This window comes from Bos grunniens, chromosome 3 (assembly GCF_055505025.1).
Source record: "Bos grunniens cultivar Pamir isolate PY7600 chromosome 3, Bosgru_T2T1.0, whole genome shotgun sequence".
In the NCBI taxonomy this organism is placed as follows: Eukaryota; Metazoa; Chordata; class Mammalia; order Artiodactyla; family Bovidae; genus Bos; species Bos grunniens.
Window position 1 is genome coordinate 61,861,377 of NC_141167.1, and position 144,179 is coordinate 62,005,555.

Consider the following 144,179-nt stretch of genomic DNA (forward strand, 5'->3'; position numbering starts at 1 on the left):
CAGGTCAGGTCAGTCGCTCAGTCGTGTCCGACTCTTTGCGACCCCATGAACTGCAACACGGCAGGCCTCCCTGTCCATCACCAACTCCCGGAGTTGGTAGCTAAAGGTAAAGCATATCATTCCCACAGGTGATGTATAAATTAAGGTTTTTAGCTTGGCAGCATATTGTACCTGGTTTGAGCAAGAAAAGAATGTATTACCTTAAAAGTGGAATTTATTGGAAGGTTATAGGGAAGTTCAGGCTTTCCAGATGGTGCTAGTGGTAAAGAACCTGCCTGCCAATGCAGGAGAATGAGAGATGTGGCTTCAATTCCTGGGTTGGGAAGATCTGGAGGAGGGCATGGCAACCCACTCCGGTATTCTTGCCTGGAGAATCCCACGGACACAGGAGTCTGGCAGGCCACAGTCCATAGGGTCACAAACAGTCCGACATGACTGAACCGACTTAGCATGTATGCATGCACAGAGGGAAGTTCAAGGAACCAAAAGCAATTTGGGAAGATCTAGCTTCAGAAGGGGAAGACTGAAGTAATTTTGATGACCTGAGTAACAGGAAGTACGGGCTTCCTTCAGGGTGCTGACACCAAGTTCATCAGCTACAATTTTTTCCCATCCTGAGTCACTCCTCACAAAATTTAAATTCCAGGAAAAGCTGGATGAAACTTCCTTAGATCCCTTTTCAGCTAAAGAGGGTAGAATAACTTGTCTGATACTTGCAGGAGATGGTAGGTATTGGAAGGGTTAATTCCTGAAAGGAAAATTTAACTGCTATTACAAAACATGACAGAAAGAATGGATGCTGGACAGGCATAAATAATACATGCCAACTATAGGTGCCAACTTTATATATACATAAATCTCATATGGTTGATCACTTTTTTAAAAAAGTATTTATTTATTTGATTGTACTTGGTCTTAGCCAGGGCATGAAGGATCTAATTCCCTGACCAGGGATGGAAACTGGGCCCCCTGTGCTGGGAGTGTGGAGTCTCAGACACTGGACCACCAGCAAAGTCCCCTGGTTGATTACTTTTTGATACACTGTTCATGTGTAATAATCAACTGGAAGAAGTTGAGGTTCAATTTTTTTGAGTATTCATCATGTCACTCTCCTGTTTACAACTATTCACTGATCCTTCATTCTTTCCAATTCCTTTATATTCTTCCAGTCCTTGCCTATCCCTCCAGCTTCGTCCTCAGGCCCCTTCCTTCAGCACTGTACATTCCCATAATACTAAGGGACATGCAGTTCCTTGAATACATTATCTTAATATTCACAAGTTTTTACACATGCTACTCCCATTGCTTGGAATGACCATCCCTATTCCTTGTCTGCCTGCAGAATCCTCTCACCCAAATCAAACACTTCCTCTTTAGGATATCTTTTTCTCCCTAATATCCTTTCCCCATCACTTCTCTTCATCATGGTTCAGTTCAGTTCAGTTGCTTAGTCATGTCCGACTCTTTACGACCCCATGAATTGCAGCACGCCAGGCCTCCCTGTCCATCACCAACTCCCGGAGTTCACTCAGACTCACGTCCATCGAGTCAGTGATGCCATCCAGCCATCTCATCCTTTGTCGTCCCCTTCTCCTCCTGCCTCCAATCCCTCCCAGCATCAGAGTCTTTTCCAGTGAGTCAACTCTTCGCATGAGGTGGCCAAACATCATCATGGTATCCCCAAATAAATTCATTTTTCTATTACAATTATTTGTTCATATATTTGCCTCACCTATAGATACATGAGCTTTTAGGAGTAGTTTCTGAATATATAGTTGTTGAATTGGGACTTCCTTGGTGGTCCAGTGGTTAAGACTTCGCCTTCCAATGCAGGGGACTTGGGTTCAATACCTGGCTGGGGAGCTAAGATCCCACATGCTTCAGGGTCAAAAAACCAAAACACAAAACAGAAGCAATATTGTAACAAATTCAACAAAGCCTTTAAAAAAAATGATCCACACACCAAAAAAATCTTTAAAAAAAACTTGTTGAATATATTAGTGAAATTTTCCAATTATATACCACTATTCACCCAGGGCTCACTCTGCTTGGAGTTATATACAGGAGATACAGTAAGGATTCATACAGAACATTTACTACCACATTAATTCCCTGTTAGGGGTATGCAGTGGGGAAGGAAAAGTGTTCTAGGAAAGACATAGGTTTTCATTAGAATCTCTTAATATTCACTATTCCTTAATTCCCATGTCTACTTGCAAGCACAATGCACCATTTCCTGCCTATTTTATTTGCTGATATTACTTTTGCAAATTTTATTTGTCATTTCATTTCTGAAATGGTAAAGTTCATACTTCAAATTATTTATAAATTACTAATGAAATACTGGTTTTACATTCCACTGTACAGCACTGTCCCCTAAGAGCATGCATGCAGGAGCCACATGGCCTGGGTGTGCATCCTGGCACTGGTCAGGTGACTCTGGGCCAGAATATTCGAACTCTGTGCCTCAGGCACCTAATTGATAAAAGTAAGGTCCGTAATAGCACCCAAAGCATTGAATCATTGAGAGGGTTAAATGGGTCACAGATGTAAAGCACTTAGAACACTGGTTGGCAGGTAAAAAGTGCTAAATAAATGTTAGCCACCATTCTTATTGAAATAAAATGTATACCCTACCACAGTATCACAATTTTTTGTCATGAAAATAATACAGTACATGAGAAGTATAATTACAGAAAGCATTCAGAAAACATGAATTTGTTTCTATCACAGTAGGATTCAGGTTCTTTGGTGTAATAATCAGGACACAAGAAACAGTTCAAAACCACTGTAATTTAAAACCACCCTTAGGAGCTAATGAATGAATGGGGGAAATAGGATAATATGCGGACGTGCTAATTCACCTCAGCCGTGTCTGACTCTTTGTGATCCCATGGGTTGTAGCCTGCCAGGCTCCTCTGTCCATGGGATTCTCCAGACAAGAATACTGCAGTGAGTTACCATGCCCGCCTTCAGGGGATCTTCCCGACCCAGGAATCGAACCCGTGTCTCCCGCGGCTCCTGCATTGGCAGGCAGGTTCTTTACCACTAGCGCCATCTGGGAAGCCCAAAATAGGGTAAACAGAAATCCAAACCCACTCAGGGATGCTTTCTCACACAAGAGCTTAGTAACTGGGAAATACCCAAATAAGAGCCCAATGAGATTATTTAATCTGAAGTGGCTAAGAGAGGAAGGGGATTGCCTCTAGTTGGGAGAATTTACTATGAAACTGACCTTTGATAAAGGAAATTTAAATAACTTATCTACTCACTGTAAGTCCAGTTGAAATGAAGTTGGTACCATATAAAACTGGCTTTCCTAGTTTTCTAAACATGCTGGTCACTCAGTAAGATTTATGTAATAAAATATGTTTTAATCTTGTTCAGGAGTTTCCAAATTGTCACACTATTTATATGACAAGATGCTTGGAAAGACAAACATTTCTGTAGTTTGTGCTTACTACAAATTGATTAAGGACACTGCATGTTTTTATAGTCATGAAAATAAGCATTGGCCCTAATGTCCAGGATTAAAGCCAATTGATCTTAAGGACAGTCAAGCTTTAAGACAACTTAAATCACTAAAATACCTTCCCTCCTCCCTAATCTCTCAGAGTTTATCTTTTGATGGGATGTGTATTAATGAGTCAAATCAGATTACTGGCTAGGGAAAAATAACTGTGCTATTTTGGCATGTTTGGAATAACATGAGGATGACTTACTCGGTGAGTAAGATACCTTACTCTGTAAATTATAGTATAGAATGAATAGTATTCTATAGTATATCTATAGTATTCTATATTATTTATGGAATGAATGAATGAATGAGTACTAGAACAATCTTAATAAGATTGTTAATAAGTAATAATCTTAATTAATCTTACTTAATAGTTTATATGGACTGAATGTACTATATTCATTAAACACATTTCTAAGTTTAGGAAGACTTCCATTTTTAATAAAGATGCCTAAGAATCAATGCCATGACTCCTATTTAAGTGTTTGATATGACAATACAATCATCCTCTGGAAAAGACAACACACTGTATTTTCTCATCTAGAACATCACACCTGAGCAATCTATGTTAGATGTTAGTTTCAAAACAATTGTAGCAACGTTTCTGTTAATTTGAAAGTGTAAGTGTGAAAGCGTTATTTGATCAGTCATGTCCAACTCTTTGTGATCCTGTGGATTGTAGCCTGCCAGGCTCCTCTGTCCATAGAATTCTCCAGGCAAGAATACTGGAGTGGGTTGCCATTTTCTCCTCCAGGGGATCTTCCTGACCCAGGGATGGAACCTGCATCTCCTGCACTGGCAGACAGATTCTTTACCACCAGGAAAGCCATGTTAATTTGAAATAAAATATTAAATAGATGATAACTTTTATTAGCTATGTACAGTACATTAGGTGCATCTTCATCTTGTACAATGCAAGAAGGCACTAAATCTCCCCATGAATGGTGTGAAAGTAAAATCTTATTCAGGCATTTAAAAAAATAATTTTATTTATTTATTTTTGGCTACGCTGGGTCTTCGGTGCTGCACGGACTTTTTTCTAGTTGCGAAGTGTGGGAGCTCCTGTCTAGTTGTGGTGCTCCACAGGCTTCTCTTTGCAGTGGCTTCTCTTGTTGTGCAGCATGGGCTCCAGGGCACTCCAGTTTCAGCAGGTGCCGCACATTAACTCAGTCGTCGTGGCTCCCGGCTTCCATAGCTGTGGTGCATGGGCTTCTTAGTTGCTTTACTGCCATGTGGGATCTTCCCAGACCAGAAATCGAACCTGTGTCTCCTTCACTGGCAGGCAGATTCTTTACCACTGAGTCACCAGAGAAACCCCTTATTCAGGTATTTGAAAACTATTTTGTTCCTGAGAAAGAAATCTGGAAGAGAATTTTTCCTGGCTTCTGACCAACAATTTTGTTATTGTGTCAACCAAATAATTTTCAATTTATTATGTCAGGAAATCATAAAGATAATTCTTTCCCACTTTTTACAACTGGGAACCCCTGAGGTTAAATCTTTTTAGTTATAGATATGGGAAAGTGAAAGTGAAATCACTCAGTCGTGTCCGACTCTTTGCGACCCCATGGACTGTAGCCTACAAGTCTCCTCAGTCTATGGAATTTTCCAGGTAAAATACTGGAGTGGGTTACCATTTCCTTCTCCAGGGGATCTTCCTGACCCAGGGATCAAACCGGGTCTCCCGCATTGCAGGCAGACGCTTTACCATCTGAGCCACCAGGGAAGATATGGCAAACAAATACATCAAATATAAATATAAATATAAATATATATATATATATATATCTCACCTCCACAAGACAAAACATGGTTTGAAATAATTAAATGAAAAACAAATATTGTTTCAAACTTCATGCATCTGCCTCTATTACAGGATCCACATTTGACTTCATCAAGGGCTTTGTTCCTGAGAATTCACTGCAGTCAAGAAAAGAAAATGAGTTATATGCAGCTGTATGGGGTTGTGTTCAGTTAATCATTTACTCTAAGTCGTATGGACCGAAAGGCATGACCCATGGTAAATTAAAAGAGCAATGGACTAATAATTCATAGCTTAATCTGAATGCTGTTTTAAATCTCTTTGAATTTCCATTTTCCCACTGGAAAAATGGTGAAAATGCCTGCCTTGCAGGAATTTTAGGAAGACTGAGATGCTATATCAGAAATACTTTGAGAATATCTAAGGTTAGTTGTATCATGCTGCTGGTATGTCGCTTTAGTCGTGTCTGACTCTGTGTGACCCCATAGATGGCAGCCCACCAGGCTCCGCCGTCCCTGTGATTCTCCAGGCAAGGATACTGGAGTGGGTTGCCATTTCCTTCTCCAATGTATGGAAGGTGTATCATAATTCCAAGTATTTTTAAACAGCTTTGGTTTTTTATTTTACATAGATACTAGTAAGGAAGACTGGGGAGATGATGAATGGTTCCTTCTATTGCAAGCCTTTTTTAGAATTTCTTAACACATATCAGCAACCAGAACAAGATAATATTTGTGATCCTTGATTACTTTAAAAAACAAAACACAATTTTAAAAAAGCACAAAGTTAAGACTGGTAACTTTCCGTTCAGCTCAGAATTTATTTTAGAAATGATACCTTCACAACGAACTATTCACCTTCAATCTTAAGCGTATTTCATGGGGATGATTTAAATTTCTGATATTCTGGTTCCCACTGATGAATTCTCCATTTTCACAAGTTTTGATGAAGTCTATTCACTCTAGACAATTTATGCAAACCTAACTTGAATAGCTGATTTTTACTTTATCCCCTTGAGTTCCTAGAACTGCCCTGATTAAATTTTAAAATATAATTACAGGTAGCACATTGAGTCAGTCAGTTAGTCAGAGAAATCTGAGCTCTGAAAGCCTACTTCCTGCACCACACTGCATTAAGTGCTCTGGAGGAGGGCGGGGGTGGATGGGAACAGTCATCATGAAATGATTTAAGGATTATTATTAACACAACAGATCACCAAGCACAAAGTACTCAAGTGGAAACTCTATACACAAAAGTTCAAGAAATGGAGGATAAAAGAAGCACCTTTCCAGCTTTAACTGCCTGTCTTATATATTTAGTAAATGTGTTTTATGACTGCTAGTACTTTGCTGGCATCCCAACAAAATAAATTAAACAACATTGGTCTACTTAACAAATGGGCAGTCTGGGTTGGTGGAGAGCAGTTCTTTAATTTATTTTACTTGGTAATACTGCTACTGCTTTACTAAGTGAAGGGTCAGGGAGACATTTTTTTAAAAATACAAAACTTTTTATTCTGGAATAATGTTCAGTCAGTTCAGTTCAGTCGCTGTCGTGTCCGACTCTTTGCAACCCCATAAATCGCAACACGCCAGGCCTCCCTGTCCATCACCAACTCCCGGAGTTCACCTAGATTCACGTCCATCGAGTCAGTGATGCCATCCAGCCATCTCATCTTTGTCATCACCTTCTCCTCCTGCCCCCAGCATCAGAGTCTTTTCCAATGAGTCAAGTCTTTGCATGAGGTGGCCAAAGTACTGGAGTTTCAGCTTTAGCATCATTCCTTCCAAAGAACACCTAGGGCTGATTTCCTTTAGAATGGACTGGTTGGATCTCCTTGCAGTCCAAGGGACTCTCAGAAATGTTGCAAAAATAATACAGAGTGTTCCAATATACCATTACCCAGTTTCCCTTAATGTTAATATTCTACATTGCCATAGGACGTTTTTCAAAACTAAGAATCAACATTGGAAGATTACTATTGACTAAACTCTGGAATTTATTCTAATTTCATTTATTTACACTAATACCTTTTTCTATTTCAGGATTCAGTTCTTACACCCTACATTGCATTTCATAGGAGTGTCTAATGTCTTACTGAGATTTAAAAAATCAACTGTTTCTGGGCAATGAGGCTAATCAGTCAAAATATTAATGTGGAACAGTAATAAAAATAAATTGAGTGTTCAAGAGCCACCTGGGCACACCATAGTGTCAGATTCTTAACCTTAGCAAAAAGTATGTATGATTTTGTAGGTAGTCATTAACCTCTTTTATTTACCTAAAGATGACTGTATCAAGACAAGTTCTACCATCATTTCTAGAGGGCTCTTGGTCATTGTTGTTTGGTTTTTGTTTTGGGTTTTTTTTTTTTTTTTTTTGTATATCCATGAGAATGTTTTGATAAGATTACTCTTTTGCTATCACCTAGTGTAGACACCAAGATTTTCCAAACAAAGACATGAGAAGAGGCTCACTTGGGTCCCAGTTAAGGAAACTTACCTTAGATACTAGAGAAACAAAACCTTAAGTAGTCTGCTAAACATGTATCAGGGGGCTTCCCTGATGGCTCAGTGGTAAAGAATCCTCTTGCCAATGCAAGAGACATGGGTTTAATCCCTAGGTAGGGAAGATCCCCTGGAGGAGGATCCCCTGGAGGTGGTTGCCACCCACTCCAGTATTCTTGCCTGGGAGAATCCCATAGACAGAGAAGCCTAGCAGGCTACAGTCCAGGAAGCCTCAAAGAGTTGTACACAACTTAGCAACCGAACAAAAACAGAACGTGTATTAGAAGATAATTATGAGTCATGACCAATGGGTTTCCAACTTGGGCATGCACAAGGATTATCAGAGGGCTTGTTAAAATACAGATTTCTGAGTTCCATCCCCAGAGCATCCAACTTAGAGGGTCTGGGCTAGCCCAGGTATTTGCATACTAACAAGTTCACAGGTGATGTGGATGCTGCTGGTCCTGGTACTACACTTTGGGAATTACTTTTGTTGACCATGAAAGAAAAATAAAGCCATTTTGTTCTGATGAGGTTAAGTATAATCACAGGTCTCTGGATTTATCTGTTGCCTACCAGTTCGATAAGGGATCTGTTAAATCTCATTTCATGTCTGTTCAAGGACTAAGTTAGAAAAATAAAACAAAGATATGAGCTTTCCACAACAGTTCTCACAAGTCTATCTTCCCTTCAATCAATTCAATCATTTTTAAAATATTTGTTGACAATAAATTATTATAAACCAATCATAAATTTTTGGCCTGAAACAAGGCCTCTGATCAATGAAACTTAATAGGGTTGGGGGATTAAACACACATCTTCAGCAGTGTTTCTGAAACTTTGCTGTGTTTATGATCACCTAAGGATCTTTCAGGTGGTGTAGGTGTGGACCCTGAGATTCTGCATTTCTATCAAGCTTCCAGATGATGCATTGCTGCTGGGTCATGGATCATACTTCAGGTTAGGTATATGCCTTTTGATGATTTTATCAAATACAAGATGTTCTAGCATCTAGTACTGTCTGGAGAATCTTGGAACTTGCTAGTAATGCTCTGTCATAGAAATAGTTGTTTGGGTGCCTGATTCACTTTGCTGTACAGCAGAAAGTAACACAACAATGAAAAGCGCCTACGCTGCTGCTGCTGCTGCTAAGTCGCTTCAGTCATGTCCGACTCTGGGTGACCCCATAGACGGCAGCCTACCAGGCTCCTCCACCCATGGGATTTTCCAGGCAAGAATACTGGAGTGGGTTGCCATTTCCTTCTCCAATGCATGGAAGTGAAAAGTGAAAGTCAAGTCGTTCAGTCGTGTCTGACTCTTCGCGACCCCATGGACTGCAGCCTACCAGGCTCCTCCATCCATGGGATTTTCCAGGCAAGAGTACTGGAGTGGGGTGCCACTGCCTTTTCCACCTATACTCTAATTTAAAAAGAAAGAGAGAAAAAAACAACAAACAAAAAAAGAAATAATGCCTTTGACTAAGGCAAGTTTCAGAATATACAAATCTGCATCCTGAACCCAAGTCTTTAGAATAAAAGGATAATTGTAGGGAAACTAAGTCAACAAAATCTCCCTAGAGTGCACTGGTACACGGTGGAAACTTCTTGAATCTGGTCACTTACTGAGGGGTCTTTTATCTTTAATCTCTACTTTTTTACCCTAGTTAATCTACTAAGTAGGAGTGACCTAGGGAAAAAATACACAAGAGTATAATCCAGTTCTGCAGTTTCTGCCCAGGTCACTGCCATGAATGCTCATCTCATGAACATGTCTTCAGTTCCTGAGACTGTTCTTCCATCTCCTTAACTGTCTCTGTCTCAGAGATCCTCCTGGCTCTTATGATGGAATTTCCAGGAAAGCTACTGACTTTTGTTATTCCCCCTAAATGAAGTTTTAGCCAATGACCAACAATATATAAGAACTTATCAGACCTTATCATCCCTGTTAGAATGTAAAGGGATAAAGGATAAGGAGTCTTTTATATCTATTTCATCTGGTTGCTACAGAGAAAAAAAAAGGAAGCTTCAGAAAAATTGAAAAGGTTTGCTGATTGCCTCAAGAAGAGGAGGACTGGCTATGAAAATGCATTCTTTTCCATAGTGGGTTGGAAGAGAAACCTTACTCAGAATCAACTAATAGTATAAACTGTGGGTCTCCCAAGATGCTTCCTGAGGATCCATCACAGCTGGGATGGTAGCATGCATCCTGAATAGGGTAGAAGGACCCCCACAAAGCCCCCCTCAGACTGCCTCTATAACTAGACTCCCAGAATATATTCAGGTGAATGAAAAGGTGTCTCTAGCTAACTAATGGTGGCAATGGAAAAGTCAGGCCACCTTCAGGGGTCCACAGATGAAAAAAGGTAACAGTGAGATGGCCTAGCCCTGGGTGGTATACATCAACAAAAGGCCCTCACTACTCACAAGTCTAATTCCCTGATTCTAACCCTGCATTGCATTATGGGCACTACCATCAGTAACCTGGAGCCAAAAGAAACCCCTATTCAAAAAAAGCAGAACTTCAGAAAACTATTCACTACTGTAAGCTTGACAACTTACTAGTACCAGAGGACTTCTCTGATGAAACTAGTAGTGATTTCAACATTGTGATTTTTTTTGATACTGTATAAAGAGTGTGTCAACGTATAGAAGAAATGCATAACTCAGTGAACCAATATTTTTCAGATGACCAATGAATGCATGATGTTACAAAATCATGCATCAGTAAAAGATCCATTCAAAATGCAAAAGAGACCAATGGATTTTAAGGTAACAGAACATAAAGAGCTTGTTGATATGATTTTAGATTATACGGTGCAATTAATCTTTAAAATTCAGGGTTTTCTTGATAGCTCAGTGGGTAAAGAATCCTCCTGCAATGCAGGAGACCCTGGTTCCATTCCTGGGTTGGGAAGATCGCTGGAGTAGGGATAGGCTATCCACACTGGTATTCTTGGGCTTCCCTTGTGGCTCAGCTGGTACAGAATCTACCTGCAATGTGGGAGACCTGGGTTTGATCCTTGGGCTGGGAAGATCCCCTGGAGATGGGAAAGGCTACCCACTCCAGTACTCTTGCCTAGAAAATTCCATGGACTACACAGTCCATGGGGTCACAAAGAGTTGGACACCACTGAGGGACTTTCATTCACTTTCAATCTTTAAAAAACTTACTAGTCAAATATTAATGTAATATCAAAAAGAACATCTTTGGCTATCTGCTAAAGTTCTTAAACACTCCTCCCTTTTCCAATCAAAGACCTGTTGGAGGCCAGATTTTTCATTATATTCTTTAACCAAAATGGTATGCCACAATATGTTAAACACAGACATTAGATACAAATGCAGTATCTCCCATTAAGTCAGACATAAAAGAGATTTGCAGAGCATGTAAAATGTCACTTCTCACTGGCCTGTTTGGAAAAATATATGTATTTTCATAAAGTGTGTATATCACACATAATTGGTTTATTATCATTTTTAAATAAATTTTTTCTAAGAAAATTGAAGAAATTAAAATTTTCTACATGGTAAATATTGATAGATATAAAGCATATAAACAAATGTTCTTTGGAGTCCCCAGTAATTCTTTTAAGCTTTTTATTTAAAAAATTTTTTTCCAATAATTTTCAAGGATAAAAATTTAAAAACTGCTAGCCTAAGCTATGGGTTTCCCTTGTGGCTCAGCTGGTAAAGAATCCGCCTACAATCCGGGAGACCTGGGTTTGATTCCTGGGTTGGGAAGATCCCCTGGAGAAGGGAAAGACTAACCACTTCAGTATTCCGGCCTGAAGAATTCCATGGACTGTATAGTCCACGGGGTAGCAAGGAGTCAGACACGACTGTGACTTTCACTCCACTTCACTTCAGCCTAAGCTGAGGACTACGCTTCTATCAGCTTTCATTTTTGTGTCTGATAATTATACAGAATGCTTGCTATATTTTGTGAAATGGTAACAGTAGAATATATTTTACATCACATTGTAATGCTATGATAATGGAAAATTAGAACATAAACGTGGCGGAAAATAAACAGTATTGGTTGTAAACAACTGATATTTGTATCTCTGCTTTGGGTGATCTAATCACAACACATGGGTTAACAGATATGGAAAATATATTCTGAGCTACCACAAGTAAGTGAAGTAATGAAGCGAAGTCGCTCAGTTGTGTCCGATTCTTTGCGACCCCAGGGACTGTAGCCTAACAGGCTCCTCCATTCATGGGATTTTCCAGGCAAGAATACTGGAGTGGGTTGCCATTTCCTTCTCCAGGAGATCTTCCCAACCCAGGAATTGAACCCAGGTCTCCCGCGTTGTAGACAGATGCTTTACCATCTGAGCCACAAGTGACTTACAAATACACCTAATCTGGTTCTTTGAAGAAGATGTGAGAAGAAATTTGGTCTTGATTATAAAACATGGTAATGGTCATAGAACCTCTCATACTCTGGGGATTTGATTCTGTACTTGGGCTCTCCCCATTGGAATTCTTTGAGAACAGGGAGTTGCTTTTTGTTTTTTAATTCTATGAATACATATATTAAAAAAGCCAGAGGATCTGGCATTAAGTATGACTTAATAAATATTTGTTGAACGAATCAATCAACAGAATACTAAATACTCAGATATACAAAAGTCATGCCAGGCTGATTTCTAAATTATATTTATGCTTGTTCCATAGTCAGAAATATCATCCAGAAGCACTGAATACCTTACAAAAATATAAATAAAAGCTTTTGTGATGAACTCAAAAAACAAGAAATCACTTTGCTGCTAAGTCACTTCAGACGTGTCCGACTCTGTGTGACCCCACAGATGGCAGCCCACCAGGCTCCCCCGTCCCTGGGACTCTCCAGGCAAGAACACTGGAGTGGGTTGCCATTTCCTTCTCCATACTAGTGTGTGAGATGAGTGCAACTGTGCGGTAGAAATCACTTTAAGAGATGATATTTTAGTGAAACTGGATTTTTATTGTGGTGTTACTTTTCTTGTTAAGGATCAGAAATGTGTATCAACATTTCTGATATGGTGGAACTATATGCACTCTGCAAATATTAGCAGGCAGAAAAAAGAAAAAAAAAAAAAACCCTGTTTATGCAAACAGCCCACCTTGAAAGTGAAAGTGAAGTCGCTCAGTCATGTCCGATTCTTTGCGACCCCATGGACTGCAGCCTGCCAGGCTCCCCTGTCCATGGGATTTTCCAGGCAACAATACTGGAGTGGGCTGCCATTTCCTTCTCCAGGGGATCTTCCCAACCCAGGGATCAAACCCAGGTCTCCCGCATTGTAGGCAGATGCTTTTACCATCTGAGTCACCAAGGAATGCTAAGGATAAGACTACTCAGAACATAAAGTGAGGACTGTCCTTCCATCCAACACCATCATGGCCAAGTTTAGTGTCTACTGAAAAAACGTTAAAAGTCTCAAGGAAATTATTACAATCTATAAAGACTTCTGGAAGAAAACTGTTGGTTTCCTAATATATTTCTGGTTTCTGGAAAGGCCAGGATATGCATTATGTCTATTTCATAGTGTGCAGTACATAGAGATGACAGTATTAACCAAACAGTTAATCTGCAGGTTTTCAGTATTTGAGAAGTCATCGTATTTGAGTCATTCTAATTCAGTTTTGGGTAGGAGTGTGTGTGGCTCTAATATCGCCTCACAAAACTGTATTCATTCTACTCATTGACTTTTTTAACTTCTTTCAAAGGAGAGCTGACATCCTGAGAATTGTACTGACACTGTGAATTCTTGTAATAACTTCTCTACCATCTTCATTAGTCACTAAGACAATTTAAGGTATACAATAAACAAAAAAGAGGCTTCTCAAACTTCTATGAGATAAGTAATTTAATTGCCAAAAACAGGTCTTGGATACCAGGGAAATATTCACAAATGAGAAACTAGCTCTGTAATAGTTCTATTGTCCTGTCAAAAGAAAATTTGGAGAGCTTTACTTGATATAAGCATTTTATTGAGCAAGAAACACTGCTCAAAACAGGGCAATTTTGAGCTGAAATGTGGTTAGAAGCTCAGCATGCAGCAGTGACAGCTGAGTTTAAAAAGCATGAATGAGGGAGCACATTTGTATGTGTGTGTTGTGTGTGTGACTGGTTACTAGAAACTTACAGTCTTTATATGGTAGCAGCACTGTGTAAGCTTAACTGTCTATAGCAATTCGCTGGGAAGCTATAAGGTCATATTGACCTGAAAAAAGCTGTTTTAGTTTTAGAGCAGAGTCAGACTTTAGGCAAATCTGGACCGTTTAAAAGTTTTAGTTATATGAGTGTTTGGTCTAAAAGTATATTCAAAATGAGGTCTCTATTTTGGTTTTTCTTTAACCATTAACCAACTGAATGACATAATTCAAGCTCAGAGAGCATTAATTTATTACTTTGTGTTTCTTAAATAGTTATAGCACATTGTAAACAAAAAAATTTTTATCCCTAAACCTTGTATTTCTTTTTCCTCATTCAATAGACTAATATTTTGTACTTTTGGAATGGTTTCTGTTATGTAAAGAGCTTAAGTCATACTGTAAACACAGATCAAATTTTCTCAGCAGAATCTTAGGTTATATTTGTTTGGATCACTGAACTCATCTGGTGTCCATGTGTTGTATTCCAGGGTATTCTGGAATATCATGTATATTTGTATTCTCACATATCAAGTAAAAAAAGTTATTAACTATCAAAATTAAGTGTGTTATTTTAAAATAATGTATACTCTATTAGGAGTAGGCCCTGCAAATAATAAACAATAAGGCAGTTACTGAAAAGAAGTGCATGGAAGAAATGGACCTCAAACTAAGGAGCACTCAACATCGAACACTACTGAATACTTACACTAGAATTCTGTTTTATCTTCTTCCAAACTGTAAGCTACTTGAGGGCAAGCATGATGTCTTTTTTCCTCAACAATGTTTGGTTTAGCCTCTAGATCTAGAAGTAATAAAAATAATTAGTTAGCATTTATTGCATGTGTATGTTTCTTTAATGTACGTTATCCAAAGAAACTATGTGGTAATATTAGCCCAGTTAACAGATGAAGAAAATGAGGCTCAGAGAGATTACTGATTTAACTGAGATTTTACAGCATCTACGTGACTGAATCAAAATCTAAACACAGATCTGAACGCAGAGCCCACTGTTTCCATCACACTTGCTCTCCCTATTCATTTGAGTAGTATTAAACACACTTTTGCTGAATTGGTCAACTCTTTTGTGATTTCTTCCAGATAAGAATTCTATTCTGATCATAGAAATCATTTTATTCAACTCATACAACCATCATTATCAACAAGTAAGGAAGGCAATAAGCAATGAAGGCAGCCTCTATAAACAGCTCATGTATGGCACCTCTAAATAAATAAAGACAGTTATCCACTTCAGGATTATTTTATTTTTACAAGGAAAGAATGTACTATATGTAGAGAGACAGAAAATATTAAGACTAGAAGAGACTTCCAAAATATTTCAGTCTGTTTTTTAGATAAAGGTTGGTCTGTCTCCTCCTGCTGCCCCACCCCCACCTCAATTACAATCTGATTATTCCTTTTTAAATAAGTCAAGTAATATTTTCATGACTACTTGAAGCTAAACCTGTAGGCTAGTGACTTTTTAGCTCCACACTACTTTTTCCTTTTTATTGTACTGTATAATTCAAATCCAGTTTTGGATCTAAACAGACAGGTTTTGTTTTCTAATCACAATTCTAGACTTGTAGCTTGGTAGAAGGTTTTGGTGGGGCTTGTATTCTAAAATACAGTTTTGGTATCTTTAATATCCTGTTTGAAAGAACTTGAAAAGGTGAAAATGAAGGATGGAAACCAAAATATTAGACTATCAAAACACCCAATGTCAATATTGAAACATACAACTTGAAATTATGGTAATTTCTTGAAAATCAACTGCTGACAGTAAACCAAAAAGATTGTTTGGAGGTCATTTTCCTAAAATTAGAATGAGGAATATAGCAAAATTTAATCACTGGGAAAACACGTTTGCTTTCATGACACGCTACTCTCTTGATTTTTCCTTCTCATTCTCCTTTACTAGGTCCTCCTTTTCTTTCTAGCTCTTCATGTGAGACTGCTTCAGGGTACAGTCCATCATTCTCTTCTCTATTTCAGTGCTTTATCTACACTCACTATAACAGTTTGAATTACTATCCATTAGCTGATGACTCCCCAGTTCTGATCTCCAGCCCATACCTCTCTCTCCAACCTTCCAGTCATTCAGTCAAAAATCTGGGAGTCATCTGTGACTCTTCTCTTTCGCCTTTCATTCAATTGTCAGGAATTCTACCTCCTAAAACAATCTGTTCACCTCTTACCACCAATATTAGAACCACCGGTTCAAGACATTCATTTCTCCCCTCCTGTCACTTTCCCTCCCCTACAGTCTACTCTCAGAAGAGTCTGAGTGATGCTTTTAAAATATGTCATCACACCATTCCTTTATTCAAAATCTTCCAAGAAATCTGCATCTCACATAAACGCCAAAGTCCTTACAAAATCTTACACAATCTGTCACCCTAACCTCCCACGCCCACTCCTGCCCACCTTTACTCTCCTCTCTCATTGACCTCTGGCTTCAATGTTTTCTGAACAAGCCAGGCTCGCTACTGACTGAAGCCTTGGAGCTGAACGTTTCCTTGGCCTGGACAGCTTTTCTCCTAGATAAAAAGCTTTGCTTTTCTCATATTAACAGCTCTTCCCCCAGATAACTGCACTGTATACTCCATTTGTTGTTACTGTTCAGTCACTAAGTGGTGTTCCACTCTTTTCCGATTGCATGGACTGTAACGCACCAGGCTCTTCTGTCCATTTGAATTCTGGGGCAAGACTACTGGAGTGGGTTGCCATTTCCTTTTCCAGCGTATCTTCCGGACTCAGGGATGGAACCTGGGTCTCCTGCATTGCAGCCAGGTTCGTTACCCCTAAACCACCAGGGAAACCCATATGCCCTTCAAATCTCTGCTCAATAATTAAGACCACTCTCAGAATCCTATTTAAGAGCTGTAACCCATCCCTTTATCCCCTCAACACTATGCATATTTAATAGCTTACAACAGTAATTATTTGGGAGATCATTTTAGTTTCTAGTAGAATGTAAATTCTGTATTGTTTTGTACTTAGGCCATAGTGGCTCAGTGGTAAAGAATCCGCCTGCAATGCAGGAGACCCAGGTTCTATCCCTGGGTGGGTAAGATCCTCTGGAGAAGGAAATAGCAATCCACTCCGGTATTCTCGCCTGTAGAATTCCATGGATAGGGGAGCTTGGCAGGCTACATACAGTCCATGAGGTCGCAAAGAGTCCGACAGGACTGAGCAACTAACACTTAGGTTTGAAGGGCTCTCACATTGATAACAGTCAATAATGGATTTCAGCAATTCATTTCACAGTTCACACGCCTGGGCAAGCTCCGTATACTCTCCTCAAGCCTAAATTTCAGCACCTCCTTAAACTGATAAAACTCAGCAAACATACACTTTCCTTTAAGAACTTCCCGACCCCGGAAATACTAGCTTAAGGACGGGGGTGGGAAGAGGAAGCTACTTCCGTTTCCGTACAGACCACAAGGAGCAAAAATACCATGGCGAAAGCCGGAGATAAGAGCGGCGGCAGCGGAAAGAAAGGCCTGAAACGCAAAGCCGCTACTGAAGAATCTCAGGAGGCTGCAGTCGGTGAGGATGGGACGACGGAAAGCGGGGTCCAACCCCCAAAGACGGCTGCCTTTCCTCCAGGATTTAGCATTTCGGAAATTAAGAACAAACAGCGGCGACACTTAATGTTCACGCGGTGGAAACAGCAACAGCGGAAGGTATGAGGCGGCGTAGTCGCCAGGGCGCGTGCGCCGTGTCGCTCTGGAGCCAGTGGGGTTGGGCGGACTGGATGATGCACATGCGTGGTCACCCCTGCCCGGGTCGCAGGCGGCGCTTATTAATCCGGAAGGGGTAGGGGCCAAGCAACCTTGCCCTGGTTCCTGCACCCTCATTTTTACCACACTCTCGGCTCAGCTTTCCGTCTGAGCAGCAAGGATTGCTTTCCTTGTCAGCTCTGTTGTCCTCGGTTGCGAAAGAAAGCAAGAAGTCTTGCTCTCCTAGTATTAAAAATTACTTTCCTGCCTGGCTTCTCTGCCCCCCGCCCCCACCCGCCAGAGTTAAAAGGCAAAAATCATGGTCTCCGATTTACCTCGTCAACCTAACGTTGGTTAATGCCTAAAATCTGCAATACAGGCAGTACAAACATCCAAAATGATCCTTCTCTGATTGCTGTAGCCGCTCTTACCGAAGTTAGACTGTAAAGTTTATAGAAATTGGATTTACTCTTTCCCGCATTGTCCTACAAATCTAGGAGGTAAACATATAGAGATAAAGCCCAAAGTCACGGTGCTTACTTGTGGTTAAATTACGCTTTGAAGCAAGTTGCTTATTGCATATCGCGGAAATTCATACACAATATTCTTTTTACTTGCCTGCTGCCTCTTGCTAGACTTGTTAAGGCCCTGCATAGTGTCTTATTTGTCGTAGGTGACAAAGTGCTATTGGAGTACCTGGAAGGGACAAAAAATCCATTTTGGTGCGCACGTATGGGGCAAGGGTGTCTTAGATTTCTTGGGTCTGTAATTTCTAATCGGAGACCTGGTGGATTGAGGATCAACAGGCGCTAGGGAAAAGAAATTTTTTATATTGTGTGTCAAGCATCCTGTTCAGAGGTCCCCAGAAGTTACAGATTTACAGTACATCCTGCAGATTCTGAATAATAAAATAATGTTTTGATTATAAAATGTTTGAATAGCTAATAATGGATTTATTGTAAACAGTGTGAAAATTCTCATTATCATTATTTTTAGCTCTTTTCAAGAGAAGCCACCAGATTAGCCGGAAGTTTCTTTAGGTTGCAACTTGTTAGGAATGCAAAATAACAAAAGCTTGTTAACTTGTTTAGTATACATTTTGCACTTTCACTTTATTTGAGGCTTTAGAGTAAAAGATAAAGCTAATGAAATTTTAAATATTCAAATTTGTCAATTTAGATTATTTTGAGGGAGCAAGATTATCTGGTTTACAATAACTTGGGTGTGAAAATCTAAATCTGGATGTTTATTTTAATACAGTTCTAAGACTGGTCAGTTTAAATATTCATAGCATTAGTAATTTCATTATGTGTTTGCTATGTAAATAGTAGTTTCTCAATATTGTTCTTTTTTTTTAAAATCCTTTAGGAGAAATTGGCAGCTAAGAAAAAACTTAAAAAAGAGAGAGAGGCTCTTGGTGATAAGGTAAATAAAATTTTTAGTCCTCTGCTTTATATCTTGTATTAAGGAATGTTCCCTGATATTTACATTGAATCACTTTATTTTAAAATTTATTATGAAATATTTTGAATGTTTAAAATGATGTAAAAACAATACAGCACACCCCTTTCTATCCTTTACTCAAGAAATTATGCATTAATAAATAGTGTTCAAGTGTCTAATGTGGTATTTTCTGATTGCTTTCCCCTCCAGAGACAACCACTCATTGGGACTTCCCTGGCAGTCCAGTGGTTAAGATTCCACACTTCCCCTGCAGGAGGCAAGGGTTTGATCCTCGATTGATTGGGGAACTAAAATCCCTTTGTCCCGAAGCAGGGTCAAAAAAAAGAACAATAAATCATGAAATTGCTTTTTATTATTCCCATGCACTTTCTTTGTTTCCTTTATTATGTTTGTGTGCATAAACAGTAAATACAGTAGTAGTGGTATTTTGCATGTTTTCAAAATTTCAAAATGGTGTATATACTTCCAGCTTGCTTGTTTTACTTTATGTGTTTGAGAGGCAGAGACACATTATCCCTGACTGGGAATGGAGAAGATCCCCACCATAGGCCTGTAACTGGGGTTCTTCAGACTTGAAGCAAAGGCATTTTATTATGCTAGGCTGAAGAAAGGCATGGTAGGGCCTCTTCTGTTGTAGGGTTGGGATGTGTGAGAATGAGAGCTGACACAGAGGGTATAAACCTGTGAAGAGTGAGAATGGGGAGTAGGAGGAAGGTGAGACACCTGAGTGGATTGTGGCAAAGAAGAGAGCATCAAGAAAGGATTTAGCTATTTTTGTGATACTGACAAAAAATGAAATCTTTCTATTGAAAAATTTAAAAAGAACTATTGAATGCTTCTGCATTACTGCACAGCTAAGTTATTTTCATTTTATTTACAGTTCTAGGTTGCATTTTATACTTGAAAAATTTTTTAAATGTTCAATTCCCCCCTTCCTCCCATCTCTTAACTTAAGATGGAGTACCAAGTAATAATAAGCATTTGTGAGGAACGGAAAAATACAGACTATATACATATACTGTATACAAACTAAATACTACTTTTTCGTGAATTCTCTTGAATGGTATTAGATTAAATCACAAGAAATTCCAATATTAAGACTGTTTTCACCTGCAAAATCCTATCAAGCAGTGTTAGTCTCTTTTTAATTCAGTAATCAGTTAGTTACAGCAAATTAATATGCTGATCACCATTTGAAAATATCACCATTCTTGTTTTTGGATTGATAGATGATCTAGAACTGCCTCTTTTTAAAAAATTACTTAAAACTTAATATTTATTTATTAAAATAATAAAGAATTCCTAAATAGTTTGTCAGGTCATATTCATCTCTGTTAGTGTACATGTATTTTAGATTAGTTTTAATCATGTATGGTTATGGTTTTGTGTTCTTGCTCCTTAGAATTTCATTTACACAATTTCTTGATCTAAGCGGAGTGTGTGTGATTGCTGATGCTAACGGTATTCCATTCAGTTGGCGATGCTGTAGTCATCATCTTGTTGTTGGACATTTGCCCTATTTACTGTTCATTTCCTCTAACCATAGTGATTATACATATTTCTTTGTATAAATTGCTCCCCTTTTCTGTCCTTACCAGAAATTCTCTAAACTAGAATTACTAGTTCAGCAGAAAGATACAGATTTGTAGCCTTTGTTAGATATTTCTGAATAGCTTTCTGAAAGTATTCGAACAAAGCTACCTAAATATGTACCTTTGTAATTTTTCTGTTATGTTTGATATTTTTCATCTTTGTGAATAATATTACATCTTGAATTCGGTTTTCTCTTTCTGCCACTTTTGCCTGGTTTTAAGCCATTTTATCCTGGCAGCAGTTCTTCCAGTAAGTGCATGTGTGTGCTCAGAGAGTTAAAAAGCCTCTTACTCAGTATTGTTACTAGGACTGATGTAGCAGTGGGCTGAATGAGAAACAGGTTGACTTTTTGCATTATTTGCAGATTTTTATTCTTCCCCAAGCATAATGCAAAATTATTAATGTGAAATGCTTCCCACACTTAACATTTTTTTCTTTTATTTAGGCTCCACCAAAGCCTGTACCCAAGACTATTGACAACCAGCGAGTGTATGATGAAACCATAGTAGATCCTAATGATGAAGAGGTAAATGTTAGAAGTCTTAAATAAATTTGGGTAATCACATTTGATAAATTATCTGTTCTTATGCCAGTGTTTAAAGTACTAGCTGGTGAAGTTGTATTAATGGATTGATTTAGCTATAATGCTGGCATGTTATCTTATTATTTGTTGAAGATCATTTCATAATTGGGTTTTCCAACAATGCTATAGAAAAAGTCAATTATTTATTTTCTCAAAAGGTATTTTATGCTTAGATAAACTTGTCATTTAATCAATAACATTTCCAGTGTTTTTTAATGTCATTTGAAAAGCAGTCCTTGTTTTATAAATTTTTACTATAGATATGTGTAGTATTTGTTAGACATTTTGACAGCTAAGGTAATCTGATGCTATTTTTATGTGTGTCCATATAAAACTCCTGGTTTCAAGATAATTTTTCACTTTTCCCTTTAGTTTGCAACAGTACAGTGAAAGAGTCAAGGTTTTACAACACATTCATGTACTTAATTATCAGAAACGGATTTCTCCTATTAGAGTGAGAAAGGAAATCAGTTTCTTTCTTCCACTCTTCCTTCTTTATCCCTCTTACGTAACCAGTTTCCCAGCACCATTTTTGAAGTAGTACAGCCTTTCTCATAGTAAATTTTAGTGCTGTGTGATATATTAGTTGTCCGTGTGTGCTGAGTGTTTTTTTTTGGTAGCTTGTCACTGGATTGGTTCTTTAGTTTCTTAATTATTTAGCTTCATGGTAAGTTTTGATAGCTGTGAGGGAAAGATGCCCCTTGCCATTCCCGTTCTCAAATCCCTCTCTTCAAGAGTGTTCTCTTCCTGGATCTTTCATCTTCCATATAAAAGTATGAATCATACAAAATCAGATCAGTGTCAGAATCTAGGTAGTATTGGGTTGGCCAAAAAGTTCATGCGGGGTTTTCTGTGTCATCTTAACGGAATGTTTTACAGAACAAACTTCTTGTCCAACCCTATATGTGTGTGTGTATATATATCCACTATATATATATATATATATATATATAGTATATATGCACGTAGGTAGGTAGTGAAGTGGCTCAATTGTGTCCAACTCTTTGAGACCCCATTGACTCTAGACTACCAGGCTCCTCCATCCATGGGATTTTCCTGGCACGAGTCACTGGAGAGGGTTGCCATTTCCTTCTCCAGGAGATTTTCCCCAACCCAGGGATTGAACCCGCGTCTCCCACGTTGTAGGCAGATGCTCTACCGTCTGAACCACCAGGGAAGTCTTAGTATATATGTATGTATGTATGTATATATATCTTATTTCAGTTCAGTTCATTCAGTCGTGTCTGACTCTTTGCGACCCCATGGACCGCAGCATGCCAGGCCTCTCTGTCCATCACTAACTTCCAGAGTTTACTCAACTCATGTCCATTAAGTCTGTGATGCCATCCAACCATCTCATCCTCTCTTGTCCCATTCTTCTCCCTCCTTTAGTCTTTCCCAGCATCAGGGTCTTTTCAGATGAGTCAGTTCTTCACATAAGGTGACCAAAGTATTGGAGTTTTAGCTTCAGCATCAGTCCTTCCAGTGAATATTCAGGACTTTTTTCCTTTGGATGGACTGGTTGAATCTCCTTTCTGTCCAAGGGACTCTCAAGAATCTTCTCCAACACCACAGTTAAAAAGCATCAATTCTTCAGTGTTCAGCTTTCTTTATAGTCCAACTCTCAGATCCATACATGACTATTAGAAAAACCATAGCTTTGACTAGATAGACCTTTGTTGGCAGTACTATAATGTGTCTGCTTTTTAATAGGCTATCTAGGATGGTCATAGCTTTTCTTCCAGGGAGCAAGCATCTTTTAATTTCATTGCTGCCATCAGCATCTGCAGTGATTTTGGAGCCTCCCAAAATAGAGTCTGCCACTGTTTCCATTGTTTGCCCATCTATTTGCCATGAAGTGATGGGACCAGATGCCATGGTCTTAATTTTCTGAATGCTGAGTTTTAAGCCAGCTTTTTCACTCTCCTCTCTCACTTTCATCAAGAAGCTCTTTAGTTCTCCTTCACTTTCTCCCATAAGGGTGGTGTCATCTGCATATCTGAAGTTATTGATATTTCTCCTGGCAGTCTTGATTCCAGCTTATGCTTCATCCACCCCAGTGTTTCTCATGATGTATTCTGCATATAAGTTAAATAAGTTGGGTGACATTATACAGCCTTGACGTACTCCTTTTCCTATTTGGAACCAGTCTGTTGTTCCATGTCCAGTTCTAACTGTTGCTTCTTAACCTGCATACAGATTTCTGAAGAGGCAGGTCATGTGGTCTGGTATTCCAATCTCTTTCAGAATTTTCCACATTTTGTCATGATCCACACAGTCAAAGGTTTTGGTGTAGTCAATAAAGCAAAAGTAGATGTTTTTCTGGAACTCTCTTACTTTTTCGATGATCCAGTGGATGTTGGCAGTTTGATCTCTGGTTCCTCTGCCTTTTCTAAATCCAGCTTGAACATCTGGAAGTTCGTGGTCCATGGACTATTAAAGCCTGGCTTGGAGAATTTTGAGCATCACTTTGCTAGTGTATGAGATGAGTGCGATTGTGAGGTAGTTTGAGCATTCTTTGGCATTGCCTTTCTTTGGGATTAGAATGAAAACTGACCTTTTACAGTCCTGTGGCCAATGCTGAGTTTTTCAGATTTGCTGACATATTGAGTGCAGCACTTTCACAGCATCATCTTTTAGGATTTGAAATAGCTCAACTGGAATTCCATCACCTCCAGTAGTTTTGTTCTTAGTGATGCTTCCTAACGCCCGCTTGACTATGCATTCCAGAATGTCTGGCTCTAGGTGAGTGACCACACCATTGTGATTATCTGGGTTGTGAAAATCTTTTTTGTATAGATCTTGTGTGTATTCTTGCCACCTCTTCTTAATATCTTCTGCATCTGTTAGGTCCATACCATTTCTGTTTTTTATTGTGCCCATCTTAGCATGAAATGTTTGCTTGGTACCTCTAATTTTGCTTCACGGGGCCTTTAAATACTGAAAATGTATTTCAGTGAATATCATTGTTTTCTTCATACAAGTTATACACATAAATCTTGTTAGAACTATTCCTGGGTATCATATTTTTTTCTTATTAGTATAAATCACATCTCTCTGAAAACTATTTGATTTGCTGATTTACAAAAATGAGATTGATTTTTGAATCATGATCTTTTAATCAGAATTCGCTAATAATTTTTCTGAATGGTTTCATTTGATGTTTAGGTAATCATTTCTGCAAATATGTTTTTGTTTCTTTCAAACCATTAACAATTTCTTTTGTGCTTGCTAGAACTGCACCATAATGTCAAATAAATTTTAAAAAGTAGTATTATCCTCTCTGCCGTGTTAGTAATTTTAAAGAATACTTCCAGTGTATCATCATTAATGCATGTGTCATTAGTGGTAGATTTTCCTTATGAGTTATGGAAATTCCATTCTTTTTTTTTGCTGCTTTGTTTGTTTAATGAATGAATTAGAAAGTTAGATGTCTTTCCTGCAAATATTAAGATAATTTATGCACTTTTCTGCAAAAATATTGAGATGAATATCCAGTTTTCTCCTTTATTCAGTAATTTAATAAATGAAATGGACTTTCTAGTGTTAAACCTGTTCTATTCATGGGGTAAATCCAATTTAGTTAAGGTGTTTTATCTTCTTAAAATTTTGTTTTGGTTTGTTAAATGCATTGTTTAGAATATGCTCATGAGTGAGACTGAAGTAATACCATTTTCATTCCTAAACTTGTTTATTTGAGCTTTCACCAGAGACATACCTGTTTTGTTATTCTTTTCAAGTTACTATTTTATTTCTCTATTAAATGTTTTCTAATTCACTTATATCTCCTCTTACCTTTATTATTTCTTCTATACTCTGAGTTTATTCTATTTTTGTTTATTTGATTAACTCCATTTTCATCTTTTTATGATGAGCAGTTATGGTCATAAAATTCACATTTGCTATAGCCCACAAGTTTTAAGATGCATTTCTTTCATCATCTATATCTGAGTACCTCTTCTAATGAAAGATGATTTCTTCTTGCTTGCTGTATTTTTTTAGTTCATTGCCCCCCTCCCCCCAATCCTTATTTTTTCTTTCTTTCTACTCACTTGGGGTTTTAGTTGCTCTAGCTTCCTAAGATGGAAGCTTAAATTATTGATTTTATTTTTTCTTTCTAATATAAGCATATAAAACTCTGGTGTTCGCCCAAGCACTGCTTTAACCACCTTCCATACATTTTGGTGTGTTTGTGGTGTTTTCATTTTCATTCTGTAGAAGATATTTTCTGTTTTCTCTGGTGATTTCTTCTTTGGCTTACAATTTTCAAGAAGTATATTGTTTAATTTCCAAATATTTGAGGATTTCCCCAATTTCTGCTGCTGATTTCTAATTCAATTTTATCGTGGTCTGGGACATATTTTGTTTCATTTCAGTCCTTTTCAATTGAATAAATGTCCTAGCATAAGGTCTATTCTGGAGAATGATTTATCACAATCTAAAGAGTTTACACACAAAACACGCCTGCAAAGTCTCATGTTTACCTTCAGCATTACCTGTTTACAGTCCTCTTCTTTCCTGCCTCTGGGTCATCCAGTATTGTTCTCTTTCACCTTGCAGGATTTTCTTAAGCCTTTGTTTTTATAGCAGGTCTGAGATCTAATTATCTCAGTTTTTGTCTTTTTAAAAGCGTTTATTTTGCCTTTTTTTTTTTTTTTTAATTTTGTGGGACATAGAATCCTTGGTTGACCTGTTTTTTTCTTTGAACTTGTTCCATTGAATTTTGACCTTCACTATTTCTTGTCATTACATTTTTCCCCTGCACATGATTTATTAAAATTTTCTGGGTTTTTTTGGCTTTTACCGTCTGACACTGGTGTGTTTAGGTATTGTTCTTTTTTTTAATTCTACTTAATGTTTGTTGAGTTTGGACCTGTCAGTTAAGTTTTTAATCCATTATTTCTTGAAATTTTTTTTTTCTGCCATCTTCTGTCCCTGAGGGATTTCCTTTTAACACACTGTTGAAATGGTTAACATTATCCTAAAAATTTCTGCAGCTTTGCTCTTTTTGCTATGATTGTGTTCTCCATCCTTCAGATTGGATCGTTAGTAATCTGTTTTCAAGATTATTGATTTTTCTGCATCTTAGATCTATTTTACAATATTTTTACAGGCTAAAAAAGCCTGTATTTTTCCTTAATTCCTTGGATATATTTGTTATGACGGCTTTGAAATTGTCACTAAATTCACCATCTGGACCCATTCGGTCAGTTTTTATTGACTTCTCTTCCTAATTATACATCATACTTTTCTGTTTCTTTGTATATCTAATATCTTGGTTGAAAATTGGACACTTTTGGAAAACATTGCAGTAACTCTGGATTATTTTTATTTTCTTTTACAGGTTATTGATTTTTTTGTTGTTGTTTTAGTAACTTGTCTGGACTTAAACTGGAATCTCTCTGACAGTAGCATTACACTACTGCTTAATTTGTGTTATTTTTAACCTTCTTTCCTAGAGATTTTTCCCTGTGTTTGTGTGACTCAATGGTCAGCCACTGATTTGGGTAGAGGTTGCATTGTGAAACCTTGGGCGCCCAAGACATACATACCCTCTGCCAACTGCGGTGCGTGTGGATTGAGGAATGCATTCAAAGTTGCAGCCTTTCTCACGTTTCCCTTGTCTTTCATGTGCACTGGATTCTCAGGTCTCTCTTATGTGTAGCTTAGTTGTCAGTCAAGGATTTGGGGAGAGATTATGTCAATTTGTCTACGATTTTTTCACTTCCAGAGCGCTCATTTAAATTTCTGGCAGAATTACACCTACCCTGAACTAGGCCTGTAACCTTGGACTGGCGAAGCCAAGTTCACCTGCCCATCCTCGATTCTGGTCTACCACCTCTGGATCCAGGATTGCTGGTTCTCGCTTACTATTAGTCCTGAAGTTGATAAAGTTACTGTTTTCACCACCCAGGTTGATACGGGAAATGGAATAGCTCTAGGCAAGATTCTTGATGTTACTTGCCCACAAATGGATCCATTTTTCTAGAATGAATGCATCTCAGTTTCTTGAAATTATTTTTGACAGTTTTTTTTTTTCCAGTTTTATATTAGTATTCTTCATCTAGAAAATTATCCAACCTCTTCATGTTGCCATTAACCTGACCTTCCTGGGCCCTCTTTAAATCACGAGTCAGCTAGATACCCAGTGTTATAGAATCCTACTAGAATTGCTTGTAAAATGCTGGCCCAGTAGTGTTTGATGTAAAGTTATCTCTCTTTCTGTTTTCAGGTTGCTTATGATGAAGCTACAGATGAATTTGCTTCTTACTTCAACAGACAGACTTCTCCCAAGATTCTCATCACTACATCAGATAGACCTCATGGGGTAAACATATCAATTACTATAGTTCTTGAATTCTTAATTTTCTTACATAGGTTATTTAAAATAACTTCGTTCAGAAGAGTTAAATTTTTAGTAATTGCCTTAGGTAATGTCTGTAAATAAGCTAAATATATCGGTGATGTGATGTAGGTTCACCAAGTGTGATTCTTCATGATAGGCTTTCTCAGCCTCAGCACTGTGTAAACATTTTGGGCTGGATTTTTTTATTGTTCAGATTGTCCTGTTCATTATAGGATGTTCAGCAGCATTTCTGGCCTCTATCCACTAGATACCCATAGCAGCCAACTTCTACCACTACCATCAGTCATGACCACCAAAAATGTTTCCAGATATTTCCAAACATCCCTTGATGACAAAATTGTCCTTAGTGGAGAATGACTGCTTTAGGTAGATCAGCCTTTGATGGAGGATGAAACTGGATTTCATTCTTCCCTAGCCTTGCTCTCTATTAATAACACTATAATGATTACTTCTTTCCTTATAAATATATGCCACTTAGATTTTTATTCTTTTTCATTTTTGAGGATTTTGTTATTTTGTTTTATAGAGAACAGTACGACTCTGTGAACAGCTCTCTACAGTTATTCCAAATTCGCATGTTTATTACAGAAGAGGACTGGCTCTGAAAAAAATTATTCCACAGTGCATCTCAAGAGATTTCACAGACCTGATTGTTATTAATGAAGATCGTAAAATACCAAGTATCCTTTGTTCTTTTTAAGGCGTTTTCTTGTCTCCCCTTCACCCCCTTTTAAGATATATTTAAAAGAATAAGAAAAACTTTTAGAACATAATTTTTTCAACCAGAGAATTATAGATCTCTATTCCAGACTCTGAACTGATTTTTCCTTTTCACTCTGCAAGCATTTGTTAAGGACATGCTATAAGCAAGACATTATTTGTTAGTAAAAGATAAACAAGAGAAAGTCAGCTTCAGGGAATTGATAATCTAGTAGGATAAAATAGATATGTAAACAAACAAAAATATTGTGTAGATAGTACAATTACAGAGGGAAATAGAGTATACAGTACAAACTTTGGTAAAAATCTGCCCTGGGGACATTAGGGAAGAAGTACTTGACAGAAAAAGACGCCTAAACCCTGTCTAGGTGGATATGGGTGAATGAGGTAAGGCAGAGGAAGAATACCTATTGCAAAAATATAACTGAAAAGATAGAGGCATGAAGGTGCTCTCCCAGTTGGGGATCTGCAACTATTTTGATATGGCTAGATTTTGTGTTGCCAGAAGTGGTGTCACAATATTGCATTTTTGAAGTAGGTATTTGGGCCCATATTATGTATTTCAGATACCAAGAATAATCTGTCCTTTTACTATGATTCTCAGATCCAAGGTGAATGTATTACCTCAACCCTAGGTATTTCTTCCTATTTTGAGATAAGAGATCATACAAAGGATGCCTAGATTTGTTTTTGTCATTGATGTTGTTTTACTTACTCATTGCCTGTGAACTCAGTAACTTTAAAGATGGCCAACTGAATGTCAAAATTATTAAAATTACTAAGGATTTATAAACAATGGGGATAGTACTTCCATGCTGCCAGGATAACATTTTAAAAAAATCAACAAATACTGCTTTTTAAAAAATAATGGTCCACAATCTATTTTTTTCCATCTAAATAACTTTTATGGTGTTTATTGTTTTCAGTATAAGTTAATTAAAGACATCCACTTGATCAGTCGTGTCCGACTCTTTGCGACCCCATGGACTGTAGCCCATCAGGCTTCTATGTCCATGGGACTTTTCAGGCAAGAATACTGGAGTGGGTAGCCATTTCCTTCTCTAAGTATCCCCTTGTACCAGTTGCCTTTCAGAGACTTTTAAGACTGAACTAGCTTTGTATTGTCAGTCATTTTATAATTTGGCTGGATTGTGAGTTTAGAAAAAAAGTCTCTTGAATACTTAATCTATTCCAGAAGAGATCTGCTTTGAAGATAGTAATCCCTGCCCTTTTAAAACATGTTGTCCCCACCTCCACCCCGCAATGAGGTTTCAAGACCTTTGTTCCTCTGTTTGGGGCAGTACTTCCTCACTTTCACTTTTTTCCTCTTCCTTATTTCTAAATGGAAGTTTGACGTAGAGAGCAGCTTATATAGGGTGTTTTACATTCCTGGCCTTTGAGTCGGTCATAACAAAGTAACTTTCACATCAGTGGTGACAAAATGCCTCTATGTATTTCTGACTGCAAATTACCAGCTAAGGTCTAGGACTCAGGTATAATCCCACCCCAGTTTAGATACGCCGTGTAGCACTTGAATGAATCTTCCTGACCCTTCTCAAACTCTTCATTGCTAAAATCATGACTGAAAATCGGGATGAGTCCTGTGTGGCATGGTTTGTGTTAGAGATTAGGAATAACATAAGTAACGCCTTTTGTACAGTGCAGGTACTTAGGAATTGATACATTTGGATTTTGTACTTTCTTTTGACACAAACCACAACTTAGTGGAAATTTCTAGAAAAGATTCAAGCCTTGATTTAGGTTAAATGACTTCTACTTCTCTTAATCCCCTTAAGATTTTATGATTTTTTTTTTGTAGTACAAATGATATAGAAATACTTTTGGCTGTACCTCATGAGTATAGCCAAACCTTGAAGCGAAGGGAAGTATTCAAATATTTACTAATAATCTGCTGTGTAGTAGGCATAGTATCTGTCAGAAGTAGATCTTAGAGTTAATGGATTCATTGGGAAGAAAGGCATTTGCGTAATTGTAACTCAAATGACAAGTGCTATAGTAACAGAGCTGAGAATATTTACAGCTTAATTTTGACTGTAAAAAGAGATGGCATTTGAAGCAGGCCTTAATTGATGAGTAAAATATTGTAGATACTTGAAATAGCATAAGCAAAAAGCACACGATAGGATTAATGTTTATGGTGTATTAGAGAGACTGTCGGTGTCTACCAGTTATGAAACGATGTAGAGATAGGTTATTAATAAAAGGGTAGTGCAGAGCCGCAGTTTGAGTGCTATGCTGATGTTTTTATAGATGAGTCTGTTGAGAGTAGTTTCAAACTACCTATAGCTGGCAAAACTATCAAGGCATCTAGTTTTTCACTTAGCACATAAGAAGCTATGAGAAACCACAAATACAATGGCACAGCCGAGTCCCATAGCTTATTACTTACAGAACCAAGGCCTAAATCCAACTTGATTAGCCTATATTAGGAGACAGATGTTCTTGAAGTGGTGAAAGAAGTCAGACCAAGCAGGATAGTGTTTTCCTAAGCTGGGTGGAAAAATCTCAAGGACCTCAAATAAGACAGTAACACCTGGGGTAAAAGAGGCAGCTATAGAAGTGAGGAATTTATGAAGGTAAAAGCAATAAATGGGATCTGGTGGTGGGAGAGGAAGAAGTTGAAGATGATAACCACCATAGTTTCTAATTTAATAAATGAATGGGAGAATGTTGATGTCTTTTAAAGATGGCAACATCTGTTTTATAAAACTTATATTGTGTGCAGATACTTGTAAGTCTAGTTCTGACCTCCTTTTAAGGTTAAGTATTTGAAAGAATCAAGTTGTGCTACAAAGGCTTGAGCTGCATTCCAAACTTTTAAAGCCCTTGGGCAGCTAGCCTTGATTGTAGGTAGTTATTTTATATTTCATTTGTAATTTACAGTTTATAGCCTAATTCTGTTTGTGGTAGGGTAAGTGGTTAATTAATTGGTTGATTTTAAACTGTAGTACAGTAGTCCCAAGAATTAAGACCTTGTCTCTTGAGAACACTAATAACCTTGATTTCCAGAAGATGTATCTGGACTTAGGGGATATTCAAAACTGCATATCCTGGCCTTACAAATGTATGAAAGGTATATACAGACTATATTCCATTTGTGGTGCTACAGTTATGCTAGAATCTTATCCTTATTCCTGTATTATAGTAGTGGATTTTAGCTCTTTTCGTTTACTTCAGTGCTTAACATAATCTGTCTTTCTGAAAGATTCGGGTTGATTTATGTCTTTTGAGTTTTGGGTATGGTGTGAAAATCAAGTCAAAGGAATACATGCACCCACTTATTCACCTGATAGGTGAATTACCTACAGATTTTAGGAGCCTTCGGGCATACAAAGGACTATTTAAACAGCTTAAAGTTTAGATTACAGAGTTCAGTGTGTCCTTAGCTTTTTGAACAGATGGATTAATTCTGAGTCACCTGCCCAATGGCCCAACTGCTCACTTTAAAATGAGCAGTGTTCGTTTGCGTAAAGAAATTAAGGTGAGTTTTATGCATTCCTTGACTGGCACCGGTCTCCTCACAGTATGATTAGTATATGCTGTAATCTGTAGATTAATTGATTTAATTTGGGGGTGGGGCTGCTTGGTTTTGTAATGCTGTGTGGTGAGTGGGAGCTTCTCTGGTTGTGGTGCACTGGCTTCTTGCAGTGGCTTCTCTCCTTGTGCAGCATGGGCTCTAGGCACGCAGGCTTAAGTAGTTGTGACTCAAGGGCTCTAGAGCACAGGCTCTGTAATTGCGCATGGGCTTAGCCACTCCACGGCATGTGGGATCTTCCCAGATCAGAGAGGCTATCTATGTAATTTGTCACTAAGATAACTAAAATGTTTCAATGTCATGTAAATTCTAAAACTTCAAACTGCAATGAGATGTATTTTTGCTACTTTCTTGTGACTTTTCATCATTTTTCTAGAGAAGAGGCAAAGACCCAACAGAACACATACCAGAAATAATTTTGAACAATTTTACAACACGACTGGGTCATTCTATTGGACGTATGTTTGCATCTCTCTTTCCCCATAATCCTCAGTTTATTGGAAGGCAGGTTGCCACATTCCACAATCAACGGGATTATATCTTCTTCAGATTTCACAGGTGAGTAAAGTGCTTTAACTCCTTGGACTTTGACTTCAATTATGAAACACGTTTGCTATATAAACCTGTTTCCCAATGTATTCTGACAAGTACTGTAGATGAGAAATTAAAACTGACATATTAAAGAAGAATAGTTGGGTTCATTCAGACTGACTTCCTTAACTCTTTTTCTTTAAGATACATATTCAAGAGCGAAAAGAAAGTGGGAATTCAGGAACTTGGACCACGTTTTACCTTAAAATTAAGATCTCTTCAGAAAGGAACCTTTGATTCTAAATATGGAGAATATGAATGGGTCCATAAGGTATGTGCTTACTCTATGAAAAGCCATTTAGGCAATTTTAAAAAGGATGGAATGAGAATAAAACCATGCACTTTAAGTTTTGAGTATTTATACCTTAAATTATGCTTGTGCATTTATTCCCATGAGTTAAAACTAATCTCTGATATAGCATTCTGGTCTAGAGATTAATCTTTGTTCACCTAAAACATCCCTAAAGATCAGTGGTTTGAAAGGTGGACCAGTACCATCACCTAAGAACTTGTTACAAAGGCAAACTGTTGGGCCATAGACCTGCTCAATCACTAGCTTGGGGAGTGGGCCAGCAGTCTGTTTATAAACCTGTTATAATGATTCTGCTGCATGCTTGAGAATTATTGCTACAGAGAAGTTTGGAGATCATTTTAAATCATAAATGAAAATGGTACTTTAAAAATACATAGGCCTGACTTTAAAATTATATATATATGCACACACAGACCTGAAGATTTAAATTCAGTCTCAGAGACAAACCAAGAATGTTTTGCACTATTACCTATGAATGTTAACTTTTTTTTTCCCCCTCCCCAGCCCCGGGAAATGGATACAAGTAGAAGAAAATTCCATTTATAAAGGACTGAGAGGATGGTATTAAACTGTGCTGAACAGGCCTGGAGTTTATGAAACAAGACTTCTCAAAATGGCAGTTACTGATTTTATAAACGGTCTTTCATATCTGAACAAAGTATCAAGTGCCATGAATTACCACTATTTATGTAGCAAATAAAAAGGTCATTTTGTTAAGAGTTTGTAAGTTTCCTAAAATCTAATTCTCTTATTTTTAGGTAACTGTGAATAAACTGGAATCAAGATTCAAACTAACATTCCCATTTGTACTTTCATGGAACATGTGGGCTGCTGAGAAATACAGTGCTTTGGTAGATACTGTGTAACCTAACCTACTGGTTTTCTATCAGACTAGTATTCATAGTTTCAATTCTGTTTCCTGAAAACACATATTTTGGGCCAGGTGTCTAAGATGTTTTAATTTCTTTAAGCCTTTCAAGAAGGATAAAAAGTTTTAAAGCAAGATGGCTTCCTAAGGACTTAAGAACAAAAGTTACAAATTACTGATGCTTACTTTTTTGGTTCCTTTTTTCCTTAGTACTTCTTTACCTCATTACATTGTACTCTAGGGCTCCATTCAGGAATTAACTCAGGCTCTGAAATTTTTCTCACATCTTAAAATGGAATTATGTCTAGTCTTTACTATCCTTATTAGGAGAGCCACCTAATATGAAGTAACACCCAACAAAGGAGTTTATTAAAAAGTTAACCATGTAAATAACTCATGAACAGAAACTAGTATTATTAGCAGCCTTCTCCTGACCTTAAAAAAATAACTTTGCAGTCTTTAATTCTCTAGTAATCTTGTAAATACATGGCATAAAGTTATGAGATGAATGGTTAGAACACTAAAAATTTAACCACTTAAAAGTATGATGGGGAAATTTTCATTTTTTAAGTGTTCAAAACAAATTAATACATAAAACTTTTATACTAAGTATTTTATTGCATGTTGCCATCAGTGTATATAAAATAATTACCCTTGTGAAACAGAAAATTATGAATATTCAGAGAGGTAGACATTAAGGACTGACAAAAGTAGAAGTTTGTATAGTATGGCACGTTACAGAGAGGCTTTTGTACAGGCTTCAAATTTAGCTTTCCTTTGAATATTCACTGGTTTATGAAATGTGGTTTGGAAAACCTGAAAAGGAAAAAGGGAAAAAGGGAATTAGGGTAAAGTATCATAAGAACAATAGCTTTTTTTTTATGAGTACCAGTACATCTTACAGTACATCACTTTTAGGGTATTTATTTGAATGTCAACTTATAAAGTGCTTTCAATTAAACTGAGCCTGTTTTTTTTTTTTTCCTTAAAAAAAAAAAAAAAGACATCCCAGTTGGGTTTTTTTGGTGGGGTAGGGGGGAGCAGTGGATAGGAAATGAGAAACCGGATAGAACATGCCTGAATGAAAGGACCTAAAGAGTAACTTACCAATACATGAAAAAAAAAAAACACTCTGGGGATTCTAATTTTTAAAAAGGTTAATATAAAAATCTCTTACGATGGGAGGTATCTGAATACCTCTAGAAAATGAGCAACAACTGAAAACAGCAAGATGCAGTCACTTCTATATACCCACATAAATCTATACACAAAAATATACACACACATATTGACTATAGCAGGAGAAGGAAGTGGCAACCTACTCCAGTATTTTGCCTGGAGAATCCCAGGGACAGGAACCTGGTGGGCTGCCGTCTATGGGGTCACACAGAGTTGGACATGATTGAAGCGACGCAGCAGCAGCAGCAGTGTTTTAATAGCAAAGAACTGCAAATAGCCTAAATGCAACTCAATAGGACAATGAATAAATAAACTAAGGTTTATAAACATGATGGAATACAACAATTAAAATGACTAAACAATCTGTGGATTAACACAAATCTCAAAAATAATGCACTAATAATTATTCCTTAAAAAATAACAGCTGGGTTTTAGAACTATAAAACAATAAATACACAGGCATAACAATGCCAGAGTAGGTTATTTATATGGAAAGGTAGAAAAAGTATCTTTTACTTCTTTATAAACATTAAAGGTTGGGAATTCCCTTGTGGTCCAATAGTTAGGACTCTGGTCTTTCACTACCAAGGGACCAGGTTCACTCCCTGGCTGAGGAACTAAGATCCCATAAGCTGCACAGCTTAGAACTAACAAGGTAAACCATTTAGTTCAGACAGTAGATAATTGGTTTTTTATACTGATTTAAAATTTTCTGTTACTTCATTACAAAAAGTTTTATAAGAAGCATAAACAGAATCAGTGGTGAAAATGTTTAACCTCAAGTTTTGCAAATTACAAAACCGAGATAGGCAGGAAATAGTAGCAAACAATCTGAGATCTGTTTGGCAGGGGCCCAGCCAGAAGTACTCTTAAGCTCCAGGTGGAAGAGCAAAGTTTAATTTGGCAATATTTTCAAGGTTATTAAATTTTAAATGTCATTTCTTACTGAATAACTTTACTTCCAGAAGTTTATTTTAAAGAAATGGGTAGAGTATACTTATAGGTACCAAGATGTTCACCTCAGTGTAGCCTCAAATTTGGAAACCTCAATATTTGATGAAGTATAATTTAAGTTATGGTACAACCACAGAAAAATCTCATTTACAAAAACTATTAAATGAGAGCACCAAAGCCTAAGCACCAGACCACCAGGGAATTTACAGACTATTAAATGAAACAAAATTCAACTTCAAAAAAAACAAAACTACATACTATAATCACTTTTCAATGATTTTTATTTTTTTTGTCTTTAAAGGAAACATCTGTTAACAGTGGTTATTTCTAGGTGTGCAAATCATGGTAACTTCTATTTTAATACTTTGGACTATTTGTTGCTAAAATATCTATGCTTTAAATTACACATGTATTTTTAAAAGTTATCAGTGTGAAGACTTAAATACAGATTTAAATATAGATGTTTTGCATCCATGCCACTCAGTGTGCCAAGGACCACCAACATCAGTATAATATCCCAGACCTATTGTTTTAGAATCTGTTTTAACACAGTGATTTGTAGCTACATTCAAGTTTGAGAAGGAATGCTTTTACATCCAAATACTTTTCCTAGCCAAAAGTGCTTCAAATCATAATATTCATAAACCTGTGGGTTTTATTATACTGCCAGGATTAATAGCCATTATTTTACTTTGAAATCAGGATTCTTATCCCAACCAGAGTCAAGTTAATTAGGCACTGATCTGTATTCTATGAAATGAAACTGAACAGCCAGTTAAGAAGCCACACTTACCAGTATTTTAAATTAAAATAAACTTATGAAGAAAATACAAGAGGAACCATAACAATATTGGAATTTCTCAAAATTGCCAGAAGCAAAAAAACTTTTTAACTATTAAATATGAAGGTGCTTGAATGTTGAATTACTTCTTTAAACTCAAAGGTGTTTTTTTTTCCCTCTGTGTTTGGAACCTTAACCAATTCAACCAATCTACTAGAGACATGTTTTTACTTATACAGACTTCCTGGACACTCCCAAGTCTGCTGCTGCTGCTGCTAAGTCGCTTCAGTCGTGTCCGACTTTGTGCGACCCCATAGACAGCAGCCCACCAGGCTCCCCCATCCCTGGGATTCTCCAGGCAAGAACACTGGAGTGGGTTGCCATTTCCTTCTCCAGTGCATCAAAGTGAAAAGTGAAAGTGAAGTCGCTCAGTCGTGTCCGACTCTTTGTGACCCCATGGACTGCAGCCTACTAAGCTCCTCCGTCCATGGGATTCTCCAGGCAAGAGTACTGGAGTGGGGTGCCATTGCCTTCTCCGACTCCCAAGTCTACTAAATTTAATTAGGGAGGGCACAACTATGCAACATGGTATTTTAGGAACCAGCTTCTGCACTGTGAGGAGTCAGAATATTTGCAGAGGGTGTGCAACATATACAGAGTTGTCTTTATAACAAGTAAATGCTCTGACTAAAGTCCTATGACTTCATGAAGGCAGTACCGTTAGATTCCATTTTCAATTAACCACACACCATGTTGTCTGGCCACCTCTCTTGTGGATTAACATTATACATTTTTGGACACATTGGCATCTGTTCTGCAAGGTACAGGTTAACATATAGAAGTATGCTTTAAACCCACCCTAATTTTATTTTCTTAATCCTCTGAAAACCAACCCACTGTCTCCCACCATAAACTTATATACTTCATTTCCCTCTCATGTAATCTTTACCTAAAAAGAATAAAGTTAAAACCTTTTGTCTCCCAACTCCAAATGCTTACACTATGTCAGCTTATGCAGCTATCTCCTCTGTTGGCACTCACTACTTCAATTCTTTTCTATGCTATTCTAGTAGATCATAATTAATCCAAATCCAATGACAATATTTTAAAAGTCACCACCATGAACACAGTAGATTTCTTTAAATGTCTTAATATTTTCTAGGTACAAAAAAATTAGTATTTGGGAATACCAAAGTACACCATTAGGCAATACTATAAAGGGTAACATGGCTTATCACAATAGTGAAATTTTCTAGGAACCCCTATATCCTCTTATGGTTATTAAATTCTCTACTTAACCCTCTGATAAAATAGAAACAACTAGTCTTCATGACTACTAAATCAGCGAATTTCATCTATCTTCACAAAACAAAAAAGACTGGAAAATCCAAGTGCAAAACAAAAGTATGCTAAGACCCTGCTCAACTTATAAAGTGCTACAAAGAAAGAAACCTGACTAGTTATCCCTACTAATTTTGTTGTTTTAATTTAAGGAAACTTACCTTGTCAAGATTCGTCTTACTACAAAAAGGAACAGACTTTCTGGGGCCTGAAGGGATTTGTACTTGAAGATACTCCAGTCAGCAGAGGGTCATGTTGAGCATTCTGCAGACAGAACTGTTTCAAATCTGCAGCTGCCTGGGAAACCTGTATATAACAAGCAGTGGGGGAAAAGGGTAGGAGGTGATGACAATGTTTTAATTTAAGTTTCTCAAATCTTTAATAAAAATATCTTCCAATAAACACTTAAAAAATATATACACTAATTGAAGATCAACAGTCGTACTGTTGTTTGGTGGCTAAATTGTGTCTGACTAAATCATGTCTGACTTTTGCGACCCCATCAACTGTAGCCCACCAGGCTCCTCTGTCCATGTCCAGGCAAGAATATTGGACTGGGTTGCCATTTCCTTCTCCAAGGGATCTTCCCGACCCAGGGATCAAACCTGCATCTCCTGCTTGGCAAGTGGATTCTCTGCCACTGAGCCACCAGGAAGCTCATCAACAGTCATATACTGTCAACATACACATATGTTTGATATACAGTCATATACAGTCAAAACACTCCATGTAAATAAAACAAGCACAAACAGTACAACTCCGTTTTATCTGCAAAGCATAGCACATCTTGCTAGTTTACTAATAAACAGGATGTTCTAGTGTAACCATGAAGGTACTCAAAATTTTTTTTATTAAAAGCAGTACACAGGATATTATAGGATAAAGATAAATTAAAATGCTAGTAAACTATCACTCTATCTTGAAAGCAGTATACTGAGAAAATGCTGTAAGTGTCTTGGTATTGCATACCATCAGCTGTTCTATGTTATAAAATTGGACAATGACAGTTTCTGCTCAGTGACATGTGACTCAAAGGCTGATTATTAGCAAACTTCAGTTTAAGAACTTTATTGAGCAGCCTGCCTTTAAGAAACTGTTTGCCTTAAATGTGACTTAATAAATTCATATATATACAAAACCATTCAAACATGACTTACAGAACTTCTGTGGTTTCACAGTTAAAACAACTTTATACCAACTTCAACATCTACTATTTGTATATATTCTGTTAAGGAGTGGTGCAGGACACCAAAACAATAAACTGAATAGTTCAGATATATAACATGAATGACTAAAGGATGCCTCATTTATAGTATCCTAACTCTTGAATTGTGGTTTAGGAAGATGGGGAAGGCAATCCTTTATTGTATTCTGTTTTAACTATCCACAAGAAGGATAAGAACAGGTGTCCAATCTGGCTGGGTAATATTTAGCCTCTGAAAGGGAGCTAAGGGCATCACAAGTGCTCTCTATACAAACAATTTCTGCAGATGACAGCTTCTGGTAAACAGATCCATCACCATGAGATGAATCTAAACTCTTCTTGGAATCTACTTATATGTTTGGTTTCTACACCAGCCCAGGATAAAGAGTTTGATGAATTTATTTAGCAACTGTGTAAGTAGTTTAGGGTTCCAAGTACTACAAGAAATGGGCACCCTGCTCCCCCTCAAGGGTGTAGCTCCAGTGGGGGAAGGGTGGTATCATTTTTCACTATCTTAAAACATGGTTTCATTCATTCACATTAACCAGCAGTGAAGAATCTACTGCGCTTCCCCTGTGGCTCAGCGGTAAAGAACCCGCATGTCAATGCAGGAGATATATAAGAGATGTGGGTTTGATCCCTGAGTCTGGAAAGATTCCCTGGAGAAGGGCATGGCAACCCACTCAGTATTCTTGCTGGGAAAATCCCATGGACAGAGGAGTCTTGTGGGCTGTAGCCCATAGGGTCACAAAGGGTTGTGAGTTTACGCTAAGGACGTGACTGAGCATAAACATGATAAAGAATCTGTTAATTTTCTGCCAAAAATGTAGGCAGACTCCAACTTAAAAACTTCTCGTCACTTCTATGTGCCAAATATAATTCTAGGCCCTGAGAATATGTAAGAATAACCAGGTCCCTGTTACAGAGCTAACAGTTCAGATGAAGAGAGACAAGATGATCTGCAGAAAAAAAAAATAGTTTGTTAGATCAGGACCTGTGGCAAAGTGTTTTCAAGGAGGTGACATTTAAATTGAGATCTCAGTGAAAAGAGATCCAGCCAAGGAACCAGCAGTGAGAAAATAACCAGCGAGAATTCCAATCAATGGGAAGAGTGGAGACGAAGGCTTAAAACTCAAACAAACTGCTAGGTCCTAAGGCACTCTAATAATAACCATCAGAGAGGCTGAAACCCTATAATCCTGGCATAATTATCAGTGCCCTCTTTCACTCTAAAAACTGCCCTGGGTTGGGAACAAAGTGTATGGTCACCAACCTGGGGAAGTTTGTCAAGCATTTGTCATAATTTCTATCAACTACTCAAACAAAGGCTTTTTAAAAATAAACTCGTGCTAATTCAAAAGTAAAATGTCACTACAAAAGCATCTATAAAAGTCATGGGTAAAACAGAAGCACAAAATGAAATCTAACTCACCACATTTTGCAACATGTCCAAAAAAAAGTTCATTTAAATTCCTCCAAGGTGAGGTGCTTTCCTCCTTGCTACACACAGCCCTGGCATTTAGACTTGAGATTTCTATAACCAAACCCTGGTGATGGCTTTAATGATTCCAACCAAAACCTTTCGTACTGGAGGAAGGCACCTCGCTGGAGAGTTATTCCAGGGGCTAGGGTTTTTAAGGTAAAGCCCTCAGAGTACACTCATTTTCTTTGGAGACTGGAACTAAATACCCCTACTTAACACTTCTGCTTTCAATAAGCCTTTTTTTTGTGGCCCTTCCCATTTTTTTCCTTTCTTGGGCCACTCCAACCTAAGATGAAGGCACACCTGAATAATAACAATGATTTCAGAGTTAAATCCAGGCAAGGCTCACCATTAATCACTGGGATGAGGTAAGAATCTGGAAATTAGAGAAATGGATTCAACACAGCAATGGAGTTTATAGCACTTTAAGGACAGGAAGGGAGGGGAATCCCATCCCAAGACTGATGGGAATTTCCCTTCCCTCCAGCGATGACCACAACTGGGTAAACTAGGTTCCTGGCATTTCTACATAAGGAAATAGGTAAAGGGAGAGCGTCTTACAACACAAAACACTTCAGGGGGAAGTAAAAACTAGTGTGATGAGTAAAGAATCAAATCATCTTGGAAACTGGCTGTTTCTTTCAACAGAGTGCATGGTTTATATTCTTCCCTGTTTCTTTTCTAATTACAGTGTTTCACATGTAAACTGAGTGCACCAGAAAGAAGCCAATCCACGCAGGATTTAAAAAATCAAGAAACTTGAATAGCACTTAACGTCAGCTTGTCATATCAACACACACACACACGACTTTTTCCCCAAAGTAAAAACCCCAGGACAAGGTCAATGCTACTAACCAGACGCCAAAATAAATAACACTGGTCCACCCTAATTACTTTTTCGAGTATGCAGACCAGGAGATATGCCCAAGGTCAGATCACAGCAAAGTGCAAAACAGATATGAAATGCACGCTTTGTCCGAGGTTGCGCAGGGCACCAGTGGTAATCTTAGACACTGTAAACGTTTCCAAAACAGGCTTCTTTAACCTACAATTAAAGTTATGCAAGAATTCGTTTTCAAGTGTGTGTTCGGTGAATAAGTGGAGCTGGAAGTAAAACTCGACTACTAAAGGGAGTGGATTGGGGAAAATTCTGACATGAAAAAATACTTCTGTTCTGAATCAAAAGGCGGATAAAACTCCGTCCGGTGACCAAGAAACGGGGGAAACGGTCGCAAGGGCCGGGAAGGGCGCTGGCGGAGGCGCAGCTCTTGGGGAGCCCTGCCGCGGAGTCACTGCCGAGGGAGGGAGAGAGACAGGGACGAGGGCCGGAATGAGGAAAGCGGCCGCTCAACCCAGGGCCAGCCCTCCTTAAACCGTCTTGGGGCGTAAGGGTGCATTAACCGGCCCCCCAAACCACAGCGCCGACCCGTGCCGCTACTGCTCTAAAGCTGGCCGAGATCGCGGCCGCGGAGCCGGCGTCCTTCCCAGGGGCGAGTCGCGGCCGCCGCGTCAGCTCGCCTGCAGTATCCCACCCGCCACCTCCCCGCCACCTCCCCGCCTTCCCCTCCCCCTCGGCCACCCGCCCCCGCTCACCTTCACCCGATTGAGCCCGGCCTCCAGCCGGAGCTGTTGAACCACTTTTTTCATAGCCGCGACGCTGGATGAACCAGACATGGCGCACTCGAAAGGATGGCAGATCCGCGGGCCGTCGGCAGGTCTGCGGTGGGTCCGCTGGGCCAGTCGGCGGGGCTGGGGGTGACGCTCGGAACTTTGTCTCTTAAGTTTCCGGTCCTTTACCCAGCGGCTCCACCCTCAACGCGCATGCGCGCTCTCCTTCGCCCGCCGTTTTGGCTCCACACCCGAAAGGGAGCGCGAGCCTCCGAGGGTGAGGGGAGAGTTGGGAGCTAGAAGGGGCGGAGCGGACGGTGGGCGCGGCAGCTACGGGACGCCGACTGGAACGGACGCCCTCCTCTCCGTCCTCCCTCTCCCGAGAGCAGAGTTGGGAGAGGTAAGGAAAGAGATCGTAGTTATCCTGCGAGACCCGAAAGGGACTCCGAAGAGGATCGGTGAGGGAAGTCAGTTGTTGAGAGACTTTGTAACAGTCATGGTGGCGGGCCATCGAGGCGGTTCCAGTGTCCCTGGCGGAGTTGGCGGCAGAGATGGAGGAAAGGGAAGGGAGAGCCTCACTGAGGCGTAGGAGCTAGAAGTATGGGCTTGAGTCGCTGCCACCTTGTCCCCTTAGGGACGCGTCCCTAAATGACCCGTTTTTGTCCAACGGGCGGCCCTTCCGCAGATGGCTTCCCACCGACAGACCCCCGAGGCAGAAGGAGGGCGCGAGGTCTCTGTAATCGACCGAGAGGAGCCGGGCGGCGGGCAGCGAGGGCGCTGGTTCGCCAGAGAAAAGGGGATCTTCACAGGTTTGGCTTCTGGCGCCTCTTACCTCTCATTTTTCTAGAAACGATTGTGAAGAAGCCAAGGTGCTGACCAGAAATTATATTTATCTCTTCTTGTCCATTTCATTTGGTGGATAAACGTTTATTTTACTTTAAGAAATAAAAACTTTCTGTTGTGAGAAAGTTTGCTCTTTTATGTTTCAGTTGTAGCTTATTACCTGATGCTTGAAATTGACCTTCAGAGGAGCTTTCAGGAGAAATAGTAGGGTGGAACTAAGCAAAGGAGGCTCAGCCACTGCATGTTTCACCCATGGAAACGTATGCCACGCACTTAGGGCAGATGTTTCTTGTTCTGCTGGTATAGTCCGTCTATGAATACACTAATATTTTCTAAACTCATAAGAACCATGAAATGTCAGTGCCAGAAGGGATTTCAGGGAGTATGTCGTCCAATCCTTTCTTCTTAGTTTTTATCTAGTGTCTGTCTAATAAAGAACTTAATTCAGTATAGGAGAGAAGAAAAAAAAAGTTCATTTTAAGTTCATTACCATCTGAAGTGATTACCCATAAATGCAGCTTGTGAGTCACCAATCTCTCCTGAGCCAGCCATGTTCTTTGAATTTCCACAACAATTTAAAGTAGTTCAAACACCTTATCAACCTTACAGACATAAAAGTTTATTTTTCAGATAGTTAAAGACAGGCTTGTTGTAAAAACAGTTTGATAAACCAAGAGAATCCTTATAATTGTGATAAGAAAGCACAACCAAGAAATCTGTCAAACCCACAGTTCACTAGGTACTCTTTCCTACTGAGGCCCATTGTGACCTTTGGATCCTTTTTCAGTAATTCACTGTTGTGTACCCAAAACCTGTTGATGGGATTTAATATGTAAGATAAAGCAAATTTTCCATTCCTGGCGGGGGTGGCGAGGGATCATAAAGCAAAAGGATGCAATAAATGAAAGATTAGTGTTCTATTATCATTTGGTTATCCACTGTCTTTTTTTTAGTTGGATTGACATTATTTTGTTCATTAGCTAATTAATAATAGGTAAATAATTTGAAAACCCCAGAGACTATGTTAGGAGTTAACTATGTGAAATGTGATTTGGTTAAGATCAACTGCGAATTCTAAGCATACCTAAAGAAGCTAATGAAGCCTTTGATAGAAAACATTTACTCAAGTTACCTCAAGCAATGAAGAGATAATTGTAAAGATCAACATAGAGTAGTGGAGACAGTTATCCCATAGAAATTAAAAAAAAAAAAACAAAAAACAAAAAACACGAACTGTTGCATTGATAGGCCAAACTGGGAGCAGATACAAGTTAGGGACCTCAAAGGCAAAAAAAATTTTTACTCTTCTCTAGAGCTTAGCTATAAACATGAATCACCTATGTATCTCTTCGTTGGCATCTCACTACCAGTTCAATTAGTCATTGTCTCTAGACTTGATCTCTTTTCCTATTGTGCTTTACAAATAATTACAGCTTTCTCATAACATAGGCTTGCCTCATGAATATGATACTACTTCAGGACTTCCCTTTCTACATTCTTTTTGCTTCAGTATCTACTAACTATATACTTGAATCTTGAGCACTTCTCCCAGTTCTAATTCCTAAAGGGTTCATCATTTCATATCAGGTCACTTTGTCTCTGGCAGCCAAGATTTGTCTTTAGTGTTGATCCAGTCAGAAATGACAGAGGAAATTGTAGCTCAACACATGACTTGTTTGCTGTTCCTTTAGAAGGGATATTACAGTAGGGCAGTTTACCTTAGGATAATATTAATAGTAAAGCAGGTCTTGATTGCTCTGTCTTGAGTTCAATTAATCAAAAATTAGTTCTGAATTAAAATATCAAAATTTTAATGCATCCACTAAAAATGAAAGTTTTAGTCTCCCAATTGGCATACTAGTTAATGAATACCCATGTGCTGTATTTATTATAAATTATTACCATTAATTCTTAACTGATAAATTTCCACATGTGTGTGTGTGTATGTGTGTGTGTGTGTATGTGTGTATAGTTTAGTCACTAAGTTGTGTCCCACTCTTTTGCAAGCCTATAGACTGTAACCCACCAGGCTCCTCTGTCCATGCGATTTCCCAGGCAAGAATACTGGAGTACTGGGTTTCCATTTCCTTCTTTAGGGGATCTTCCCAACCCAGAAATTGAACCTGTGTCTCCTGCATTGCAGGTGGATTCTTTATTGCTGAGCCACAGGGAAAGCCTCATACACCTATAAACTGTATGGACCTAACAGAAGCAGAAGGTACTAAGAAAAGGTGGCAACAATACAGAGAAGGACCATACAAAAAAGATCTTAATGACCCAGATAACCATGGTGGTGTGATCACTCACCGAGAGCCAGACATCCTAGAATGTGACGTTAAGTGGACTTTAGGAGGCATCACTACAAACAAAGTTAGTGCAGGTGATGGAATTCCAGCTGAGTTATTTTAAATCCTAAAAGATGATACTGTGAAACTGCTGCCTCAATATGCCAGCAAATTTGGAAAATTCAGCCATGGCCACAGAACTGGAAATGGTCAGTTTTCATTCCAATTCCAAAGAAAGGCAATGCCAAAGAATGTTCAAACTACCACACAGTTGCACTCATCTCACACACTAGCAAAGTAATGCTCAAAATGCTAAATGCTCCAAGCTAAGCTTCAACAGTACGTGAACTGTGAAATTCCAGATGTTCAAGCTGGTTTTAGAAAAGGCAGAGGAACCAGAGATCAAATTGCCAACATCCGTTGGATCATTGAAAAAGCAAGAGAGTTCCAGAAAAACATCTACTTATGCTTTATTGACTACACCAAAGCCTTTGACTGTGTGGATCACAACAAAGTGTGGAAAATTCTTAAAGAGATGACAATACCAGACCACCTTACCTGCCTCCTGAGAAATCTGTATGCAGGTCAAGAAGCAACAGTTAGAACCATATATGGAACAACAGACTGGTTCCAAATTGGGAAAGGAATATGTCAAGGCTGTATATTGCTACTCTGTTTATTTAACTTATATGCAGAGTGAAAGTGAAAGTTGCTCAGTTGTGTCTGACTCTTTGTGACCCCAAAGACTTTGCAGTTCATGGAATTCTCTAGGCCAGAGTACTGGAATGGGTAGCCTTTTCATTCTCCAGGGGATCTTCCCAACCCAGGGATCACACCTAGGTCTCCCGCACTGCAGGCGGATTCTTTACTAGCTGAGCCACGAGGGAAGCCCCTATATGCAGAGTACATCATTCGAAATGCTGGGCTTGATGAAGCAAAAGCTGGAATCAAGATTGCCCGGAGAAATATTAATAACCTCAGATATGCAACTTTCACCACCCTTATGGCAGAAAGTGAAGAGGAACTAAATAGCCTATTGATGAAAGTGAAAGAGGAGGGTGAAAAAATCTGGCTTTAAAAAAAAAAAACTGAGATCCTGGCATCCACTCCCATCACTTCATGGCAAATAGATGGGGAAATAATGGAAATAGTGACAGACTTTATTTTGGAGGACTCCAAAATCATTGCAGATAGTGACTGCAGCTATGATATTAAAAGACACTTGCTCCTTGGAAGAAAAGCTATGACAAATCTAGACAGCATATTAAAAAGCAGAGACATTACTTTGCCAGCAAAGGTCCATATAGTCAAAGCTTTGGTTTTTCCAGTAGTCATGTATGGATGTGAGAGTTGGACCATGAAGAAAGCTGAGGACCAAAGAATTGATGCTTTTAAACTGTGGTATTAGAGAAGACTCTTGAGATTCCCTTGGACTGAAAGGAGATCAAACCAGTCAATCCTCAAGGAAATCAGTCCTAACATTCATTGGAAGGACAGATGCTGAAGCTGAAGCTCCAGTACTTTGGCCACCTGATGCAAAGAACTGACTCATTAGAAAAGACCCTGACACTGGGAAAGATTGAAGGCAGGAGGAGAAGGGGATGACAGAGGACGAGATGGTTAGATGTCATCACCGACTCGATGGACATGAGTTTGAGAAAGCTCTGGGAGTTGGTGTTAGACATGGAAGCATACTGTGCTGCAGTCCATGGGGTTGCAAAGAGTCAGACACGACTGAGCGACTGAACAGCTGCTGCTACTGCTGCTAACTCACGTCGGTCGTGTCTGACTCTGTGCGACCCCATAGACGGCAGCCCACCAGGCTCCCCCATCCCTGGGATTCTCCAGGCAAGAATACTGGAGTGGGTTTCCATTTCCTTCTCCAATGCATGAAAGTGAAAAGTGAAAGTGAAGTCTCTCAGTTGTGTCTGACTCTTTGTGGCAGCCATTTTTATAGTTTTAGTCCTTCTACTTTCAAAAGTGTATTTCTACTTTATGTAAAAAGCTATATATATTTAACCTTAATTTTTGACCGAGAGAAATGAATTATTTAGTAAAAAGAGTTCTAGTCACAAGTCTACTGTATTAATAATTTACCACTTAGTTGTATGGGATATATGATTTTCTTTGCATTTACCAGCCCTACTTATCAGTAGTATATCGTTTTAAATTATTATTATAAGATTGCATACTTATCTAAGTTTTCATTTTGACTCTATTCAAAGTTTTCATTTTGACTCTATTCAAATTTAAAGCCTTTTTGTTTTTCTGTTTACTTTTTGAACGAATCAAAGACCAGAAATGAGTGGAATGCTATAACTTAAGCAAGCCAAACCAAAAATCTGTTATAACCTTTATTAAATACTAAATGAAGAAAAAATTTTAAAAAACCCTACAAAATTCCAACTGATAATTACCCTATTCAGACATTGGTGAATATGTCCCTGAATCCAAGTCGACCTTCTTCATCAGAGGTAAGAGAATCTTTTTGTACTAAAATATAAGAAACACTTACCTACCATTGGTTTTTAAAAGTTTTGATAAAGCAAAAATATGGATTATATAAAGTATTAGATACTAACTCCACTGTGAACCCAATTTTCTGTATCCCATTATTTGATTACAGATCTTGTATCTCTAAGGACCCCAATTATACTGGTACCTCCAGTGCATTGACCCTATAATCTTTTTTTGTTTCTTTGTTTCTCTTCTCAGGATACCCTCTCTGGCTGTCTTAAATATCATGGAGCATTCTTGATCATTCTTGCACATAATTTTGACTCATTACCCCCTCTCATTTCAATGTACTCCTTGATAAAACAAAAACCCTGGTTAATCTTCTTCTGTTCCTCATGTATACCTACACTGGCACATGGCTGGAGAAAAATATACCAGCATAAGGACTATTCTCACTTTAATGAGCATGAATCTCAAGTGGAACTTTTTGCTAGGAGGCAACAAGACTACCTCCCACTTATTCTCTGTTCCACTATTTTAGACAACTATTTAATACCTCCTCAAACCCCAATACCTTCTTCCCATTTTTTTCTTTAAATTAACTCCAAACAAGTTTTCACTCCTCTACTCCACCAAAACCGACTGCCCTGTTCGCCTTTACATTGCTAAAGCTATTGTTTAATTCTTATCTCACATACACTTGATCTGTATGTGCACAATAATTGACACCATTGATCACACTCTTCTTTGACATAATTCCTTGTTATTCATTCTCAGTTCAGTTCAGTCGCTCAGTCATGTCCGACTCTTTGCGACCCCATGAATCGCAGCATGCCAGGCCTCCCTTTCCATCATCAACTCTCGGAGTTCACTCAGACTCACGTCCATCGAGTCAGTGATGCCATCCAGCCATCTCATCCTCTGTCGTCCCCTTTTCCTCCTGCCCCCAATCCCTCCCAGCATCAGAGTCTTTTCCAATGAGTCAACTCTTCGCATGAGTTGGCCAAATTACTGGAGTTTCAGCTTTAGCATCATTCCTTCCAAAGAAATCCCAGGGCTGATCTCTTTCAGAATGGACTGGTTGGATCTCCTTGCAGTCCAAGGGACTCTCAAGAGTCTTCTCCAATACCACAGTTCAAAAGCATCAATTCTTCGGCACTCAGCCTTCTTCACAGTCCAACTCTCACATCCATACATGACCACAGGAAAAACCATAGCCTTGACTAGACGGACCTTTGTTGGCAAAGTAATATCTCTGCTTTTGAATATGCTATCTAGGTTGGTCATAACTTTCCTTCCAAGGAGTAAGCGTCTTTTAATTTCATGGCTGCAATCACCATCTGCAGTGATTTTGGAGCCCAGAAAAATAAAGTCTGACACTGTTTCCACTGTTTCCCCATCTATTTCCCATGAAGTGATGGGACCAGATGCCATGATCTTCGTTTTCTCAACGTTGAGCTTTAAGCCAACTTTTTCACTCTCCACTTTCACTTTCATCAAGAGGCTTTTTAGTTCCTCTTCATTTTCTGCCATAAGGGTGGTGTCATCTGCATATCTGAGGTTATTGATATTTCTCCTGGCAATCTTGATTCCAGCTTGTGTTTCTTCCAGTCCAGCATTTCTCATTATGTACTCTGCATGTAAGTTAAATAAGCAGAGTGACAATATACAGCCTTGATGTACTCCTTTTCCTATTTGGAACCAGTCTGTTGTTCCATGTCCAGTTCTAACTGTTGCTTCCTGACCTGCATACATATTTCTCAAGAGGCAGGTCAGGTGGTCTGGTATTCCCATCTCTTTCAGAATTGTCCACAGTTTATTGTGATCCACACAGTCAAAGGCTTTGGCATAGTCAATAAAGCAGAAATAGATGTTTTTCTGGAACTCTCTTGCTTTTTCCATGATCCAGCAGGTGTTGGCAATTTGATCTCTATTCCTCTGCCTTTTCTAAAACCAGCTTGAACATCAGGAATTTCACGGTTCATGTATTGCTGAAGCCTGGCTTGGAGAATTTTGAGCATTACTTTACTAGCATGTGAGATGGGTGCAATTGTGCGGTAGCTTGAGCATTCTTTGGCATTTCCTTTCTTTGGGATTGGAATGAAAACTGACCTTTTCCAGTCCTGTGGCCACTGCTGAGTTTTCCAAATTTGCTGGCATATTGAGTGCAGCACTTTCACAGCATCATCTTTCAGGATTTGGAATAGCTCAACTGGAATTCCATCACCTCCACTAGCTTTGTTCCTTTGTTCCTTTGTTCCTTTGTTAGTGATACTTTCTAAGGCCCACTTGACTTCACATTCCAGGATGTCTGGCTCTAGGTGAGTGATCACACCATCGTGATTATCTGGGTCGTGAAGATCTTTTTTGTACAGGTCTTCTGTGTATTCTTGCCACCTCTTCTTAATATCTTCTGCTTCTGTTAGGTCCATACCATTTCTGTCCTTTATCGAGCCCATCTTTGCATAAAATGTTCCCTGGTATTTCTAATTTTCTTGAAGAGATCTCTAGTCTTTCCCATTCTGTTATTTTCCTCTATTTCTTTGCATTGATCGCTGAAGAAGGCTTTCTTATCTCTTCTTGCTATTCTTTGGAACTCTACATTCAGATGCTTATATCTTTCCTTTTCTCCTTTGCTTTTTGCTTCTCTTCTTTTCACAGCTATTTGTAAGGCCTCCCCAGACAGCCATTTTGGTTTTTTGCATTTCTTTTCCACAGGGATTCTCTTGATCCCTGTCTCCTGTACAATGTCACGAACCTCAGTCCATAGTTCATCAGGCACTCTATCAGATCTAGGCCCTTAAATCTATTTCTCACTTCTGCTGTATAATCATAAGGGATTTGATTTAGGTCATACCTGAATGGTCTAGTGGTTTTCCCTACTTTTTTCAATTTAAGTCTAAATTTGGCAATAAGGAGTTCATGATCTGAGCCACAGTCAGCTCTTGGTCTTGTTTTTGTTGACTGTATAGAGCTTCTCCATCTTTGGCTGCAAAGAATATAATAAATCTGATTTCAGTATTGACCATCTGGTGATGTCCATGTGTAGAGTCTTGTGTTGTTGGAAGAGGTTATTTGCTATGACCAGTGCATTTTCTTGGCAAAACTCTATTAGCCTTTGCCCTACTTCATTCTGTATTCCAAGGCCAAATTTGCCTGTTATTCCAGGTGTTTCTTGACTTCCTACTTTTGCATTCCAGTCCCCTATAATGAAAAGGACATCTTTTTTGGGTGTTAGTTCTAAAAGGTCTTGCAGGTCTTCGTAGAACCGTTCAACTTCAGCTTCTTCAGCGTTACTGGTTGAGGCATAGACTTGAATTACTGTGATATTGAATGGTTTGCCTTGGAAACCATCAGAGATCATTCTGTCGTTTTTGAGATTGCATCCAAGTACTGCATTTCGGACTCTTTTGTTGACCATGATGGCTACTCCATTTCTTCTGAGGGATTCCTGCCTGCAGTAGCAGATATAATGGTCATCTGAGTTAAATTCACCCATTCCAGTCCATTTGAGTTCACTGTTTCCTAGAATGTCGACATTCACTCTTGCCATCTCTTGTTTGACCACTTCCAATTTGCCTTGATTCGTGGACCTGACATTCCAGGTTCCTATGCAATATTGCTCTTTACAGCAATATTTAATCTCAGTCTTCTTTTAAAAAATATTTATATGTTTGGCTGCATCGAGTCTTAGTTGCAGCACATGGGATCTGTACTTGAGGCATGCAGGATCTTCAGTTGCAGCATATGGGATCTATTTCCCTGACTAGAGATCGAACCCGGGCCCCCTGCATTGGTAGAACAGAGTCTTAGTACTAGACTACCAAGGAAGTCCCTGTTCTGTCTTCTCTTTTAGGTGTTTTTGTTCTTCCTGATCTCTTGATACTGGAGAATTTCAGGAGTGAGCTTTTTGTTCTCTTCTCTGTTTACACTCATTGTGATCTTTATCCAATCTAGTAGTTTTAAATACCAACATTATGCTACGTATTCACAAATTTATATCCCCATCCCAACCCTCTTTCCCGAACTCCAGACTGATGTTGTCAACTGCCTACTTGAAATCTCCACTTGGATGACCAATAGACAACAGAAACTCAACATGTTTGAAACAACTATACTTCTCCCTGCAACCCAAACCTGTACTAACCATGACCTTACTCGTTTCAGTTTATGGCAAATCCATCTTTCTAATATCTGAGGCCAAACACCTTGGAGTCGTACTTAATGCCTTACCAAACTTCACTTCTTGGATGCTCAGTTCAGTTCAGTCACTCAGTCGTGTCTAACTCTTTGCGACCCCATGGACTGCAGCATACCAGGCCTCCCTGTCTATCACCAGCTCCTGGAGTTCACTCAGACTCACATCCATCAAGTCAGTGATGCCATCCAGCCATCTCATCCTCTGTCATCCCCTTCTCCTCCTGCCTTCAATCTTTCCCAGCATCAGGATCTTTTTAAATGAGTCAGCTCTTCACATCAGGTGGCCAAAATATTGGAGTTTCATCTTCAACATCAGTCCTTCCAATGAATATTCAGGACTGATTTCCTTAGGATGGACTGGTTGGATCTCCTTGCAGTCCAAGGGACTCTCAAGAGTCTTCTCCAACACTGCAGTTCAGCTTTGATTAGACAGACCCTTGTTGGTAAAGTAATGTCCCTGCTTTTTTATATGCTGTCTAGTTTGGTTATAGCTTTTCTTCCAAGGAGCAAGTGTCTTTTTATTTCATGGCTGCCGTCACCATCTGCAGAGATTTTGGAGCCCCTAAAAATAAAGTCTGCCACTGCTTCCATTGTTTTCCCATCTATTTGCCATGAAGTGACGGGACCAGATGCCATGATCTTTGTTTTCTGAATGTTGAGTTTTAAGCCAACTTTTTCACTTTCCTCTTTCACTTTCATCAAGAGGCTCTTTAGTTCTTCTTTGCTTTCTGCCATAGAGTGGCAGAGTGGTGTTATCTGTATATCTGAAGTTATTGATATTTCTCCCAGCTTGTGATTTCAGCTTGTGCTTCATCCAGCCCTGCATTTCTCATGATGTACTCTGCATATAAGTTAAATAAGCAGGGTGACAATATATAGCCTTGACCGTACACCTTTCTTGATTTGGAGCCAGTCTGTTCCATGTTCAGTTCTAACTGTTGCTTCTTGACCTGTGTACAGATTTCTCAAGAGGCAGGTCAGGTGGTCTGGTATTCCAGTCTCTTTCAGAATTGTCCACACTTTGTTGTGATCCACACAGTCAAAGGCTTTGGTGTAGTCAATAAAGCAGAAGTAGATGTTTTTCTGGAATTCTCTTACTTTTTCAGTGATCCAGCGGATGTTGGCAATTTGATCTCTGGTTCCTCTGCCTTTTCTAAATCCAGCTTGAACATCTGGAAGTTCACGATTCACGTACTGTTGAAGCCTGGCTTGGAGAACTTTGAGCATTACTTTGCTAGCATGTGAGATGAATTTAATCTGAAAGAAAATAGCTGAATCACTTTGCTGTATACCTGAAACTAACACAAAATTATTTCAATTAAAATAAAAAAGATATGACAATCAAATGCATATGTTATCCTTGATTGGATTCTAGATTGGAAGACCATTCTAAGGACAGTTGGACAATAGGGGAAATTTGAATATGGACTAGATATCAGTTGACATTAAGGAACTGTTAGTTTTCTTAGATGTGTATTTGGATTATTCCATTTAAAACTGAAAATTACTCCCTCTTTTATATTCCCTTTATTTTTTTTTTGCCCCGCTCTACTTATTCTTTTTGACCAGGGATGTTCACTTTCTAATTTTCTATATCACTTACCAGTGTTTTATACTTAATGTTTATTGTCTGTGTCCCTCACAAGGCTGAGACTAGTCTGAGGCAAAGGAGTCAGTTGTCTTTGGTGCAAAACTTAAAGAGGCACCCCCAAAATTAAGTAATTAAAATAAATAATAAAAGATTTCTAAAATGAAAAGTTAATGGAAAAACCATTGATGAACAAGATATCAACATTTTAAATAGAAACAGGATCCAATAATTCTATGCCTAGCCATTTTGGAGCCAGAGGCAAAAGGCAAAATATATATCCCTCTGTATATCTTTTAATGTATTTTTACTTTACATATTTATTTATTGTAGAATAGTTATTTTTATTTTCACTTATTTAAAAAAATTTTTAATCATAGTGATATGCAATATAGTATATGTTTAAGATGGGCTTCCCAGGTGGCTCAGTGTTAAAGGGTCTGCCTGCCAGTGCGAGAGATGCAGGTTTGATCCCTGGGTCAGGAAGAAACCCTGGAATAGGAGATGGCAAATCACTCCAGTATTCTTGCCTGAGAAATTTTGTGGACAGAGAACCCTGACAGGCCACACAGTCCATGGGGTCCCAAAGAGTTGGACACGACTCAGCAACTGAGCACTCCACAGGTAAGTTTTAGGTATGAAAGTGAAAGTCACTCAGCCGTGTCCAGCTCTTTTCAACCCCATGTACTATACAGTCCATGGAATTCTCCAGACCAGAATACTGGAGTGGTTAGCTGTTCCTTTCTCCAGGGGATCTTCTGAACCCAGGGATGGAACCTAGGTCTCCTGCATTGCAGGCAGATTCATTACCCTCTGAGTCATCAGGGAAGCCACAGCACAGCAATTCAGTTATACATGTGTGTATATATATATTCTTTTTCAGATTCTTTTCCCTTATAAGTTATTACATATTCAGTATAGTTTCCTGTGCTATAATGTATTTTTAAATAGTTAATAGTTTTAATGAGAATATTATTGATAAGTTTACTTCCATTAAAGCCAGGAAAGTAAAATTACAATAAAGTTGAGTTTTTATATAAATAGAATGTTTAACCTTAAAGTAATGTCCTGAGTTTTAATACAGGCTTGCAGAATTTTCAATATTTTTTCAAATATGTTCTGGAAAAAGTTAGCCATTAAGAAATGTATTTTTTTAAAAGCCTGTATATAGCAGTTCGCTTTGTTTTTTTCTACTCAGGCTATAATAGTACCATTCTATCTTTAAATTTATAATATTTTGTTCATCATGAATTGTTTGCATTGAATAGATCTTTAAATATTATTTACCTTGATGATTGAGGCTTTGGTGCCACTTTAAATTTTGTACCTGAGGTGAGTGCTTCACTTGCCTCACCCTTCTTGTCCTGATACCTCATTAAAATATCAGCTGCATGCAGGCATGGATCTTTGTTTTACTCACTACATACTCAGTGCCTAGAACAGTACTTCCACATAGTAGGTATGTTTGTTGAATGAATGAATAAATTAAAATTCTCCATAAATTAATTTACTTCACAAAATGTTTCAAAGGCCAGGAAATGTTTTATTATTATAATTACTTTTTCTTTATGTTGCCTCCTCATTCAATTATGGAATGAAAGTATATACAAACACTTTGAATTATAATTCATGAATTGTTATAAAAATATTGAAGTAATCACTTGGTTTATGAAAGTGGAATAAAATGTTTAGTTCAAGAAATATTTTTCTCCTATAAAATATTGATATATTCATATAAATGATAAGGCCATATTTACTTTAGATTTCTGAAAGTTTTATAAATATTTATTAGTATAGCTTTAATATTTACTATTGTAGTATTAGTACATAGTATAGCTTTTAGCTGTTAATAGGATGGTATAACCAGAGAGTAATCTTTTATTTATTTATTTTTAAATTAATTTATTTATTTTACTTTACAATATTGTATTGGTTTTGCCATACATTGACTTGAATCCGCCATGAGTATACATGTGTTCCCCATCCTGAATCCCCCTCCTGCCTCCCTCCGCATCCCATCCCTTTGGGTCATCCCAGTGCACCAGCCCCAAGCACCCTGTATCATGCATCAAACCTGGACTGGCGATTCGTTTCACATATGATATTTTACATGTTTCAGTGCCATTCTCCCATATCATCTTGCCCTCGCCCTCTCCCACAGAGTCCAAAAGACTGTTCAATACATCTGTGTCTCTTCTACTGTCTCGCATGCAGGGTTATTGTTACCTTCTTTCTAAATTCCATATGTATGCGTTAGTGTACTGTATTGGTGTTTTTCTTTCTGGCTTACTTCTCTCTCTATAATAGGCTCCAGTTTCATCTACCTCATTAGAACTGATTCAAATGTATTCTTTTTAACAGCTGAGTAATATTCCATTGTGTATATGTACCACAGCTTTCTTATCCATTCATCTGATGATGGACATCTAGGTTGCTTCCATGTCCTGGCTATTAAAAACAGTGCTGCGATGAACACTGGGGTATATGTGTCTCATTCCGTTCTGGTTTCCTCAGTGCGTATGCTCAGCAGTGGGATTGCTGGGCCGTATGGCAGTTCTATTTCCAGTTTTTTAAGGAATCTCCACACTGTTCTCCATAGTGGCTGTACTAGTTTGCATTCCCACCAACAGTGTAAGAGGGTTCCCTTTTCTCCACACCCTCTCCAGCATTTATTGCTTGTAGACTTTTGGATAGCAGCCATTCTGACTGGCGTGAAATGATACCTCATTGTGGTTTTGATTTGCATTTCTCTGATAATGAGTGATGTTGAGCATCTTTTCATGTGTTTGTTAGCCATCTGTATGTCATCTTTGGAGAAATGTCTGTTTAGTTCTTTGGCCCACTTTTTGATTGGGTCTTTTATTTTTCTGGAATTGAGCTGCAGTAGTTGCTTGTATATTTTTGAGATTAATTCTTTGTCTGTTGCTTCGTTTGCTGAGAGTAATCTTTTAAATGCCCTGAAATTCAAAATACAGCATATAGGAAACTTCACTATTCAATCTATGCAGACATCTTAAACTGTCAATTAATATTCTGACATCAGAATATGCAGATAATATGCTTGGTCTATAAAAACAACTTGGGCAAATTACTCATTCAAGAGCCATTTTCATTTCCTATAAGAATCACTAATATTAATGTGAGGTCATATTTAGTTCAAATTTAAAAAAACATTTTTTCAGATACATTATACTGTAGTATATAATCATTTAAATGCTTTGACTTTTAATATGGATGAGTAGCAAACTTTCATTGAAGTAAAAGTCTTTATTTGCTATAACTGTTTTGTGGAAATCTAAATATTCTTCTCAGTGGATGAATTCTAATTGAGGTCGTAAAACAATAGAAAAGATGATAATACATATAAGCACAGACAACATATAAACACAATCTAAGCTTACAGACCTGCCCTATGTGGAAACAACCATTCCTTTTCCATCACTGGTCAGGAATAGGTTCTTCCTCAAATTCTGGTAAACAAAAATATTGCCCAAACCCCTGTATTCACACTTCAGCAGGTTAGAACTAGCAATCATTACAGCTGTGTTAGGGAGACTATACACACACACACACACACACACACACACATATATATATAAAATAAGGATTCTATATATATATAGAATAAGGACTATATATATATATATATATATAGAATAAGAATTCCACAAAATCACACAAATTAAACTATATAGGTAGAGGTCAGGGAAAGGGGCATTGGTTGGTAATAGGAAATCTGATCTTGGCAATCTAGTGTCCTTACTGCAAGCCACAAATGTTTTGTGTGTCATATATATGTTAAGGAAATCTAGCACCACATCTAGGACATTGTTTCCAAGGGAAAATGTGCTCCAGTGCCTAGTAGCCAACTTAGCGTATTTCAGGCTCTTCGTTTTATTTTTTGGTATGTGTTTGTTCAGAAGGATACATATATATCTTGTTTATTTCAATGATGTTTATTAAACTCAAATTCTATAGGACATTAATTGATTTTTCTCACTTTAAAATGATTTTAACTGACTTTATTCTCAATTTATTCAGTTGGTGGAACTTCATGTTTTTTATGTCCCTGAAGGATCATGGAATTATAAATTAAATACCATTTCAATAGAAGTTGTTAACAAATTCATTTCAGCTGGCTTTATAAGGCAAGTATTTTGTAGTCACATTACAATGTGTCTGAAAAAGAGATCTTTTTTTTTCTGCAGAGAAAAATGCTTTGTGGAAATTCAAAAATTGTAAGTGAAAAATATCTTGTTCGTGTGATGGATCCAGTCCCTGCCTTAATGAATACTATCAATAAATAGCACTATGTAACTGTTAAAAAGTGCCATAGGAACAGATGTCACTTAGCCATAGCACTGCCACCTAGAAAACAGAGTATAACTAATCTGTGTAGTAACCAGGCTATACACAAAGAGAATTAAGACCGTATTTACCTGAAATTAGAAACCTACTGAAGAGCTGTGAATAGTGGTTAAACCAGTATATCTACAATGACTTTTTCACTTAACTATTTAAAAATAAAAACACTATATATATATATACACACACACACACACACACACACATATAACATATATATGGGCTTCCCAGGTGGCGCTAGTGGTAAAGAACCTGCCTGCCAATGCAGGAGACGTAAGGCACGCGGATTTGATTCCTTGGTCGGGAAGATCCCCTGCAGGAGGGCAGGGCAACCCACTCCAGTATTCATGCCTGGAGAATCACATGGACAGAGGAGCCTGATGGGCCGTTGTCAACTGGGATGCAAAGAGTTGGATACGACTGAAGCCACTGAGCACACACACAACATATATATATTTTCACATGCATAGAAACACACATGATACTATGTGTTATAACTGCCTGTTGTTATTTCTCTTGGGGACACCTCAGTCTTCCTAATCTTCCCCATCATTTTTTTCAAGCACACGAACTTCCTTTGTGTTCTGAAACACATTAGACATAGCCCTACCTCAGAACTCTTGTACTTGCTGTTTCTTTTGTCTAAAATGCTCTTTGTGCCTTTACATATGCTATCTTATCTCCTTCATTCTTTTCTCCAGTATTACTTTTTTGTTTATATTTTCTCTCATCAGAATACTCATCCTTACCTGCTTTACGTTTCTCTATAGTACTGGGCTTCCCTGGTAGCTCAGCGATAAAGAATCTGCCTGCCAATGCAGGAGACATGGGTTCGATCCCTGCATTGGAAAGATTCCCTAGAGAAATAAATGGCAACCCACTCTAGTGTTCTTGCCTGGAGAATCCCACGGACAGAGGAGCCTGGCAGACTATGGTCCATGCTGTCACAAACAATCAGCTAGGACTGAGCGACTAAACAACAACAACAACAACAAATAGTACTTAGCAGTGTCTTACGAATTAAATTTTTTCTTACTTTGTTAATTTTTTCACTTCCACCATTAGATTGTAAGGTCTATAAGGGCGAAAGTATTTGTTTTGTTGATTGCCTTATTCTCAACCCTACACAATATTTGACACAAGAGGAACTCAATATATATTTGTTAATTGAATGAGTTAATTATATTATATTCCCCTAAAAGTCTAGAAAAATAAGAACTCAGAACAAGAGCTTTAAATTTTAGATGTTGAGGAATGAAGCGTTCCCAATAAGCAAAGATGTATAGTCTGATGACATTCGATCATCAAAGAAAGTCTTAAGCACTAGCTAACACTGTCAGACTTCCAAAATAAATATCCGTGGCTAAATCCTTCTTTAAGATACATATAATATTATATAAATATCATTGCATGGTATTATTTTAATAAAAAAACTGAAGGTAGATGAGAAAAGTGAAACTGAAGGTAGATGAGAAAAGAAAATAAGTCCTTTTCAGTACAGAAAGGACTTTTATAAACTGTACATTTGGATAATTTAAAATTTTAATGATTTTATTGATTAAGTGACTTTTAACCATTTTGTAAAAAAAAATATTTACAGCCTTCAAGCCTACAAAGTTCCAAGCAATGTAGAAACACAATATATTAAGTTAATATATGATATGTTAAATTAGTATTTGGACTTGAGATAAAATACTAAAGCTCTTGAATCTTTATTATAGCTGAAACCCATTTTATTTTACATTATAAGGCAATGTCATGATATTTCAGAGTATCTCCTCACCTAACTTTACAAGACCTGAGGGAGCGTCTCAGTGAGTTCCTTGGTGAAGAAGCTGTCACAGAGAAATTTTTATTTCTCAAATGCATTGGAAATAATCTAGCTGTAGTAAGTTTTCTTAATTTTTCCTTTTGATTAAAGAAAAGCATACTTTAACAAATTTTCTTTCTTAAATGCTTATCAACTCAACTCCTTAATATACTATGCAATATGTAATCTCAATCATAACAAAATGGAAATATCATTTAGCACACAAATCATCAAGAAAAGATGGGCCTTTCTGGTATATTACTGTGCACTAAAATATGGGGCCCTGGGATTTCTTTGGAAGGAATGATGCTAAAGCTAAAACTCCAGTACTTTGGCCACCTTATGTGAAGAGATGACTCATTGGAAAAGACTCTGATGCTTGGAGGGATTGGGGACAGGAGGAGAAGGGGACGACAGAGGATGAGATGGCTGGATGGCATCACTGACTCGATGGACGTGAGTCTGAGTGAACTCTGGGAGTTGGTGATGGACAGGTGAACTCCTGGCGTGCTGCGATTCATAGGGTCTCAGAGAGTTGGACACGACTAAGCAACTGAACTGGTGTGTAAATTTCCCTGGGGAGAAAATAAAGGCAAATTTTAAATGTGATCATATATTTTTAAATTTAATAGCATTAGAAGATTTTTAAATGAGCACTTGTGGGGAAAAAAATGGATTCTCATTTGTTAGGCCACAGCTAGCCTTCTTTGATGTGGAATGACTCCAATATACTGTATTTGATGGGGCAGGAATCAGCTATTCTCAATTGAACACTCCTATTTGTAGCTTCAGGGGCAGGATTTTCTAAATAGAGAGTTTTCCTAGCTGAAATCTCAGTCCAGCAAACCATTAGATCTCAAAGTTTCTGGTTTCTCATATTTATGTAAGGTTTATTTCTCTAATCAAGACTTTCCCTATTTAAACTCTTAAGTAGACAAGAATCCCTTAGAAGAAATGGAATAGGCCTCACAGTCAACAAGAGTCAGAAATGCAGTACTTGGGTGCAATCTCAAAAACAAAAGGATGATCTCTTTTCATTTTCAAGGGAAACCAATATCACAGCAATCCAAGTCTATGCCCCAACCACTAATGCTGAAGGAGCTGAAGTTGGATGGTTCTATGATGACCTAAAAACCTTATTGAACTAACACCCAGAAAAAGGTCTTTTTCATCATAGGCAACTAGAGTGAAAAAGTAGGAAGTCAAGAGGTACGTAGAGTAACAGGCAAATCTGGCTTTGGAGTACAAAATGAAGCAGGGCAAAGGCTGACAGAGTTTTGCCAAGAGAACGCACAAGTCATAGCAAACACCCTCTTCCAACAACACAGAAGACGATACTACACATGGACATCCCTAGACGGTCAATACTGAAATCAGGTTGATTATGTTCTTTGCAGCCAAAGATGGAGAAGCTCTATACAGTCAGCAAAAACAAGACCTGGAGCTGACTATGGTTCAGATCATGAGCTCCTTATTACCAAATTCAGACTGAAACTGAAGAAAGTAGGGAAAACCACTAGACCATTCAGGTATGACCTAAATCAAATCCCTTACAATTATACAATGGAAGTGACAAATGGATTAAAGGGATTAGATCTGATAGAGTGCCTGAAGAACTATGGACAGAGGTTTGTAACATTGTAAGAAGGTGGTGATCAAAACCATCCCCAAGAAAAAAAAATACAAAAAGGTAAGAGTTGTCTGAGGAGGCCTTAAAAATAGCTGAGAAGAGAAGGGAAAGCAAAGGATAAAAGGAAAGATATACCCATCTGAATTCAGAGTTCCAAAGAATAGCAAGGATAAGATAAGAAAGCCCTCCTAAGTGATCAATGTAAAAAAATAGAGGAAAACAATAGGATGGGAAAGACTAGCGCTCTCTTCAAGAAAATTAGAGATACCAAGGCAACATTTCATGCAAAGATGGGCTCAATAAAGGACAGAAATGTTATGGACCTAACAGAAGCAGAAGATATTAAAAAGGGGTGGCAAGATTACACAAAATATACAAAAAAAGATCTTAATGACGCAGATAACCATGATGGTGTGATCACTCGCCCAGCGCGAGACATACTGGAGTGTGAAGTCAAGTGGGCCTTAAGAAGCATTACTACGAACAAAGTTAATGGAGGTGATGGAATTTCAGCTGAGTTATTTCAAATCCTAAAAGATGCTGTTGAAGTGCTGCATTCAATATACCGGCAAATTTGGAAAATTCAGCACTGGTCACACGACTGGAAAAAGTCAGTTTTCATTCCAATCCCAAAGAAAGGCAATGATAAAAATTGTTAAAACTACCACACAGTTGCATTCATCTCACATATTAGCAAAGTAATGCTCAAAATGCTCCAAGCTAGGCCTCAACAGTACGTGAACCAAGAGCTTCCAGATGTTCAAGCAGGATTTAGAAAAGGCAGAGGAACCCGAGATTAAATTGCCAACATACATTGGATAATAGAAAAAGCAAAAGAATTCCAGAAAAACATCTACTTCTGTTTCACTAACTAGCTAAAGCCTTTGACTGTTGTGGATCACAACAAAATGTGGAAAATTCTCAAAGAGATGGGAATACCAGACCACCTAACCTGCCTCCTGAGAAATCTGTATGCAGATCAAGAAGCAACAGTTAGAACCTGACATGTAACAACAAACTGGTTCCAAATTGGGAAAGGAGTATGTCAAGGCTGTATGTTGTCACCCTGCTTATTTAACTTATATGCTAAGTACTTCATGTGAAATGCAGGGCTGGATGAAGCACAAGTGGGAATCAAGTTTGCCCAGAGAAATAGCAATAATCTCAGATACACATATAACACCACCCTTATGGCAGAAAGCAAGGAGGAATTAAACAGCCTCTGATGAAGGTGAAAGAGGAGAGTGAAAAAGCTGGCTTAAAACTCAGCATTCAAAAAATAAAGATCATGGCATCCAGTCCATCACTTCACGTCAAGTAGATGGGGAAACAACAGAAACAGTGACGGACTTTATTTTCTTGGACACCAAAATCACTGCTGATGGTGTCTGCAGCCTTGACATTAAAAGAAGCTTGTTCCTTGGAAGAAAAGTTATGACCAACCTAGACTGCATATTTAAAAGCAGAGACATTACTTTGCCAACAAAGGTCCATCTAGTCAAAGCTATGGTTTTTCCAGTAGTCATGTATGGATGTGAGAGTTGGACCATAAAGAAAGCTGAGCACTGAAGAATTGATGCTTTTGAACTGTGGTGTTGGAGAAGACTCTTGAGAGTCCCTTGGACTGCAAGGAGATCAAACCAGTCAATCCTAAAGGAAATCATTCCTGCATATTCATTTGGAAGGACTGATGATAAAGCTTAAGCTCCAATACTTTGGCCACCTGATGTGAAAAACTGACTCTTTAGAAAAGACTCTAATGCTGGGAAGAGATTGAAGGCAGTAGAAGGGGATGGCAGAGGATGAGATGGTTGGATGGCATCACCAACGTGATGGATGTGAGTTTGAACAAGCTCCGGGAGTTGGTGATGGACATGGAAGTCTGGTGTGCTGCAGTCTGTGGGGTCGCAAAAGTTGGACAGGACTGAATGACTGAACTGAATTGAAACTCTAAAATGCAGTTTATTCCTATTCTACTCTAGTTTAAACATATCATTATTATGTATTTGTTTATGTGGTTATTTGTTTAACATTTAACTCTGCCTAGACTGTAGCTCCCTGTGAGCAAAGACCTTATTCACTATTTTATTTATGAGTGCCTAACAAGGGTTTTAGCACTTACAGGCATTTAAATGTTTACTGAAAAAAATTAAATAATGAGTGATAATGGAAAAAATAAACATCCCCCCAAAGTAGTACTGTAGAGGAATTTGCTATTGGAATTCTTGGGCTTATCTACTAGATTTGAACATTTTGTCATAGAGTTCTGTTCCATACACAGAATATTAATTTACTGATCATTAAGTTAGTTTCCGTTAATCTTGGAAGAAAAAGAATTACTTTTTTTCTTTTTCATGATATTTAAAATTACTAAATATCAACTACAGAATCCTAAATTGGAAGTGATCTAACAATAATTAAAATCAAATTCTAAACTGTTTCTAATAATTTATTATTTTCAACAAATAGTTATTGATGTTTTTCTCTATACAAAATGAGAGAATAAAAAGAACTGGACATAGATTTTTCCCTTAAAGAATATTCAGTGTAGTGGGAAGACAAAATACACAAATAATTAAAACAGCATATTCTGTATATTTCGATGATCCAACGGATGTCGACAATTTGATCTCTGGTTCCTCTGCCTTTTCTAAATCCAGCTTGAACATCTGGAAGTTCACGGTTCACGTACTATTGAGGCCTGGCTTGGAGAATTTTGAGCATTATTTTGCTAGTGTCTCAGATGAATGCAATTGTGAGGTAGTTTGAGCATCCTCTGGCATTGCCTTTCTTTGGGATTGGAATGAAACTGACCTTTCCCAGTCCTGTGGTCACTGCTGAGTTTTCCAAATTTGCTGGCATATTTAGTGCAGCAATTTCACAGCATCATCTTTTAGGATTTGAAATAGCTCAACTGGAATTCCATCACCTTCACTAGCTTTGTTCATAGTGATGCTTCCTAAGGCCCACTTGACTTTGCATTCCAGGATGTCTGCCTCTAGGTGAGTGATCACACAATCGTGATTATCTGGGTCATGAAGATCTTTTTTGTACAGTTCTGTGTATTCTTGCCACTTCTTTCTAATATCCTCTGCTTCTGTTGGGTCCATACCATTTCTGTCCTTTATTGTGCTCATCTTTGCATGAAATGTTCCCTTGGTGTCTCTAATTTTCTTGAAGAGATCTCTAGTCTTTCCCATTCTTTTGTTTTCCTCTATTTGCATTGATCACTGAGGAAGGCTTTCTTATCTCTCCTTGCTATTCTTCAGGCTCTCTATCAGATCTAATCCCTTGAATCTATTTCTCACTTCCACTGTATAATTATAAGGGATTTGATTTAGGTCATACTTGAATGGTCTAGTGGTTTTCCCTACTTTCTTCAATTTCAATCTGAATTTGGCAATAAGGAGTTCATGATCTGAGCCACAGTCAGCTCCCAGTCTTGTTTTTGCTGACTGTATTGAGAGCTTCTCCATCTTTGGTTGCAAAGAATATAATAAATCCGATTTCAGTTATGGCCATCTGGTGATGTCCATGTGTAGAGTCTTCTCATATGTTGTTGGAAGAAGGTGTTTGTTATGACCAGTGTGTTCTCTTGGCAAAACTCTAGAAGCAAGAGAGTTCCACAAAAACATCTACTTCTGTTTTATTGATTATGCCAAAGCCTTTGACTGTGAAGATCACAACAAAGTGTGGAAAATTCTTAAAGAGATGGGAATACCAGACCACCTGACTTGCCCCTTGAGAAATCTGTATGCAGGTGGAAGCAACAGTTAGAACTGAACATGGAACAACAGACTGGTTCCAAATCAGGAAAGGAGTATGTCAAGGCTGTATATTGTCGCCCTGCTTATTTAACTTATATGCAGAGTACATCATGAGAAATGCTGGGCTGGATGAAGCACAAACTGAAATCACAAGCTGGGAGAAATATCAATAACCTCAGATATACAGATGACACCACCCTTATGGTTGAAAGCAAAGAGGAACTAAACAGCCTCTTGATGAAAGTGAAAGAGGAGAGTAAAAATGTTGGCGTAAAACTCAATACTCAGAAAACTAAGATCATGGCATCTGGTCCCATCACTTCATGGCAAATAGATAGTGAAACAGTGAAAACAGTGACAGGCTTTATTTTGGGGGGCTCCAAAATCACTGCAGATGGTGACTGCAGCCTTGAAATTAAAGGATACTTGCTCCTTGGAAGAAAAGTTATGACCTACCTAGACAGCATATTAAAAAGCAGAGATGTTACTTTGCCAACAAAGGTCCATCTAGTCAAAGCTATGGTTTTTCCAATAGACATATATGGATGTGAGAGTGGACCATAAAGAAAGCTGAATGCCAAAGAATTGATGCTTTTGAACTGCGGTGTTGGAGAAGATTCTTGAGAGTCCCTTGGAATGCAAAGAGGTCCAACCAGTCCATCCTAAAGGAAAAAAGAAAGACAAAGAAAGTGAAGTCAGTCAGTTGTGTCCCACTCTTTGCGACCCCATGCCTGTAGCTCACCAGGGTCCTCTGTCCATGGAATTCTGCAGGCAAGAATACTGGAGCGGGTTGTCATTTCCTTATCTGGGGATCTTCCTAACCCAGGGATCGAACATGGATCTCTCCCGCATTGCAGGCAGATGCTTTAACATCTGAGCCACCATGAAAGCCCCAGATCAGTCCTGAATATTCATTGGAGGAACTGATGCTGCAGCTGACACTCCAATACTTTGGTCACCTGATGTGAAGTGACTCATCTGAAAAAACCCTGAAGCTGGGAAAGATTAAATGTGGAAGTAGAAGGGGACCACAGAGGATGAGATGGTTGGTTGGCATCACTGACTCAATGGACATGAGTTTGAGTAAACTCTGGGAGTTGGTGATGGACAGGGAGGTCTGGCATGTTGCAGTCCATGGGGTCAAAAAGAGTGGGACACGACTGAGCGACTGAACTGAACTGAACTGATTCTCTGTATTTAGAAGAAAAAGAGATTGCTTCCAGAAAGAGAAGAGGTGAAATGGATAACTTTAGGAAAGAAGTGGTCATCAGTTTGGATTTTGACAGATAAATATTTGATCTTGCAAAAATGTTGGGTGGGAGAAGCTTTCTGAGTAGAGAAAGCAGAATGAGCATGGAAGTGGCTAAGCAGGCAACTACAGAAAAGTGAGTGGTTCAGTTTTTACTGGAGCATTGATTGTGTGAGAGGGAATAGTAGACAATTGTAAAGGTAGGTTGTTGAAGGTCTTGAATGCCAGGTTAATGAATTTGGATGTTTTTTTTTTCCTGAAACTTTGTAGTTTTTGAGCAGAAGATAACATGATGAGAGCCTTAAGAAACCAGAGACAGGAATTGTAACCAGGAGTCTTACAGTGGCTATGCAAAAGATAAGACGAGTCTCAGGAACAGGCTGGCTCTCAGATTTCATCTACTACTATTTTCTTCTTGGTTCTACATTTTAGCCACAAAAATCTTCCTTTGGTCCTCACATGAAGCCAAACTCACATCTATTTCATCATCTTTGTACCTGCCTGGAAATCACTTCTCCAGATTTTCAAATAGATTGCTTCTTTTTTTCATAATTCAGTTCTCAGTTCAATTATTGTATTTTTTTTTTTAAAAGGCCTTCCCTGACCACCTAATTTTCAGATATTCTTTCTCTGAACTACTCTGTATTACATCACTCCATTTTATTTTCATAAAACACATATCACTACCTTAAATCATGTTTATTTTAACATCTGCTCTCCAAGTAGAATATAAGCTACATGAGAGCAGGGATTTCACATTGTTTACCATCCCCTGTAGAACACTACCTAACACATAGTATGCCTTCCGTAATTGTTGAATGAATAAACAAGTAACAAATTAACTCTGTGGGTCTAACATTTAAGAAGTAAAGTTTACAAAGTTAGATTTTGGAACTAGATTACCTGGCTTTGCCTCCCAACTTGGAAACTTCCTATTTCTAAAATCTTAGGCAAGATACTTAACCTCTCTTTGCCTCATTCTCATCTGTGCCTCATACAGACAATATGTATGCCTATCACATGGAACTGTGAGGATTAACTGAGCTTTATATGTAAGTGTAAAGCATTTAGAATAGGGCCTGGCACATAGTAAGTCCATGCAAGTGAGAGCCATAATTACTGTTGTTAAATAACATAGAGTTTCAATTATGTTTAGTACACTGAACAGAAGTAGGATATATTCTAACCTTTTCTAGAATCTAGCTTATTACCAGCTTTAGTACCAACTGTTTGATGTGACTTTTATATCACAGATATATAACTTTTGCAAAACAGGTTAAAAGTAACTGGAAAATGCTACAAAAGCTTCAATTATTTTTTCATTTGTTTTTAGGTGAGGACAAAGCAAGAATCAGAACTGAAACTCAAATCATTTGTTCCTCCATATGTGTGTAATTTGACATTTTAAATTTATGCTAATTTTTTAACTTATTGCTTTTTAAACTATAAACTAATTTTTAAATTTCCTGTATGTTTTAGGCTCTTCAACCAGAATTATATTTGCTTCCTATAATGGATCATTTAGGAAATATTTATTCAGCATCAGCAGCAGTTTCTTTAGATGAACAGCAGACTAATAATGGTGTTGCTGAGCCTGATGGAATAATACACAGACCACGTAGTGTAACTCTGTCAAAGGAAGAACCTGGAACAGATCCTAGTGTTTTAGAAAATGCTTTGAAAGAACTTCTTGACAAGAATCAGGAAGAAGGTGATTTAAACTGGAATAAAGTTGTTATAGTACATTTTAATAGTCAAGTCTGGGCAAACTCTGGGCAAATCTAGCCTTACAAATACAGGCAATATAATAGGAAAGCTCCAATTCAATTTGGGGATTTTTAAAAATAGTTGTACGAGTTGGGAGGAAAAAAAAAGACTAATCTAAATACTATGCTAAAATAAAAATAAAATCAAAATACAACACAAAGTCTACCACCTTTTATAATTTCAGATAAAGTTAAGGCTAAAGGAGAAGAGAAGGGAAGTGATTGTTACATAAAACCTTATTGTTATAAGTTCAGAAGTATCTTATCCAGGCAAACAGTATCAGGCCAAAGCAAAATAACTTTAATATTGGGAGACATTTGGATTTCAAAGATTAAAATTTTTGTATGATTACACATACCAACTTACTGGTAATTTAGTTCTCAAAAAGTGGTAGGTTTTTAAAAACTCAAACTTATATAAATTAAGCTGGTACTACACTCTAAGAATATATTGAAATAAGTTAGTTGGATTTTTTTTACCTGGCTGCATACAGCAAATAAATTGTGATGGAAAACCAAATATACTAAAAATTTATGAATTAAATGAAACCCCCTCAATTAATGACAACACTCTTTACAGCTACAAAATACACTTATTCTTAATTAGTTGCATTTTTCTTCATCTTCAATAATAACAATTATTGCATTCTGTATTCTAAGTTTATACTATGCCTAGTGATATTCCAAACTTAGTCTCTTCTTGTGTGTGTGTGTGTGTGTGTGTGTGCTTAACCTTAGGTACATTTAACATGGGCTTCCCAAGTGGCACAATGATAAAGAATCACCTGCCAATTAAGGAGACACAAGCGACACGGGTTCTATCCCTGGATTGGAAAGGCCCCTGGAGGAGGAAATGGCAGCCTGCTCTAGTATTCTTGCCTGGAAAATCCCAAGGACAGAGGAGCCTGAGGCTACAGTCCGTGGGGTCTCAAAAGAATCAGAAACGACTGAGCATACACACATTTAATGTGATCAGTGAGAGTCTTTACCTTATTTTTTTTATCTAGGTATATCCCTGCAGTTATATATATGGCTTTCCAGTTATGGTATCAATTAGAGGTTAAATGAAAAAACACCTGGGAAAAAAGTTCATTGTGGAATTCCAGTAGTCCTGAAAAGTACAAGATCAAGTAACTAATGAAGTAGGCAATTACCCTACATAAAGTTATGAGTAGTATCATATTTTATACCCTAGGCTACTGGCCAAGTCCCTGAACTATGCTACTTTCACAAAACCCCAAAAAAGTATTTGACTGAGAATATTTAATCTTATGAATTTTGTGTAATTGTAATTTTTAAATAGTATTAATTTCTTGGTGCTTCACATCAAAAAAATTAACTATAATTTAACTGAGAGCCTAGTGTATGCTCATTTTTAAAAGTTCTAGAAACATCAATAACTATTAAGAAGAAAATAAGGATTAACAATAGTTTCACCATCCAGAGATAGCTGTTGTAAAGTGAAAGTGAAAATTGCTCTGTCGTGTTTGACTCTTTGCAACCCCTTGGAATTCTCCAAGCCAGAATACTGGAGTGGGTTGCCTTTCCCTTCTCCAGGGGATCTTCCTACCCGGGGATCGAACCCAGGTCTCCCACACTGCAGGCAGTTTCTTTACCATCAAGGGAAGCCCATAGCTATTAGTATCTGTTAGTATTTTGGTGTATATTCTTCCAATTTTTTTTTAGTTCATATAAATATGTTTTAACTTTTGAAAAATGAGGACACATACAAACTCTTTTAAATCCTCTTCTTTTAGAAAATGTCACAGACATGTCATGCCAATAAATATAGATCTACATCATTATAGACTTCTCTTGTGGTATATTTGTTTATATAACCTTGATTTAATATTCTTGCTATTATGAATGATGCTATAAGCAACATTTTTCTAAATACAATGCATATATTCTAAATAAATTCTAAATTTATGCATTCTAAATACATGCATTTATCCTACTATCTTCTTAGAAGTTTAATGGCTGTTTCTCAGGGAATGTGTTTTGTTTGTTTGTTATTCTTATATTCATCTGTTTTATTTTTTAGATTCCATGTATAAATGATAACATATAGTATTTGTCTTTCTCTGACTGGTATATTTCACTATGCTTCTTAAAAGAGCTTTCCAACCTTGTGTGCCTCTTTCTGGTCACTCTTCCTCCTTCCCCAATAAAAAGAGTGCTCTGATTTTTTTTTAATTACATATTTTTTGCAGTGCTGAGTCTTGGTTACTGTGTGCGGGCTTTCTCTAGTTGCAGTTAGCAGGGGTTGCTCTCTAGTCACAGTGCACGGTCTTCTTATTGTGGTAGCTTCTCTTGTTGCAGAGCACTGGCTCTAGGGTGTGTGGGCTTCAGTAGTTGTGGTGCACAGGCTTGGATGCCTCGTGGAATGTGAATCTTCCCAGACCAGGGATCAAGCCCATGTCCCCTGCATTGGTTGGTGGATTCCAAACCAGTGACCACCAGGGAAGTCCTACTTGATTTTTTGAGATAATTATTTTCTTACTTTTTTTATAGTTTTATTACAACCTCAATGTGTATTCCTTAATAATAATTTAGTTTTGTCTCTTTTGAATTTTATTTATAATCATATTGAAACTTTTTTCTTTTACTTGACATTATAACTGAAAGATTCAACAATGTTGTCATGTATAATACTATTTCATTTCTTTTTACTGTTGTATAATATTTTATTGTATGATCATATCATGATTTATTTACCTATTCTGCTGACAGACAGTTGGTTTCCAATTTGGGGCTATTACAAATATGCTATTTTGTACATTCTTGTACATGAGTCCTAAATGCATATGTGCAAAAGAATCTCAAAAAAGTATACCTAGAATTAGCATTGTATGTATATGTTCAACTTTACTAAATAATTTCCATGTGTTTTCCAAAGTGACTGTACCCAGTAACAAAAAGTTGTTTCTAAAAGTTGTATCAAAAGTTCCCGTTGAACCATAATCTTGCTGTCAGACTACATTCTGGATAATTTGTTCACCTCTTTCTTCCAAATCTACCTTACCAATTCTCTTTTTAGCTATGTCTAATCAGCTATTAAACCCTTACACTGAATTTATAATTCCAAATATTCTATTTCTCTTTTCTAGTCATTCTCTTTGCTTAAACATTTCTTCATATGTTTCATGGCCATTTGGATTTGTCTTCATTCAAGTGTTTTGCCTATTTTATGTTCTCTTAAATATTGATTCATTTTGTTGTTGTTGTTCAGTCAGTCGCTCAGTCATATCTGACTCTGCAGCTGCATGGACTGCAGCATACCAGGCCTCTCTGTCCTTCACCATCACCCACAGCCTACTCAAACTCATGTCCATTAAGTCAGAGATGCCATCCAACCATCTCATCCTCTGTTGTCCCCTTCTCCTGCCTTCAATCTTTCCCGGCATCAGGGTCTTTTCTAATGAGTCAGTTCTTCACATCAGGTGACCAAAGTATTGGAGTTTCGGCTTCAGCATCAGTCCTTCCAATGAATATTCAGGACTGATTTTATTTAGGATGGACTGGTTGGATCTCCGTGCAGTCTAAGGGACTCTCAAGAGTCTTCTCCAACACCACAGTTCAAAAGCATCAATTCGTTGGCACTCAGCTTTCTTTATGGTCCAACTCTCACATCCATACATGACTACTGGAAAAACCATAGCTTTGACTAGATGGACCTTTGTTGGCAAAGTAATGTCTCTGCTTTTAAATATGCAGTCTAGGTTGGTCATAACTTTTCTTCCAAGGAGCAAGCGTCTTTTAATTTCAAGGCTGCAGTCACCATCTGCAGTGATTTTGGTGCCCAAAAAAATAAAGTCTGACACTGTTTCCATTGTTTCCCCATCTATTTGCCATGAAGTGATGGGACTGGATGCCATGATCTTAGTTTTCTGAATATTGAGTTTTAAGCCAACTTTTTCACTCTCCTCTTTCACTTTCATCAAGGGGCTCTTTAGTTCCTCTTTGCTTTCTGCCATAAGGGTGGTGTCATCTGCATATCTGAGGTTATTGATATTTCTCCTGGCAATCTTGGTTTCCAGCTTGTGCTTCATCCAGCCCAGCATTTCTCATGATGTACTTTGCATATAAGTTATTAAAGCAGGGTGACAATATGTACAGATATTTTTCCAGCAGTTGTTTGTATGTGTATGTGTGTGTGTGTGTATATTTCTATATAATTCACTCTAGATTTTAGTTTGTGGCTTGTCTTTTTATTCTCTTTAGATTCTTTTGAGGAAAGGAATTCTTAAATCTTGTCAGCATGTTTTCACAATTACAGAGATGAGTGTTGATATTTTCAGCTCTGTTTTGTTTTGTGCATTTTGAAGCTCCTTTATGAGATGTATGCACAATTTAGGATTGTTATGTTTTCTTGAAAAAAATTGAATTCTATGTTATTATGTAATGTTTCTCTTTATCTCTGGTAATGGTCTTCAACTTGAAATTCACTTTGATATTAATATAATCACTCTAGCTTTCTTTTTATTAGTTTTTTGATGGTATATCTTTTTCTATTTAACTTTTATCTGACTTTATATTCCAAATGGGTTTCCTATAAACAACATATATATATACCTTACCTTTTAATCCAGTTTGACCAACTATGCCTTTTATTAATATTAGGCGTGTTTAGACCATTTACATTTAATGTAATTACTGATGTGGTTGGTTTTAAATGTACCATTTTATTATTTATTTTCTATTTGTCTCATCTGTTTTCTGTTTCTTCCTTGGCTTTTTTTTTTGTTGAGTAGTTTTTTTTTATTCAATTTTATCTCCACCATTGGCTCATTAGTTATTCCTCATTTTAAAAAGCATTTAGTGGTTACTGTAGGTTGATGGTCAGAAAACACCTTTTTTAAAATTTAAATCCATGCCCTACGGCTTATTTTTTTATAAATAAACTTACTTGAACACAGCCATGCCCTTTCATTTACATATTGTCAATGACTGTTTTTGCACTGCAATGATAGAGTTGAGTAGTTGTGACAAAGACCATGGTCTACTAGCCTGAAATATTTGCTGTCTGTATCTTAAGAAGTGTCTCCAGGATATACATTATATATACCTTTAATTTGAAGTATACTTTCAGTTATATACAACTTCATACATAGTATAAGAACCTTACAGCAATATACTTCTCTTCCCTCCCTCAAATCTTCTGTGCTATTGTTGTTATACATCTTGCCCCTATATGTGTTACAAACTCCATAATACATTTTTATTGTTTTTGCTCTTAGTGTGCATTATCTTTTTGTGTGTGTGTGTGTGCATTATCTTTTAAAGAAATTAAAAATAAGGGGTAAATGACTTTTTTAAATTTAGGAGAGAATTTCTTTCCCCTAACCTAGTAGTAGTAAACCAGTGCTTTGTATGTTTGTGATCCTGGGCCCAAGATGATCCTGCCAGCTTTGCTTCTTTCTTTCCTTTAGGCTTTATCTAAGACTAGGGGTGGAAAGGTTTTCTATACCCTCCTCAGTAATAAAAATTTATTTATTTTTTGGCCATGCTAGGTCTTCATTGCTCTGTGGACTATTCTCTAGTTATGGCAAGCAGGGGCTACTCTCTAGTGGTGTGTGGGTTTCTCACTGCGGTGGCTTCTCTTGTTGTGGAGCACAGGCTGTAGAGCACAGACAGGTTCAATAGTTGTGGTGCATAGGCTTAGTTGCACCACGGTATGAGGCATCTTCCTGGATCAGGGATTAAACTCGTGTCTCCTGCATTGGCAGATGGATTTTTTACCACTGGGCCACAAGGAAGCCTCCTTTTTACTTCTTCAAACAATGACAATTACTTCCTCCAATGCTCTGCCAAAAATGAAACATCTTATTTTCTCCTTGGAGGAAATTAGAATCTGATTTCTTATAAACTTAACTCTGATGAGTTCAGTTATTATTTTATAGATGGTGTTTTTCTCCTTGTTCGGGTGGGAGCAGTTTTGTCTTTCTATATCCTCAGCAAAAGTGGAGCTGCAGTTCTTTAGTCAAGTTTGTCAGCATTTTCTTTCATGATAAGTGCTTCCTCTGTATTAAGATGTCTTCTTTAAAAAATCCCTTTGCTGTGAGGATATGGCCCTGTATTATATTACAAATATTTTATGGTTAGCTTTTCACATTTAGTTCATTAATATACCAGGAATTTATTTTTATGTGTGATGTGAGATGAAGTTCCTTAATTTTTATCATATGTGCACTATCATTTATTGATGTTAGTTGTACAGTGTCTTAAAATTGTCAGATTACTTTTTAGTGGTGCTTGAGAATACAAAATATCTGAGCTCTAACATTGTGATATTATCAAAATATAACTGGTAAAAATATGCACAGCATATTTCATTGGTTCTTTAATGAAGGAGAAAAGATGTATTTCTTATTTTTTCATATTAGAATGGATAGTCATTTCTATTAGTTATCTTTTAGTCTTTTCCAGCACTACACATCTCTATATTTTTTGACATGCCTCAACTTTATCATGTTTAATCTTTGATTGTTGTTGCCCCCAAGCTAGTACACTTTCTTATTTCTTTCATTCCATCATTCTTCCAGTTGTTCAAACTTAAAGCTTTGAAAATTTCCTTATTGTAAAATGATAGATTCTTAGTTTAAAGGAAACTTAAAAACCATCTTGAGTGGCCTTCTTGCTTATATCTCCTTTCTAGTCTATCTTCTAGACTGCCATCGGCATCATTCTTGTTACAAGTTGGATTATTTATCTTCCTATTTAAAAACCCTTGAAAGAGTCACTGATTAAGCCCCCTTAAAAAGGCATAGAGAACTATTCATATTCTTAACTTCAAATCCGGATTACAAATGTTGGGCCATGCAGCCCAATTCCAGAAAGCTTTCTTCACATAGATTATGATATGAATGGAGCTTTCAGGCTTTGTTTAATGTGGTAGTTGGTTCAATAATTTTTACCTGGTATTAGTAATAATACTATTATTATTGCCTGGAAAATTCCATGGACAGAGAAGCCTGGCAGGCTATATATAGTCCATGGGGTGGCAAAGAGTTAAACACAACTAAGCAACTGAGTACACACACACACACACACTGTTATTATTATAGTTTGGTGGTAGGAAAGGGAGGAAGAAGCACCATGTAGTACAACTGGAGGTAGGTAGGGATTTAGCTGCAAAATCCTTGTTTGCAAAGCTACAAAGTTTTGCAGGTAATGGAAAGCCATTTAAAGTTTTTAACAGGAATGGTGTAATTGGATTTCAGTTCCAGAAAAACAATGTGGGAGACAATATGGAGACTAGACTGAGGTGATAAAGACCTAAACTAGGAAATGCTATGGAATGGAAATCAGAACTTGAAGTCTAAAGCCTTCTAATGATTGCATACTGTGCAGAAAGTGTTTTATATGCACTATTGCCATTTTAGAGCTAAGGAAACTGAAGTGAGAAATAACTTACCTGAGGTCACACATGCTGTGATAATGCCTGGACGGGAACACTTACATGTTTGTGTATGTAAAATAACAAATGACATGTGCTCTGTATTTATACCCTGTGCTTCCCAGAGGAGGATCCTCAGAATACTATTTTAAAACATACTTTTGGCAAAAGCTTTTTAGAAACAACTAGATTTGAATAAAACCCAACTTAGCTCACCTTGTATATATTGTACATAAAAACAGAGAAATCCTACAATAGGTGTGTGTCTTTATGGGATTTGTGTTCCTGTTAGGATTGCTTTAATCCAATTTTCCGCAAACTGAATTTACCAAAGAATTCTCCTTTTGCAAAAACTAAAGGTTTCGTGAAATTCAGTTTGGAAATAATAAAGTTCATGGAGATATTGAAACATGGATAAGAATATATAGTATATACATGTAAATATTATTTTAGTATTTTCTTAATATTGTAAACTTTCTTTGCTATGGGTGGATATCAGCATCAGCTGGGGGAAAAGCTACTCCAAATGAGAATCAGTTCGGAAATAATCAAACTGGAAATCCTGAATTGCCAGGATCACAGGAAGATTCAGATAATGATTATTTTAGCGACAGTAAAAGGTAATTAGTGTGAATGTTGATTCTACATGTCATAATCTATAAGAGTGAGATAGCCAGGGTACTGTCTTAGAATCTTCTAATTAAAACAAGGACCAGGTGAAGTTAATGACATTTTTAGCTAAAACCACCTTGATTCTGATGTTTACTGTTGTATACTAGTATTTCCCTCCAATATAATGGGGGATAATGTATTGCTTAAATTTATTCTATTGTTATTATTTTGTCATCAGGGGCAACCTAAATGGCAAAAAAGTTTCTGTCCTCGTTTTTGTTTCCTAGAATTAATTTTTCTGGCTCTTTTACATTCCTGGTTATGGTAAACTAATCATTATGCTTGTGTTTCACATTGGTATAATTTCAGTCAAAATTATAGTACTTAAACCACAGTTTGCATACAGCCTTTTGCAATTAAGGTAAGAAATTTTATAAATAATTATTCTCAAAATAACTATAAATAAAGTATGTTTATTAAATTTCCAGTTAGTTTACCTTGCTATCAACATTGGACTGTGATTTGAATTTAGCTATAATGGACGAGTCTGAGCAAACTCCGAAAGATAGAGGACAGGGAAACCTGGTGCACTGCAGTCCATGGGGTCACAAGGAATCAGACATGACTTAGCGACTGAACAACAACATAATGAAATATTATCTTATAACTCACGCTAAATGTAGTTTATGTTAATCATTAATGAGTTTGAAAGATAAAATAATAGTTTTGAGATGACTTTAAAATTTTTTAATGTTATATTTGTGTTTATGGAATGTTAAACAATTTAAAACATGAAAAGCTAATATTCATGGAATCATTTTTAATATGACTTTCAATTTTATCATTCCCTTTTAAGTCAGTTTCTTTGGAAAAATGAAGATGACAGAGCTAATATCATTAGAAGAGAGGATAATCCGGTATGATTTCTAAATTTTTCTTAAATGTGATATTGTACCATATTTATACTGAAATTGAAATGAAACTGCAGATTAAAATGCCTAAGTCTTCTACCTTATACACATTAGAGACGGGGGAGATAAACCTCAAGAAAATTCAGGAGCCTGCCAATTCAGTGAAATTTCTGGGGGTTTTATGGTCTGGGAGATATGCTGAGATATGCCCTTTAAAGTAAAAAACCAGGTATTTGAACCTTGCCCCAGCTACTACTGAAAATGAGTCACTCGATATAGAGTCATTTGACCTCTTTCAAATTTGGAGATTTATTGCATTCAAATGTGTGGCTCCAATATTTCCTTTTTTTTTTTTTTAAATCAAGTAATCTAAAAGACTACCAACTTTGGGCAGAAACAACTCACAAAGTGATCCAAGAGACACAGCAAACAGTGTGGCCAGTTATGTGCTAACATTCTTCTAGTCCATTGATACTTGATATGTAATAGGTTGGAATGCTGAATGGAGTCTGAGACAAGTCCTAGTAGAAGAATCACAGCTCGGAGCCTTTGAGTTTTGGAGTAAAGGCATGCCATCTGCAGCAAATAATTATTTTGTTGTTGCTAGATATTACTAAAACATGCTATCTTCATACTTAAAAATGAAATTTTTCCACCTGGTGGGTACTGAATGCTATTTCACTATGGCCTGAATTTTAATTTCCCAGGTTACCCATACAGTTGGTTTGATCCTGTTTATATAGTTTATGGGCTCCATTTTAATAACTTTTTTGAAGAACTACCTTTTCAAGTAGTTGAAGTATTTTTCTCTTATTGCAAATCAAGATACTAACTTCTCACTTCTTCTTGTTTACATCTATTTGGTATACCCCATCTTCCTCCTCTACTTTTTCCCCCAACTTTTCTGGATTGCATTGTTTTAGGTACCTCTTTATAGGCATCATAAACTTGGGTTTCATTTTGTAAACAGTCTGAAAGGCATTTTCATTTAGTAGATGAGTTATCTCCTTCTATGTTACGATGGGATTGATATATTTGACCTCAAATTTGTCATTTTACTTTGCTATAATTACTATGTGGCTTATTTGCACTTTCCCCCTTCCTCGAATGTAGGAAGGTTGAATCTTATTCTAGTGTTTACCTTTATACTAATACAAGTTTTTGTTAGTATTCCTCACCCTCCTTTTTCCTTTTTTAAAATTTATGCTTCTTCAAAAATTTGAAATTTTTGATTCGTTACCTCTAAAATTATCCTCTGACTCCTACCTTACATTCAAGGTGATTAAAAAGTCATCCCTCTCTCTTTTCTTCCCTCATATACTTTTAGTTGTATCATTTCTACTTTGTCAAAGAACAGAACATTTATGGGCTGTGCTTCTTGTCTTCTCCTCACCCTTGTTTTAGTCTCAGATCTATAATTAAATACGTTCAACACTTACTGCCAGTTCTTTTGCACAAGATTTTTCAATCATTTCCTGGCTGGGTTAAGCTCCACTTATTTAAAAAAAAAAAGCTCCTACATACAATATTCCTTTACTTCTTCCATATTTAAATCTGTCTAGAGCAGGAATAGACAAACAAGGCTCAAAGCCAGTTTAGTGAAGCAAATGGGACCTAAAAAAAATTTTTTTTTAAGTTGGAAAAAGAAGAATTATGACAGATACCATTTGTGGCCTGCAAAACCTAAATTATTTATTCTGAGGCCTTTTATAGAAGAAGTTTGCTCATCCTTGCTTTGAGCCTTGATACTTGATGGATAGCTTGATTGTCTGTAACATCCTCGGCTTATGCAATTTTTCCTTGAATTTATTTAAATGTTCCCCTATTGATGTCTTATTTTATTTGTTACTATTAAGAAGTGTGATGCCAAATTGATTTCATTTTCCTTGTAAATTGGTTTGGGTATTTTCTTCTGGAAGGCCAGAGTATTCTTTTAATGTGTAGTAGTTTTATCAGGCTGTACTTCAGTTGAGAGTTCTAGGTCTGGTTTTTATGAGTACCTAGTGGTTCCATTGGAGAAGGCAATGGCACCCCACTCCAGTACTCTTGCCTGGCAAACCCCATGGATGGAGGAGCCTGGTAGGCTACAGTCCATGGGGTCGTTAGGAGTCGGACATGACTGAGCGACTTCACTTTCACTTTTCACTTTCATGCTTTGGAGAAGGAAATGGCAACCCACTCCAGTATTCCTGCCTGGACAATCCCAGGGATGGGGGAGCCTGGTGGGCTGCCATCTATGGGGTCACACAGAGTCGGACATGACTGAAGTGACTTAGCAGCAGCAGAGGCTCCTTTTAGGGCTTCCCCGGTGGCTCAGCTGGTAAAGAATTCAGCTGCAATGTGGGAGACCTGGGTTAAATCCCTGGGTTGGGAAGATCCTCTGAAGAAGGGAACAGCTACCCACTCCAGTATTCTGGTCTGGAGAATTCCATGGACTGGGGAATCCAGTCCGTGGGGTCGCAAAAAGCCAGACATGACTGAGCAACTTTCACTAGTGGGCCCTTTCAGTATGAAGATCAAGCCTTCTTTTATTTCAACAAATTATAGTTCTAGAAAACAATATAAATAGCAGATCCATTCAATGTTTTTTTTTTTCAGGGACCCCAGTTTGTCTTTATTAGTTCTTCTTTACCTTCTATTTCTATTACTTTCTCTCTGATCAAGTTTACCATTTCTTTTTTTTTTTTTAATTTTTAAAATTAATGTATTTATTTTAATTGGAGGCTAGTTACTTTACAATATTGTAGTGTTTTTTGCCAAACATCGACATAAATCAGCCATGGGCACACATGTTTTCCCATCCAGAACTCCCCTCCCACCTCCCTCCCCACCCCATCCCCCAGGGTCATCCCAGTGCACCAGCCCTGAGCACCCTGTCTCATGTATCAAACCTGAACCGGCAATCTGCTTCATATATAATATACATGTATCAACGCTACCCTCTCAAATCATCCCACCCTCACCTTCTCCCACAGAGTCCAAAGACTGTTCTTTACATCTGTGTCTCTTTTGCTATCTCACATATAGGGTCATCGTTACCATCTTTCTAAATTCCATATATATGTGTTAGTGTACTGTATTGGTGTTTTTCTTTCTGACTTACTTCACTCTGTATAATAGGCTCCAGTTTCATCCACCTCATTAGAACTGATTCACATGCATTCTTTTTAATGGCTAATATTCCATTGTGTATATGTACCATGGCTTTCTTATCCATTCGTCTGCCATTGGACATCTAGATTGCCTCCATGTCCTAGCTATTGTAAACAGTGCTGCGGTGAACATTGGGGTACACATGTCTCTTTCCATTCTGGTTTCCTCAGTGTGTATGCCCAGCAGTGGGATTGCTGAGTAGTATGGCAGTTCTATTTCCAGTTTTTTAAAGAATCTCCACACTGTTCTCTATAGTGGCCATACTAGTTTGCATTCCCACCAACAATGTAAGAGGGTTCCTTTTTCTCCGCACCCTCTCCAGCATTTATTGTTTGTAGACTTTTTAATAGCAGCCATTCTCACTGGTGTGAGATGGTACCTCATTGTGGTTTTGATTTGCATTTCTCTGATAATAAGTGATGTTGAGCATCTTTTCATGTATTTGTTAGCCATCTGTATGTCTTCCTTGGAGAAATGTCTGTTTAGTTCTTTGACCCATTTTTTGATTGGGTCATTTATTTTTCTGGAATTGAGCTGTAGGAGCTGCTTGTATATTTTTGAGATTAATTCTTTGTCAGTTGTTTTGTTTGCTATTATTTTCTCCCATTCTGAAGGCTGTCTTTTCACCTTGCTTATAGTTTCCTTCATTGTGCAAATGGTTTTAAGTTTAATTAGGTCCCATTGTTTATTTTTGCTTTTATTTCCATTATTTTGGGAGCTGGGTCATAGAGGATCCTGCTGTGATTTATGTCAGAGAGTGTTTTGCCTATATTTTCCTCTAGGAGTTTTATAGTTTCTGGTCTTACTTTTGGATCTTTAATCCATTTTGAATTTATTTTTGTGTATGGTTTTAGAAAGTGTTCTAGTTCATTCTTTTACAGGTGGTTGACCAGTTTTCCCAGCACCACTTGTTAAAGAGATTATCTTTAATCCATTGTATATTCTTGCCTCCTTTGTCAAAGATAAAGTGTCCATAGGTGCATGGATTTATCTCTGGGCTTTTTATTTTGTTCCATTGATCTATATTTCTGTCTTTTTGCCAGTACCATACTGTCCTGATGACTGTAGCTTTGTAGTATCATCTGAAGCCAGGCAGGTTGATTCCTCCAGTTCCATTCTTCTTTCTCAAGATTGCTTTGGCTATTCGAGGTTTTTTGTATTTCCATACAAATTGTGAAAATTATTTGTTCTAGTTCTCTGAAAAATACTGTTGGTAGCTTGATAGGGATTGCATTAAATCTATAGATTGCTTTGGGTAGTATACTCATTTTCACTATATTGATTCTTCTGATCCATGAACATGGTTTATTTCTCCATCTATTTGTGTTATCTTTGATTTCTTTCATCAGTGTTTTATAGTTTCCTATATATAGGTCTTTTGTTTCTTTAGGTGGATTTATTCCTAAGTATTTTATTCTTTTCACTGCAATGGTGAATGGAATTGTTTCCTTAATTTCTCTTTCTGTTTTCTCATTATTAGTGTATAGGAATGCAAGGGATTTCTGTGTGTTAATTTTATATCCTGCAACTTTACTATGTTCATTGATTACCTCTAGTAATGTTCTGGTGGAGTCTTTAGGGTTTTCTATGTAGAGGATCATGTCATCTGCCAACAGTGGGAGTTTTACTTCTTCTTTTCCAATCTGGATTCCTTTTATTCTTCTCTGATTGCTGTGGCCAAAACTTCCAAAACTATGTTGAATAGTACTGGTGAGAATGGACACTCTTGTTTTGTTCCTGACTTTAGGGGAAATGTTTTCAATTTTTCACCATTGAGGATAATGTTTGCTGTGGGTTTATCATACATGGCTTTTATTATGTTGAGGTATGTTCCTTCTATTTCTGCTTTCTGGAGGATTTTTATCATAAATGGGTGTTGAATTTTGTCAAAGGCTTTCTTTGCATTTATTGAGATAATCATATGGTTTTTATCTTTCAATTTGTTAATGTGGTGTATCACATTGATTGATTTGCAGATATCAAAGAATCCTTGCATCCCTGGGATAAAGCCCACTTGGTCATGATGTATGATCTTTTTAATATGTTGTTGCATCCTTTTTGCTAGAGTTTTGTTAGGATTTTTGCATCTATGTTCATCAGTGATATTGGCCTGTAGTTTTCTTTTTTTGGGGGGAGGGGGCATCTTTGTCTGGTTTTGGTATTAGGGTGATGGTGGCCTCATAGAATGAGTTTGGAAGTTTACCTTCCTCTGCAATTTTCTGGAAGAGTTTGAGTAGGATACGTGTTGCTGCTGCTAAGTCGCTTCAATCGTGTCCGACTCTGTGCGACCCCATAGACGGCAGCCCACCAGGCTCCCCTGTCTCTGGGATTCTCCAGGCAAGAACACTGGAGTGGGTTGCCATTTCCTTCTCCAATGCATAAAAGTGAAGAGTGAAAGTGAAGTCATTCAGTCATGTCCAACTCTTAGCGACCCAATGGACTGCAGCCTACCAGGCTCCTCCGTCCATGGGATTTTCCAGGCAAGAGTACTGGATACGTGTTAGCTCTTCTTTAAATTTTTGGTAGAATTCAGCTGTGAAGCCGTCTGGTCCTTGGCTTTTGTTTGCTGGAAGATTTCTGATAACTGTTTCGATTTCCATGCTTGTGATGAGTCTGTTAAGATTTTCTATTTCTTCCTGATTCAGTTTTGGAAGGTTATACTTTTCTAAGAATTTGTCCATTTCTTCCAAGTTGTCCATTTTATTATCATATAGTTGCTGATAGTAGTCTCTTATGATCCTTTGTATTTCTGTGTTGTCTGTTGTGATTTCTCCATTTTCATTTCTAATTTTGCTGATTTGATTCTTCTCCCTTTCTTTCTTGATAAGTCTGGCTAATGGTTTGTCTATTTTATTTATCTTCTCAAAGAGTCAACTTTTAGCTTTGTTGATTTTTGCTATGGTCTCCTTTGTTTCTTTTTCATTTATTTCAGCCCTAATTTGTATTATTTCTTTCCTACTAACCCTGGGGCTCTTCATTTCTTCCTTTTCTAGTTGCTTTAGGTGTAGAAATAGGTTATTTAATTGACTTTTATCTTGTTTCTTGAGATAAGCTTGTATTGCTATGAACCTTCCCCTCAGCACTGCTTTACTGAGTCCCATAGGTTTGGGGTTGTTGTGTTTTCATTTTCATTCATTTCTATGCATATTTTTATTTCTTTTGTGATTTGTTGGTTATTCAGAAGTGTGTTGTTTAGCCTCCATATGTTTGTACTTTTAATAGTTTTTTCCCCCCTGTAGTTGACATCTAATCTTACCAGACTATGATCAGAAAAGATGCTTGAAATTATTTCATTTTTTTTGAATTTACCAAGGCTAGATTTATGGCCCTGGATGTGATCTATCCTGGAGAAGGTTCCATGTGCACTTGAGAAAAAGGTGAAATTCATTGTTTTGGGGTGAAATGTCCTATAGATGTCAATTAGGTCTAACTGGTCCATTGTATTATTTAAAGTTTGTGTTTCCTTGCTAATTTTCTGTTTAGCTGATCTATCCATATGTGTGAGTGGGGCATTAAAGTCTCCCACTATTATTGTGTTACTGTTCATTTCCCCTTTCATGCTTGTTAGCATTTGCCTTACATATTGTGGTGCTCCTATGTTGGATGCATATATATTTATAATTGTTATATCTTCTAGATCAAAGGCTTGACCCTTTGGTCATTATGTAGTATCCTTCTTTGTCTCTTTTCATGGTCTTTATGTCAAAGTCTATTTTATCTGATATGAGTATTGCTACTCCTGCTTTCTTTTGGTCTGCATTTGCATGAAACATCTTTTTACCAGCCCTTCACTTTCAGTCTGTATGTGTCCCTTGTTTTGAGGTGGGTCTCTTGTAGACAGCATCTATAGGGGTCTTGTTTTTGTATCCATTTAGCCAGTCTTTGTCTTTTGGTTGGGGCTTTCAACCCATTTACATTTAAGGTAATTATTGATAAGTATGATCCTGTGCCATTTACTTTGTTGTTTTAGGTTTGAGTTTATACACCTTTTCTGTGTTTCCTGTCTTGAGAAGATCCTTTAGCATTTGTTGAAGAGCTGGTTTGGTGGTGCTGAATTCTCTCAGCTTTTGCTTGTCTGTAAAGCCTTTGATTTCTCCTTCATATTTGAATGAGATCCTTGCTGGGTACAGTAATCTGGATTGTAGGTTTTTCTCTTTCATCACTTTAAGTATGTCCTGCCAGTCCTTTCTGGCCTGAAGAGTTTCTATTGAAAGATCAGCTGTTATCCTTATGGGAATCCCCTTGTGTGCTATTTGTTGTTTTTCCCTTGCTGCTTTTAATATCTGTTCTTTGTGTTTGAGCTTCATTAATTTGATTAATATGTGTCTTGGGTGTTTCATCTTGGGTTTATCCTGTTTGGGACTCTCTGGGTTTCTTAGACTTGGGTGGCTATTTCTTTCCCCATTTTAGGGAATTTTTCAGCTATTATCTCCTCAGGTATTTTCTCATGGCCTTTCTTTTTGTCTTCTTCTTCTGGGACTCCTATGATTCGAATGTTGGGGCATTTGACATTGTCCCAGAGGTCTCTGAGGTTGTCAGCATTTATTTTAATTCTTTTTTCTTTTTTCCTCTCTGCTTCATTGATTTCCACCATTCTATCTTCCACCTCACTCATCCTATCTTCTGCCTCAGTTATTATACTGTTGTTTCCCTCCAGAGTGTTTTTGATCTCAGTTATTGCATTATTCATTATTGATTAACTCCTTTTTATTTCTTCTAGGTCAAGTTTACCATTTCTTTATGCTTAATTTTCTTTGCTCCTTTTATTTCTGTTCTCTATTATGCTTACTCTATTTTTTTTGGTCGTATCTGTTCCTGTTCGGATATCTGTTATTCATTTCTGAGACAGTTTGTTTTCTTCTTTAATTTCTTGCTTCAATTTGGTCAATTTCCATTTTACATCTTCCTGGGTTTTTGTTTTTCCATTTTTATTCTGAATGTCTAAATTTGTGATTTATGGTGTTCATTAATACCTAAAATGCTTTGAATTCATTTAATACAATCTATGTTGGGATATTGTTAATTTTTTCTGCCTCTTGGCTGCTGGTTTTGTTTTGTTTTAGTTCTCAATTTTGAGGGTTTTCAAAAAGTAACTTAGCATGAATGTTACATTATTTTGTAGATGTTGTCTTTGCTTACTTGTGTTGGATTTTTCTGAATCAGTAGTAGGTGTTCTTACAGAGGAACAGGGAGTAGTGTTCTGGTGGTTTAGTTTAGCTTGTAGATTAGGAGTGCCCTCTTCTGTTGTTATAATAAAATGCAGTTGTTTATTTTTAAATAAATGGGACATTTGGGGGAAATGGTCTTTTTTCTTTGTATACTTTCTTACTGATTTAATTCAGCAGAGCTCTTAACTAACTTGACCACCTTTCTTTCTCTTACTACCTTGCTTAACAGAACATCTCTTGCTTCTGAAGCATTTTCCTCTCACCTAGTAACTATGTTTTCCCATAATTACCACCTCTGGTCCTCTACATTTTAAAAGCCCCTTTCTTTTAGATTCCTCATAGAAAGAGCTCTGATTTACCAGTTCATACCCTATCTCTCAATATTTCTTCACCACATGTAGGACCCTTTCCTTTAAGACTGAATTGTGGTTAATGTTCACTGTGTTATCTGTGTATTGTCTCTCTAATGCATAGTCCCCATCTGACTCTGCTTAGATGTGAGCTCCTAAGCACACACAGCTGGCCTAGAGTGTTTATTTCTCCACTTACATGTAAATTAAAGTATATGTAAATTAGAGGATTCTGTGTCCTACTTACACTGCAGACATAAGTTATGGGTGATTATATTTGCTTTCTTTTTATAGTAGTTGAGAGCATGTGTGGAGAGATTCTAATTTAGGTGGTTGCCATTATCCTGTGGGAATCTGACCTTATAAGTTAACAAAATAAAATGCAATAAACTAGAAAAAATAATAAAACAAAGTAGGGATAAGGGTTTCTTAATGAAGATAAAAGTAGAAACTAATAAGTTACAGAAGTAAACAGCCTAGTAGAATTGAAAAGAGTTCAAGATCTATAAAGTGGTAGTGGCAGAAACATCAACATCAGTAAGGCTTGAGGTAGTTTATCAAAAAAGGGTAGAGACACAAAAATTAGGTGAGATGAAGGCAATGTAACACAAATACAGAGGTGATAAAATATATGAGAATATAATGTATGCTAAAATTTGAAAATGTGCTAGGATGTCCAATTTTCTAAGCAAATATAAGTGATCAAAATTGGCTCAAGAAAAAAAAATTCAATAGCCATCTGAGAAACATTTAAAAGTTGTCATAACAAATAATTTATTTGTCATAACAAATAAAAGAAATCTTGGAAGGAAATCATGCTTAGAAAGGAATATGGATTCTTTTATTTTTCTTCTTTGTAAATTTTTAGTTTGAAGCACCTGTGATATAACATCCAAGTAATAGAGGAATGGAGAAAATAGAGCACTAGAGAGGGTCTATAGTTACAAAGGTAGATTTTGGAGTTCATCACCTTATAAGTAAAAAACTGCATTACTGTTGGCATTATCAGATGCTTACAAATAGGTGAAAAATAATGTGTAGCCCTACCAGATCTTACTGATTTTCATGTTTGCTTACAGCTAGGTAAAACAGAGTACATCCCCCTACCAGATCTTATTGATTTTCCTTCACTTCCTTGTCAACCTGCTCTTTCTCCAGGAATAACTGATATACCTTTATCACAGACTGAGAGTAAGTATGATGATACTATAAGTACAGATGATTCTATGAGGTAAAGTTAAATAATGTTAATGAGGAGTTAATTGTTTAATGTGTACAGTTTTAGTTTGGAAAAATAAAGTTTTGGAGATGAAGGGGTGGTGATGCTTGCAAAATATTATGAATGCACACAGTGCCATTAAACTGTACATTTGAATATGATTAAAATGGTAAATTATGTATATTTTACCACAAAAAGTTAAATTATTTTAAAGTATATGATTGTTATGTTGATTACTGCATATGTGTGTCACTAGTATTATTTCTACATTTTAAAAAATATATTCTAAAATATACATTTTTCTATGTAAGATTTAAGTACAATAACTTTGGACCCAAGATAAATTTACTTAAAGAATTAAATCAAGGGATATAACTACACAGCTTTACCTAGTTTCTATGTGAAGTTGCTCAGTCGTGTCCGACTCTTTGCAACCCCATGGACTGTAGCCTACCAGGCTTCTCCGTCCATGGGATTTTTCAGGCAAGAGTACTGGAGTGGGTTGCATTTCCTTCTCCAGGGGATCTTCCCGACCCAGAGATCGAATCCAGGTCTCCTGCATTGTAGGCAGACGCTTTACCCTCTGAGCCACCAGGGAAGCCTACCTAGTTTCTATACATATATATATAAATGCAAAAGAAACATACTGTATTGTTTACATATATATAAATCTCCTATAAATACTGAAATGACTCCTTAGTGTTTTCCACAGTGGCAAATCACTGTACTACAGGTAGAAAAACAGAGTTTGGGGTAAAATTTATACTTGCTGTTTTAAGCATTTTTTAGTTTTATATTCTATATTTTAGGACTTGACCCATCTTTTAGCTTTTAGGTATTTATGAGTATGGCTTATAATCTATTAGGGGACAAGATTATTGAACAAATGAAACAAATAGAGGAAGAAAGAAGATATCTGGAAAGAATTAGAAAAGAACTAATGAAAAAAGCTGAAAGGCTATTGGAACAAGGCAAATTAAAGCGCTATCATGGTAAAATTTATTACATCTTTTATCACTATAAAGGAAACTCAAGGTTTACAGAATTTATCCCTGTAAATTCTGTGCCTGTGATTTATTTTACAGAATAAATCACAAAATGATATTTACTGTTATACTGTTATAGTCTAAATAGTACACTATTGATATAGATTCACTATAGGAAAGATGAAATCATTGTTTGACTATTTTATACACTAAATGCAACATGCTTTTTATTAAAATTCAATTATTTTTTATTTTAATTTATTTTTTTATTGAAGGGTAACTGCTTTACCGAACTTCATTGTTTTCTGTCAGATCTCAACATGAATCAGCCATAGGTGTACATATATCACCTCCCTTTTGAACCTCCCTCCCATCTCCCTGCCCCATAGGTTGAGAGCCCCTACTTGAGTTTCCTGAGCCCATCCAGGAGTCCAAAGTCAAGTGGACCTTAAAAAGTATCACTCCAAACAAAGCTAGTGGAGGAGGTGATGGAATTCCAGCTGAGCTATTTCAAATCCTAAAAGATGAGGCTGTGAAAGTGCTGCATTCAATATGCCAGCACATTTGGAAAACTCAGCAGTGGCCACAGAACTGGAAAAGGTCAGTTTTCATTCCAATCCCTAAGAAAGGAAATGCCAAAGAATGCTCAAACTACCTTACATTTGCACGCATCTCACACACTAGCAAAGTAATGCTGAAAATTCTCCAAGCTAAACTTCAACAGTATGTGAACCAAGAACTCCAGATGTTCAAGCTGGATTTAGAAAAGGCAGAGAAACCAGAGATCAAATTGCCAACATCCATTAGATCATAGAAAAGGCAAGAGAGTTCCAGAAAAACATGTACTTCTGCTTCATTGACTGTGGCAAAGCCTTTGACTGTGTGGATCACAACAAACTGTGGAAAATTCTTAAAGAGATGGGAATACCACCTGACCTGCCTCCTGAGAAATCTGTGTGCAGGTCAAGAAGCAACAGTTAGAACTGACATGGAACAATGGACTGGTTCCAGATTGGGCAAAGAGTAAGTCAAGGCTGTATATTGACACCCTGCTAATTTAACTTACACGCAGAGTATATCATGCAAAATGCCGGGCTGGATGAAGCACAAGCTGGAATCAAGATTACAGGGAGAAATATCAATAATATTATATATGCAGATGATACCACCCTTATGGCAGAAAGCAAAGAGGGATAAATAGCCTCTTGATGAAAGTGAAAGAGGAGAGTGAAAAAACTGGCTTAAAACTCAACATTCGGAAAACTAAGATCATGGCATCCAGTCCCATCACTTCATGGCAAATAGATGGGGAAACAATGGAAACAGTGACAGACTATTTTGGGGGGCTCCAAAATCACTGCAGATGATGACTGCGACCATGAAATTAAAAGACATTTGCTCCTTGAAAGAAAACCTATGTCCAACCTAGACAGCATATTAAAAAGCAGAGACATTACTTTGTCAACAAAAGTCCATCTAGGCAAAGCTATGGTTTTTTCAGTAGTCATGTATGGATGTGAGAGTTGGACTGTAAAGAAAGCTGAGTACCGAAGAATCGATGTTTTTGAACTATGGTGTTGGAGAAGATTCTTGAGAGTCCCTTGGACTGCAAGGAGATCAAACCAGTCAATGCTAAAGGAAGTCAATCCTGAAAATTCATTGGAAGGATTGATGCTAAAGCTGAAGCTCCAATACTTTGGCCACCTGATGGGAAGAACTGACTCATTGGAAAAGACCCTGATGCTGGGAAAGATTGAAGGCAAGAGGAGAAGGGGACAACAGAGGATGAGATAGTTGGATGGCATCACTGATTCGATGGACATGAGTTTGAACAAGCTCCAGGAGTCAGTGATGGACAGGGAAGCTTGGCATGCTGCAGTCCATGGGGTGGCAAACATTCGGACATGACTGAGTGACTGAACTGAACTGAAAGGCAGTTAATTCCATATATACCTTTTACCCTTTCTATCTTCTAATACAACCCAAAATGTAAGCCTCTTGAATTATTTAACATCTCTCAAATCATTATCCTATGCTTCCTCCACCCTTTCTCATTTTTTTTCATTTCTATAAGTTCTAACAAATCTGTTTCTAATTATTGCAAGGAAACTATTTTTCTTACCTCATTTCTCTCATTCATTCACCCATTCATTCAATTTAGCAAAGCAAACAGACACACATACCAAAAAAATTGAGCATCTAGGGGAGACTAAGGGACTCAAAGAAGGCTTCAAGAGTGATATCTAAGCTGAGATTGAATGATTAGTAGGAAATAACCAGGAACTCTGAAGAAAGGAGTAGAAGGAGAAGATAAGATTTAGATGGCAGAGGGAAAAGACTGAAGGCATGGAGCCAAGAGGAGGCACACTTCAGATTCTAGTATGGTGGGTGGTGGTTTAGCCGCTAAGTTATGTCTGACTCTTGTGTTCTCATAAACTGTAGCCTGGCAGGCTCCACTGTCCATGGGATTGTTCCAGCAAGAATACTGGAGTGGATTGCCATTTCCTTCTCCAGGGGATCTTCCTGACCCAAGGATCAAATGGCAAATTCTTTACTGACTGAGCCACCAGGGAAGCTCAGATTCCAGTACATCTACCACTTTTCCTGGAAGCCTTTCTTGATCTCTTCCATTTGATTTAGGTGTTTTTCATCTGTACTCCCATGCATAGAATCTGTAATTCCTTTATCATAGCAGTTATCTGGATGTATCACTACTGCTTAACTTGATCATCATACCTCCACTGGACCATAAACACTTTGAGGGCAGGGACAAGATTATGTTGGCTTATTACTATCTCCCCAGCCCCTAGAACAGTGACTAAGCTCAGTAGGCACTTAATAAACACTTATTTAATACATGACTGTTAAAATTAATAAATGTCAGCTTTTAAAAATAATTGAATTTTTAATGCTCTTGCACTGTTGGTGGGAATATAGATCGATACAGCCACTGTGGAAGATGGTATGGAGATTCCTTTAAAAACTAGGAATAAAACCACCATATGACCTAGCAATCCCACTCCTAGGCATATGCCCTGAGGAAATTCGGGTTGAAAAAGACACATGTATCCCATTGTTCACTGCAGCACTATTTACAATAGCTAGAACACTGAAGCAACCTTGATGCCCATCAACAGATGAATGGATAAAGAAGTTGTGGTAATATACACAATGGAATATTACTCGGCCATAAAAAGGAACACATTTGAGTCAGTTCTGACGAGGTAGATGAACCTAGCACCTATTATACAGAGTGAAATGTGTTAGAAAGAGAAAGATAAATATTATATTCTAATGCACACATATGGAATCTACAAAAAAGGTTCTGAAGAATTTATTTACAGGGCAGCAATGGAGAAACAGACATAGAGAATAGACTTATGGACATGCGGAGAGGGGAGAAGAGGGTGAGATGTATGGAAAGAGTAACATGGAAACTTATATTACCATATGTAAAATAAGTAGCCAACAGGAATTTGGGATATGGCTCTCAGTGAGTGATCACACCATCATGGTTATCTGGGTCATTAAGATCTTTTTTGTATAGTTCTTCTGTGTATTCTTGCCACCTCTTCTTAATATCTTCTGCTTCCATTAGGTCCATATTGTTTCTGTCCCTTATTGTGCCCATCTTTGCATGAAATGTTCCCTTGGTGTCTCTAATTTTCTTGAAGAGATCTCTAGTCTTTCCCATTCTATTGTTTTCTTCTATTTCTTTGCACTGATCAACTTAGGAAGGCTTTCTTATCTCTCCTTGCTATTCTTTGGAACTCTGCATTCAGATGGATATATCGTTCCTTTTCTCCTTTGCCTTTCCCTTCTCTTCTTAGCTATTTCTAAGACCTCCTCAGACAACCATTTTGCCTTTCTTTTTCTTGGGAATGGTTTTAATCACTGCCTCCTGTACAGTGATAGTTCTTCAGGTGCTTTGTGTATCAGATCTAATCCCTTGAATCTCTCAGTTTACAGAAAAATTATTGCTCTAGTACTAGATCTGACTGAAGGTTACAGACAATGTCAGGAGGTACTTCTGAATGTTTTACCTCATAATATTAAAGTGTTACCCCGGAAGAGGTGGCAATGATTTGGCCATGTTATAGTGAAAAAAGAGCAATTTTATCAGACAGATTTGAGCAATGAATTAGAAATCATAGGACCAGGACCTGATACCAGAATAATCATTTACTTACACAAGTTATTTCTCCTCTTTGGGCCTCACTCTATTTATAAAATGAGAATTATCACTTACTTTCTATTTCAACAGGAATGTTTCAAGATAAAATGTATCTATCAGCCATCAAATATTTGATTGAACCTACTATGCACCTCAGTTCTCAGCATTGTTTTAAATACTGAGGTTACAGCAGTAAACAAGACAAACATGACCCTGCCCTCAAGGGGTTGCCTCTAATTGGAGGATACAGACAATAAACAAATAGCTGGTGGTCTCATCAGCTACTGATGAGAGCTAAAAAGTAAATTAAAAGAGTAAAGTAAAGAGTGGTGGAGCAGGAGAGATGGTTTAGCTAGACTTTTCAAGGAAGGCTTCTTTGAGGAGATATCATTAAGGTTTGATTAATAAAATGATAAACATGTGAAGGAGCTTCCCTGATGGCTCAGTGGTAAAGAATCCACCTGCCAATGCAGGAGACACAGGTTCGATTCTTGGGTTGGGAAGATCTCCTGGAGAAGAAAATGGCAACCCAACCCCCTCCAGTATTCTTGCCCGGGAAATCCCATGGACAGAGGAGCATGGTGGCCTACGGTCCATGGAATGGCAAAAAGAGTTGGACATGACTTGGCAGCTAAACAACAACAAGCATGTAAAAAGATAGGGGGAAAAGAGTCCAAACAGGAGGAACACTAAAAGTCAAGATATAGAGATAGAAATAAGCTTTCAGAATTAAGGACCTGAACCAAGACCAGTGTGGCTGAAGTGTGATCAGTAAGAAAGAATGTAGAGGGAGAAAATCAAAAGGTCAGCAAGGAACAGATAGGCCAGTTCCAGAAGTTGGATTTTGTTACAAGTAATATGGGAAGACATCAGAGGATTTTTAACCTTTGGATTTAGGTGATTTAAAGTATTTTAAAGATGTTTTCAGAGAAGGCAATGGCAACCTACTCCAGTGCTCTTGCCTGGAAAATCCCACAGAAGGAGGAGCCTGGAAGGCTGCAGACCATGGGGTCGCTAAGAGTCGGGCATGACTGAGCGACTTTACTTTCACTTTTCACTTTCATGCATTGGAGAAGGAAATGGCAACCCACTCCAGTGTTCTTGCCTGGAGAATCCCAGGGACAGAAAAGCCTGCTGGGCTGCCGTCTATGGGGTCGCACAGAGTCGGACACGACTGAAGCGACTTAGCAGCAGCAGCAGCAAAGATGTTTTAGAAAGATGGAATAGCCTGTAGAGGGGCAAGAATGGAAGCAGAGAGGCCATTAGAGAGATAATACATCTTTCAAAAGATGATAGCGGATTGCCTAGGAATGCAGCACTGAAGAGGGGAGAATGTGGGAGATGCACAAAGGATTTTGGGAGTGGTACCAGTAGAACTTGCTGTGGGGTTAGATATAGGGCTGAGATAAATTGTTAAAATCTTGAGTTAAAGTTCCATGTAGTTTTTTATTTTTAATTAAATCACCTTATAATATAGAATTTTAAGGTGTTTTCATGATAATCTTAAAAAAGGAAATATAAACATATTCTGGTATACTAGCATGCAGTTTGTGTTCCAATTAAGTTTATATTTTGAATCTCATTAGTGTCAAAGCGATTCCTTAAACTGACAGAGTTTAATTTCTAATTTTCTCAACCAGAAGTCATGTTTAAGAAATTCTGCCCTACATAGGCAAAAAACTCTCTGACATACATCACAGAAGGATCCTCTATGACCCACCTCCAAGAATATTGGAAATAAAAGCAAAAATAAACAAATGGGACTTAATTAAACTTAAAAGCTTCAGCACATCAAAGGAAACTATTAGCAAGGTGAAAAGACAGCCTTCAGAATGGGAGAAAATAATAGCAAATGAAGCAACTGACAAACAACTAATCTCAAAAATATACAAGCAACTCCTACAGCTCAACTCCAGAAAAATAAATGACCCAATCAAAAAATGGGCCAAAGAACTAAATAGACATTTCTCCAAAGAAGGCATACAGATGGCTAACAAACACATGAAAAGATGCTCAACATCACTCATTATCAGAGAAATGCAAATCAAAACCACTATGAGGTACCATTTCACGCCAGTCAGAATGCAGCGATCCAAAAGTCTACAAGTAATAAATGCTGGAGAGGGTGTGGAGAAAAGGGAAACTTCTTACACTGTTGGTGGGAATGCAAACTAGTACAGCCACTATGGAGAACAGTGTGGAGATTCCTTAAAAAACTGGAAATAGAACTGCCTTATGATCCAGCAATCCCACTGCTGGGCATACACACTGAGGAAACCAGAAGGGAAAGAGACACATGTACCCCAGTGTTCATCGCAGCACTGTTTATAATAGCCAGGACATGGAAGCAACCTAGATGTCCATCATCAGATGAATGGATAAGAAAGCTGTGGTACATATACACAATGGAGTATTAGCCATTAAAAAGAATACATTTGAATCAGTTCTAATGAGGTGGATGAAACTGGAGCCTATTATACAGAGTGAAGTAAGCCAGAAAGAAAAACACCAATACAGTATACTAACGCATACATATGGAGTTTAGAAAGATGGTAACAATAACCCTGCGTATGAGACAGCAAAAGAGACACTGATGTATAGAACAGTCTTATGGACTCTGTGGGAGAGGGAGAGGGTGGGAAGATTTGGTAGAATGGCATTGAAACATATATAATATCATGTATGAAACGGGTTGCCAGTCCAGGTTCGATGCACGATACTGGATGCTTGGGGCTAGTGCACTGGGACGACCCAGAGGGATGGTATGGGGAGGGACGAGGGAGGAGGGTTCAGGATGGGGAACACTTGTATACCTGTGGTGGATTCATTTTGATATTTGGCAAAACTAATACAATTTTGTAAAGTTTAAAAATAAAATAAAATTTTAAAAAAAATTAAAAAAAGAATAGCAAAAAAAAAAAAAAAGAAAAGAAATTCTGCCCCACAGCAGTTTGGGAATATATTGGGAATAATTTTGATAAATGATGAATTAGAATCAACTGATTTCACAAAACAAGTCATTTTCGGGCTGAAAAATAAGGAAAATCTGAAAATATATATTTTGCCTTTTTGTTTTATATTTTTAATTATATAAATACTGAATTCAAATCAGATTATGGATAAAAGTAATCAAAATAAAAGTATACATATTTTGTTACAGGTAGTATTTTGAAGAAAGATTTTCTAAAAAAGTACAAGCATGAAGAACTTGATTTTGGTCCCTGGATTTAAGAGTATTTTACTATATATGTAGGCCTTTTAATTCAATAAACATTTTTCTCTTAACTCTAATTTCCTCAGCATATGAGAGAGGAATGACTTGAATTAACTCCAGGGTCCTTTCCAGATTGAAAAGTTTAATCAAACTATAGCATTTGCGTTTTTTTGTTGTTGTTGGTTCTTTTTTTTTTTTTAAGCCTGTGGTGGTTGGAAAAAAAAGTGCTCTGAAACAAAGAAAGTTACAGCATCATTGGAGGAAGTTTTAACAAAACTTCGAGAAGATGTGGAACTTCACTATAAAAAATTGCTCATGCAACTTAAAGCCAGGGAGATCAAGATGAGACCAAAGAATCTTGCAAACATCACAGACTCTAAGGTACTATTAAATATGTTCACATTCTGTTGAGTGTGCCTGCTAAGTCACTTCAGTCATGCCTGACTCTCTGCAACCCTATGGACTGTAACCTGCCAGGCTCCTCTGTCCGTGGGGATTCTCTAGGCAAGAATACTGGAGTGGATGGCCATTCCCTTCTCCTGGGGGTCTTCCCACCCAGGGATCGAACCCAGGTCTCCTGCATTTCAGGCAGATTCTCTACTGTCTGAGCCTCCAGGAAAGCCCCTGTGCTGTATATTACATCCCTAGAACTTGTAGATCTTATATCTACAAGTTTGTAACTTTTGACCACTGTTACCCATTTCTCCCAACCTGCACCTCCTGCTTCCACCAACCACCAATCTACTCTGTTTCTATGAGTAAAAGTTTACCATTTTAGGTCAATTTAATATAAAATCCAAATAGTTTTAAATAAAGTTTTCTCCATATTAGCTGATACGTTTTTTAAGCATCACTGAAACTTTTTATCTTACTGTTTTCTCAAGTTGAATATATGATAATGTCCTTTTCATGAAAGCAGCTTAAATTCTTTCTTTCCAGACAGTTACACCTCACAAAGAATAGCAAGGAGAGATAAGAAAGCCTTCCTCAGTGATCAGTGCAAAGAAACAAGAGGAAAACAATAGAATGGGAAAGACTAGGGATCTCTTCAAGAAAATTAGAGATACCAAGGGAACAATTCATGCAAAGATGGGTACATTAAAGGACAGAAATAGTATGGACCCAACAGAAGCAGAATATATTAAGAAGAGGTGGCAAGAATACACAGAAGAACTATACAAAAAAGATCTTAATGACCAAGATAATCATGATGGTGTGATCATTCACCTAGAGGCAGACATCCTGGAGTGAGAAGTCAAGTGGGCCTTAAGAAGCATCACTACAAACAAAGCTAGTGGAGGAGGTGATGGAATTCCAGCTGAGCTACTTCAAATCCTAAAAGATGATGCTGTACAAGTGCTGCACTCAATATGCCAGCAAATTTGGAAAACTCAGCAGTGACCACAGGACTGGAAAAGGTCAGTTTTCATTCCAATCCCAAAAAAAGGCAATGCCAAAGAATGCTCAAACTACTGTACAATTGCACTCATCTCACACACTAGCAAAGTAATGGTCAAAATTCTCCAAGCTAGGCTTCAACAGTATGTGAACTGAGAATTTCCAGAAAATCCAGTTTGAAAATCTAGTTCAAGCTGGATTTAGAAAAGGCAGAGGAACCAGAGATCAAATTGCCAACACCCACTGGATCAGAGAAAAAGCAAGAAAGTTCCAGAAAAACATCTACTTCTGCTTTATTGACTATGGCAAAGCCTTTGACTGTGGATCACAACAAAGTGGAAATTTCTTAAAGAGAAGGGAATACCAGACCACCTTACCTGCCTCCTGAGAAATCTGTATGCAGGTCAAGAAGCAAGTTAGAACCAAAGCACTGGTTCCAAATTGGGAAAGGGGTACGTCAAGGCCGTATATGGTCACCCCGCTTATTTAACTTATATGCAGATGACATGCAAAATGCCAGGCTGGATGAAGCACAAGCTGGAATCAAGATTGCTGGGAGAAATATCAATAACCTCAGATATGCAGATGATACCTCCCTTATGGCAGAAAGCAAAGAGGAACTAAAGAGCCTTTTGATAAAGGTGAAAAAGGAGAGTGAAAACGCTGGCTTAAAACTCAACATTCAGAAAACTAAGTTCATGGCATCTAGTCCCATCACTTCATGGCAAATAGATGGGGAAACAATGGAAACAGTGACAGCCTTTATTTTCTTGGGCTCCAAAATCACTGCAGACTGTGACTGCAGCCATGAAATTAAAAAACATGTACTCCTTGGAAGAAAAGCTATGACAAACGTATAGAGCATATTTAAAAGCAGAGACATTACTTTGCCAACAAAGGCCTGTATAATCAGAGATACGGTTTTCCTCTCGTAGCTCAGTTGGCAAAGAATCTACCTACAACCCAGGAGACCTGGGTTTGATTCCTGTGTCAGGAAGATCCCCTGGGGAAGGAAATGGCAACTCACTCCAGTATTCTTGCCTGGAGAATCCCATGGACAGAGGAGCCTGGCAGGCGACATTCCATGGGGTTGCAAGATTTGGACATGACTTAGTGACTAAACCATCTCATGGTTTTTCCAGTAGTCATGTATGGATGTGAGAGTTGGACCATGGAGAAGGCTGAGCGCTGAAGAATTGATGTTTCTGAACTGTCATGTTGGTGAAGATTCTTGAGAGTCCCTTGGACTGAAAGGAGATCAAACCAGTCCATCCTAAAGGAAATCAATCCTGAATATTCATTGGTAGGACCGATGATGAAGCTGAAGCTCCAATGCTTTGGCCACCTGATGGGGAAGAACCAACTCATTGGAAAAGACCCTTATGCTGGGAAAGATTGACAGCAGGAGAAGGGGACGACAAGGACTAGATGGTTGAATGGCATCACCGACTTAACGGACATGAGTTTGAGCAAGCTCCAGGAGATGGTGAAGGACAGGGAAGCCTGGCATGCTACAGCCCATGGGGTCATAAAGAATCAGACACAACTAACAACTGAACAATGAACAATAGCAACTCACAAACTTTTCTGAACAAAAGTAACCAAAAGGTTACTTAAGTAATCTTTACTTAACTAAAATAGGTTTTCTCATATTAACAGATTTTCTTATAAAATACAATATTTCATTATTAAATATTTTAATGTGATTCTATTATGATTCCACTGATAAACCATTATGCCAATTTCTGAAGTCATGCTAAGTATCTTAAACCTAGTATATTAATCTTATAGTAATAGTTGTTGGATTCTATGGTGCTAATTTAATGGTAAATTTTACAAATACCTATTTATTTTTATAATACATTAAAATGGTAGTAGAACATAAAGGAAAGTGGTCCCTAAAGCATAAGAAATTAACAACTCAATAATTTAAACAACTCAATAATTTACTGCAAAGCAACAAGCTTATTTTATGGAATAGGTTATTTTCATGATATGCTCTTTTGATATTTGATCTTTTTGTTGTTTATATTGACAAAGAATTAAAAATTTAAAAGGCAGATGTTATACTAAACAAAGACATCTTTATATGTCCCATACAGAATTACCTTATCATCCAGATCACTGAAGTACAACATGCTATTGATCAACTTAAGAGAAAACTGGATACTGACAAAATGAAACTCATAATAGAAATTAAGGTACTTTGAATTTCCCCTAATAAGATTATAACATTTATCTTGAAATAAACTACTTTGGTGTTTTAACTTTGCTTGTTAATAGTGTAAAGGCAGTAAAGACTGTCTTAAAATTGTTACCTTAACAAAAAAGCATGAGTGAAAAAAGTACAAGAATAATAATGAAATCCTGTGAAAAGATTCCTAACAAGGCCAAAGCAAAACTTAGTAAAATTTCACTAAGAAATAAAGTAAAAGAACCTTGTGAATCAGTATCCCATCCATTCATCATATGCTCAGTCCTGTCCGACTCTTTGTGATCCCATGGACTGTAGCTCGCCATGCTCCTCTGTCCATGGGATTTTCCAGGCAAGGATACTGGAGTGGGTTGCCATTTCCTTCTCCAGCAGATCTTCATGACCCAGGGATCAGACCCATGTCTCCTGTCAGAACCAGGAGACATTGCAGGCAGATTCTTTACCTCTTGAGCCATCAGGGAAGCCCATGAATCAGTACAGAGTTTCCATAAAATATTTTTAAAGAAGTAATTTTCATACATTAGCATCATTCATACCTAAGTCGGACAAACCACTGAACTCTCTGAGCTCCCATTTAATTTTAATATTTTCTCCTCTCGGGTAATTATCTCATTTACTCTGGTTGTTTTCATATATATATATATATATATATATATACACACACACATATATATACAATGTTATATGAGTGCTCTCTTTATCAGAAATAGCTTTATGACAGAGAATAATGACCCCTGTCGAGAATTAGCACTGTCCAATACAACTTTCTGTGGTGGTGGAAATGTTTAAGACCTGCACTGTCTGATAAGGTAGCCACTAGCCACATAAGGATGTTGAACACTTGATATATAGATTGTTGTGTGACTGAGGAATTGAATTTTAGATTTAATTTTAGTTACTTTCAGGTTAAATAGTTACATGTGGCAAGTGGCTACTCTACTGGACAGCACTGTTCTAGATTCTTTTCACTAGCAGCATTCTCCAGACTAAACTCTGGCTTAGCACTGAGAAGCTTAAAACTACAGGAAAGGAAAAAGGTAAAGGACAATTTTAAATAACAAAAAAAAAAACGAGTTATTTGACATTTTTATACAGTATACACTCAAAAAAAAAAATAGTACATTCAGTGAATGAAAACTCCTGTGTATTCAGAAAAAGGAGAGAAATCAAGCGTAAAACTTGTCCACTTAAGGATAGTTGAATGGGTAGAAGACCCACCAAGGCCTTCAATTACAACTTCCTCATGCCCTTTTCTTCTGGAAAGCATACACATTAGTTCTTACCATTTTTTGTATATTTTAGCCTTATAAATATTACATATAAATGGTTTGAACCCAAATTAGAATTATAGTGAAAAAACAGGAAAGACATATAAAAAAGAGAACCATGTTTTCAGCTTACAGGCTGCAGGTGAAAAAAATCCTACATTAACCATAGGACCTAACTGTCACATAGAAGACATTATAAGATACATTATAAGAATTTATGTATCTACACATAAGATACAGATCTAAGGAGCAGAAAACCTATTTTGACTGTTGCAATCATCTTCAAATAATATAACACAATCTGCTTCTCAAAGTTCAATGTTATATCACCTGGAGATCCTGTTAAAACTAGCAGGATCTGATTCAATAGATCTCTGGGGGAAGCCTGAAAATCTTCAGCACTAACAGACTCCCAGGTGATGCTGATGCTGCTGGTCCACAGACAATACTCAGAATGGCAAGTTCTGGTAGCAGATGGTCTAAGTTTGAATTCTGGCTGTGCCACTTTCTGGTTTTATACCTTAGCAATTTACTTAACTTCTAGGCATTTCAGTTTTCTTAGCTGTAAAATGAGGAGGAATAACAGTATCTGCTTCAATTAAATTTCTGGAAGAATCTAAGGGGTTAATGCACTTAAAAGAGTGCTTACCACACTATTATATTTCTTAAGTGCTTGCTTGGTTTCTAAGGTCAGGAAATTAAGTTTTTTTGTAATTTCTTTAGGAGTCAGAGGTTTTTTGCTTTTACCATTTTCTTTACACATTGAGAAGATACTGAAATACATGAAAGATAAAATTCTTTCTCACTCTAGTTTTTTAGAACCATTTATTTTTTATCATGCTTATATACTAATAAGTGAAATTATTTGGTAGCATAACTAGCAGTAGATAAGCATGCTTACTCAAAGGGACTTATGAATGATACATTTACCATAGTAATCCAGTGCAAGCAATGGGACTGAAGGCAAATGAGAGAAGACATGAAAGCTATTTCGAAAACCCTTATTTATATGACAATTATATAATTTTAGAAAAGATGGAAGTTCATTTTTGAAAGACAATTCTTTTTTATAGATGAGAAAACAAGCAATTTCAGATTTACGCACATTGAAAGCTGAACTGGCACAGAAGAAACTTAATACAACTTTTCAATCTCAATTAGGTATGTTAATTTAAAACTTTTATTGGTCAAAATCCAGTGATTAAGACTCTGCACTTCCATTACAGGGAGTGCAGGTTCAATCTCTGGTATAGGAATTAAGATCCCACATGCGTTGTGGTGTGGCCAAAAAAAAAATTTTATTTACTTACTTGAACATATTTATTTAACCATTGTTCTCCTTGTTTCATATAAATTATAAGTTTTACATATTTTCACTTTTCTTGTGGCTATTATACAGTGTTTCAGGAAATATAGGTGTAAAAAAGCAAAATGGTAGTTATTTGGCTATTTTTTAAGGTTTCAAATGTATTACATTTTATTTTACAGTACTATATTTTATCATTTTCACTTTTAAGTAGTCTTAAAATATAATACCTAGTATGACTGTAAAATGAAATTTTATTTATTTTAATAAATATGTCTTCACTCTGTGTAATAGGCTCCAGTTTCATCCACCTCATTAGAACTGATTCAAATGTATTCTTTTTAATGGTTGAGTAATACTCCATTGTGTATATGTACCACAGCTTTCTTATCCATTCATCTGATGATGGACATCTAGGTTGCTTCCATGTCCTGGCTATTATAAACAGTGCTGCGATGAACATTGGGGTACACGTGTCTCTTTCAATTCTGGTTTCCTCAGTGTGTATGCCCAGCAGTGGGATTGCTGGATCATAAGGCAGTTCTATTTCCAGTTTTTTAAGGAATCTCCACACTGTTCTCCATAGTGGCTGTACTAGTTTGCATTCACACCAACAGTGTAAGAGGGTTCCCTTTTCTCCACACCCTCTCCAGCATTTATTGCTTGTAGACTTTTGGATCACAGCCATTCTGACTGGCGTGAAATGGTACTTCATTGTGGCTTTGATTTGCATTTCTCTGATAATGAGTGGTGTTGAGCATCTTTTCATAGATTTGTTAGCCATCTGTATGCCTTCTTTGGAGAAATGTCTATTTAGTTCTTTGGCCTATTTTTTGATTGGGTCGTTTATTTTTCTGGAATTGAGCTGTAGGAGTTGCTTGTATATTTTTGAGATTAGTTGTTTGTTAGTTGCTTCATTTGCTGTTATTTTCTCCCATTCTGAAGGCTGTCTTTTCACCTTGCTTATAGTTTCTTTTGTTGTGCAGAAGCTTTTAATTTTAATTATGCAGAGTTAAGTAAGCCAGAAAGAAAAACACCAATACAGTATACTAACGCATATATATGGAATTTAGAAAGATGGTAACGACAACCCTGTATGCAAGACAGCAAAAGAGACACAGATGTATAGAACAGTATTTTGGACTCTGTGGGAGAGGGAGGGGGGGATGATTTGGGAGAATGGCATTAAAACATGTATAATATCATATAACAAATGAATCGCCAGTCCAGGTTCGATACAGGATACAGAAGCTTGGGGCTGGTGCACTGGGATGACCCAGAGGGATGATATGGGGAGGGAGGTGGGAGGGGGGTTCAGGATTGGGAACACGTGTACACCCGTGGCGGATGCATGTTGATGTATGGCAAAACCAATGCAATATTGTAAAGTAAAATAATAATAATTAAATAATTTTAAAAAAAAGAAGCCCAAAAAGGAAAAATGAGAAAAACAGCATAAATAAAAAATACACAAAAAGATGACAGATAAGAGTAACAGAAACTTGTAACGGTAATAGTAACTTGTAACAGAAAAAATAGAGGTATAATTTCTGTATTTAATGAGAACATACAATTGAATTAAAAATCTATTTGATCTAAAAAAAATAAAAAATAAAAAAATGAGTCTAACTTGCATTCACAGCTATAAGAGATTAGTACTGAGAATTTAAATCTTTTAAATTTATTTTAAAAATACAAAGACAATAGTAATCAGCAAATACTATGGAAAATGATTGGTTTTACTTTGCCATAAATAATCATACAAGTAGGAAATGAATTATTCTCATAACAGAAGACTCAACCATCATTTATCCCAATTTGAAGAGGGCAGAATGCACAGGGAAGGCAGGATTTATGTAAATCCAGAGTTTAAGAGTGCAGATTTTTAATCTAAGAACTTATAGGAATTAATATAAATGCAACACAATATTCTAAATTGGCTTGAGAAAGGAAACATAGACCCTTGTACATTTCTTTGCACAAAATTTCTCTTTTAGGAAGAAAACAACAGTTAAGAAACTAATGTCTTTAGATAATCAAAACACAGATGTAGAAATTGAAAAAATTTAACTATGCAAACAAAACTAACCAGGATATACAGATGTCCATCAGTGAAGGAATATTAATAATTTGGGAGGGTAAATGACAATGAACAGAACTGGGTTCAACATCAAGTTTTTTGTAAGCATTTCAGATACAACCTCAAAAAAAATTTAGTTGGTAAATATTATATATATCTAACGTACTAATTCAAAAATTACTATTAAGTTACCTTCTTGTATTTTCTAAGTATTTTGATCTTTTATATTCATTTTTTCCCCCTTTGGAGACTTAAGTGAGTTTCATTCAAGTGACTCCAAGAACATGAGTGTTATAAGAAATCGGGAAGCAGAAAAATTATTTGCATCAATTTGATGAACCTAAAGACACAAAATTGCAGGTTTAAAATTTATTGAAACAAGTATAAAACAGATTCCCAGACTAAATTTTTAAAAATCTATCCCTAGGCAAACAATTTCCACTTCAAATTATACATATTTATAAATTGTCACTGATTTGTAAGTATATATTTTATCATTTATTATCATTTAAAATTTTAGCATAATAAAATTCTGAAAGCAATTGTTCCCAACTATAGTATTAAACTTCTTACAGGGGAATATTTGACATGGTAAGTTGACTTGCTTCTTACCTTTACCTTTATGTTGTTGTACACAGAAGATATACATAGGTATTTTTCAATTTCAAACAAAGCATTTCTTTGTTCTTTATCTGTTTTTGAGAATACTAATAACTAAAACATATAAGAACATGAAAAAAGGTCTAAATTTTTTAATCTCTTCCAGAAACTAGATAGATTTAAACAGATCATTTTTCTAAATCTTCATAGTTTAACACAAGATGTTCATCTCTGGTCACAGGTTTGGTTTTAAGGCTTTCCACATTTCTTCAGTTTGCTGTTTTGCTATAGCATCTCCAGAGTAGTCAAGGCAGTTTGCATGCCACATGCCAATGCCGAGTATGCCACGTTTTTGTACATATGATGCCTTTAGAGAAATGCTCTGAGGGTCATCATACCACACTTGATGGAAATGGCCAGCCTGATCCTGTACAAATAAATTAAAATGTAACTTGAAAATAGTCTGCACAATAAGAGGAAAAAGTGTTTCTTAAATCCAATGATTCAAATAGGGTACAATTGAAATAATAAAACTTTCAGGACATGCATAATACAGTCCATCATTCTATATGTGATACTTTCTAGATATAATTGCCTGTAGTACTTTTATAACAATAGAGATTACACAAATGAGCCTCCCAATATATCCTATTTAAAATCCTCCTCATGTCCTAAGATTCCTTCCTTGCTCTGATTTGGTGATTATCAACCAAGATGTGCTGTTCACATCTGAATCACTTGTGAGGACTTTTAAAAACAGATTCCTAGGACCCACACCACATGAAAACTATTGAATCAAAATCTTCCAGGGCTAGTGCTATAACATATATTTGTTTCTTTGTGTTATGTTTTAATGTTCCATTAGGTGATTCTGATATGTAGTCAAGATTAAGGAGAATCACTGCTTTTGCCTTCTAAAACCAACTTATACACGTTTTGTTTTGTTTTGTTTGCATTCACTTACAGTTCCTGGGAATGTACCTAGTTAGAAGCTCAACAGGTGTCTTTGTTTATGATGAAACAGTCAGATCAAAAGGTAATGGCAATGGATGAAGAAAATATCTCTTTTTCTAGGTCTTACAGAATTGAGTCTAAGAGCCTGTGGGTCTGGACCCCATGGGTGACTTAGGCACACACCTGATTAAGAACCACAAACTAGAAATTGGTCTTATGCTTACTTTCCTTAAAAGTCCTTTTCCCCACTACCACTTGCCTCTATCTAGCACTAACCGTAGTCTCTTTTAGAAGGTATATAAGCTATGGATAAAGGATAAAAGAAAGAGGAAAGGAGCAGAATTAAGCAAAAGGGTAAAGGAAGGGGGAAAGATAGGAAGTAAAAAATAGAACAATCTGCGATTTAAAATAATTTACTAATTTTTATATACATCTGGGGAACTCTTTAAAGGCAATTCTCAATGAATGTCAGTAATATTTTTATTTATGCTAGCACCATGAGAATTAGAATCATCTCATAAGATGACTGCTTTAAAGGATAGTAGTCACTTGGTAAATGAATAAGCTGTGGATATATAAGTATAGCTGATTCATTACATATAAGTGTAGCAGATTCATTACTATATCTTATATCCTATTATATAAATTGTTTAGAAAAAGGCATACATGCTCTAGTATCAATTGTGATTCGATATTAAAAGACAACTTGCAAACCTTGTCCCTAAATATAGAAAGATTTATTTTTTTAGAGGCAGGGGCAAAGACATATTGCCCCAAAGACATATCCCTTTGAATTTTGTCATCATTCTATTGGGTTGGCCAAAAAGTTCGTTTAGCTTTTTTCCATACTAGCTTACAAAATTAGGATGAAATTTCTGGCCAACCCAATAGTACTTTGAGTCTTTCTGACATATTAAAAATTTCAAATACCTCAAATAGTGAAGGATCAAAGGATGAAAAACTGGATATTTGTAAGTTTGACATATGCCTGGTTAAGGAATATATGCCTCCAAGAATATTGACTGCAACAGGAAGCTGCTATTGCTGAGACAGCTTTAGAAAGCACAATGATTCTCTTCAGTAAAAACAGAAACTTGATTTGGGTTGCTATGGAATTTTACAAAGAATGAAGGAGAACAAATTGGTTATAACTAGATGGCTGTCTGAAGTGCCATGAAATGAATAGTTTTCAAGGTTCATCAAGATGTTTCCTCAGTTCTAAAATCTTAAAGAATATGTCTTATTATGCATTAAGGAAAAAAAGGAATTACAAAAAAAACAGTACATAATAGGGTAAACTATTTATTTTAAAATATGTATTTCCAAACTATATATAATTGGTTAAATAAGCCATTTACCAAACTGATGTCCACGAAAAACTGTTCCCCTGCAAGTTTCTAAGAGTGTTGGGAAACAGGGTTCTATGTCAAACAATTAAATTACTTTATGTACTATGCTGCTGCTGCTAAGTCGCTTCAGTCACGTCCAACTCTTTGTGACCCCATAGACGGCAGTCCACCAGGCTCCCCCGTCCCTGGGATTCTCTAGGCAAGAACACTGGAGTGGGTTGCCATTTTCCTTCTCCAATGCATGAAAGTGAAAAGTGAAAGTGAAGTCGCTCAGTCGTGTCCAACTTATAGTGACCCCATGGACTATAGCCTCCCAGGCTCCTCCATCCATGGGATTTTCCAGGCAAGAGTATTGGAGTGGGTTGCCATTGCCTTCTCCGTATGTACTATAGTTAGTTCAGTTGCTCAGTCATGTCCGATTCTTTGTGACCCCATGAATCCCAGCACGCCAGGCCTCCCTGTCCAATTCCCGGAGTTCACCCAGACTCACGTCCATCGAGTCAGTGATGCCATCCAGCTATCTCATCCTCTGTCGTCCCCTTCTCCTCCTGCCCCCAATCCCTCCCAGCATCAGAGTCTTTTCCAATGAGTTTCAGATTTAGCATCATTCCTTCCAAAGAAATCCCAGGGCTGATCTCCTTCAGAATGGACTGGTTGGATCTCCTTGCAGTCCAAGGGACTCTCAAGAGTCTTCTCCAACACCACAGTTCAAAAGCATCAATTCTTCGGCGCTCAGCCTTCTTCACAGTCCAACTCTCACATCCATACATGACCACAGGAAAAACCATAGCCTTGACTAGATGAACCTTTGTTGGCAAAGTAATGTCTCTGCTTTTGAATATGCTATCTAGGTTGGTCATAACCTTCCTTCCAAGGAGTAAGCGTCTTTTAATTTCATGACTGTAGTCACCATCTGTGGTGATTTTGGAGCCCAGAAAAATAAAGTCTGACACTGTTTCCACTGTTTCCCCATCTATTTCCCATGAAGTGATGGGACCAGATGCCATGATCTTGTTTTCTGAAATTTGAGCTTTAAGCCAACTTTTTCACTCTCCACTTTCACTTTCATCCAGAGGCTTTTTAGTTCTTCTTCACTTTCTGCCATAAGGATGGTGTCATCTGCGTATCTGAGGTTATTGATATTTCTCCCAGTAATCTTGATTCCAGCTTGTGCTTCATCCAGCCCAGCATTTCTCATGATGTACTCTGCATATAAGTTAAATAAGCAGGGTGACAATATACAGCCTTGACGTACTCCTTTTCCTATTTGGAACCAGTCTGTTGTTCCATATCCAGTTCTAACTGTTGCTTCCTGACCTGCATGCAGATTTCTCAAGAGGCAGATCAGGTGGTCTGGTATTCCCATCTCTTTCAGAATTGTCCACAGTTTATTGTGATCCACACAGTCAAAGGCTTTGGCATAGTCAATAAAGCAGAAATAGATGTTTTTCTGGAACTCTCTTGCTTTTTCCATGATCCAGCAGATGTTGGCAATTTGATCTCCGGTTCCTCTGCCTTTTCTAAAACCAGCTTGAACATCAGGAAGTTCACGGTTCACATACTGCTGAAGCCTGGCTTGGAGAATTTTGAGCATTACTTTACCAGCGTGTGAGATGAGTGCAATTGTGCGGTAGTTTGAGCATTCTTTGGCATTGCCTTTCTTTGGGATTGGAATGAAAACGGACCTTTTCCAGTCCTGTGGCCACTGCTGAGTTTTCCAAATTTACATCTCAAATCCTTGAATATTATGTTATACATTATAAATTTTCAAGAGAGACTTACAGTATGTAGTGTTTTCCAGATATATTTGGCTATGGCATGTGTGTGTATTTGTGTGTGTGTGTGTGTGGTTTTTTTTAGTAAATTCTTTTAGAATTTAATTCGACCTTTAAAATTTTAAATTACACAATTTTGAAGGTTACTTTCCAATATTGGCTATATTCCTTGTGCCGTACAATATATCCTTGAGCCTATGTTATACCCAAAAATTTGTTCCTCCCACTTCCCCACCTTCTATATTGCCCTCTCCCTGCTCTTCCCACTAGTAACCACTCGAGTGTGTGTATGTGTGTATGTGTGTGTGTCTATGTATTATTAACAGTTCCCAGAACAAAATTCTATAAATACGGTTTGGTAAAGACAGGATCACAATATTCAGTTCAGTTCAGTTGTTCAGTCATGTCCGACTCTCTGCGACCCCATGAACCGTAGCACGCCAGACCTCCCTGTCCAACACCAACTCCCGGAGTCCACCCAAACCCATGTCGGTGATGCCATCCAACCATCTCATCCTTCTCCTTAAGGAGGAGAAGGATCACAATATACCCAAGTTTAATTAATAAGTTTATGCTTTAGAGTCTAGATTCTAAAGTTTAAAAAGCTCTAAACTAAAACTTTCTACATAAATGATGTACAGGCATGTACATGTACATCAATTATAATTTATTAAATATGTATATATGTAGTCATTTATATATATATGTATATATATACATATATACATATGTATATATGTAGTCTGATATCAGACTATCAGAAAAATATATATACATTCTTGCTGGAATTAACATTCATCATATCATTTTAGGGTTCCTTTAATAGTTAACATAATCTAAGGCAAATTCAAAGATGGTTTGTATTTAAAAATTTTTGAGGTGTGGAAAAGTTTTTATTATGCTAAAGGTAAACTATGGATAATATAACTTTTTTTATCCCTTCAGTATGGCAATTCCTGTTTATCAAAAACTACCTGACAGAATTATTAGTCATTTACTCTGTTTCTTCAAGTTTCTGTTTGTAATATTTTTCAGTCTCTAATTTTTAATATTGTTTATAATTTATTTAATATCACAGTTTGAACTGTGGGATAAATTTGGAATGATACAATTTTCCATTGTAAAGTGCATAATGATGCATCTTCTAGTCTCAGTCTCATTTCTTCCAATATAACAGCCTCATAAGAATCGTGAGACTGCTTTGAAAAATGGAGATTTTCAGAGCAAGTAACCTATTTTGGTCCAAAGTCCTTTCAAAAGCAACAGGCATCATTTAAAATTGTCAACTCCTAAGAAAATTGTTTGTGATATACATGTTTTTATTATATCATCTAAAATGACAAGTGGCCCATGCAGATCTATCTGTTCCACTATTAGCATAACTTGAATTGCTCACAAGGGAAGTCAAGTTCCTGATTACTCAGGTTCAAACACAAGTCTACTCATGTAAACAGCAGTCTGTATGTTGTATCCTATAAGAAAACTGATAGAAGAAAATCTTACTATCAAATATGTAATTATGAAAACATGCAATCATGAAAACTAATAAAGATTTGTAACTTGTGGATAGTCTTACTTTATAGTGATAATAAGGAGACTGCTGATTTTTATCCCACAGTCTTCCAGAAGTAGAACTATTTACTTGCTTCATAATTTTTTGATATGTCACTTGATGATGTACAGCATCTCTACAAGGGTATTTTGCAGTGGTACAAACATGATCCTATAAACGCAAAAATGTTCATGTTATAGATTATCAATTAAACAAATCTTCAGAGTCAAATCAAAAATTATAAAAAATTATTATACATGAAATATAAACTATAAGTAGATAATCTGACTATACAAATTGAAGTTAAATTTTAATATTAAATAGATATATAGAAATATTCACACACTTGCATGGGATTTAATTATTTATTTAGTCCCAAACTATATTAAAGAAGTTCTCTATAAAGTATATGTATTCTATAGAGAGAAGTTTCTAAACTCTAAATAAAGTAAAGTTTATATAGAGGAAACAAACCAAGCTCTAGAAAGAGAAAAAAATTACATAAGAAATGATTTGTTCTTACCACTGATAGATTTTGGCAGGTAAAATCATAACCATACCAGGGAATACCCATTACAAGTTTCTTAGGGTTAATTCCAATCTTGATGAAGTCATCATATCCTGATCAAATAGGAACAGAAAAATCATATTATTTTTCTCTTCATATATCTACTAATGTGTTCATACAAGCTATGTAACCACTCAGAATCCAAGTTTGTAAAAACAGGTACATTTATTCAAGACACTACAGTGTTTCTCTAATATACTATAAAAGTCATCTCTTAAAGTCTATAAATTTTGTATCACTTTCTAAGTCATTTGTTTTATAAAATATTTATTTATTTGGCTGCACTGAGTCTTCATTGGTATGCAGGATCATTAGTTGTGGCATGTTACAGAATCTTTTATTTTCGGCATGCAGCTCTTTTAGTTGCAGCATGCAAATTAATAGAAAACATTCGAAATAATCAAAATCAAACTGAAGCAAAAAATTCACAAAATTTATTTTAAGAACACTGGCACATTTCAGGAAAGCATGTTAATTGTGTCTATTAACTACTAAGGCACAGATTTGATATCCTAGATTCTAAAGCTTTAAAAAAGTTATATAAGTCAAACTTTCTGGCAGGGGTCTCAAAACTGCTTCTTGAATGCACAAGTGTTTCATATTTTATCAGTATCCTAAAGGAGATCAGTCCTGGGTGTTCATTGGAAGGACTGATGTTGAAGCTGAAACTCCAATACTTTGGCCACCTGATGCAAAGAGCTGACTCATTTGAAAAGACCCTGATGCTGGGAAGGATTGAGGGCAGGAGGAGAAGGGGACAACAGAGGATGAGATGGTTGGATGGCATCACCAACTCAATGGACATGGGTTTGGGTAGACTCCAGCAGTTGGTGATGGACAGGGAGGCCTGGCGTGCTGCGGTTCATGGGGTCGCCAAGAGTCAGACACGACTGAGACACTGAACTGAACTATACACATGAATTACAGCTACCTTATCTTACTCGGTAGCAGATAATCTATAGATAGGAAACAGAGAAAAATGAATAAATCCATGGTCCTATCAATTCCTTTCTTACCCATGCTGCAAAATACAAAGACATGTTCCAAGATTAGCTAGGATGAGTTGAGTAATTTGCCGTTTTTCTGAGTCTTTAAAGTTACCATGTACTGTTCAATATCCAAGAGAGGGATGGAGTATGCATCATTTCCCAAACATACATGATAATGAATCTTTTACTGATATACATAATTATCATATCTTTCATAAACGCAGCTTGCAAACACTGGATTAAATAATTATTTTGTATTATAACACATTTTTTCAAATTTTAAATAGGATATGCTTTTGATCAAACTAGTCTATTCAGAAAATTTGTTGTTGTTTAGTCACTAAGTAATGTCTAACTCTTTGCGACCCCACTGACTATAGCCCTCCTGGCTCCTCTGTCCATGAGATTTCCCAGGAAAGAATACTGTAGTGGGTTGCCATTTCCTTCTCCAGGGGATCTTCCTGACCCAGGGACTGAACTAGGGTCTCCTGCATTGGCAGGTGGATTCTTTAACACTGAGCCACCTGGGAAACCCATCCAGACAATTAGGACATGATAAAAAAGATAAAGTCAGGTTCTATGATTTTACCTCTATATGAAATATAAAGGGGTTTTTATTTATTATTTAATAGTTAAATCAGTGCCAACTATGCCAGAAAATCTCACTTAAGTCCAAAAGTTAACAAGCAATCTTTTATTCAATCAGTTGATGGCATACAAACCAACGCAAACTTCAGAAAGGATAATGCAAAGTCCATGTCATATGAATGACTTACCAGAAGTACTCTTAATAGGAATGTAATTGTCAATGTAGCATGGGTACTAAACATAAATGTCAAATAAGGTAAAAAACAATACTATCAATCATGTACAATAGTTACATTATAGCTACCTTTGCTATTAAATTATTTAACATTGGTTATTTCAACAAAAAAAATCTGTCAAATTCTAAATAAGCAAATATCTTCTTTGCGTAACTTTCTGAAAAGAGCTGTGACCTGAAGTTAGAACACCTGCTTGAATCCCAACCATACACTACCTAATAGCCATGCAATCATGAGATCTTAACACCCTTCATCTCATCTATAATGGAGAGTTAATTTATTACGCCTATCTGACAAGACTTTTAGAAGAAGTAATTGAAAATGTTAAAACTTTTTATAAAATTTAAAGCTCTCAAATTAAGAGGTGTTTATGTTTTAAGAAAGTGTTACAAATGGAAAACATATACAAATGACTTAGAAATACTAAAACATATCTTAATGTTTGAGGCTATAGAATTACTGTTACTGATAAATGATCACTTTGTGATTTCTTACCAGTTAGTGTCTGAATATAGGGAGAATTGGCTCCTGCAATACATTGTGAACAGGCCAGACATCGTTCGTCGTAAGACATCACAAAGAGAAAGTCACAGGCATCTGCAATTCCGGTATAGTTATAGCACCTTGCACCTACGCAGTTTGGACCCCAAGGTACATCAAAGGTTACCTGTAGAAAAACCATTTTATGTAACATGATCAAATATGCATATTACGGCAGATGTTTTGTTGATTATATATTCTCTTGCTTCATATTATCGCCCAAAAAGAACCACTTAGGTGTATGAACATAGAGTTTGACATGTATAGAATGAGAACAATTCTAAGAAATGTATTTTTTGCCTGCATGGACTGACCCAGACATGTGTTTTGGACAATATTTTGGACATATATAGATATAGATAATGGACATATATTTGGACCAGGAAATATTTGGACTTGTACAATGACCAGGAGTGGGCACACTGTAGAAGAGGAGTTTTAAACTCAAATGCCTACAGACTGGCAACTCAACTGATTAAAGAAAATTCATGTAATCACAGTAGGGTATGGTAGGGTCTATAAGCAACTAGAGAGTAAAACACATGGAAAGAATTCAAATTTTAAAATTCTTTAAAATATCGTGCAAGTTACATAGGTCATCTCTTGGCACAAGCTGACTGGACTGTGTTGGGAGTTTGAGCTCCTGATTCCTTTTATGCTACCTGGTAGGTTTAGTCCAATATTATAATTAAAGAGTAGTGGTATTTTATGGCTACTAGTATATAGTAATCAACTCAAAATGTTATACAAGCCACTTAAAAGGTTGATTTTATGGAAATATTCAAATAAAACTTGAGTGATAAATTATCTTTCATTTTGAATATGAGCCAGTCCTCGGTAAGGACAAGCCTCTTAAGATTTATTGCTTTAATTGAGTGTTATGCTGCTGCTGCTGCTGCTGCTAAGTCACATCAGTCGTGTCCGACTCTGTGCGACCCCATAGACGGCAGCCCACCAGGCTCCTCTGTCCCTGGGATTCTCCAGGCAAGAACACTGGAGTGGGTTGCCATTTCCTTCTCCAAAATTGAGTATTATATATGCCTGCAAATGTTCTGAAGCTTCATTAAAAGTTTTCTTCTTAATTAGGCTCTCAATAAATATACTGATTAATATTACAAAAAGTTGAGGTATTTTAGTTAAATTTTTACACTTTGGCCAATTTATTCTACTTAACTCTTCTTAGGACTTTCTCAAAATTCTCTCTATAACTCTCTCATTATTAACACTAAAGAAAGCTCTGTTTTGTAAGTACAGGCTTTCCCCAAATCTCTCCAGCAAAATAGGTTATAAAATGAAATTTTTACATATTGGACTTCATTTTTTCACTCTCTCCTCTTACAAAATGGAAGTATAATAAGGTGATAGAGAAAGTGACTGCCTCTAAGCAGGTAAATTTTAAATTCATTTTGCAAGTCCTTGCCTCTCTTCTGAGCAGTGAGTTTCACTGGGTTTCCTGTCATGGTTAATCTCACACTGTTTTTAGCAGGTAGTGTTAGTGTATTAGAAAAGAAATCAAAAGACTGATTCTTACGTTGGCTCTCATATAACTAGATTATTTCATTTTAAATATGTGGTCTGTTTTCCAACTATAACAGTGACAGTGTAGAAAGAATTCTTCAAGAGCCCTTCTAGTTGTTTAATTCTGTAAGGACAAATTCTATAATCCTAAATTATCATCTTTTCCCCAAAATTCATTTCTCCTTCCAGGGGCTCTTTTTTTTTTTTTTTTTCCTGCTCACCGGTTTAAGGACTTTGGGGCTTTTTCTGACTCTCTTCTCTCTCATCCTATAGCTAATCTCACATTTTCTTTTAGGTAGCTTCTCACAATTGTTCTGCCCCTTCCTTTTCTTTTATCCACTAATTCAATGAACACTTTCTGAGCATTAGGGTTATGCTGCTGCTGGTGCTAAGTTGCTTCAGTCATGTCCAACTCTGTGTGACCCCAGAGACGGAGGCCCACCAGGCTCCCCTATCCCTGGGATTCTCCAGGCAAGAACACTGGAGTGGATTGCCATTTCCTTCTCCAATGCATGAAAGTGAAAGTGAAGTTGTTCAGTCATGTCTGACTCTTAGCGATCCCATGGAGTACAGCCTACCAGGCTCCGCCGTCCATGGTTTTTCCAGGCAAGAGTACTGGAGTGGGGTGCCATTGCCTTCTCCGGTTAGGGTTATGCCATCATTCCTATTCAAACCATAAATTCTAAGTTATTGGATTACTGGGTTCCTTATAAGTCTCCTCTAGACAATTTTACGTACTACCATAAATAATCTTCCCCAGATACTTTCTACACACTTTACCCATTACATATAGAATCAAATGCATACTCTTCAGTGTGACATCCTGGATGTTCTGTGTGACAATCTGGCTCAGCTTGACAACCGTACTTCCCACCACCTTACCTAATATGAACTTGACATAGTAGCCCAAATTGTTCTACTTGCCCATGGAAATAGATACTCATACTGCCAAGTCTTTGCTCAGTCTCTTCCTCTTTGTTCTTTCACTATAGTTTAATCAGGACCAGCAAATAAGTTCCCACACATTAATTCTACCCTATTAACAAAGCAATCTAGAGAATGAAGGAAAAGTTTCTGAGGCCAAAATCTGTGAGAAGAGTACGGTGACCTGCATGCCAGGTATTTGCTATTCTTGATCTAAAGTGTACTTGTCTGGAAAATTGAATTCCACACTGACAAACCTTCCCTACTTGCATGCAGTCACAGAGATATCAATTTTTATGTTGTCTATTATTTTTCTAGTGCTTCTCAAATTCATGTTGACCAACTAGACCAGAATCACCCACCTATCACTCTTGATAAAAATACAGTTCCTAGAATTAGGGTTTGAGTCTCACTGGGCCATGGGTGCTTTGCAAAGTAATTCAGAGTCTATGGAGCAAGTGAGACACTTCTCCAGGACTATCTCTACTCTTAGGCAAAAGCTGTTTCTGTCCTGAACTGATGAAAGCAGGGCCTGGCCAACTGAGTCCTTCCTCTGCCTTTCTACTATATCTAGCCATGCTGCAAGGCAAGCAGGTAGGGCAGTTCCAGTGTTGTAGCCTTATGTGAATAAAGAACAGGTTTGGCACCTTAAAATTTTATAAAACTCTATTAGTTAAGAACCTCAAAAGTTCCAGAAAATTTTTTAGGATGTGCTGAAACTTCCTACTCAGTAAAACTGAGATTCTACCTTAATGAATTTTGAGAGGAAAAACAAAGGGTTTCAAAAAAACAGCAAATTAATTTTCACCTGTGATCCTTTAATTTCATGATGGAAAGAGTCTGTGGTTTCTTTGACTAAAGCAGTTAATGCATAATATTCAGGTGATGAATGAGCAACATCTTGTTCTATGTCTAGATTAATTCCATCCGTATATTGTGTTTTGGCCAGCTTAACTTGTTGAGCTATCCAGGATGCTCTGAAAGTAGCATTAATGATATCCTTTACAGGTACATCTCCTATGGAAGAAATAGACATCTTTTGTACATACATGCTTTCCACATTTTAATAAAATATATTTCACAAACCCATTCCAAAGAGATCCAAATATCTTTAAAACATCTCATAATTTTTGAATGCTCAGCCTCAAATTTAAGTTTTCCAAATGAAGAAATAATACATCAAAATCACAGAAAAGGTCACTGATCTCTAAATAACCATTATGAATAATTAGTAATATTCTCAGATTAAAAACAGAGATTGTGAGCTATGGCTAGCTAAGGGTCATCATGCTAATTAGGACTCAATATTTTGCCCAGATCATATGGTGGTTGACTTGATGCTTTAAAAATATCTCTACCTGAAAAATGAATTAAACAGTAAGATTAATTTTAGGATGCTAAACATATAAACATGAACATTTTTGGAAATTGAGATAGCAGATGATGCAACTAAACTTACCAATTGGCTAGACACATCTGGTTAAAGTTGTACCTTACCTTTTAACACTACTCTGGCTCCTTTTGCATGAGCATGGCACATAAGTTCTGGGTCATAATTTGAGAAAAGTACCACAGTTGTAATCTGTGACCAGTCATAATATTTCCAAGTTTTATGTCCAACATCAAATACAAAGACCTGCCAAAACAACAGGAATAAGCACCCTCACTTAAACCAGGAAGAATACCATTCTGACCACCCAAAGAAATATTAATTAATCATCGATCATACGGCAGGCACTGGTAGACACTGAGAGTACAAGAATGAATTAGATATGCTGCTGCTGCTGCTGCTAAGTCGCTTCAGTTGTGTCCGACTCTGTGCGACCCCATAGACGGCAGCCCACCAGGCTCCTCTGTCCATGGGATTCTCCAGGCAAGAACACTGGAGTGGGTTGCCATTTCCTCCTCCAATGCACAAAAGTGAAAAGTCAAAGTGAAGTTGCTCAGTAGTGTCAGACTCCTAGCGACCCCATGGACTGCAGCCTACCAGGCTCCTCCATCCATGGGATTTTCCAGGCAAGAGTACTGGAGTGGGGTGCCATTGCCTTCTCCAATTAGATATACGGGTCCCAATTAATTGGTGGCAGAGGAAATTAGCAGGGTCTGGAAAGCAGGGGAGGGTAAGCTAGGAAGAAATAGTGGCAAGTGCCTGGAGGCACAGAGAGCCCAGTGTTATGTTCGGCTGACACCTAGAATTTGGAGGAAGACAATAATGAACCAGAGAGAGGTAGTCAGGGTTAAATCATGAAAGGACTTGAAGCCCTTTTGAGAAATTATCCCGAGGGAAAGGATTTTAAGAAGAGAATATATATATTTTAGGTATGCATTTTAGAAAATTAAAGACCTATTTTTATCCCCCTTCTTGGGTGCCGGGTATAGAAAAGCAGAGTAAGGAGCACGTTCAGTCTTTCACTGGACCGCGCCGCAGTGCTGATTCTCTCAAACTCATCCTCATCCTCTTGGAAACCAATAGGTCTTGCTACTTAGGGAGTTATTTCCTTACAGGCCTGCTTGTTTGGCCAGAGTACCTCAGGAGAAACACAGCAGGCTGATGCAAGGGTCTTGGATTCAGGCCTAGGTTGGAATACTTAACTGTGAGACCTGGGAGGAGTTACTCAACCTCTCTGATCCCAAATTTCCTCAAGGAAATTCGTGAACAGAAAGGTCCTCCGCGAGCAAAGATAGTTCCGCCCCCCTACCCCCCAACACCTCTTTTTCCGGCTCCGTTCTTCTACTCAAAGTCTTTTGGGGGCCCTGTGAGAACCAGACCCGGAGGGTCAGGGGAGAGGGATGCCACTGACCTCGAAGTCGGGGCGGTGGGTGATGGGACGGCACAGCGCTGGGACCTTGCACGGGCAGTCCGCCCTTGCCCCATCGGGCAGCGCCAGCAGCAGCGGCAGCAGCAGCGGAGCGAGTCTGGGCGCCCGGCGGGGCAAGGGAACGAGGCGCCGGCTCCCTGCTAGCTGCAGCCGTGCCATACTAGCGGCTCACCAGGCAACGGTACCTTCGGGTTCCCAGCTGGGGCCTGCTTTATGGAGGGGAGAGGGGAGGCGGGGCGGGGCGGGGTGGGGAGGCTGCGGTCTCCAAGCCCTGGGGATCTGGGCTGTCGGAAGGAGGCACTGAAGTTTATGAGCCTCCGGCGCCTTGCAGACCAACTTGGGCAAACTCAGGGAGATGTTGAGCGTGAGGGACAGAGAGGCCTGGCGTGCTGCAGTCCATGGGGTCGCAAAGAGTCGGACACGACTGAGCGACTGAACAACAACAAGAGCCTCGTGAAGGAAATTAAAAAGCAAGTAGTCTGGGCAGGCTTTAGAAGCAGGAGAGGTTTCTGACTGCCTTCTAACCCTGCCTGGGCTAGGTGTTTGTCTCAAACACACGAACTCGTATCAGCCAGTCAAGGGACAGTGCTTTAGATAAGAGAGGGAGTGGATCTTGGATTTCCTCGGAGCCTCTGGAGACCTCGTCAGACCCCCTGGTATCTGGAAAATCTTATGACTTAAAAGGTGGAAAAAAAAAAAAAAAAAAAAAAACAGCATTGCAAACATTAAAGTAAAACCAGAGCTGTATTTTTTGAGTGTAAACTGATGACGATTTGAGTTTGTGACCTGGGATTATGAGCGGGAGTTCCCAAAACTACAATCTGAAGTTTCAACCGTGGGGTGGACCCATTGCCCAGGACTTTTTCCCAATTGGGACTCCAGATTGCTGTTAATAAGGGATTTCCTAGCAATGTTTAATCTGGAAGTTGGTCAGCCCAATTTGGTGATGGATGTACTGTTGTTTTAGTTGCTAGTTTGTGTCCGACTCTTTCCGACACCATGGACTGTAGCCCACCAGGCTTCTCTGTCCATGGGATTTCCCAGAGGATGTGCTGTTACTTTTTCTGTTTCTCTTTTTTAATGACTGTATATTGAAATTGCATCAAATATTCTTCTATTAAATATGGAAAGTGTTTATTGTGTGTGATGAGTGGTTTCTTTTGTTAATGAATACTTCAAAACTTACACAGACGTAAAACTCTGGCAAAACACACACCGAGCCCAGGCAGCCAGGACCCTGGTGCCCGGCAGAGCATTGGCTCAAATGTATATCGCCTACCATTTTTGTGTGTCATGGTTGTATATATCTTCCTTGTGGAGTCTAAAACTATTGGGAGCCCTCAAAATGGAGAAGTAGGGTGCCTTGGAAGGGATGACTGTAGTACCTGGTGGAAATGGCCCAAAGATTTTAAAGATATGGGTATCTGTTGAATTAAGATGGTGGTTTGCCTATGGACTCTAATTTCGCTTCCTTCCATGCTTAAACTCCAGTAAAAAGCTGAACCCCAAAGGGCAGGGAGCTAACAGCAACATTTTGGAAGCTTGAAAGCACAAGTATGAGGCCTAGGTACCCCAACTCCCGACAGTGCAGAAACCTGAGCAACAACCTAATTCATAGAATCTTCAAAAGTTCTCAGGGAAACAATTTGGGTGTTGTTTCTGGGGCTCCAAAGGGCTCTGGTACCGTAATTCTTTATTCTCAGTGCAGAAAAGAATTCATCGAGAGGCAAAGTGATAGATAAGTGATTTATTAGAATAAGATGCTTGTGATGTTTTCAAGTGGGTGGGCAAGGGGGTGCTACACTCCCAAGAACTTACTGGACTACAGTTTTATAATCAAAGGAAAAGTAGGGAGGAGAAGAATTTCTTTGTCTTTCCTGAGTAGATGCCCTGCTTCCTTCAGCTCCTCTTCCAGGTTGAGCAGGGGAGTTTTCTCACCCCTAAATAGTCAAGCTAGGTCCCCAAATTATCATTTGTGTGTATGTGTGCAGAGAGCATGTACAGGGATCGTTAATTTACTGAGCTCACTGCTCAGGTCTCATGCCACCATTGTTTTATTGTTTTGGGGTGTGTCTCATGTGTCTGTTGCATGGTTTTGTTGCTAAGCAAGGCTGCTTGGTTTTGTGCTTAAGCAAACCTGCTCTCTTGAGTAATCATTAACTTAACAAGGGTTTCCCATATTTTTCTACTTACAATCCCCTAGTGGCGTTAACTGTTTAATCATCTACTTTGTCCTTTCACTCTGTCCCTATCACTGGAACTGCAAGAGGTGCCTCAGAAATTAGAGATGAAGGGGGGATGGAGGTTACGATGTCAGAAAATTCAGGGAATTAGGTGAGAGTCTCTTGAGAAGCAGATCTATAGATCCTTTCTCCAGCCTTATGTCTGGGCAACTGCCCTTCTCCCACCCAGGCTGAAGTTTGGAGGTTTAATTCTCTGGGAGGGTGAATTCTCTGGTAGATGCTTGGGCACCACTAACCCTACTGCTGCTGCTGCTAAGTCGCTTCAGTCGTGTCCGACTCTGTGCAACCCCATAGATGGCAGCCCACCAGGCTCCCCCATCCCTGGGATTCTCCAGGCAAGAACACTGGAGTGGGTTGCCATTTCCTTCTCCAATGCATGAAAGTGAAAAGTGAAAGTGAAGTCGCTCAGTTGTGTCCAACTCTTAGCGACCCCATGGATTGCAGCCTAACAGGCTCCTCCGTCCATGGGATTTTCCAAGCAAGAGTACTGGAGTGGGCCACTAACCCTAAGCCTCATCTAAAAAGGATATAACTAACTTTGTGCCTGACCGAAGATATTAGAAATGCCCTGAGATCATCCTTTTGAAATTTAAAGTCAAAAATACCAGTCACTCACTCAGAGCTCCCTCTCTTTTTACTTCTTATCTCTTACTTTTAATCACCTAGAACAAATAAAACAATTAAATAATATAAAACAAACAACAGAAAAAGGAGTATGGAGGAAACAAGCATTGTTCGGAGGATACTTTAAAAAAAAAAAAAAAAAAAGACACCTCTCAGTAATATCCCCAGAAAGGTAAAAGAAGATGAAAACTGCAACAGGATGCTATTTTTTTTTAAGGGGCATGGGAATAGAGTTCGTGGAAATTAGAAAAATCACAGAAATTAGGAAAAAATCAGAATGTCTGAGCAAAGTACAAAAATACTCTTCAAAAAAAAAAAAAAAAAGAATATTGAAAGAGTAGTCCAGATGTGAAGAAATCATCAACTCCAAGAATGAAGGATAGGGGTTTTCAGAAGGGCAAGATACAGATCCTATGAGCTTCCAGAGAGAAAGTCACAAAGTATCAAGAATCAGAAGCTCCTCAGATTTCTCAATAGCAACACAAAGCTCAAAGACAGTGAAACACTGCATTTGAAATTCTGAAGGAAGATGATTTCTGCTTAAAATTCTGCCAAATTATCAATCAAATGGAAAAGTCATGTATGTAACATTTCAAAATATTGACATACATTTCAAATGGAGTATCCTAGGCCCTGCACCCAGAATTTCTGCTTTACTGAGTCTGTATGGAGGCCATGAATATGAATTTTGAAACAACAGCCCCACGTGATTATAATGTAGGTTGTAACATGTAATTTGAGAGTCACTGCCATGATTACTGATTTTATAGTCTAAAATAAACCTTTTTTATTTTACATCTCACCCCTGTTTCAGAAACCTTCTCCATTTAGTAGGGAAATACTTATTATGGGAGTATTTCTTATTATGGGAGTTCACAGTTCTGTTTTGGTTTTGAGGATCTGTGAATAGCTATGAACTCTCTCTCCAGAAAAGAGCATATACATAGTCATACAAATTATGTGAACCTTTTTTAGTTTATCTGTGGACCACTAGGTTGCTCTTGGGTATAAGGCTCAGAAGTGATTATTCGTATTTACATTCCTGGAATGGCATTTGTAATATTTCTTCCCCTGCCACCGTTCACTCAAGCCCATTTTCCAAAACCTCCTCAATTCAGCTCCTTCCCGTTCTCCTTACGCTGCTATCTAGTCACTCTCATTGATAACTATATATGTGAAAATATTTCATTTTCCTGAACCAAAACTCAAGAGGGATTTCATATGAGTCATGTCACTTGATACCAAGGACAGAAAACTCAACCTGAACATAAAGTAGGAATTTATCATGTGAAGGAACTAAATGCTTCTGGGGAGATCTTCAGGACCCAGAGATGTAAATCATATCAATAGTTCTCAGTCTCATTCTCCATTTCTTGCCTCTGCTTTTCTCTGAGTTTGTTCTGTTATCAGGTAGTGCTGGTGGTGGTTTAGTCACTAAGTCATGTCCGACTCTTGCGACACCATGGACTGCATCCCGCCAGGCTCCTCTGTCCATGGGATTCTCCAGACAAGAGTACTGGAGTGGGCTGCCATTTCCTTCTCCGGTTATAAGGTAGATTTTCTCCTTATGGTGGAAAGATGGTTTCCAACTGCACAGGCCTCCTGACATCTCCAGAGCCTCCCCTAACGTTTGCAGGCCCCAGGGCAAGGGCATAAATGGAAATCCACACACATGAAGTCTAATTTCTTTTTCTAGAAATTTTATTTTCCAACAGGAAGTCAAATGAAATGAGGGCAAAACTAAAAGACTGGAATTCTCAATATAGATTTTTCCACTGATCAGGATCTCATTTTTTCCCTCCAAAATTAAGGACATTAAATTTTAATTCACAAGTTGCTAGGAGGATACAATCTGACAGTTCATATCAATCTTTTGGTAGTGTTAGTAAATGCTTGGCATTCCTGTTATTAGTAATACAATATTTTTGCATTCTTATTATTAACACATTTGTCATAGAATATTATGGAGGTAACATTCTGAGAAGTCAAAGAATATTCAAATTTTTATGATGTGCTTGGTGAAAAATTAAAGAACACATTGCTTAATGTTATCCATAATTTTGGAGAGGGGGCCTATGCCTTAAATTAACAACTTCCATATGAGAATTCACATTATCTCAGTTCAGGTTAGTCACTCAGGCATGTTCGACTCTTTGCAACCCCATGAACTGCAGCACACCAGGCCTCCCTGTCCATCACCAACTTCCGGAGTTCACTCAAACTCATGTCCATTGAGTCCGTGATGCCATCCAACCATCTCATCCTCTGTCGTCCCCTTCTCCTCCCACCTTCAATCTTCCCCAACATCAGAGTCTCTTCCAATGAGTCAGTTCTTCCCATCAGGTGGCCAAAGTATTGGAGTTTCAGCTTCAGCATCAGTCCTTCCAATGAATATTCAGGACTGATTTCCTTTAGGATTGACTGGTTGGATCTTGCAGTCCAAGGGACCCTCAAGAGTCTTCTCTAATACCGTAGTTCAAAAGCATCAATTCTTTGGTGCTCAGCTTTCTTTATGGTCCAACTCTAACATCCATACATGACTACTGGAAAACCCATAGCTTTGACTAGATGGACCTTTGTTGGCAAAGTAATGTCTCTGCTTTTTAATATGCTGTCTAGGTTGGTCATAACTTTCCTTCCAAGGAGCAAGCATCTTTTAATTTCATGGCTGTAGTCACCATCTGCAGTGATTTTGGAGCCCCCCCAAAAATAAAGTCTGCCACTGTTTCCATTGTCTCCCCATCTACTTGCCATGAAGTGATGGGACCAGATGCCATGATCTTAGTTTTGTGAATGTTGAGCTTGAAGCCAACTTTTCACTCTCCTCTTTGACTTTCATCAAAAGGCTCTTTAGTTCTTCTTCACTTTCTGCCATAAGTGTGGTGTCATCTGCGTATCTGAGGTTATTGATATTTCTCCCAGCAATCTTGATTCCAGCTTGTGCTTCATCCAGCCCAGCATTTCTCATGATGTACTCTGCATATAAGTTAAACAAGCAGGGTGACCACATACAGCCTTGACGGACTCCTTTCCCTATTTGGAATCAGTCTGTTGTTCCATGTCCAGTTCTAACTGCTGCTTCCTGACCTGCATACAGATTTCTCAGGAGGCAGGTCAGGTGATCTGGTAGTCCCATCTCTTTAAGAATTTTCCACAGTTTGTTATGATCCACACAGTCAAAGGCTTTGGCATAGTCAATAAAGCAGAAGTAGATGCTTTTCTGGAATTCTTGTTCAAGTTATTTTGGCACACAGAATTTTTTGTTTGTTTGTTTTTAACCACAGTAACTGTGGCTCCCAAACTGATCACAAGAGACTTCATTTACTCTTGTGCTGTTATGAGGTGAAGACGTATGAAGCCCCAACTTTGCATGTTAGGCTGGCTGCAGTTTTGAATAGTATGAAATGACTAAATTTCTCAGTTATTTGGCTTGAAAAAAATACAGTTCAAATATTGTAAGAATGAGACTCCTCAGTGAACCCTCCAAGTAAGGAAAATAGTTTGTGTATTTCTAAATGGAAATTGCCTATCGCCAGACCACATTGATGATCTGACATATAAGCTGACTTCCACTACACTACTGAGCTGGAGTGCGCTTTAGAGTCAGGTGTCTGGGTAAAGAAGTTTAGCTCAGTGGCTTGTGCAACAAAAATCCCCAAATCTAGAGCACTGTTGTAAAGTTGCTAGAAATAGCTTTCTTGAAATAGCAGATGGGGAGAAAAAATTGGAAAATTTAAAGCTCAAAGTCTTTTGCCTAAGCAGACTTTGTAACGTTTCTGCCCATATCTCATTTAGAAGCCAGTTAAAGAAACAGGGGTGGGAATAGAACCACACCATCTGCTTTTACAGGAGGTGCATCCTAGAGTCACACACACACAATTCATTTGGCCTGCATTTTAAAACTTTGGGAAATGCCATATTAGAGAGAAAATTCAGATTTCTGGCTTCTCTTATGAAATGGAACCTTTGGCTACAGTGCGCCTACATTCAACTGGGGAAAAGCAGGGTGGATTTGAGAATCTGCTCAAATCATCTCTTTACACGTTCCCTATGATTTCCCATTCCTTCCCATACTGAACGTCTTACCTGTTCACTTTGCCTGCCTCATGCCACAGGCAAGAGATTCCTGCAGTTTATGAAATGAATGCAACAGGTCTTTTTTTTTTTTTTTAATGGGCACATCTGTTAAAGGAAGTGGGTGGGGGGAACCAGTGGCTAGTTTTGCCTCCTAACAGTCCTAAATCTGCTGTTTTTCAACGATTTGACTCCAACTTACTTTTTACAAATGGCCTAAAGTATGAAACTAAATGTCAGTATTATTTCAAAGGATGGGGCCTGATGCAGCTCTATATAGCAAGCTAGCCATGTGTGACTTTGGGTGAGCCCATTAAGCTCTCTTGGCCAAGAGTGATGGAAGGTCATAAACGGACTTAATACCTCTTCTGAATACTTCACAGAGCTGATACACAGCACAGATTTTAAAAGTACTCCTAATCATTTATAAAGCACAAAACGCCCCCTAGCACAAGCTCCTGTTACAGAGTGCCACACCCCGCTTTTACAAGTTGGCTTCCTGGAATCAGCTTCAGCTCCGCGCTGTCCTACCACCCACGCAAGCCCAAGAGGGTTCTCAGGGGAGAAGCTCTGGAAAACCTGCCAAGAAAGGCAGCGAAAATGCCCTTGGCTGAAGGGAGGGGAAGGAAGATGCTGGTGGCATTTTTAAGCCCACAGAATGGTATACCAACTCCTGGCTGAAATGACAGTCCCCGCCGCACAGCCAGTGCAAAATCCTGTCACCAGCCTCCATCTAGCTCCAAGCCAAGACCCCAAAAGCCACGCCTGAACCTTTCTGTCCACCTCAGATCTGGATTCAGACCTCACCCTCCAAGTCTGAATGTTCTAAACTTCAGCCAAGGTGACAAGCTGTTCTCTACCTTGAAAAATACATTTCAGAGTGATTAAATAAATGTATCTACGTATATGAGTGTGTGTGTGTGTGTGTGTGTGTAAGATTGTAGTTTTTAATGACTGAATATCAAGAAACTGTTGAGATGATTGCACTTAATTATTATTACAAAGATACTAATGATTTGTTTGGATTTTCTGGGATTTTTTATTATTCCATTAAATTTATCTTATCTTTATTTCAGCAGAGTCATGCTGTTATAATCAAGATTTTTCACATAATTTCTGTTCTGTTGAGAAGAATAATCTTCAAGATTCAAAAATAAATGTAGTAAGTCATACTCAGAACACATGAAATATATATACATATATACACATATATGCACACACACACACACATATATCCCTGGAGGAGGAAATGGTAACCCACTCCAGTATTCTTGCCTGGAGAATTCCATGAACAGAGGAGCCTGGTGGGCTACGGTGCATACAGTCTCATAGTCAGACACAACTGAAGCGATTTAGCACATATACATACAAATGTGTATATGTAGAGAGAGAGGTTGTGCTAGTGGTAAAGAACCTGCCCTCCCATACAGGAGACATGGATTTGATCCCTTGGTCGGGAAGATCCCCTGGAGGAGGTCATGGCAACCCACTCCAGTATTTTTGCCTGGAGAATCCCATGCACAGAGGAGCCTAGTGGGCTACCATCCATAAGATCACAAAGAGTAGGACACGACTGAAGTGACATAGCACGCATGACTATATTTTTCAGTTCAGTTCAATTCAGTCTTTCAGTCATGTCTGACTCTTTGCGACCCCATGGACTGCAGCATACCAGGCCTCCCTGTCTATCACCAACTCCTGGAGTTTACTCAAAGTCATGTCCATTGAGTCGGTGATGCCATCCGACCATCTCATCTTCAGTTATCCCCTTCTCCTCTCCCCTTCAATCTTTCCCAGCATCAGGGTCTTTTCAAATGAGTCAGTTCTTCACATCAGGTGGCCAAAGTATTGGAGCATCAGTTCTTCCAATGAATATTCTGCACTGATTTCCTTTAGGGTGGACTGGTTGGATCTCCCTGCAGTCCAAGGGACCCTCAAGAGTCTTCTCCAACACCATGGTTCAAAAGCATCAATTCTTTGGTGCTCAGCTTTCTTTATAGTCCAACTCTCACATCCATACATGGCTACTGGAAAAACCATAGCTTTGACTAGATGGACATTTGTCAAAGTAATGTCTCTGCTTTTTAATATACTGTCTACATTGGTCATAACTTTTCTTCCCAGGAGCAAGTGTCTTTTAATTTCATGGCTGTAGTCACCATCTGCAGTGATTTTGGAGCCCAATAAAATAAAGCCTATCACTGTTTCCCCATCTATTTGCCATGAAGTGATGGGAAAGATCCCATGATCTTAGTTTTCTGAATGTTGAGTTTTAAGCCAACTTTTTCACTCTCCTCTTTCACTTTCATTAAGAGATTCTTTGGCTCTTCTTCAAAATTCTCCAAGCCAGGCTTCAACAGTATGTGAACTGTGAACTTCCATATGTTCAAACTGGATTTAGAAAAGGCAGAGGAACCAGAGATCAAATTGCCAACATCATTGGATGATGAGAGTCCAGAAAAATATCTGCTTCTGCTTTATTGACTATGCCAAAGCCTTTGATTGTGTAGATCACAACAAACTGGAAAATTCTTAAAGAGATGGGAATACCAGACCACCTGACCTGCCTCTTAAGAAATCTGTATGCAGGTCAGGAAGCAACAGTTAGAACTGGACATAGAACAACAGACTGATTCCAAATAGGGAAAGGAGTCCGTCAAGGCTGTATATGGTCGCCCTGCTTATTTAACTTATATGCAGAGTACATCATGAGAAATGCTGGGCTGGATGAAGCACAAGCTGGAATCAAGATTGCTGGGAGAAATATCAATAACCTCAGATACGCAGATGACACCACCCTTATGGCAGAAAGTGAAGAAGAACTAAAGAGCCTATATTTTTAAAAGTAGATTAAAGCCATTGTTAAAATTTTTAATTATTTTTGTTCCTAAAGTTTTTATTCTAAAGTACTCATTTTATGTTAAAAAATAAAAGCAAAATACAAAACATTTAATGAATATAACACTTCTAGAGCAGGTTTATGTTTGCAGAAAATTTGAACAGAAAGTACTAAGGTCTGCATAACCTCCTTCCCCTACACATGCATAATCTCCAAATATCAACATCCTATACCAGAGATACCAGACTGGTACATTTGTTACAATCACTGAACCTAAGCTACATTAACACATCATTATCACCCAACTTACATTAGGGTTTATTCTTGGTGCTATACATTCTATGGGTTTTGGCAATTATAATGACCCACATCTCCTGCATTGGCAGAGGGATTGTTTATCACTGAGCCACCAGGGGCTTCCCTCAGACTCAGGTTTGATTCCTGGGTCAGGAAGATCCCCTGGAGAAGGAAGTAGCAACACACTTCAGTATCCTTGCCTGGGAAATCCCATGGACAGAGGAGCCTGATGGGGTTCTGTTGCCAAAGAGTCAGATGTGGCTTCATGACTAAACAACAGCAAGTAAAAAATGAAGTAAGTTTAAAGTCAGTGGCCCAATCATCTGAACTTGGAGGTTAGAGCTTCATGTAGAGCACTGCATTTTACTACAGAAACATGATGTGTAAGGATCAATAGTTTCCACCAGATCCTCACCCTTGTGGTCTAGATTACTTTATATAGGTACCTTATGCTATAAGTATAAGAAGAAAAGAACATTCAGAATACTATTTTGTGTCTTAGGGATTCTCCTTTTTAAACATCAATAGACATACAAATTCTCTTTATGACTATGAAGAAAATCAAACACTACAAAGCTCATAATAACAATTAAAACACTAATTAAAGCATATGAATTTAAATTTATTTCAAACTCCCTGGATGCAGGTAAAACTGAAAATTATGCAAAGTCCTTTTCCAGAAACAAAATATTAGCAAAAAGATTATCTCAATCCAGCTCTCTCAAAAGAGGACAATACTCTAGCTAATTAGAAGCAGAAATAAAAGAATATATATCTACTTTGCATGGATTTGGAAAGCTTAGTTTGAAATATTGTTTCTGAAAGGAAATCAGATTTATTTTCCTCACCTTGAAGTCCCTTTGTGATTCTTGGTACTGTGAAATCATTCTTTCTTTCTTGTGGACTCAAAGCTATGAGAGGATTTGTCTGTTTCACATTTACTCTCTATTATGTGTTACCAAGCTAATTCAAATCATCACTCTTAGATCATAGTAATGGTCAAGTAAGACAGGGGTGATTCTCAGCCCCATTTTACAGATGATAAAACTAAGACATATAGATTGACTTGCCCAAAAAACAATTTATTGTAAGAAATAAAGCCAAGGTTCAGTTCCTGGCTGTCTGGCCATCTGATTGCAGTACGCTCTAATAGCTACATCATTCTACCTTCAAACTTACAGCTGCAACCTCCATTCCAGGCTTTTCTTCCTTAAATTCACCTAGACTCACCTTTCTAATACTGTAGATTGAAAGAAAAATGCAGAACATAGAGATGTGAATTTAAGTTTTGTTCAGTCTTACCAAGGACAATATCCCAGATGACAACCAAAGCTCTGAGAAAATTGCCCCAAAGGCATACGGGTGAAGCTTTTTGGCTTGGGGGAACATACAGTCAGTCTTTTACATGATAAAAGATTACTGCCAGTCACAAGGAATAGATATCTCAGTTAATGATTTCAGGGTTTTTCCATGTATATATGGGAAAGTGCAAAAAACCTGGGCCTGTCAAAATTCTTCCTGAGATATATATCTAATTATGGAAGAGGTCTGTCTTGGTTCTTAATTCTTAGGATCAGCAAATGCAGGGGCTAGGGATAATCACTGTAAAACTGGATGTGGGTTAACATTCTTTGTTTTATAATACCCTGAAGCCATTTGTCCTTTTCCTGCTTCAGAGATAGCATGGACTCCTGAATCAAGTCCAGATTTCTCTGCTAACTACCAAATTTATCCATGATCTTACTATTCTGGACTAGCTGATATTTCCCTTTTATCTGCCCTTCTTTCTGGCCAGGTGGTCACTACTTGTCCCACATGTGAGCCTCTGCTTACAAGACTCCCTCTCCATTCAGCCTCCTGGCTTCACTGCATTTCATGAATTCACTTCAATTGCATTCATCTTTGCATTCTTTTCTCTTGCTCCACTCAATCAGCAGCACACAATCTGGGAGACATAAAGTGATCTGTAATTATATCATATGTGTCAGTCTCAGGTCTTCCAAAAGGGAACCAGAGCTTAGAGAGCAATGGTTTCCAAAGTGTGGTTGATGCATCAGCATCACCTGGGAACCAGTTAGAAATGCACATTCTTGGGCCTCATCTTAGATCTACTGAATTGAAACTCAAACTTTAGTGGGCATCAAATCACCTGTAGGACTTATTAACAAGATCACTGGACCCACACTTAGAATCCCTGATTACATAGGTCCAAGGTGGGGCCAGCAAATTTGCATTTCTAAAAGGTTCCCAGGTGCAATGAACTGAAAGTGTCTTTCCAAAAGTGTGTGGTAGGTAGAGGAGGAGCTAAGATGGCGGAGGAGTAGGACAGGGAGAACACTTTCTCCCCCACAAATTCATCAAAAGAACATTTAAACGCCGAGTAAATTCCACAAAACAACTTCTGAAAGCCGGCAGAGGACATCAGGCACCCAGAAAAGCAACCCAAGTCTTCGAAAGGAGAGAGAAGAAATACAGCTCCACTCACCAGAACACCGACACAAGCTTCCCTAACCAAGAAACCTTGACAAGCCACCTGTACAAACCCACACAGAGCGAGGAAACGCCACAATAAAGAGAACTCCACAAACTGCCAGAATACAGAAAGGACACCCCAAACTCAGCAATTTAAACAAGATGAAGAGACAGAGGAATACCCAGCAGATAAAGGAACAGGATAAAAGCCCACCAAACCAAACTAAAGAGGAAGAGATAGGGTATAAAGATAAAGATAAAGAATTGCGAATAATGATAGTGAAATTGATCCAAAATCTTGAAATCAAAATGGAATCACAGATAAATAGCTTGGAGACTAAGATCGAGAAGATGCAAGAAAGGTTTAACAAGGACCAAAAGTGTGTGTTAGTCACTCAGTCATGTTTGACTCTTTGTGACCTCGTGGACTGTGGCCCACCAGGCTCCTCGTCCATGGTATTCTCCAGGCAAGAATGCTGGAGTGGGTTGCCATTTCCTTCTCCATCTCTCTCCAGAAAGTCATAAGTTGAATCTTAACACACAATGTGATATCAGGACCTTAGGAAGCAATTAAGTCATGAGGGTGGAGCCCTCATGAATGGAATTAGTGCCCTTATAGAAAGGACTCCAGAAAGCTCTCTCATTTTCCTTCTGCCATATGAGGACACAATGAGAAGACGGCTCTCTATGAACCAAGAAGTGGGTCCTCAAGACTGCATCTGCCAGTGCCTTGATCTTGGATTTTCCAGTCTCCAGAACCTTAAGAAATAAATGTTGTTTAAGTAATCCAGGAAGAAGGAAATGGCAACCCACTCCAAAATTCTTGCCTGGAGAATCCCATGGACAGAGGAACCTGGTTGGCTACAGTCTATAGGGTTGCACAGAGTCAGACATGACTGAAGCAACTTAGCATGCATGCAAGTCATCCAGTCCATGTAGCTTTTGTGATAGCACACCAAATGGACTTAGGCGCCAGAAGATGCTAATGCAGCTAATCTAGGGACCACACTTTGAGAACTACAACTATAGAGCTTAGCTTGAAGCTTGCCTCAGTAGATACTTTTAATTGGAACTTGAGCACTTAGGTGGTTTTTCATCTAAAATCTGATTTATTTTTCAAGGATCAATTATAGTTTGGTGAGATGACACCTCAGGTTTGAATATAGTTGGCATTTCCGTGTTTTAAAACCATTTTAGAGACTAGTTGGAGTAAACATCTTAATACAGATGTCAGCCTGGGGGCAAATAGGTTAAAATTGAAATATAAAATAGATAGCAGTGGACCCTGTTCAAAGTACGTAACATCTCTTTGCTTATTTAATTTCCACAACAATTTATGAGATAGGTTCAACTACTGTCTTCTGTAGTTTATAGACAAAGGGGCATAAGAGATTAACTAATAGATTCATACAGCTAGTAAGGCATGGAGCTAGGATTTGAACTTAGTGTAGCTCCAATATCCACAATATCTGACAATTATGTTGTGCCGTCTCCGTCTTACAACTGGGAAGAACAAAGCTCAGGTTGACGAGGTGTCTGCGAGCCCCATCCCTCACTACCTTTGAGCAAGATCCATCAGTTTAGATGTAGAAACACAGCATCCTGGGGTCATTTTCAGCAACTACCAGCAATACTATTTTGGTCAACGGTAATTTAAATTAGCAATTTTGTAGGTGGTTTGGGGGGAATGGAGAAGACAGTCACCATTAGGGTGGCATAGCCTAGGATGCCAACTCAAGAGTTAGCAGGCTGGGCCAGATGGTTTCCTGAATTTCCACCCACAGGCCATCCTGACCACACCCTTGAATAGCAGGTCTCAAAGTCCCACATTGCATCCATCTGCCCTCATATAGGAAGTGGTGCTCAGCCTTTGCTTGGATGTTCCAGTAAAACAAGCTTATCAGTCCCCTAAATAGCCCATCCTATCTTAAAGACATAATTACACATGGTTTCTCAATCTTGAGCTGAAAATCGTCTACCATTACCCTAATTGGTACTGGTTCTTTCTCTTGGGAACCTTCAGAACAACTATGATTCTTTTTTCATATGGTACCCTTTATGTATTTGAAGATTGACAACCAATATTTCTTCCTCCTTTGCATCTCCAAATTTCCTTTTCTACATTAAATTAACCAAGTTCCATCAACTGTTCATATAACATCTTTTTTTTTACGACCCCACCCACTGTTGTTGTTTTTTTTTTAATGAGATTTACAGATGTGATACAAAGCTAATCTGTATATTCCAGTTCAGGCAGAATCTGGCCAGTTTTGCATAGAGCAGAAATATTTCCTCCTGTGAGCTGGAATGACAAGGCTCTCTGGATGTTAGTGATTTCTTAACTTTCTGGACAGTGGTATCCCTCTTGGCTCATAATAAATTCATGATCAATTAAAACCCCTTGCTATGTCGGTTTGACAAAAAGCATCTTCAACCAGATGTCCTTTGTCTTTACCCATGCAGTCAATTTGTTCAGTTGAGAAAGGACTTCATATTCATCCCTAGAAATTGTATCTTATTTGAGACAGTCCATCCTGAATACAAAGACTCAGAGGCAATGTGTCCTGATGTTCTCCAGTTCAGGAGATTTAGAAAACAAATTGATAATCTGTAAACATAGCTTTTGTCTGCATGCATGGACAACCACTGAAAATGTGCTCACTTCCCAGCTACCAGGTATGGAGACCAACAGAGGCTGAGTGGCCTTGTGTCAACACACCAGAGGTTGCACTGAGAAGCAAGGCGAGGCCATCTTTGCATGGTCTATGGATATCTCAGCTTTATGAATTTTTGCTGAAGCCCACATATTGGAGAGACACACACAATATTTCACTTGGCGTCTGTATTCATTTGTTAAGGCTGCCAAAACAAAATACCACAAACCAAGTGGCTTAAACAACAGAAATTACTTTTCTCATAGTTGTAGAGGCCAGGAGTCTGAAATCAAGGTATTGGCAGGATGGTTCCTGCTGAGGGGCTGTGAGAAAAATATCTCTTCCTGGCCTCTCTTCTTGGCTTACAGGTGGTCATCTTTCTATTCTAATGGGGTTCTCCCTGTGTGCCAGTCTGTCTCCAAATGTCCCCATTTTATGAGGACATCAATCACATTGGATTAGAACCAAGGCTAATGATTTCATTTTAAGCTGTTAAGGACTCTCCAAATATGGTCTCCTTCTGAGGTACTGGGATTTAGGACTTCAAACTCTGAATATCAAGGGAACACAATTCAACTCATAACTATACTGATGCACCTTACCATGGCCATTTCCACTATGGAGCTCCAGATACAGAATGGGACTCTGCTATATTGTGGTTGGTTTTTAAATATCAGAAATTTTCTTTAATGGTCATATAGACTGTAATGATGGTGATGGTGATGGTGACCACGGTGGGACTGGTAGTGGTGGTGGCAATTTTACTAAGAAAAACTGCATTTCAGTACTCTGAACACGATAGTATGCTACTGCTAAGTCACTTCAGTCGTGTCCGACTCTGTGCAACCCCATAGACGGCAGCCCACCAGGCTCCCCCGTCCCTAGGATTCTCCGGGCAAGAATACTGGAGTGGGTTGCCATTTCCTTCTCCAATGCATCAAAGTGAAAAGTCAAAGTGAAGTCGCTCAGTCGTGTCCTACCCTTAGCGACCCCATGGACTGCAGCCTACCAGGCTCCTCCATCCATGGGATTTTCCAGGCAAGAGTACTGGAGTGGGGTGCCATTGCCTTCTCTGGTGGCCAAAAAAACTGTGATGCTTCAATATGCTCCACATGTTTCTATAGCCAGAAACATTTATGGTTCCCATAAATCAGGACCAGACAAACAACATTTCATTTTGTAGGGGGTTACTGCATCCTTCTGATTACAATTCCGGTCCTTAGCGTATTGAACCTGGCCACCACTATGATTCCACTGGTATCAATGCTGGCTTTTCAGAACTTTTTATTTCAGACAGCATCAAAAGCCCCAACTTCTATTCCCAGGCCTATGTCTTTACCAGTTATGCAGCCCTAGGTGCTTCACTTATCCTCACTGCTAGTGAAAGGTAGACAGAAAGAAAAAGTGCATACTGTAGATTATGCCTTAGTCATTCCTGGATTTACTTTGCAGGAGTTGGTCCCTCTGAAGCTGTTAATTTGGGTAACTAAAGAAGTCAGGCTGAGGCATCAGCAAGGCCAAGGCCAGGGTTGGGGCAGTAGCCACTTGCCTGCCAACTCTGCCTCTACATGACAGTAAGTAGAGGTCCCTTGCTAGTACTGACCCCAAGTGTCCAGGGAGATTTTTAAAGATCACAAGACTTGAGGCAGCCTACTGTATCCATCTCACTACAAGGATGCTTGTTCTCTCTCTTAGTGTGTGTTTTCTGTAAATTGATGGTGCCCCCTTTTCAACTGAATTATGCTGGAGACATCCTGTCAGTGTGTGAGACAGTTTTCATGAGTTCATAGTAATAAATAAAGGGCCTTGTTACATTAGCTAAACTAATGTTACTCAGGAAAGTTGATTTTCTCTTAGTATAAAAGTTGGTTTGGGGAATATTGGCAACTCAAGGTTGAAAACATTTATGACTGAGCAAAACTCTGCATCTTTAGCTATTGTGGATTTGGAATATAATTTTTCTTTTCAGCATCAGAATTTACACATACTGTGGATTTTTCCAGTCATTCAAAAAGATAGTTAGATCTTTGTTTTTAATAAAAGACAAAGGAAAGACTATTATTCTGCATTTTTACAAGCAGTTGTAATAATGATAAGACTTAATCATATTGGTAGTGGTAATAGACTTGGCATGTTCTTCCACAATGAAAAAGTTCAATGACATAATCATGGGCTGTTAGAATGAGACTATTTTTCTCATGTTTTCAACCAGTACATTGGGCTCTATAATAAAGAAGAAAAATAGTTTAACTAGAAAAATTGGATTCTAATATTCCCTGTTATGTCTTTATTATGTTAAGAAACAGCAGATATTTTAAAATGCTTTCAGTGCTTAAAAAATAAAATTTGAAAGCTACTGGGCCACTTAGCCTTGAAAAACCATCTCTTATTTTTAAAACCAATTGACATGTTATATTTTATAAACTGATGGTGTGACCATGTTATTTTGATACATATGTATTATAATATGATTGTCATTGAAGAAGTATTTATGACATTACATCATAATAGCACAATATTTTTATCTATATTCAGGATACTCTGCATTAGATCTCAGTTGCTTGTTTATTACTCATTAAGAGTTTGTATCCTTATGTTGGTAGGAATGTAAGTTTGACAAACCACCTTTTTAACCCTTGGTACTGTTAAAGGGTCTTTCACTCAAATGCCACCTGCATATCTTTGTTGGACAAAGGTACACTCTCAGCTTCCCCCACCTTGCCGCCCTAGAGGATACGCTTTCACTGCTTGCTTGGCTGGTGCTGTGGTGGGTGAGTGTGCTTGGCTGTGGGGGCTGCTGTCAGGGTGGCTACTGCTGCTCCTGTCAGAGCCTGAGGTATCACTGCAGCTGCTGCTGCTTTCTCTACTGTTGCAACTACTGCTTTTGCCTCTCTCCTTGCTTTCCAGGGCTTTCAATTTTGAATCCTGAAGCAAACAGGGTAAATTTGAAAAAAGACTATAGGACACAAAATCTTTTACAAAAATTCTTATGACAGTCTGCAGATATTTCTCTGACACAATTTATGTGTACATGTGGGAGTTGTTATTTAGCTGCTCAGTCGTGTCCGACTCTCTGAGACCCCATGGACTGCAACACGACAGGCTTCCATGTCCTCCACTATCTTCTGGAGTTTGCTCAAATTCATGTCCATTGAGTCATTGATACCATCTAACCATCTCATCCTCTGTCGCCTCCTTCTCTTTTTGCCTTTGATCTTTCCCAGCATCAAGGTCTTTTCTAATGAGTCAGCTCTTCCCATTAGGTGGCCAAAGTATTGACGCTTCAGCATCAGTTCTTCCAATGAATATTCAGGACGATTTCCTTCAAAATTGACTGATTTGATCTCCTTGCTGCCCAAGGGACTCTAAAGAGTCTTCTCCACAGTTCAAAAGCATCGATTTTTCAGTGCTCAGCCTTCTTTATGGTCCAACTCTTACATCTGTACATGACTACTGGAAAAACCATAGCTTTGACTATATAAACCTTTGTTGGGAAAGTGATATCTCTGCTTTTTAATATGCTGTCTAGGTTTGTTGTAGCTTTTCTTCCAAGGAGCAAGCATCTTTTAATTTCATGGCTGTAGTCACCATCTGCAGTGACTTTGGAGCCCAAGAAAATAAAATCTTTTCACTGTTTGCACTTTTCCCCCATATTTGCCATGAAGTGATGGGACTAGATGCTATGATCTTAGTTTTCTGAATGTTGAGTTTTAAGCCAGCTTTTTCACTCTCCTCTTTCACCTTCATCAAGAGGCTGTTTAGTTTGTCTTCACTTTCTGCCGTTAGAGTACATATCTGCATATCTGAAATTGCTGACATTTCTCCCAGCAATCTTGATTCCAGCTTGTGATTCATCCAGACTGGCATTTTGCATGATGTACTCTGCATAGAAGTTAAATAAAGAGGTTGACAATATACAGCCTTGATGTACATGTTGGGGAAGTGGTTGTTTTTAAAACTTTGAGCATGTTATCCCTTATTTTGAATGAAGACTTACTCCTTGAAAATAATTTACCTGTTATAAGATCAAACCTTAAGAAAACAGCTTATAATTCATGGTTGACCTTTGTTGTTGTTTAGCTGCTAAGTTGTGTCTGACTCTTTTGTGATCCCCTGGACTGTAGCCCACCAGTCTCCTCTGTCCATGGGATTTCCCAGCCAAGAATACTGGAGTGGTTGCCATTTCCTTCTCCAGGGGATCTTCCTGACTCAGGGATTGAGCCTTCGTCTCCTGCATTGGCAGGCAGATTTCTCACCACCAAGTTACCAGGGAAGCCCAGTTGCCCTTTAGTAGGCAATAAAAATATTTTCTAATGTTATATCATACTGGTTTTGTTTCAAAACCAATTTTAAGGTTATTTTTACTACTTGAAAATTCAGAATAAAATAATTTATCCAATCCTGACTTGCAGCTGTTTTTTTCCTCTTCATATTCCTTTCCAGAATAAGAAAAAAGTTCCATGTGCTCTTCTGGCATGAACAAGAACTAGACAGCAATGGCATTAATTTACATTCCTTCAATCTCATGTCTCTTCCCAGCCACAGTTTGCTTTCTTCATCAGGGGAAAATGTGTTTCTTTCAAAATTAGAATTCACTTGAGGAATAAGACCTGTCTTATATTTGGGTGGACAGTGTGAATTTTAATTGGTAGGTCTCTGGTAGAATCTTGGAACTAAGGCAAATAAATAAGAAATATAATATGTTTGGATAAAATAGAACTCTACACTGCTGTAATTTTAAGTGGAAAAACAGAGACCAACACATCACAGATCAAGTAAAATTTTAAAATAGTGTCCTGTTGGTAATCAAAAGTGAAGCCTCGTTAAATGCCATCTAACAAAAACTAACAGAAGCAGAAGATATTAAGAAGAGGTGGCAAGAATACACAGAAGAACTGTACAAAACTGATCTTCATGACCCAGATAATCATGATGGTGTAATCAGTCACACTCACCTAGAGCCAGACATCCTGGAATGTGAAGTCAAGTGGGCCTTAAGAAGCATCACTATAAACAAAGCTAGTGGAGGTGATGGAATTCCAGTTGAGCTCTTCCAAATCCTAAAAGATGATGCTGTAAAAGCACTGCACTCAATATGCCATGTGGAAAACTCAGCAGTGGCCACAGGACTGGAAAAGTCAGTTTTCATTCCAATCCCAAAGAAAGGCAATGCCAAAGAATACTCAAACTACCATACAACTGCACTCATCTCACACGCTAGCAAAGTAATGCTCAAAATTCTCCAAGCCAGGCTTCAACAGTAAGTGAACTGTGAACTTCCAGATGTTCAATCTGGATTTAGAAAAGTCAGAAGAACCAGAAATCAAATTGCCAACATCCACTAGATCATGGAAAAAGCAAGAGAGTTCCAGAAAAACATCTATTTCTGTTGACTATACCAAAGCCTTTGACTCTGTGGATCACAATAAACTGTGGAAAACTGTGAAAGAGATGAGAATACAGACCACTTGACCTGCCTCTTGAGAAATCTGTATGCAGGTCAGGAAACAACAGTTAGAACTGGACATGGAACAGTAGACTGGTTCCAAATAGGAAAGCACTACATCAAGGCTGTATATTATCACCATGCTTATTTGACTTATATGCAGAGTACATCATGAGAAGTGCTGGGCTGGATGAAGCACAAGCTGGAATCAAGATTGCTGGGAGAAATATCAGTAACCTCAGATATGCAGATGACACCACCCTTATGGCAGAAAGTGAAGAAGAACTAAAGAGCCTCTCGATGAAAGTCAAAGAGGAGAGTGAAAAGTTGGCTTCAAGCTCAACATTCAGAAAACAAAGATCATGGCATCTGGTCCCATCACTTCATGGCAAATAGACTGAGAAACAGTGGAAACAGTGGCAGACTTTATTTTGGGGGGGCTCCAAAATCACTGCAGGTGGTGACTGCAGCCATGAAATAAAAAGACTCCTTGGAAGAAAAGTTATGACCAACCTAGACATTCAGAGAGGGCAATGGCAACCCACTCCAGTACTCTTGCCTGGAAAATCCCATGGATGGAGGAGCCTGGTAGGCTGCAGTCCCTGGTGTTGCTGCGAGTCAGACACGACTAAGCAGCTTCTCTTTCACTTTTCACTTTCATGCATTGGAGAAGGAAATGGCAACCCACTCCAGTATTCTTGCCTGGAGAATCCCAGGGATGCGGGAGCCTTGTGGGCTGCCATCTATGGGGTCGCACAGAGTCAGACACGACTGAAGCAATTTAGCAGCAGCAGCAGACAGCATATTCAAAAGCAGAGACATTACTTTGCCAACAAAGGTCCATCTAGTCAAGGCTATGGTTTTTCCAGTGGTCATGTATGGATGTGAGAGTTGGACTATAAAGAAAGCTGAGCACAGAAGAATTGATACTTTTGAACTGTGGTGTTGGAGAAGACTCTTGAGGGTCCGTTGGACTACAAGGAGATCCAACCAGCCCATTCTAAAAGAAATCAGTCCTGAATGTACATTGGAAGGACTGATGTTGAAGCTGAATTTCCAATACTTTGGCCACCTGATAGGAAGAACTGACTCATTGGAAAAGACCCTGATGCTGGGAAAAATTGAAGGCAGGAGGAGAAGGGGATGACAGAGGATTAGATGATTGGATGGCATCACCAACTCAATGGACGTGAGTTTGAGTAAACTCTGGGAGTTGGTGATGGATAGGGAGGCCTAATGTGCTGCAGTCCATGGGGTCACAAAGAGTTGGACACGACTGAGTGACTGAACTGAACTGAACAAAAACTAAAATAGAATGTGCATGAGAAGTCACTTCAGTCGTGTCTGACTCTTTGTGACCCCATGGACTGTAGCCCGCCATGCTTCTCTGTCCATAGGATTTCCAAGGTATGAATACTGGGGTGGGTTCCATGCCCTTCTCCAAGGGATCTTCCCAACTCAGAGATTGAAACTGCACCTCTTGCATCTCCTGCATTGTCAGGCAGGTTCTTTACTACTAGTGGCACCTGGAAATAGAATGTAAAGGGAAGCAATTTAAAAAATTCTAAAGGCAGGCAGAGTCATTCTGGAAAGCATTGGAATGGGGTAAAACAAAGCAGTGTAATCATATGCAGAATGATTAGTGTCATTTAGCCCAGATTTATTTGATAGAGTCATTGATTATCTTCATAAGGTTTATCTTACCATGGTGATTATTAACAGAATTATAGGGTAGGAAATAAGGCCCATTTAAATTATCTAGCAAATGAATAATAGCCAGATACCTGAAAGCCTCTTTGATATGGATTATTAAAAATGACACTTTCAATTATTATTTGTTATCATATTTATATTAATAAGATATAATGATCATTAATAGCAACAGTATAAATAATTATTATGCTATATTACTGTTACAAAACACTTTAATATAAGTAGATTATATATATTGTATTTATTGTTGTCACTGTTTAGTTGCTAAGTTGTGTTCAACTTTTTGTGACTCCATGGGCTATAGCCAGCCAGGATCCTCCAGCCATGGGATTTCCCAGGCAAGAATCCTGGAGTGGGTTGCCATTTCCTTCTCCAGGGGATCTTCCAGACAAAGGGACTGAACCCATGTCTCCTGTATTTGCAGGTGGATTCTTTACCACTGAACTACCAAGGTAGCCAATATAATATATATGATAATAAACATATACATATATACTTCCTTGTGGAGAAGTCATTGGCACCCCACTCCAGTACTCTTGCCTGGAAAATCCCATGGATGGAGGAGCCTGGTAGGTTGCAGTCCATGGGGTCGCTAAGAGTCGGACACGACTGAGCGACTTCACTTTCACTTTCCACTTTCATGCATTGGAGAAGGAAATGGCAACCCACTCCAGTGTTCTTGCTTGGAGAATCCCATGGATGGAGAAGCCTGGTAGGCTGCAGTCCATGGGGTCGCACAGAGTCAGACACGACTGAAGCGACTTAGTAATAGTAGTAGCATATACCTCCTTTTGTTCTTATTCCTTCTAAAGCAGACAAAATTATCTACTACAATTTTGAAATTGTAAATCAGATCTTATAATCCATTCCAAGTTAAATCCAAAGTCCTTATCAGGGCCTCTAATGCCCTAGAGCTCTGCCTTCTGCCTATCATTGACCTTCAGTTTTTACTTGCTAAGTCCTATGGCCTTCTTTCTAGTCTTTGACATCTCAACCTTGTTCTTGCTTCAGAACATCTGAGTTTGCTGTCTGGAACACTCTTATGCAAGCTTCTAGTGGCTTTTTCCATCACATGTTTCAAGTCTCTGCTCATCTGTCACCTCCCCAAGTCTCTCCTGACCAGCCTCTCTAAACTATTCTTCCTCACTTTCTTACATAGTTTCGTTTTTCTTCAAAGAACTCATCAATCCAATATGTATGTTTATTCATTTACTGCTTCATCTTTCCTATCAAAATGTAAAATCCATGAGCGCAGAGACAATTTTTCTTACTTATTTCTGAATTTCTAGTATTTAGGAATTGCACGTTGCTCAGTCGTGTCTGACTTTGCTACTCCATGGACTCTACAGACCGTGGAATTCTCTAGGCCAGAATACTGGAGTGGGTGGCCATTCCCTTCTCTAGAATCTCTTCCCAACCCCGGAATTGAACCCAGGTCTCCCACATTGCAGATTCTTTACCAGCTGAGCCAGAAGGGAAGCCCAAGAATACTGGATTGGGTAGCCTATCCCTTCTCCAGCAGATCTTCCCAAGCCAGAAATTGAACCGGGGTCTCCTGCATTGCAGGTGGATTCTTTACCAACTGAGCTATCAGGGAAGCCCCATGTCTAAAACATAAAAGGCACTAATATTAATACATAAATACAGTCTATACTTCCTTTTCACCTGAGGAATATGGTAGACTAAAGTTCACTTCCTTGACTTTTTGACAACATATACTGAGCACTTATGTTGCAGGCACAAAGCAGGACAGTTTATTTATTTTTTTTTTTATGTTCATTATCTTATTAAATCTGTAAACCTCACAAAGTAAGTATTCTTATTGTCATTATTATCTCCTATTTTATAGATGAGGAAACTGAACTCAACAAAGTTTAATAATTTGAGCAACACGACTAGCAAGAGATAGATGGTGCTGGGAAAGGCAGTCGTGCACAGTTTGCAACACTTGTTGACACTTGCACAGGTGCCAAAGAGTGTGCCTTGGACCCAAAACATTCCCTTATATGGAAATGAGGAGCCCTCACAGACTGTGGTGGACGTATGACCCTGTTTGGGAATACAATATCCCTGTTCTGAATTTGATGTGGACTTCTTCATTCTGCTTCAAGAGTGTGTGTGGGGGTGTGTGTGTGTGTGTGTGTGTGTGTGCTCAGTCACTCAGTCATGTCTGACTGGAGAAGAACTTGAATCACTAATCCTTCTCTCAGTTCATACCCTAAACACTGACTTGGTTTCTATCCTTTAGAATTAACTAACAGCTAGTGTTATCAGTACAGGAAAAGCCATATTTAGCAGAGTACATATTGGGGCTAGCAGGAAGCTTACAACATTTATTTTAGGTAAACTCTGATCCATGTCTTACTTATGGGTATTTGAGGGATCTTTTAGAGAATTCTAATGTGGGATAATAAGAGCCTCCATATCTGCAGAATTCTGTTAATTTATCTCATCATGGCCCATTACAAGAATCCTTGATCAAGTATTAATAACATAACCTTAATCTAGTTTTACCTGCATTTACTCTTACCTGCAAATTGTTTCTATATATTATCTAAGGTCTCTCAGGTAGATCTTTGAGTGAGAAGGACCAATTCTAGTAACTATATATAACATCTTTATGGATTCCTGCCTGTTATTCTCATCTATATGTTGTAAAGTCTTCATTATCTATTTTTTAGTAGAAAAAAGTAACTAAATTTCTTTATTGCTCTGGTATCACATGATGACTTTCCATTATCAAAGTAAACAAAGATCTTACATATCCCAAACTTGTATTTAAATATGTTTATTAGTTTCATTGACATCTGGCCGTGTTCTCTATGGACAGAAAGCTGAATGGTATGCCTTCTACCCTGTATATGGAAATCAGATATGGTTGGCCCATCAATTATCTCTGTCATGTTTCATATTCAGTGATTTCCTCTCAGGAAAAGAGGATCAAAGAGAATAAAGTCAACTGTTTAAATGAAGGAGAAGAAAATAAAAATGAATATTTGTTAATCCTACTATGTGATAAACAACCCATCTTCTTTCATTATCTCTACCATACACTGCAAAAAAAGTGAACCTAGACTCATTTTACAGATAAGGGTAAACTACTGCACAGTTGCACTCATCTCACACGCTAGTAAAGTAATGCTCAAAATTCTCCAAGCCAGGCTTCAGTAATACATCAACCGTGAACTTCCAGATGTTCAAACTGGTTTTAGAAAAGGCAGAGGAACCAGAGATCAAATTGCCAACATCCGCTGGATCATTGAAAAAGCAAGAGAGTTCCAGAAAAACATCTATTTCTGCTTTATTGACTATGCCAAAGCCTTTGACTGTGGATCACAATAAACTGTGGAAAATTCTGAAAGAGATGGGAATACCAGACTACCTGACCTGCCTCTTGAGAAACCAATATGCAGGTCAGGAAGCAACAGTTAGAATTGGCCATGGAACAACAGACTGGTTCCAAATAGGAAAAGGAGTACATTAAGGCTGTATATTGTCACCCTGCTTATTTAACTTATATGCAGAGCACAGCATGAGAAACACTGGGCTGGAAGAAGCACAAGCTGGAATCAAGATTGCCAGGAGAAATATCAATAACCTCAGATATGCAGATGACACCACCCTTATGGCAGAAAGTGAAGAAGAACTAAAAAGCCTCTTGATGAAAATGAAAGAGGAGAGTGAAAAAGTTGGCTTAAAGCTCAACATTCAGAGAACTAAGATCATAGCATCTGGTCCC

General features: G+C 38.0%; 5 protein-coding genes and 1 long non-coding RNA gene across 10 annotated transcripts; 3 read left to right on the top strand and 3 right to left on the bottom strand.

The window, feature by feature from the left end:
* Nucleotides 1–4,348: 4,348 nt before the first annotated feature.
* Nucleotides 4,349–17,657, bottom strand: LOC147375687 (uncharacterized). 3 transcript variants are annotated; one of them, XR_015160349.1, is made up of 4 exons: nucleotides 17,384–17,657; nucleotides 14,633–14,728; nucleotides 5,311–5,437; nucleotides 4,349–4,878 (listed from the first exon to the last, which is right to left on the bottom strand). It is a non-coding gene; the product is annotated as an uncharacterized LOC147375687 (long non-coding RNA). The 3 variants fall into 3 exon arrangements; XR_015160351.1 differs by having other exon boundaries at nucleotides 4,481–4,712; XR_015160350.1 differs by having other exon boundaries at nucleotides 4,481–4,814.
* RPF1 (ribosome production factor 1 homolog) lies at nucleotides 17,362–33,630 on the top strand. Of its 2 annotated transcripts, XM_086390804.1 has the most exons (9): nucleotides 17,362–17,612; nucleotides 19,017–19,073; nucleotides 21,151–21,231; nucleotides 27,521–27,616; nucleotides 28,182–28,335; nucleotides 31,795–31,877; nucleotides 32,308–32,489; nucleotides 32,667–32,793; nucleotides 33,340–33,630. In XM_086390804.1, exons 1-9 carry the CDS (start codon nucleotides 17,385–17,387, stop codon nucleotides 33,379–33,381), a joined length of 1,050 nt encoding a protein of 349 aa, XP_086246930.1. In that variant the 5' UTR covers nucleotides 17,362–17,384; the 3' UTR covers nucleotides 33,382–33,630. The 2 variants fall into 2 exon arrangements, 1 of the variants encoding a protein (XP_086246930.1); XR_015160348.1 differs by lacking the exons at nucleotides 31,795–31,877; nucleotides 32,308–32,489.
* Nucleotides 33,631–34,301: 671 nt separating this feature from the next.
* Nucleotides 34,302–42,393, bottom strand: GNG5 (G protein subunit gamma 5). Its single transcript, XM_086390805.1, has 3 exons — nucleotides 42,239–42,393; nucleotides 38,120–38,264; nucleotides 34,302–34,519 (listed from the first exon to the last, which is right to left on the bottom strand). The coding sequence occupies exons 1-2, from the start codon at nucleotides 42,317–42,319 to the stop codon at nucleotides 38,139–38,141; spliced, it is 207 nt and encodes a 68-aa protein (XP_086246931.1). The 5' UTR covers nucleotides 42,320–42,393; the 3' UTR covers nucleotides 34,302–34,519; nucleotides 38,120–38,138.
* On the top strand, nucleotides 42,318–43,221 carry LOC147375690 (uncharacterized). Its single transcript, XM_086394050.1, has 3 exons — nucleotides 42,318–42,367; nucleotides 42,428–42,653; nucleotides 42,939–43,221. The coding sequence occupies exons 1-3, from the start codon at nucleotides 42,318–42,320 to the stop codon at nucleotides 43,098–43,100; spliced, it is 438 nt and encodes a 145-aa protein (XP_086250176.1). The 3' UTR covers nucleotides 43,101–43,221.
* A 4,598-nt stretch (nucleotides 43,222–47,819) lies between these two features.
* SPATA1 (spermatogenesis associated 1) lies at nucleotides 47,820–101,441 on the top strand. The gene is given in 13 exon segments (XM_086394051.1): nucleotides 47,820–47,855; nucleotides 57,668–57,774; nucleotides 59,762–59,879; nucleotides 67,781–67,834; nucleotides 67,927–68,158; nucleotides 76,118–76,232; nucleotides 77,081–77,141; nucleotides 86,886–86,997; nucleotides 87,892–88,017; nucleotides 95,602–95,780; nucleotides 98,900–98,998; nucleotides 101,354–101,412; nucleotides 101,414–101,441. Coding segments are annotated over 13 exon segments (1,326 nt in total).
* A 1,804-nt stretch (nucleotides 101,442–103,245) lies between these two features.
* Nucleotides 103,246–118,783, bottom strand: CTBS (chitobiase). Of its 2 annotated transcripts, none has more exons than XM_086390795.1 (7): nucleotides 118,061–118,783; nucleotides 116,757–116,895; nucleotides 116,068–116,276; nucleotides 112,773–112,944; nucleotides 110,420–110,517; nucleotides 109,921–110,067; nucleotides 103,246–104,693 (listed from the first exon to the last, which is right to left on the bottom strand). In XM_086390795.1, the coding sequence occupies exons 1-7, from the start codon at nucleotides 118,235–118,237 to the stop codon at nucleotides 104,502–104,504; spliced, it is 1,134 nt and encodes a 377-aa protein (XP_086246921.1). In that variant the 5' UTR covers nucleotides 118,238–118,783; the 3' UTR covers nucleotides 103,246–104,501. The 2 variants fall into 2 exon arrangements, with proteins under 2 accessions (XP_086246921.1, XP_086246923.1); XM_086390797.1 differs by lacking the exon at nucleotides 103,246–104,693 and adding an exon at nucleotides 108,973–109,827.
* Nucleotides 118,784–144,179: the final 25,396 nt, after the last annotated feature.

Coding starts and splice junctions, on each gene's coding strand:
- CTBS (XM_086390795.1), bottom strand. CDS start 118,237: ATGGCACGGCTGCAGCTAGCAGGGAGCCGGCGCCTCGTTCCCTTGCCC. Junction 112,945..116,067: donor ATGAAATTAAAGGATCACAG/GTGAAAATTAAT, acceptor GTTTTTCTACAG/GTAACCTTTGATGTACCTTG. Junction 110,518..112,772: donor CTATATTCAGACACTAACTG/GTAAGAAATCAC, acceptor CTATTTGATCAG/GATATGATGACTTCATCAAG.
- RPF1 (XM_086390804.1), top strand. CDS start 17,385: ATGGCGAAAGCCGGAGATAAGAGCGGCGGCAGCGGAAAGAAAGGCCTG. Junction 21,232..27,520: donor TAGATCCTAATGATGAAGAG/GTAAATGTTAGA, acceptor TTCTGTTTTCAG/GTTGCTTATGATGAAGCTAC. Junction 32,794..33,339: donor AATATGAATGGGTCCATAAG/GTATGTGCTTAC, acceptor CCCCCTCCCCAG/CCCCGGGAAATGGATACAAG.
- GNG5 (XM_086390805.1), bottom strand. CDS start 42,319: ATGTCTGGTTCATCCAGCGTCGCGGCTATGAAAAAAGTGGTTCAACAG. Junction 38,265..42,238: donor CCGGGCTCAATCGGGTGAAG/GTGAGCGGGGGC, acceptor TGTTATATACAG/GTTTCCCAGGCAGCTGCAGA.
- LOC147375690 (XM_086394050.1), top strand. CDS start 42,318: ATGGCGCACTCGAAAGGATGGCAGATCCGCGGGCCGTCGGCAGGTCTG. Junction 42,368..42,427: donor GGGCCGTCGGCAGGTCTGCG/GTGGGTCCGCTG, acceptor TTGTCTCTTAAG/TTTCCGGTCCTTTACCCAGC. Junction 42,654..42,938: donor CGAGAGCAGAGTTGGGAGAG/GTAAGGAAAGAG, acceptor GCCCTTCCGCAG/ATGGCTTCCCACCGACAGAC.